The sequence below is a fragment of the Microcaecilia unicolor genome, chromosome 8 (assembly GCF_901765095.1).
Source record: "Microcaecilia unicolor chromosome 8, aMicUni1.1, whole genome shotgun sequence".
Taxonomy (NCBI): domain Eukaryota; kingdom Metazoa; phylum Chordata; class Amphibia; order Gymnophiona; family Siphonopidae; genus Microcaecilia; species Microcaecilia unicolor.
In genome coordinates, this window is record NC_044038.1 from 147,181,214 (window position 1) to 147,325,392 (window position 144,179).

Sequence of the window (144,179 nt, forward strand, 5' to 3'; positions counted from 1 at the left end):
AATAACTCAATACTGAAAAACTAAAGTTTCTAATAGTACCTAACCCTCACTGCCCTATAAATCTTAAAAATTTTACTTGCTATAATTTTGCTGAACAGTATAGTTATTTTCTTGACAAGTGTGTTAATCTTGTTTTGATATAAATGTACATGTATAAATAAATATTTAAAAAAATCTTAAAAATTTTTATATTAGAGAACATCACTTCTTTAATGTAAAATTTTTAAGATTTATAGGGTGGTGAGGGTTAGTTACTATTAGAAACTTTAGTTTTTCAGTATTGAGTTATTGTTATATGGGGAAAACACAAAGGCTCAGCAGTTGGTGGTGCAGCAACATAGAAGATAGTACTGCAGTATTCAGTCCCCTGAGGAAGTTTGGTGAAACAGGTCCCTGTTGGGACCACAATTTTACTACTGGAGACTGCCATTCAAAGCTAAGTTCAACTTTTTGATCCCCTTTTACATGGGGTTACTTTATTGTTACCATATTTTTTAGATGAAAAAATAATTCACTGGTATGGTTTTTTTTTTTTTGGGGGGGGGGGGGGTTCTGATCAATGATAGAAGCTGTGAACTGTGTTTTGGATGCCTTAATTTTGATGGACATCCATAAGGGTACCATAGTCATCTGAGGTCTTTTCCCCCACCATTTCCTTATGATGCTAGATCAATGAGTGCTTAGATGGTAATTACAGTAGTAGGGAAGTAATGCCAGAATTGGGTGGACTTCTACAGTCTGTGTCCCAAATATGACAAAATCATAGTGGAGTTCCTAATTTGTTCACCACCCAGGGAAGGTCACCACTGTGCCCCACCTGGCACATCACCCCCCCCCCCCCCCAAGGCATGCCTCCCCCCTGAAGTGCATCACCTGACCTTTCCTCCCAGCAAGGGGGTACGCGGAACAGATGCGCGGCTGTTGGCTCTTCTGATCCCCTGCCCCGGAACAGGATGTAACTGTAGAGGGGGTAGGGGACTGGCAGAGCCATCAGCCATATGCCTACTCCGTGCACCCCTGCCTGCACCCGGGGCACACCGCCCCCACTGCCCCACCCTTGGTACGCTACTTCAAAACAGAGCAGATTTTTATAATCAGTGTCCCAATTATGGATGGGCATGAGTGGACTTTGATGGCAACTCCAGCGATTGGGAAGTAGGTACCAGTGCCTGGCAGACTTCTACAGTCTGTGTCCTGAGGAGAGCAGGGACAGATCCAGAATAAGTGTGTGTGTTTTTGTGTCTCATTCACCTAAAGATTAATAGTGAGTAAAATATTAATTTGCAACATTGTTGGTTTGCTGGTTTATTCAAGTATTGACAATAAACGTGACTATCCAGAATTATAGAACCAGTCTTCCATGGTTGTGTGACTGTTGTGCCAGTATTTATTTATTTATTTGTTACATTTGTCTCCCACATTTTCCCACCTATTTGCAGGCTCAATGTGGCTTACATAGTACTGGAGATGCATTTGCAGACTCCGGTATAAACAAATACAAAGTAATGTTGAGATAAGATGAAGTTCATGTGGTACAGCCACATAAGGGAATCGTACAACGGAAGAGTTGTGTTATGTTCATTACATTTTTTGGTTTTGTTGTGTTGCAGAGATCAAGCATTTATGGTGGATTGTTAGGGTATGCTTTTTGAGCAGATAGGTTTTTAGTGTTCTCCGGAAGTGTAGGTGGTCGTACGTAGGTTTCAAGGCTTTTGGTAATGTGTTCCACAATTGTGTGCTTATATAGGAAAAACTGAATGCGTAAGTTGATTTGTATTTGAGTTTTTTACAGCTTGGGTAATGCAGGTTTAGGTACATTCGTGTTGATTCGGATGTGTTTCTAGTTGGTAGGTCGATCAGGTCTGTGATGTATCCCGGGGCTTCACCATAGATAATTTTGTGCACCAGTGTACAGATTTTGAAAGCAATGCGTTCTTTGATTGGGAACCAGTGTAGTTTTTCGCGGAGGGGTTTTGTGCTATTAAATTGGGTTTTTCCGAAGATAAGTCTGGCTGCCATGTTCTGAGCGGTCTGAAGTTTCTTTAAGGTTTGTTCTTGATGGAGTGTAACCTGCATGGAGTGGCAGTTGCAGCTTTGGCTGTCTTGTTAGGCAGACTACATAGATCACATGGGTCTTTATTTGCTATCATATACTATGTTACCACGTTACAGTGGCACTTATTTACGAAGCACATGGACGTCTCAAAAGGCCAAAATGGACATCCACATGCTTGAAACGTTCAAGTACTGATCTTGCAAAGGCAGAAAATGAGCGTCCACTGCAATGGAGTGTGTTCTGGGTGTGTTTTAGGCAGGATAAAGAGGGCCTGAATTCTGGACATCCAAGATCGATTATCTGAAAGAAAGATGTCCTTATTTAGAACTGTTTCAGTCACTTCCAGGGTACAAAAAGGTGTCCTGATTGGGCCGCTGTCTACTGGAGGGATTAAAGCATGACAACTCCTTAATTCCCCAGTGGTTGCTGTCTCCCTCTTGTTCCCCTAAAAGTGAAACTAAAAGGGGATACCAGGCTCTATGACAGCTTCAGGTATTATGGGCATGCTCAGTGGCGTTCCTAGCCTGGATGACACCTGGGGCGGATCGCCGATGCACCCCCCCCCCCCGGCGAAATGATACCTCCCCGGGTGCACGCCGCTGGGGGGGGTGCCGCGGCACGCACCTGTCGGCTCCGAGTTCGCTAACTTCGCTCGTTCGCTGCAGCTCCCTCTGCCCCGGAACAGGAAGTAACCTGTTCTGGGGCAGAGGGAGCTGCAGCGAACGAGCTAAGTTAGCGAACTCAGAGCCGACAGGCGCGCGCCGCGGCACCCCCCAGCGGCATACACCCGGGGCGGACCGCCCCCACCGCCCCCCCTTGGTACACCACTGGGCATGCTTAACAAACAGAAAGCAAGTCTCAGGAGTAGTCTTGTGGTTAGTATAGGAGACTATAGTCCAAGGGACATAGGTTTTTCAGCTCTTTTTTTTTTTTAATTATTATTATTTATTTGTAATTGTGAGCCCTCCAGAAACAGAAAAATATCTACTATACCTAATATATAAACCACCTGCAAGCCTAAAGGCTATAGAAGTGGTGCACATTTAGGTACAGTAGGTATGTTGCTGTTCCTGGAGGGCTCACAATTACAAAATGAAACTGCTCATGTGAGATTTGAACTTGATCCTCTTGGTTCACAGTCCAGTGCACTAATCACTCCCCTGCATGGATGTCTATGTGGCCATTTTCAAAGATGTCCTTATTCTTTGTCCCGCCTCCCCCGTTCACAATTTGGACATTCCAGTTTGTAAAATGGATGTTCATGTTGGATATTTCCAGCGTATGGATGCTCATCTAACATATTTTCAAACAGGAAGTATTAGCGTAGTTCATGTTCGAAGACACATGCGAGATAGACGTCACTACTCTTAGACATCCTTTCAAAAATGCCCCTCCACATGTCTTATCATTTTCTCCTATTTGAGATTCTGGAGTTTCAGGTTAAGTGGTTGTCAGCGGTTAGAATGGGGAAGAGGGGGAGTGGGGGCAGTAGGAAATATTTCTTTTAGTAATTCAAAATAAAAGGTTCACATTCATCCTGTTCTGTCAACTTACGATGGCCAAGGCTCAGCCTGATAAAAAATACTTATAGACTTTAACATCTGACAACATAATTAAGCCTTTCTGGATTACGACGGTGTGGCATTTTAAATAGTAATGCTGTAGCTCTCTTTAATTTGAAGGATGGTGACTGGAGAAAGTGGATGTATCAAAGGTACCTCACAGATAAGCTTCATCACAGTTAGACAAGGTGTATGTTATAGTCAAAGTTTTCCAAAGGTTTAAGAAGTCGGAAAGGACATGGAAGGCCGAGTTAACTGAAAGTACTGTAGCAGGGATTTAGCACAGTCATCTTGTACCAGGATATGCCACATGCATACATTTTTGATTAAGCAGGAAAAAAAAAAGTCTTGAAATGTCACATTATTTTAGGAAGAGCTGTTATTTTTGTTTTCTTCCAGGGATTAATATTTGAAGCAGTGGAACATCAGCGTCTGTCATTTCTTGTCTGAGCTTCTGTTTTGCATGGGATGATTTGGCAAGTTATCGTTATCCACTGTATAGCAGTAGAGCATTTTTAGTAGCTGTATCATTATAATAATAATGTAATAAAATTGCTTCATTGCCATCAGAATTGCAATTAGACTCTTGGGGGGGGGGGAGTGTATACTAGTAATGAAAGGACTGTACACACATGCTGGGAAAAGACTTTTGAGGTGTATGTAGTTTCTTAGCAACATACACCCCCTTGTGTTTAGTCTAATTGCTTAATTAGAATATGGACCTAGGATATCCTCTAATGTCTTTCCGTGCACTAATACGCTACAGTGCTTTCTTCAGCATGCATCATGCCCATTATTAACACTAGCCAAGATCATAGCATTAATAATGATGGATGACATCTTGAAGCTGCTGTACTAACTGAGACAATTTGGGCTGCAATGCACTATTGATTTTATCAGAACAGTCAACTGTACAAATTATGAGTGTTAATATTCTAATATTAGTCATCTCTTTTCCATACTCATACCTTCATAAGATACTCTTTTGTCCACGTGTTAGTCTAATTTCGTGTTGAAATTAGACTAACACATGTATACATTTGCTGTCACTGAGTATGACATGCATGCCATTGACCTACTCAGATGTACATAACTTCCCTCACTCAAATAACCATTATACCTACCATAAAAAAATTGACAATTACTACAATACAAATGTGGAACATATTGGCCACAGCTTTATTAAACTTCTTCATATAACAACTCAATATTTCAATAATCTTAACATCAATCCATCTTTATTTCCTCCCCCCAACCAGCAGAGCAGTCCTAACCCCCCCAACCCAATTTTTTAAGGCTAGTCAGTATCGACCTAGCCTTATCCCCACTTCTACAAAGTTCATAACTTCTAGATATTGAAAGCGAGACTTGTGGTGTCGCTAAGTCCCGCCTCAGCTCAAGGTGGTATGTGCCTAAACCTTTTCACCTGTCCAATCTTATATATCAATTCTTGTAACTCTCCCTTTCAGTACCCACCCTCCTCGCCCCATTTGATGCCTGGTGAACTGTTCACTACCCCTTCACTGTGACAACCAGAAATCCATACAATGTCTGAAACCTCCTGCTTCACCCATCCTGTGACTCCGCCATCCCCTCCCCAATCTGGGCGGGATGGGAGGGAAAATTTACTTTGTGCACCAATACTCCCGCACCCTTCCCCTCCTAATCCTCCCCCCTAACAACACTTGTGCCTACCAAAACTCTTTTCAATCCCTATTTATGACCCCACACACACACTCTCTCCCAGAGCCAATCCCTTCCTTCCTGCAACTTCCGCCAATTCCTCTCTGCCTACCAACAACCCTCTCCTCCAATCCCTTTCTGGATTAGGTTTTCTTATCGCCATGCATTCCTTTTTTATCCCTTACCCTTCTCCCATGCCACCCCCTTTTTACCATTAAATAACATTAACTGTGGCCGCTACTCAGCCAAGGTTACTGGCCCACTGCCCTAAGGCTAATGGGCAGTGGGCCAGTCCTTTTATTGCTCAATTAGGAACTAGAATATTGCCATCATTAGCAGGCAGAATCAGATTCTAGTGAACTTTTTGGATAGATAAATTCTGTGGAAACTTTCTATTGATTGGAGAAAGATGGGATTATTTCCAAAAAAAAATGTAAAGAAGCACACTAGGGATTATATTACATCACATTATTTAAATGCTGTTCTGCTTTTTGCTTATACATAAAATAACACATTTTAAGGTGTTTATTTTAGAAGTGCTATTCAAGTTTTATACATGCATAAACTGGCATTTAGGTGTTTGGCATATACATCGGAATCTCGATTTTTGAAAGCTGTGAACTATACATCTAAAAAAGAAGAACACATTCATGTGACAAGGAGAACATGGTCTGGGCATGTTTAGGCAGGACTGGTGCAGGCCTAAAAAGTGTTTATTCCTCATTTCAGAAGGGGAATGCATGTCTGTGTCCAAGAAGTATGATTTTGGGATTTATATCTGCTACCTGAAACCTGTTTCATTTCAGCAGTGCTTCATTGGAAGGATTAGGAGAAGTTGCCCCCTGGTTGAGCTCCCCCTGAAAGTGAAACTGGCAAGGAATACCAGGGTCTGTGACAGCTATGAGAAAAATAAACATTTGTTTCCAAAGGGCCTGACTCTACGGTTGGCACTCATCCCAGATTTTCAATGCTGGGCTGTTTGCGGTGACCGGCTTTGAATATCCAGTTTATGTTTAGCTGGTTTAAAATAACCAGCCGTCAAGATGCAGCACTGGCTGGTTAAGTTTAAACTGGCCAAAAATATACCTGCTATTTTGGCAGCCTAATTTGGTCACCAAACTTAGCCAGTGATGCACTGAATATTAGTGGATAGCCGGTTATATCGTGCAGTATAACTGGCTATCCACTAAGCGCTAACCAGCAATATTCAGCGGGAGATAACCAGCGATCTCCAGATAGCCAATTAAGGGCTTTTTTTACAAAGCCGCATTACCGATTCTTGTGCAGCAAATGAGAGGAAGCGCATAGGAATTGGATGGGCTTCCTCTCATTTGCCACACTGAGAATCTGTAGCGTGGCTTGGTAAAAGAAGCCCTAAGAGCCTTTTAACTGGCCAGGAGCTGTTCCTCCCCAGTGTAAGGAGGAGGTAAAAGGAAGGCAGAGAAGAGCTGATAGTGACAGTAAGCGAGGAAAGGAGAAAAACCCTCAGAGGGGAAAAGGGAGTAGGAGACTGATGAAAAGGGAAGAGAACTACAGAGCTCAGCAACACTTGCAAGGGAGGAGGGAACAAGAGAAACAGTACCACAACTCCCAGCAGGTAGTAGAGTCAGGGGGTGATTGGGAGATGGAGGATAATCAGGGGGAGGAGCAGCACCTGGGAGAGAGGGTGGGGGAAGACTCCATGGAGTGGGAGGAGATTGAACTAGGAGAGGAAAGCGAAAGGAAAGAGGTTGGTGAGGAGCAAATGGAGTTCTTTTGCTCAGGACAAAGGGAGGTGGAAAAGGAAGAGACTGCAGAGAGAGAGAGAGAAGCCGGAGATTTGGGGCTGCTAAGTGCAATGCCTAGATGCGGTCTGGCTTCATGGAACTGTGGGAATTAATTACCTGAAGGAGGTCAGTCTGAACATTTGTGGGAGGTTGTCAGAGTGTTGGTGTCTGGCAAATGAGGGTGGTGAAAATGCCTCCAACTCCTAGGCAGTAGAAGAAAAGAGAGGAGGAATAGACTGATCCACAGGTTTATCCCAAGTTGTTAGCGAGTTCTAAGACTGAACTGTTCTGAACTGTTGTTAATTGCTGTGTGTTGCAGAAGTGAAGCAAGGTGCACAGAGGCCAGCAGCTGTAGTATAGTGGACATACTGTTTTCCCGCTGGTACCGCTGTGGAATAAAGTAATCTGCAGAATAAATATAATACTGTGAATAATTACTTTTTGCAAGTGAGCAGAAGCAGTTCCTCTTAGGAGGTGGATTAGCCCCAATTGTGTGGGTGAAGACGGACAGCACGGAGAGGTGTTACGTCGAGACCAGACAGCACGGAGAGGTGTTGAGTGGACAGCGGACAGCACGGAGAGGTGTCGGATCGAGAGCAGACAGCATGGAGAGGTGCAGGCTGACATTTGGTGGCAGTGGTGGGATTCGACAGAACTACCTGGTTCTCCAAGAGAAGGAGACGCAAGGCGCAAAATCCTTGGCCATCCGGTGAGCATATAGCAGGGCCGGGAGGAGTTTTGCTTATGCATGTGTGGTGCTGCAGGGTGGCAGGCCTATAAAAGCAGCTGCACTTGGATGTTGTTTCTCTTTGGTTTGTCTAGGTGAGAAGAAGACTGGCCATCATGGATCCAAAGGAGATGTTTTCCTTCATGGCCCATCAATTCCAAAAACAACAGGAACTGGCACACAAGCTGATAGAGGACTCCTTGGCTGCCTCGAGGGCTCAGCAACAGCTGCTTCTGGAACTTTGTCAAGAGTTGTTGAAAGGAGGAGCACAGGTACAGGCTGGGCTGACAGTGCCAGAGGGAGCTGCAACTGGAGGAGGACCTTTGCCAGGAGGCCTGATGGGAATGAACTGGTTACCCTGGGGTAAGCTGTCTGATAAGGACGACATTGAGGATTACCTGGGGGCATTTGAACGGGTAGCGGTGGCTGCAGCCTGGCCAGGGGAGCAATGGACTATGAGGCTGGCTCCGGCATTGTCTGGGGAGGCCTTGGCGGCTTTTCGCAGTCTCCCTGCTGTAGAGATTGCGGATTATGCTAAACTGAAACGGGCTATTTTGGACAGGTATGGACTAAGTAAGCAGTCATACCGGCGAAGATTTAGAGAATGGAGGTGGGCAGAGGGGGAGACGCCCAGGGCTTTGGCCCAGAAATTAATGGATTTGGCCACCAAGTGGTTAGAACCAGAAAAAAGCTCAGTGACACAAGTAATGTTAGAGCTGGTGTTGGAGCAGTTTCTGGAGGCCTTACCGGAAGAATTAAAAAGGGATTTGATTAGGCGGGGATGTGGGTCCTTGGATGAAGCAGTTAAAAGTATGGAATGCTTTCTAGAGTCACAGCATGCGGGTGGGAGAGGGGTGCGGGCGGGGAAAGAAGGCTCTATAACAGGGTCTAGGCCTCTTCAGGCAAGGAGTGTACCGGCTAGTAAGGGAGAAAGGGGAGTGGAGGTCTCGGGGTATGCCGGGGATCGGATTTGCTATAGGGGTGGGCGTAAAGGACACTTAAGGAAAGATTGTAGGGCCAAAGAGGGCTTTACTTCTCACTCTTATAAGCAGGTTACACATCCCTTTTCTCAGGTCGTGGAGGTGAGGGGGTTGAAGGTGGAGGCCCTATTAGACTCGGGAGCTGATCAATCTATGCTTTCGAGGAGGTTATGGTCCCGTATAAGTAAGGGAAAGAACGAACAGGGAGGGTCTAGTCCTGGTGAGGTAGCTATTCAATGTATTCATGGAGCTAGTACAAGATACCCTTTACATTGGGTTACCATAAAAGGGCCTATGGGGGCACACCGGATATTAGTAGCGGTGCTTCCTCGGCTGCCTCAGGACCTGATACTGGGGAGGGACTGGGCTCCGTTTTCCCAATATGTGAAGGGGGGAAAGCCTTTGTAACTACCCGGGCTCAGAGTCAAGCTCAGCAGGAGGGTGGGGAGGTTCTCCCTTTGGATCAGGTTTTCCCCTTTCATCCGGAGATTTTAGGTACTCCGGGGAAAAATAGGAAAGGGAGCCAACAAAAAAAGGAGCTCAATGGAGAAGAAGGCAGGCTATGACAGAGGTCGAGGGGGAAGGAGATTTTCCAAGGGACCCGGGGGAGCTCTTAGAGCAGTTTCCATCTTTCCTGAGGGAGCAGGAGTCTGATGGTACCTTGCAATATGCCTGGAGTAGGGCCCAGGAAGGTGAGGGGGGCTCTTTCCCGCACTTTGTGGTGGAGAGGGGGCTGCTATTTAGAGTTAACTCGACAGCAGGGAAGGGGTGTCAGAAACAGTTGGTGATACCCAAGGGGTTTCGTAGCCTGATAATGAGATTAGCTCATGATCATCCTCTGGGGGGGCATAAGGCAACACAGGGTACTCTGGACCAGGTTTTAAGAAGGTTCTATTGGCCAGGGGTTTATAAGGAAGTGGAGGGGTATTGCAATTCCTGTGGACTCTGTCAGAAGGTAGCGGAGAGAGGGCTGGAGCGGGCGCCTTTATGTCCCTTGCCGTGCATTGGGGTCCCGTTAGGCCGGCTGGCTATGGATATTGTTGGAACGCTTCCCAAGTCCCGGAGGGGTTTTGTCTATATTTTGATGGTGTTAGATATGGCCACTCGTTTCCCGTGGGCTGTGCCCCTACGTACTGTATCAGCCAAGGCGATTGCGGCTGAGCTTATTCATATTTTTTGTACGGTGGGGTTTCCTCGAGAAGTGCTTACAGATAGAGGCACTAATTTTCTCTCTCATACATTGACTCAAGTATGGGAGGCTTTTGCCATTTCTCACATTCGTACTGCGGCTTACCATCCTCAGACCAATGGTCTGGTAGAGAGATTTAATAAGACTCTTAAGACTCTCTTGCGAAGGAGGTTGGGGGGCTGTATAGATGAGTGGGATCGCCTCCTGCCGTTTGTCTTATACACTTGTAGGGAGAGTGTTCAAGCTTCATTAGGAGTTTCTCCTTTTGAATTAATGTACGGGAGGGCTCCTCGGGGGATTTTGGATATTCTGAGAGAACAATGGGTGCCGCCGGATAAAGGAGACTGTACGGTGGTCTCTTATCTATTTGACCTGAAGGGTAGGTTGCGACGGTTGGGGGCTACGCTCAGGATAGATTGGGTAAGAGTCAAGAATACCAGAAATCATATTATGATCGGGGAGTGAAAGAGAGAGGGTTTGAAGGGGAGAAGGTCATAATAATGATAGCGGATGCCCCTCATAGATTTGAAAGAAGGTGGAGGGGACCGGTGGTGATTACTAGGAAATTGGGGCCAGTTACGTATGAGGTGATGAATGAGAGGGGGAGAAAGCAAACATATCACGTTAATGTGTTGAAGATGTGGGGAGGGACTAAGGAGTTGGAGGAGGAGGATCTGGGGCCTCAGATCTCGGACATTTTTAAGTCTCTGAAACCTCAGATTGCTGGAGAATTGAAGGAAGGTCAGCAGCAGGAACTTAGGGCACTCCTGGATGAATTCCAGGATGTCCTTACGCCCTGCCCGGGAGAGATGCATTTGATGGTGCATGAGATTGTTACAGAGCCCTGCCGGGTGGTTAGGCAGAGGCCCTATAGGCTGTCCCCGGTTAAACAACAAGAGGTGGTGAGACAGGTGAAGGAAATGTTGGAGTATGGCATAATTGAGGAGTCATGTAGCCCTTGGTCAAGTCTGGTGGTGCTGGTGCCGAAGAGGGATGATACCTGGCGGTTTTGCATTGACTTCCGCCAGGTTAATGCCCTGTCTTTTCCGGATGCCTATCCTATGCCGCGCATTGAGGAGTTGTTGGATAGGTTGGGTTCAGCACAGTACCTTTCTACGCTGGACTTGACCAAGGGATATTGGCAGATTCCGTTATCTGCGGAGGCTCGGCCCAAGACGGCATTTTCTACTCCCCTGGGGCTCTTTCAGTTTAAGAGGATGCCGTTTGGGTTGAATTCTGCAGCAGCATCCTGCCAGCGTTTGTTAGATAGGATTTTACGTCCTCATCAGAGTTATGCTGCAGCCTATTTAGATGATGTCATCATCCATAGTGAGGATTGGGCTACGCACATGAAGCAGGTCATAAAGGTGTTAGCGGCTTTTCGGGATGCGGGGCTCACACTTAATCCCCAGAAATGTCACTTCGCGCAGCATGCGGTAAAATATCTGGGTTATATGGTAGGAGGTGGACAGGTGAGACCCTTGCTGGATAAAATACAAAGCATTAGGGAATTTTCATATCCAGCTACTAAAAAAGGGCTTCGAAGTTTTCTTGGTCTAGTCAGGTATTACCGCAGGTTCATTCCTCATTTCGCCTCGCTAGCAGAGCCTTTAACTAACATGTTAAAAGGGAATCGGCCGAATCAGTTGAAATGGGGGGGAGGAGGAGGAGAGATCCTTTCAGTGTTTGCGTTTAGCGCTATGTGAGGAGCCGGTGTTGAAGGCGGTGGAATGGGAAAAACCTTTCATTCTGCAAACTGATGCCTCAGGGGTGGGGTTGGGGGCAGTGCTTTCTCAGATTCATGACGGGGAGGAGCATCCGGTGTTATATTTGAGCCGTAAACTCCTTCCTAATGAAAAAGGGTACGCCACAATTGAGAGGGAGTGTCTGGCCATTAAGTGGGCCACACAAATGTGCCAATACTACTTAGAGGGACGTCCCTTTAGGCTCATTACGGATCATGCCCCCCTGAAATGGTTAATGCAGATAAGAATGCTAATGCCAGACTTATGCGTTGGTACCTAGCCTTGCAACCCTTTCAGTTCCGGCTGGAGCATCGGGCGGGGAAGCTGTTGGGGAATGTAGATATTTTGTCCCGAATGGCCAGTCAGGAGGATGAAGGAGTCAAGCCCCGTGAGGGTAAAAGATTCTTAAGCGGGGGGGGGAGGGGGGGTATGTAAGGAGGAGGTAGAAGGAAGGCTGAGAAGAGCTGATAGTGACAGTAAGCGAGGAAAGGAGAAAAACCCTCAGAGGGGAAAAGGGAGTAGGAGACTGATGAAAAGGGAAGAGAACTACAGAGCTCAGCAACACTTGCAAGGGAGGAGGGAACAAGAGAAACAGTACCACAACTCCCAGCAGGTAGTAGAGTCAGGGGGTGATTGGGAGATGGAGGATAATCAGGGGGAGGAGCAGCACCTGGGAGAGAGGGTGGGGGAAGACTCCATGGAGTGGGAGGAGATTGAACTAGGAGAGGAAAGCGAAAGGATAGAGGTTGGTGAGGAGCAAATGGAGTTATTTTGCTCAGGACAAAGGGAGGTGGAAAAGGAAGAGACTGCAGAGAGAGAGAGAAGCCGGAGATTTGGGGCTGCTAAGTGCAATGCCTAGATGCGGTCTGGCTTCATGGAACTGTGGGAATTAATTACCTGAAGGAGGTCAGTCTGAACATTTGTGGGAGGTTGTCAGAGTGTTGGTGTCTGGCAAATGAGGGTGGTGAAAATGCCTCCAACTCCTAGGCAGTAGAAGAAAGGAGAGGAGGAATAGACTGATCTACAGGTTTATCCCAAGTTGTTAGCGAGTTCTAAGACTGAACTTTTCTGAACTGTTGTTGATTGCTGTGTGTTGGAGAAGTGAAGCAAGGTGCACAGAGGCCAGCAGCTGTAGTACAGTGGACATACTGTTTTCCCGCTGGTACCGCTGTGGAATAAAGTACTCTGCAGAATAAATATAATACTGTGAATAATTACTTTTTGCAAGTGAGCAGAAGCAGTTTCTCTTAGGAGGTGGATTAGCCCCAATTGTGTGGGTGAAGGCGGACAGCACGGAGAGGTGTTAAGTCGAGACCAGACAGCACGGAGAGGTGTTGAGTGGAGAGCGGACAGCACGGAGAGGTGTCAGATCGAGAGCAGACAGCACGGAGAGGTGCAGACTGACACCAGTTAAACGGTTTTAAATATCGGGTGGAAAATGGCTAACAGAAACATTTATGTTTCTATTTCATACCATAAACATGTACGTGCCCATTTTGACTCATTGATATTGTAGAAGTTTATGTTTCTAAAATGAATGTTCTTGCTATATATAAACAGTACACAAATATCCATTTCTGTATATATTTTAGAACACTCTTTATTCATTTCTGTTTTATACATCCTTTCAAAAATGTCGCTCTGTATGTATAAAGCTAGACAGAGAGCGTCCGTTATTCCAGTGGTGGACTGAGAATTGACTGGGTCCCTGGGCACTGACAGTGACATGGGCCCCCCGTCTGCTGCCCGACAATCCCCTACTGCCACGCTGCTGCCCCCCCTACTGCTGCAGCCGATGCCCCCGGTGCCCGGGTCCTAACTGAAGGGCTCTGGTGGTCTAGTGGTCTCTGCGGGGGGAGGGGGGAGCATGTTCTTTTCTGCCTCCTGTGCTGCTGCTGATGCTATTCCCCTGTCTGCCGGCGCCGCTGTGTTTTCAAAATGGCGACCGAGACTTCCTGCAGTAATCTTGCGGGTCTCGACAGTTTCGCAAGACTTGTGCATAGAATCTAGGCCGCCATTTTTTAAAAGTATGGTGGTGCCGGACAGTGGGAACAGCGGCAACACAATAGGCAGAAAACAACATATTTCCCCTCGCAGAGGCCACTTGATCAACAGTAGCGCACCTTTAAAGGTAGAACCGGAGAGGGCTGTATTGTTCGGCGGGCATCCGGGCAGAGCCTCTGGGACCCCTAGAACCTCTGGGCCCTCAGGCACTGCCCGGATGCCCGAATGGTCAGTCCGCCCCTGTGTTATTCAGTGCTATTTAACCAGCCAGGAATGCTAAAAATTAGCGCTCACTAACCATGTAGACGCCCACAGGAATATTCTGGGCATCTACACGGTTAACACGTGCTAATGCTTAGCACACACTAAAAACACTAGTGCACTTCTAGCACGGCTTAGTAAACAGGGCCCTTTGTGATTCTTTAACTGCCTGGCTATTAAGGAATAGTTTTACTGTTCTTGCTGAATCTTTGTTGGCATTCTTGGAGTTCTCTGATCATCACAAAAGTCACAAAGGGGTCCTTTTACCTAGGGTTACCATTCGTCCGGATTTCTCCGGACATGTCCTCTTTTTGAGGGCATGTCCGGGGCGTCCGGCGGATTTTGCCCGTGCACACGTTTGTCCGGATTTCTGGACAAACGTGGGCGCGGGTGCGGGCAGGCTCGTGCGTGCGGTGGGCGTGTGGGCGGGCGATCGGCGCCGTGGGTCTGGTCTCCCGTCCCCTCCCCTTCCTTACCATGTTCCCTGGTGGTCTAGTGACGTCTTCGGGGCAGGAAAAAGCCCCCTCTTTTCTGCCCGGAGCGCTGCCTCCCCTGTCTATCATCCTCGGTCTGGCTGGGGATTCAAAATGGCCACCGAGAGTTGAAGTCTCGCGAGGCCGCTTCAACTCTCGGTGGCCATTTTGAATCCCCAGCCAGACCGAGGAGGATGCAGCAGGCAAGAGCAGGCAGCGCTCCGGGCAGGAAAGAGGGGGCTCTTTCCTGCCCCAAAGAGAAGACGCTACTAGACCACCAGGGCTAGATAGTAAGTGTGGGGGGGGGGGGGTATGTGACGGGGGGGGAGGGGACTATGTGATGTGGGGGGACAGTGAATAGGGGCGGAATGAGGACTGAAGGGGACGTGGTGGGGGTGGGGCATGAGGCGTGGCGGGGGCAGGGTAGGGGGCGTGACATGTGTCCTCTTTTTCAGAGGACACAAAATGGTAACCCTACTTTTATCGAGCTGTAATAAGCACTAGCGCATATTTTTTTTTCTGAGGGGCTGTGTCTTGGGGCAGAAAGTGGGCGTACCTGCACTAAGCAGCGCAACTACATTACTGCGTGCTAACTTATTAGTGCAGGATTAGCACAAGAGCCCTTACTGCCTACAAAATAGGTGGTGATAAGGGCTCATGCATTAATTTTTGTTAATGACTGCGCACTAATGGCATCGTTAGCACATGGCAGAACAACCACCAAGGTGGAGAAATGAGATCCGCTACAGAAAGGACAACATAGAAGCAGAGAAGTAGCGTGATCAACAGGACTCTTCCAAAGAACCAGGGAGACGTAATGAAGAAGTGGGGTCTTTATTCAATACTTGCACCGTGTTTCGGCAAAGTGCCAGCGTCAGGAGTCTGTATGTTGTGTTGACTAGAGGGAAGACAGTGAAAATATGTAATTAAAAAATGAGCAGGATCGAGTCTTTAAAAAGACTAACGGTACCAGTAAACCATCGGCAACAAAGCAGAAACTCCGAGGGAATGAAGTAGTCCAAAGACACTGAGTGAAAATGCCAAAGCAGCAAATGAGCACATGGCCATTAAATTAGAAAATCAGCCATTTTCCAGCCATGGCAAACAGCGGTCTTCCCCCACTGTTTATTAATCCGCGATAGTGGGCTGTGTCGGCACTGCCGTGCGGCAGCCACTAATGTAGCTTAGTATACAGGTGGGTTAGTGTGCAACAAAGATCCACGTAAGTGTGGACTAAGGTCACCATTTCTCACAGCTTAGTAAAAGGACCCTGAATTGAAGGGAAATTATTATAAAATAAAAACTTCCTTGTCTGTATTTCTTTTAAATAACTGGTTTTAAAAATTCTGTTCTTAAATGAAAGCACTGCTGAATGACATAAAATATCTTTCTTTTCCTGTGTTAGCTACAACATCTCTTGGTCATATTAATCAGAGGAATATGGCATTGTTTTGATTGTTACCTCTTTATCAAAATGCATTTTTAGTTTTGCTACATTTATAGTGAAGACTCCTATCTGATATTCCCTTAAAAGACTGCAATATGGTTTAAGGAAAATAAAAACCATTGCAGTTTGCCTATTTGGTTTAAAAAAAATAATGCATTAATCATTTCCATTATAAGACAGGAAGCCCATAAAACATATTTATGCCATGCTAAAGGCATTGTGATCAACTGTAGACCTTTTTTTCACATTGTTTGTGAAAAGATATAGTCTTATTTATTTTAAGAGCCAGATTTAGATTCTGATCAATAGCAAAGCATAACTAAATTTATTTTTTGCGTGGTATTGAAAGAGCTTGTCTTCTGTCCAAGAATGTGATTGCCAGCAAATTAAGGGGCCCTTTTACTAACCCACGTTCAAAAGTGGCCAGCACTCTTTGCAGCGCATGGGTTTCTGCATGCTACAGCCACTTTGAGAGCGACAGTAAAATGACCGCATTTGTCTAATTTCTTGTAAAAGCCATGCAGTTATTTCCCAATTAGCATGTGGCCATTAATGCGGGAGCCCATACTGCCACCTATTTACTAGGTGGTAAGGGCTCTGGTGCGATTCCCGTGCTCATCCGGCAAAGTGTGGCAAAGTACCTGCTCCACCAATTAGCGCTAGGCATGCCAACTCTCTATTTATTTATTTGTTTATTTCATTTGTATCCCACATTTTCCCCACCTATTTGCAGGCTCAATGGGCTTACATGGTACCGCAATGGCGTTCGCCAGTTGCGGTATGAACAAATACAGGTGTTATTGTGGTAAAAGAAGGTTCGTGTTTGGTAGATATATTGGGGAAGTTAGGGAGGGTGGATGAGGGTTAAGGTATGTCCATTACAGTCTTTGGCTTTTGCAGTGTCGCAGGAACTTAGGTTTTTATGTTGGGTCGGTGGGGTATGCCTTTTTGAACAGGTTTGTTTTTAGTTCTTTCCAGAAACTTAGGTGGTTGTTCATTATTTTTATTATCTTTGGCAGAGCGTTCCATAGTTGTGCGCTTAAGTAAGAAAAGCTGGATGCATAAGTTGATTTGTATTTGAGTCATATTCATGCCTCCCTCACCAAAATATAAAAACTGTTTTTTAGTGTAGGATGCTTACTACAACTTAGCAAAAGGGCACTTAAGAAAAAGAAATAAAAACGTATATGTCATTGCAAGGAGCTCTGAAATTTCTCCCTCACCCCCCCCCCCCCACCCCCCCACACACACATTTGGTAAAATAAAGATTAAGAAGTCATCCTTACAACTTTGCTTGTTTAGTATTTTCTCTAAAAAGCTTTTTTATTTTTCTCCAGCAGTTTCTAGGGATGTGCTTGGAAAAAGGTTCACTTTTGATTCGCTTTTGTAATTTTGGCATATTTTTGAATAGTTTTTGGTGTTTTCTACAATTTTTCATGCATAAAAAAGATTTTGAAACATGGAAATTGACTGAGGTTAATTTTATAAAGGGAGGGGGTGACTTTTACCGCAGTTTAGATTACCATGTAAGTTGCTAACTTGCAGTAACACAGTAGCAGAATAACACATTTGATCAGTTTTGTATGTTATGTTATTCTGCTTTCCAGAAACATCAGACTGCTAGCATGCACCCTGATGCTCCCAGGAAGCATTTCTTAAAAGATGCCAATACTGTTAAATAGACATAAGGTGGGGGGGGGGGGGCATTCCCAGGTCCTCTTTCCCCTTCCTGTAGCATAGACTCTCCTGGATATACCCCCACCCTCCCCTGAAGACACATTACATTTCCTCTGTTCCAGTCCTGCCCCACCCACCATAGCTCACCTCAAACAATCTTTGGTGACCTTATATGGTAGAAAATTACTTTCCAAAATGCTAGAATTTAACCACTTGGCAAATGAACATTAATCCCAATCTACAGTGGTTACCTAATGATACTGTGTGACTCCATCAATTCAATTCAATTCTTTTTTTTTTTTTACTTAATTATTTGATTTTTTTTTTAATTTCTTTAAAGTTATTATTGTCTTTATGTCATTCAACAATGAATTTTTGTTTATGTTGTTAAGAGATTAGATTTGAAGGAGGGAAAATGCCTCTGTAAGTCAGCGGTCTGAAACGTTTTGTACTGACAGATTTGCCGAACAGCCACTCTTCATTGAAAAATACCCTCTGTTTTCTTGTATCTCTTTCTCTTCATATTTCTTTTTCTTTACATGTTTTTTAGCAGTGAGCATAACTGAGTATAGCTGAAACAATAAATTCTATGGGCTTCTAAATAAAGCATAAACAGTACACTTATTTCAGAATTTCTCAACAGTTTCAACCCAAGCGTAAGCAATCCACTTACCCTGAAATCTATGTCTCTCAACGGTTTCAACCAATGGGTCCCGTTTCACCCTTCAATTTAACTGGGCTTCATCAGGGAAATCTTTCTGTTGTTAATGCTCTCTTGTCACTCTCAGTCATCCACTTGTGTATTATCCAAGCTATAGTTCCAATGTTATCTATAAAACCAGAAATTCTGATCAATTCCACAACATGACACCAATTCAGTGTCGATGCTAATCTAATATTTTGCTGCAGACCTTAACCCATTAGATATGCTTACTTGTGTTATAGATTCTTCTTTCTCAATCAGCTGTCTCAACCAGCTAAAATGGTGCCCATCTTTTAAAGCAGATGCTCATTAATTCAGTGATGATATTTGTCCCTTTAAAATTTTAAGGAATGCTGCCCATTGAATCACTGTGTTTAAGCCTTTTGGCACACCACTGGTTCAATATACACTGAATTCACTGAAAATACACACATTAATGAAATGCACTATACACATCAAGTTTAAGTAAAAAAAAAAAAAAACAGGAGGAAAAAGCCTCAATGAGTCACACTCTCCTATATTTCGAGTGAGAAAAAACTGGCTACAATATTAGCACTTAGGTACTCAAACAATGGTTCTTAAAGTAAGTACTTTTAAAGAGGAAAAGGCCTTGAGAAACCCCGTGACTATTAAAAAGTCTATAAGGGGTTGGACTTCCTCATCATCGGCCAAAAACCTCTAAGTTTAGATTGGCTAAACAAAAACTCAACATTTAGCGCAGTGAATAGCCGGTCTCTGTGTCTATGCTCTTTCTGCGTTCCTCTGATGATTCACACCGTGATCAACGACGGCCCATGTTTCAAATCCACATATTCTGCTTCAGGATCACTGGATAAGTCTGAGAGAGAGCAAAATAAAAATAAGACCAAAAAAAACTAATCTTCTGGTCTTTTAAACAGCGTACTTACTCCCGCACGATCCTAACGGCGGTTATCACAGAGACAGCCCATAGAAAAAATGGTGCAGCTTTTAAGCCTCGCTGACGTCAGACGCCAAAATGAATGATTGGTTAGAAAATATGCCCCTCCATTGCTAGCAAGTTAGCAAGTCACTAAGTGTTGAGTTCTTGTTTAGCTAATCTAAACTTAGAGGTTTTGGCTGATGATGAGGAAGTCCAACCCCTTACAGACTTTTTAATAGTCACAGGGTTTCTTGAGGCCTTTTCCTGTTTTAAAGTACTTTACTTTAAGAACCATTGTTTGAGTACTTAAGTTATTTTTTGACATTTATTTGACTGATCCAGGTATCTCACCCCTACGTACAGTATTTAGTTTAATCCTACAATATTATCACTGACATGACAAACCGTCTGTATATTTTACTTTAATCATTGTTCTTGAAATTTGTCTCAATTTGAATTAACATTTAGCAAAACAGAGTACTTAACTTCTGTTGTGAATATAGCCACTCTTCAAGAAGCCACCACACTTGCCTGACGATGGCCAACATTTTGTCCACCTCCTTCTGGACTATGGACATCTTGGGCCCTAAATTTGGATGTCATCATTATATCTCAGCTGTGATCATCTGCAGCCCTTGCTGATCCAGGAAGTACCAGAACAGAACTGAGAGTGGAACCCATGTCCCTCTGCATAGCAGTGTGCACTGCTGTTACTGAATTACTGGGATCACCTATGGATTTTTTTTTTGTTTAGGAAATGCTCTATTTATTTCCAAAATTAAATCTGGCCCCAATATTCTTTGGGGGGTCCTTATACTAAGGTGCGCTGAAAAATGGTGCGTGTTTTGGGCATGCCCAGATCCATTTTTCAGCGCGTCTGTAAAAAAAGACCTTTTTAAAATTTCTGCCAAAAATGGACGTGCGGAAAAATAAAAATTATTTTCTGGCACACATAAAAAACTAAATTACCGCCTAGGCCACACATAAGATGCACATACTTGCCTACGTGGCTTAGTAAAAGGGCCCCTTGGTTTGATAGCAATATTTGTCCTGTAAGCTACTTAGGCAATTTTAGCTTGACTGTTTATACATTTCTGCAGAACATAAATAACACAGAGGAGGTAGAGAAAAGTCACTTTCACTTAAACATGTATTTTATTTGCAAACTTAACTGGCACTGTGCAAACAATTTAAACATTTGTTGTCATTTAAATTCAACACTTTTCTAGTCTAGGCGTAGTCTGTTTGTAAAGCCTGTGGCTAGAGAACTACTAATTGCTATCCTTTTGTAATTTGAAAGAAGACAAATGTCCTCTAATTTCTGTATGGATTGGTGCTAACTGCTGATAAAGATGTGTTCTACTATGAGGAAAATTCAGCTGTTTATAAAATGAGGTTAAATAAAGAGCTTATAATTCACATAACTTCCACATTTTATTTAACAATGAAGAAAAGATTTACTTCAGCTATGTTTAAGTAACTTGTAATGTTTTGAACTCGAATTAACAGTGGAGGCTATGGACTACTCCCTAGAATAATACACTACCGACCAGCTGATAAGGGTTCAAATCCTCCCACTAACCTTCATTGTGACCTTGTCTTAGTGACATTGCCTCTGAGATTGTAAACTCTGTGACACAAACATGTACCTACTGATAATGTATTTATTTTATTTTTGTTACATTTGTACCTTGTGCTTTCCCACTCATGGCAGGCTCAATGCGGCTTACATGGGGCAATGGAGGGTTAAGTGACTTGCCCAGAGTCACAAGGAGCTGCCTGTGCCTGAAGTGGGAATCAAACTCAGTTCCTCAGTTCCCCCGGACCAAAGTCCACCACCCTAACCACTACTGAAGTAACACACCTAAGGCTCAAACTGTTTCAACAACAAAACAAAAACAGCACCAGTTTAATACTAAACCAAGATATGGTTTCAGGAGGAAATCAATTCATCAGTCAACGTCATGCAATATACAATGTCAGAAAAAATTCACTGTGACCAGTGGCCCGATGATCCCGGGACCACAAAGCAAGGTTCCCCTGGCTCAAGACCCCCAACCCCTCCAAGATGCAAGGCCCCCAACCTAAGGTTATAGTCCGTACTCCCCCCATACCTTACATGGCTATACCCCTACAGGGGCTAACTTTGGAAACACTGGTGGTCTAGGGTGTCTTTGGGCAGGGGTGAGTCTCAGTTGCTCCTGCCCAGACCAGCACCTTCTATAAAATGGCACCCCTAGTGGTAATCTCGCATGACTACTCCTAGGGGTCATGTTTCCACCTCCAATACTTTTGTTTAAATGAGGATATTGTAATGAATAAAAAAAAATGCTTGAAACTTGATATCGTATTATATGTATATACTTTTCTACATAGTTGCCATTATTCGCCACACATTTCTGCCAAAAAATACTAGGACTAGGGGCCATGCGATGAAGCTATAAAGTAGTAAATTGAAAACAAATCTGAGAAAATTTTTCTTCACACAACGTGTAATTAAACTCTGGAATTTGTTTTGCCAGAGAATGTGGTAAAGGCGGTTAGCTTAGCAGAGTTTAAAAAAACATTTGGATGGCTTCCTAAAAGAAAAGTCCATAGACCATTATTGAATTGGACTTGGGGAAAATCCACTATTTCTGGGATAAGCAACATAAAATGTCTTGTACTTTTTTGAGAGCTTGCCAGGTATTTGTGACCTGGACTGGCCACTGTTGGAAACAGGATGCTGGGCTTGATGGACCTTTGGCCTGTCCCAGTATGGCAATACTTATGTACTTATATCTTGGCTCTTCAACCAGTTGCTCACTGTTTTTTCCACTCTTCATGAAAATGAAACCAATGCCTTCAAAAATATTCCTTCAATTCTGCAAAATTTAGAAATCACATGGCATTTAAATTTGCATACATTATCTCTGATCATCGGTGCGGTAAAGCCCCGCGCTGTTCCAGCGCTATTTTAGAGCGATGTTTGGAACAGCGCAGGGCTTTTGATCATCTGCCTGTAAGTCTGGACTGTGTGGTGGATGGGGTAAAACTGTGAGACCCATCTTCGCAACTGCCTTTGTGGTGTTTTGTGTTGTGAGGCCTAGCATTGTCATGATGCAACAAAATTTTCTCCTTGTGCTTCTGAACTCTTCTCAGGCCCTTTGAGTGATCCTCTGATTGTTGTTTATGAATTCATCAACCTTTCTTGGGTGAAACTCCTCTGTCACAGGTTGTCCACTTCATTTTTGATCACACAAATCAGTCCTTCCTGGTCCACATTTTTTGCCCAGTGATGCACAATACTCACATCAACACAGCTATCACCATGCAGGGGTGAATTTCAACTGGAAAGACTCCTTCAACAGTCAGACATTCTTTCACAGCATGTTGCTTAAATCACACTGCATGCTTCCATTTCACAAGCAACAACAAAACAGCATCTTTACATAGACACTTCTCACCAAATGAGGTGAAGAAAGAAATTTCAGTGAGCAAATGAACATGTATGGCACCTCAGTGCTGCCATTTGTTGAAGGATTATGGAGGTGGGGGCATTTCTTTTCATTAAATCCTCATATACATCTTTTAAATGCAACATATAGAATATGCAAATAGCAGCATTTATACATATAAATAACATGCAAATATAAATTTTCAAACATTGAGAACGACACCATGTGGAGATTTCAAGGGTGTGGCTTGGGTGGGCCTAAAATCTTCATGTATATTCCCTATCTAGAATAGAGAATACACACCTATGGGAAAATAAATTCCTCATAGACTTTTGCACCTGAATTAAAAGTGCAGGTGTAAAACAGCATTGATTTTCTTACCGCCCATTGATAGTCATGAAACCCTCCACCCCAGCCCCCCCCCCCAATCCATCCTCAGAAACATCTGCCAGGGTGTTTCCATGGTGGCTAGTTGTAGGGGATGAAGCAATCACAGGATGATCTTGCCCTCTGGGCACCAGGGTTCAAAATGGTATGGTTGAACCCTACCAATTTTCATTCTCTGAACCAAATAATGCCAGAGAAGGTAATTCCAGTGGCTCATTAGTAGCAGTGTATGCCACCATGCAGAGGGACCTGGGTTCCATTCTCTACTCTGTTCTGGTACTCAGTGTAGTTTTTCATGGAGAAGGTGGTGTCCACTGTTGATTAAATATCATTGGCTTCCAGAGAAATTATAAGGTTCAATTCAAGGTAATGTTCCTTACTTTCTCAGCCTAGTATTTAGGGACCTCACAATATCTTGCCTCCCTCACAATACCATATTGTCCACCCCAGTTACTTTGTTCATTGAATGATTTTAGGTTGGTATTTCCTAGCCCACTAGTTGCTCGGCATGAATCCATTCATTGTGCTATCTTTTTTGTTGCACCAGCATTTTAGAATTGTTTGCCTCTGGAAAGTTGGTTTTAATTATCATTAAAAACATGTAAAACCACTCTGAAAACACTTTTGTTTAAGAAGGCATTAAGGGGCCCTTTTACAAAGTGGCAGTAAGCCCAATGTGGGCTTACCGCTCTCTAAAAGTGAAGTACTGCTGGGCTACTGCAGCAGCTCGGCAGTAGTTCCCTCCCCCAGCACGTTCCATTTCAAGCATTCAAAAATATTTAAATTTTTGTAGTGCTGGTGTTACCCGGCGGTAATTGAGCAGTGCTGTGCGCTGCCTGGTTACTGCTGGGTTAGCGCAGGAGCACTTACCGCCACCTGAATGGGTGGCGGTAAGTGCTCCCCCCCCCTGAAATGGCCCCGCGGCAAGTGGTTCGCTTGCTGTATGGCCATTTCTTTAAGAAAAGGGAGACCTGCCTTTTTCCCACTGCGGTAAAAGGGGGCTTGGCGCCCGTCAAAAACACGTGCCGACACCAGCACAGACCCCTTTTTGCTGCAGCTTCGTAAAAGGACTCCCAAGTGAGTCTGCTGATTAGCACACTTGAAGCAAATCTATCTTTGGATAGTTTATTATATTGGATATATATATATATATATATATATATATATATATATATATATACACTATAATGTTGTCAGGTCTTTAATTGTTTAAATGGATTTTTTTAAACTTTATTTTGAATGTATGTTTTCTTCTTTCATTGACTTCTGTCCTATTTCTTCTTCTTTCTTTCTTGAGATTTATTAACCATCTTTATAAATTACGATTTGGCCTTCTTTTCTTTATTCATTTTAACCTGTACACCACCTTAGCCTGTTTGTCAGTAAAGGTGTTATAGCAAACAAAAATAAACCAGAATGCTCAGTTTCACTTAAAGGAACATGCAGAACGTCAGGACTCAAGACAGCAGCACAGATTAGCAATTGTGGCGCGCCGGAGACCAGCGCTGAAGAATGCTTCAGCTGGCGGGGGTTGTGGACCCCCGCCAGCAAAGGTATCTTGCAGCAGTGATGGCGGGGGGGGGGGGGAGGCAGAAGGGGAGGGGCAGCGGGGGAGGAGCCAGGCTAAAATGTGCCCCCACCCACCTTGGGCTCTGAACTCCCCCTCCCGCCGAGTTCTGGCTACGCCCCTGGAGTGAAGTCCACTGCATTGACCACTAAGCAGCCCTTCTATACTGCTAAGATGTCCAGGGCCGGTCTTAGCAAGTGCGGGGCCCTATGCAGACCAATTTGATGGGGCCCCACCCTAGCCCGCCCCTAGCTCCGCCCCCTCCCTAGCTCCAGGGCCGGCCACCCTTTCCTCCAAGCTCCCAGACCGCTCCCTCCGAGCTCCAAGGCCCCAAGCTCCAGGGCCTCCCTCCCTCCCAGCTCCAAGGCCCCCCTCCCTCCCTCCCAGTCATTTTTTAACATCCCCCTCCAAAATCTAGTACTAGGTATGCCGAGAATACAAAACACTCAGGACCTATAGAGCAATTCTACCATACCATAAGCAGTCATTTCTACTAAATCACACAAAGAAAAGGAAAACATCTTAAAACACTACAGTGAGCACTAGAGCATCAATTCACCTATTGTAAAATGAAACCAGACAGAATAGTACAGATCGTCGTCGATCCTGCACAGTCAATGCCAAGTGAAAGCCATGTCGAACAGATTTTAGTAGCAGGGCGGGCAGACGCGAGGCGCTGCCTGTCACTGTCTTCGGCGCTTTCAAATTGCGTTTTTAAAGGCAGGAGACAGGAGCAGTGACTCGGAGCACCCCCCCCCCACCCGCTGACATCGGGGGGGGGGGCGGACCGCCCCCACCACGCTGCCGTCGCGCATCGGATTCATTGGGAGGGAGGACGGAAGGACGGACTGGAGCTCGGGCAGGCGGGCGACCTGAGGCGCGCGGGGCCCCACCGAGCGCGGGGCCCTATGCGGCCGCCTCGGTCGCCTCACCTTAAGACCGGCCCTGGAGATGTCTATGGCCAGTTTACTGGGAACGCTGCCAAACAGATGTCCCTATGATTTGTTTTGCTGTATTTTTCTCTGGGACTTTTTTCAAAAATGGTACTGACAGATGGACATGTTGAGCATGAAAATATCTAGCTCAAAGCCATAATTGGACCAGAAACGTAGACATTTTTCTGGTTCAGTTATAGCTGTGAGCTATACATTTTTTTGAGACTTTCAGCAAAACATCTCAATTCTGACTTATATCGAAAATTCCCCTACTATGATCACCCTTGTCTTCACCATTAGCCCAGGTGTGAGAATGGGGGGCTAGGGAGGGAGGTTTCTAGCCTATCAGGAGGGGGATCAAGGCAGTGGTGTGCTGGTAAATTTTTAACAACAGGCTCTCTCCCCGGTCCACCTCTGCGCCCCCCCCCCAAAAAAAATTGCAGAGCTGGCTATAGCCGGGGGGGGGGGGGGGGGGGGGGAATGCATTACTCTCTCCAGGAAAGAAAAATTAAATGATCCCAGGTTCCAATCTAATTCATGTTTAATATGGGATAAAATGCCATAAATAAGTAAATAAATATAAACTTTTAATGTTGAGCACCTGATTTTCAAACTGAACATATTCCAAACATTATAATGAAAATAGAATGATTTTTTTTTTCTACCTTTGTTGTCTGGTGACTGTTTTTCTGATCATGCTGGCCCAGTATCCAATTCTGTTGCTATCTGTCCTCTTAACTCCGTTTCCAGGGCTTACTTTCCATTTATTTCTTTCTTCCTTTCTTCTTCATTTCTGGTCCTCAGCTTCTGCCTATTTTCTTCATCCATGTGCAGTTTTTCTCCTCTCTTCCTTTTCCCTCATCTCATCTCCTTCCTCACTCTTCTCTCCCCTCCATCCATGTCCAGCATTTCTTCTCTCTCCCCTCCTCTCCCCTGCCCTCCATCCACCCATGTCCAGTGACCCTCCTGTCCCCTGCCCTGCATGGACCTATACCCAGCGATCCTCCTGTCCCCTGCCCTGCATGCACCCATGTCCAGCAGTGACCCTTCTCTCCCCTGCCCTCCATCCACCCATGTCCAGTGACCCTCCTGTCCCCCGCCCTGCATGCACCCATGTCCAGCAGTGACCCTCCTCTCCCCTGCCCTCCATCCACCTATGTCCAGCAGTGACCCTCCTTTCCCCTGCCCTGCATCTATAGCAACCCTTCTCTCCCCTCCCCTCCATTCACAAATGCCCAGTGACTCCCTTCTCTCCCCTGCCACCCCCTCCCGAGTTCGGCGAATTCAACTCCTTCCCTCCTCCCTCCGGATCCGGTCCCTTACGTCAGCGACTTCACAAATTCTTCGGGGTCACTGCAAGCGCTGACTCTCCCCCGCTGGCGCTGCAGGTCTGCGATTCAAAATGGCCACGAGACTTACAAGGGTGGCCTCCAAGACTTCGGCAGAAGTCTCGCGAGGCCGCCTCTGGAAGTCTCGGTGGCCATTTTTAAAATGCGAACCTGCAGCGCCAGCGTGGGAGAGTCAGCGCTTGCAGCGACCCCGAGGAATTTGTGAAGTCGCTGACTTAAGGGGCCGGATTGGGAGGGAGGAAGAGAGCCGGCTCACGCAATTCAACAACCGGCTCGCAAGATCCGAGCAAAGTTAACAACCGGCTCTTGCGAGCCGGTGCGAGCCGGCTCCAGCACACCACTGGATCAAGGTGAAGGGAGGTAGTTTTTTTCCTTACCTGTTAGGAACAGCAATTTTACAAACTACAGCAAGTACAATTGGGAAGAGCAGGACATTCAGGGCTCCTTTTAGTAAGCGGCGGTAAGCCCAAGGCAGACTTACCACTCGCTATACAGGAAGTACCACCGGGCTACCACAGCAGCCTGATGGTACTTCCCAACCCTAGCACATCATCATTTCCAGCGCTATTTATTTTTGTAGCGCCAGAGTGTACCAAGCGGTAATCATCCAGTGCCGCGCGCTGCCCGGTTACCACTGAGTTAATGCGGGAGCCATTACCAAGGGCTCCCCCCCTGAAATGGCTGCATGATAAGTGCTTTACTTGCGGCGGTAAAAGGGGGCCTTGGCGTGCATGTAAAACATGCGCTGACGCCAGCGTCGGCCCCCTTTTGCCACAGCTTGGTAAAAGGGGCCCTCAGCTTTTAAAAATTGCTGCACCTATTGGATGTGCAGGCAAAATGTCCTCATATTTATAAACACTTTTTTAGGCAATTTCCAAAAGGTTCGACCCAGCCTTTTGTAAACTATCAGGGGACCTGACGTATGCAGACTTGGACATCTCAATTCCCATCTAAACATTCTGTAGTCATTATTCAAATATAGTTCAGTACTACTGTATAAAAAAATATGTGCTACAAAATCCATACCTGCTGAAAAGGGACCCCGTAATGTGTTATGTATCAGAATTGGTAGGCCAGGCACACAGCTTCTAAAAGTCTAAAATAGCTCAAAAATGAAGTGACAGGAATATGATTGTTCCATTCAATTATATATATAGTTCTACTTTTTTTTTTATTACCTAGTGGCTCTGACCTGTGAATGCAAGATATGTTTTTTTAATAATGATCTTCTACATTTAGAACGTCTGTAGTGTTATAATTGCATGTATGCACAGTAATTTGTGAAAGTTACCCAAGTGTGATGTTTTGCAGTACAGATTAAAAAAAAAAACATTTTCCAGTTTCTTTTCCTGTAGGTATACAGTGGTTCAGAATTCTCTGTTACAGATGGTTTAGACAGAGAGTATATGACAGTCTCTACTCATTGATATTCAAGATAAAGTAGTAACTCACCAGAAATTGTTCTGTCATCAATTGATCATTCGCTTATAGTATGCCACTAGGCACCCACTCTTTTTTTCTGCCTCTCATTTTCTTTTTGATTAATATATAAGAAGATTTAGTGGGAGGAGTTATCAAGTTGCATTAAGGCTTGAAGTCACACTATTTGCCCCTGGTGACTCCAAGAGTACTAACAAGGCTTGTCCTGCCCTATTGCAGCGCTATTTAAAGCACCATAGGTTACATAGTAATGAGATGCAAAATATGCAAATTAATGTAAAGCAGCTCATTACTATATAAATTCCATAAAGAAAATTGTGGTGAACAACATATGCCCACCACAAGTCTCATTATAGCTCTTATATGGAAAGATGACTCCTAGTTGTAGTACCATGAGACTACTACTACTACTACTACTATTTAACATTTCTAAAGCGCTACTAGGGTTACACAGTGCTGTACAGTTAACAAAGAAGGACAGTCCCTGCTCAAAGGAGCTTACAATCTAATGGACAACATGTGAAGTCAGCTTACAATCTAATGGACAGTATGTGCGGACAGACAAATTGGGGCAGTCTAGATTCCTGGGTAGAGTTGAAATGGTTAGGTGCCGAAGGTGACATTGAAGAGATGGGCTTTGAGCAAGGATTTGAAGATGGGCAGGGAGGGGGCTTGGCATATGGGCTGAGGAAGTTTATTCCAAGCATAGGGAGAGGGAAGGCAGAAAGGGTGGAGCCTGGAGTTGGCGATGGTGGAGAAGGGAACAGAGAGGAGGGATTTGTCCTGTGAGTGGAGGTTTCGGGTAGGAGTGTACAGGGAGATAAGGGTAGAGAGGTAGTGGGGGCAGCAGATTGAGTGCATTTGTAGGTTAGTAGGAGAAGCTTGAACTGTATGCGGTACCTGATTGGAAGCCAGTGAAGTGACTTGAGGAGAGGGGTGATATGAGTATATCGGTCTAGGCGGAAGATAAGATGCGCAGCAGAGTTCTGAACAGATTGAAGGGGGGATAGATGGCTAAGTGGGAGGCCAGTGAGGAGTAGGTTGCAGTAGTCAAGGCGAGAGGTAACGAGAGCGTGGACGAGAGTTCGGGTGGTGTGCTCAGAGAGGAAAGGGCGAATTTTGCTGATGTTATAGAGAAAGAAGTGACAGGTCTTGGCTATCTGCTGGATATGTGCAGAGAAGGAGAGGGAGGAGTCGAAGATGACTCTGAGGTTGCGGGCAGATGAGACTGGGAGGATGAGGGTGCCATTTACTGAGATTGAGAGCGGAGGGAGGGGAGAGGTGGGTTTGGGTGGAAAGACAATAAGCTCTGTCTTGGACATATTCAGTTTCAGGTGGCGGTTGGACATCCATGCAGCAATGTCGGATAAGCAGGCCGATACTTTGGCTTGGGTTTCCGCAGTGATGTCCGGTGTGGAGAGATAAAGCTGGGTGTCATCGGCGTAGAGATGATACTGGAAGCCATGGGATGAAATCAGCAAGCCCAGGGAAGAGGTATAGATCGAAAAGAGAAGGGGTCCAAGGACAGATCCCTGAGGAACTCCAACAGAGAGCGGGATGGGGGTGGAGGAAGATCTATGAGAGTGTACTCTGAAGGTACGGTGGGAGAGATAAGAGGAGAACCAGGAGAGGACAGAGCCCTGGAACCCAAATGAAGACAGTGTGGCAAGAAGTAAGTTATGATTGACAGTGTCAAAAGTGGCGGATAGGTCGAGGAGGATGAGGATGGAGTAGTGACCTTTGGATTTGGCAAGGAACAGGTCATTACAGACTTTAGTGAGTGCCGTTTCTGTCGAGTGTAGAGGGCGAAAACCAGATTGAAGCGGATCGAGGATGGCATGAGAGGAGAGAAAATCGAGGCAGCGGCTCTGAATGGCGCGTTCAAGTATGTTGGAGAGGAAGGGTAGGAGGGAGATGGGGCAATAGTTGGAGGGACAGGTAGGGTCAAGTGATGGTTTTTTGAGGAGTGGTGTGACTACAGCATGTTTGAAGGTGTCAGGGACGGTTGCAGTGGAGAGAGGTTGAGGATATGGCAGATGGAGGGGGTGACGGTAGGAGAGTTGGTGGGGATGGGGTCAGAGGAACAGGTGGTGCATTTCGAGGAGGAAAGAAGGCGGGCGGTTTCTTCTTCGGTGATATTAGGTAAAGAAGAGAAGGAGGCCTGGGTTGGTTGGTTGAGGGAGTGGGTTAGAGGAGGAGGTGGTTTGGTAGTAAATTCGAGGTTGATCTTCTGTACCTTATCGCGGAAGTAGTCAGCCAGTGATTGAGGAGAGAGCAGAGGGCACTTTGAGGAGGGAGTTAAGGGTGGCGAAGAGACAGTGAGGGTTGGAGTTGAGGGAATTAGTTAGTTGGGTGTAATAGTCCTGTTTGGCAAGGAATAGGGAGGACTGGAAGGAGGATTGCATGAATTTGTAATGAATGAAGTCTGAATGGGTGCGAGATTTCCTCCAGAGGCGTTCAGCAGATCGGGCGCAGAAGCGAAGGTATTGGATGCAGGGGCTTAGCAAGGGCTGGGGATTAGTTTGCCTTGTGGGACGGGAGATGGATGGTGCAAGGGTATCCAGAGCAGATGAGAGAGTGGCATTGTAAGCGGAGACAGCCTTATCGACAGACTCGGAGGACATGATGGAGGGGAGGAGATTAGAGATACTAGAGGATAAGGTGGGAGGGTTAACGGCCTGGAGATTCCTGAAAGTAGTGGTTAGTGTAGGGCGGGGCTGAGGTGGAGGGTGATGAAGTATGAAGGTGATCAGGTGATGAACTGAGAGAGGAAGATCTGAGGTGCAGAAATTGGAGGGTGAGCAGGTAGAGGAGAGGATGAGGTCAAGACAATGGCAACATATGCCCACCACAAGTCTCATTATAGCTCTTATATGGAAAGATGACTCCTAGTTGTAGTACCATGAGACTACTGCTAGGAGACACTGGCACCATTTTGGATCCCAGCAACAGTAAGGAAGGAGTGACTGGGGATTAGTCCTGCCTGACCCCTAGACAACCATGGGTACTTTAAGGTATGGGTAAGGCAGGGTCATGAGGGGTACAGGGGTCTTTCTGGACCTGGGGTGGTGCCTTTCAGGGTGGGGGGAACCTAGGTGGGGGAGACCCATATAGAGGACTAGTACTGTAGGTGCTGCCCTTTTAAGAGATGGCCTGGAAGCATCTTGTCACGGCTTGGTGGCTCAATGCTCCTGGGCCAATGGACTAACACTGCATATGAGGTGGCTTGCATGCAACATTAGTCATTACCATGGGAGTCAGAGATATACATCACACTTAATTCATGGAAGTAAACACTTATTTAGAATTTCTATGTAAGCCACTTTAAAGCTTAAAGTATTAAGCGATTATATCAAGTCAATAAATCAAATCAAGGAATTTGGAAGTTCCTTTCTTATTCCACTTTTAAAGTTGTATAACCCTTTAAACTAAGTGTTAAACAAGGAGGTTTAAAAAATACAAATAAAGGTAAAGGATAAAGGAATTCTTACTTGTTCTTGTGTGTAGACCTGCTTGGGGTCTTTGATCTTCAGTAAGTTTCCTTGATTTATTATTGTTAACATAGGCAGCCAGGCCTAATTTCTCCTCTTCTGCTATTTGTGGAATCTACAACAGTCCTTTTCCACCTAAGTTGTGAGGAAAATAAAGCATGTCAACATCACTGCTTGGGTGATGGCCATAATTTTTTACATCATTTGATCCAAAATTTTGAGCTCTGCTTTAGTCCAATTTACAATGTGCATTATAAAAATTTGTCTGGGATCACTGGAGAATTTAAACTTCACCAAGAAGCTTAGGAATTATTCAGGTACTGCTGCAAAATATCGATTGAACCCAGCAAACTATTTTTTGTAAGTCCACTGTTGTCAAATCCCAAAATGTCAATGTTTTGTGTGAATTTGTCCAACCTTGGTGTAATTCTGCCCAAGGTACAACCCAACATGGCTTTCTCCAGATTCTTATAGTAACCAGTTCTTTAGAGGATCAAAGACACTGTTAATAATTCAAAATTCTAACTCTTAGTCAAAGTACTTAAATTGTAACACATCCACTCAGTAGTATGATCAATTCTGGGAGGAAAAAGCTTCAGATCTCCTACCTGCACCCTGTGAATTTATTTAGAATGGTGGTAGGTTTTATTAGGGTATGTTAGTGTTACAGGCATAAAAAACGTCCACAGAATAAAAGATAATTAAAACTTCATATAGTGTTGATCCATATTGTAACCCATAAACAGTGACTTTATCTTTAAAAAACTGTGACTTAGATTTACAGATGCTTTTCAACTCTAAACTGTTGATACACTGACTTTGGGCAAAGTTTCACCATTCATCTGCTTCAAGGTGCAATAAATTATATCTACAAGCAAGTTAAGTTAGTTTTACACAAAACGTTTGTATTATTAAAATGATGTTTATACCGGGAGGTTTGTTATGCCGATGATGACGATGAACACTCCTAAACACTAACAGTTTTTCGATGGTATGGAGTCTGTTGAGGCTTTTTCCTCTCCCCAAACTTTTCTCTGTTTACTGAGTGATGCTGAATGTACTCACAAGAAAAGGGTTTATGTTTAATTATCTATATTAATTGTTTGAATTCCTAACATATCCCAATATTTGAGTATTTGGATATATAAATCTTAACCAGATTTGTATATGGTGTGACCTGGTTTGTCTTATTTTCAAATTCCTGCATAAATATATTAGCAATTTACCAGCACAGAATTTGAACACAGTTTTAAAAGGAACTACAAGCCCCCAAATTAAAACTAGCAGTATAGAGTAGAAAAAAGAGAGGACTTTGATGGATAAGCTTAATGTTAATGGCTGATTTTCTCTGCTCAACTTCTAACCCTCACTGATCCAAACCACATCCCTTTTTCAATAGGACAACTTTGGCTATTTTGCGAACATTAGATATTTGTGGATAAAAATATATACAATTTTAAACATGTAGGGGGTCAATATTCAGTGTGGTTTAAGCAGGCAAGAGAGGATCCTGAATGGGCTAGCTGACAATATTCAGTGATATTTTCAGTAACTGGGCAGTACTACTGAATATTGACTCTAATTGCTGTAGCAGTGCCCGGGTACTGCCAGTGTGATCCAGGAGTAGAGTTGGAGAGGAGCTGTCTCTTATGCAGGCATGTGCCATATTTAGTGCTGGTTGTTTCCACATAGCTAAACAGCCAGACAGGACCACATAAAAGACTGACCTATCATTGAGTGCTTAGCTATGCTGGTGCTGGCACTGAATATTAGTCAGCTCCTACATCCGGGTCGCTGGTCTGACCCTGCTATGATTCCCTCACCAATCTTACAACACCACTCAGTTCTGATCTTCCTGTCTGATCCCCATTTCAACACTGACTACTACCATTTGGATATTGTGTGTGTGGGAGTGGGGGGTGTAATTAATTATATACTTAGTTAAGTGGCAGCTGCATAATTTTTACACAGTTATCCAACTGCACAATTTCATGAAAACCTTTCTTTACATGTAAAGCAGGCTTTGCAACTAGAAATACTTTATAAAATTACCTCAGTAAGATGCAATGATTGCTGCTTCTGTCTGTAAATGATACTACTTAATGCTTTCAAGTGATGGATTTTAAAATCTGCAAGTATGTGGGGTATTTATTAGGAAGGAAGACATGCTCTATGCTCACCTTTTGGCAACTTGAAGTGGATTTTGAAAGACAGTGAGGAAAGCATAATTCTTCTCTAATTCTCTCCAATAAACTCCAGGTCAAAGCATGAAATTAACCAAGAGCTACTATGACTTGAAGCAGGTGTAAATACCAATGGGGAAACTTAGCAGGATACAGTGTATTGCCATTACTAAATATAGAATATGGAGTTTATGTTTATTGATAGGTTCTTGATATGTCACCTTTTTTGGTACAACCAAAATGGTTTACATATTATATATAGGTAATTTCTCTGTCCCTGGTGGGCTCAGAATCTAAGTTTGTACCTGGAAAATGGAGGGTTAAGTGACTTACCCAGGGTCACCTGTATATACTGAAGGACCACCCAAAGCATGCATATTCAAATTCTGCATTCCAATGGTATATATACACATATATAAAATTCCTGCTTTTCAGTGCATGCCCATTTCCATATGGAAATATGATTTTTACACAAGCAAATGACATGTAACTCTACTAAAATCACCTTTTAAATATTTTAGGCTTATCTGGAGGTGAGATACATTAGATACTAAGACTCATAGAAAGAGATATATATGACAGTAGATAAAACCATATTGCCTAAACAGTCTGCCCACATCAGCTATTACACTCTACAATTCCTTTCTTTCCTTCAGAGATCCCTTTTCTCATCCAATATTTTCTTGAGTTAACTATAGATACCTTCCTCATTTCTACCTCTTTCACTGAGAAGTTGTTTCCATCCTTACTGTACATAAATATTTCCTTAGATTATTCTGAGTCTACCATTTTCACCCTCATCCTATGGCCTCATTCCAAAGTTTCCTTTCAACTGAGACTTGCCACCTGTGCATTTATATCTTGGGAATATTAAAATATCTATATCACACCTTTCTTATCCTACCCTTCCATATGTTTAATCTCCGTCTTTCTCTATATGCTATGACAAAGGCCACTGACCATTTTAGTAGCTACTCTCTAGATTGAATCGAATCTCTACAAGAAGGCAGCATGGACAGGAGACGGTAGAGGTTGGCCAAAACGACAATCCATCACAGGAGATGTAGCTTTATCACACTTTATTCACAGTACCAGTAGAATAACACCGTCCATGTTTCGGTGGAACAACCCGTATGCCTCAGGTCACAAACTCTCTATAAACAATTGAGGTGTATAAAAACCTGGTACAAAAACTTCTAAAACACAGGAAAGCAAGTCAAACAGAGCAGCCTGAGAACATTCACTTCGTTGTTCAGAAAATTAGCGCGTGAGCCCTTACTGACACCTGTTTAGTAGGCAAAGAAGGCTAATCGGTTGGTATACAGTAATGTAGATGCACTAACCGATTTGCACTCGGCACACCTACTCTTTTCCCCCCAAACATGCCTTTGGCACTGAAAACTACAAACAGGCTTATTTTCAAAAGAGAAGGGTGCCCATCTTTCAACACAAATCGCAAGATGGGTGTCCTTCTCACAGGGTCGCACAAATCTGTATAATCGAAAGCCAATTTTGGGCATCCTCAACTGCTTTCCATCACGGGGACGACCAAAGTTCACGGGGGTGTGTCAGAGGCATAGCGAAGGCGGGACTGGGGCATGCCTAACACATGGGCGTCCTCGACCCATAATGGAAAAAGAAAGGCATCCCTGATGAACACTTGGACGACTTTACCTGGTCCTTTTTTTCTTACAACCAAGCCTCAAAAATGTGCCAGAACTGACCAGATGACCACCGGAGGGAATCGGGGATGACCTCCCCTAACTCCCCCAGTGGTCACTAACCCCCTCCCACCCTCAAAAACATTAAAAAAATATTTTTCCAGTCTCTATGTCAGCCTCAAATGTTGTACCCAGCTCCATCACAGCAGTATGCAGGTCCCTGGAGTAGTTTTAGTGGGTGCAGTGCACTTCAGGGAGGCGGACCCAGGCCCATCCCCCCCTACCTGTTACACTTGTGGTGGTAAATGTGAGCCCTCCAAAACCCACTGTACCCACATGTAGGCACCCCTTCACCCATAAGGGCTATGGTAGTGGTAGTGGGTAGTGGTTTTTTTTTTGGGGGGGGGGTTGGGGGGCTCTGCACATAAGGTAAGGGAGCTATGCACCTGGGAACAATTTCTGAAGTCCACTGCAATGCCCCCTAGGGTGCCCGGTTGGTGTCCTGGCATGTGAGGGGGACCAGTGCACTACGAATGTTGGCTCCTCCCATGACCAAAGGGCTTGGATATGGTCATTTCTTAGATGGGCGTCCTTGGTTTCCATTATCGGCGAAAATCAGGGACGACCATCTCTAAGGTCGACTATCTCTAAGGTCAACCTAAATTTTGTGATTTGGGCATCCTCGACCATATTATCGAAATGAAAGATGGGCGCCCATCTTGTTTTGATAATACAGGTTTCCCCGCCCCTTCGCCAGAACATCCTGCGAGGACGTCCTCAGGAAAACTTGGGCACCCCTTTCAATTATGCCCCCTCAAAGTATCCCATGAGTCTGAAGAGAGAGAAAATGGACAATAGCATAAGCGAATGTGCAGAGGAGAGGAAGGAGAAATCTTCAGAACCAGTAGTTTGAGGTAAAAGAAAGAGCTTATGCGTGGCTTGAAGGGAATATCCTAGTGGTTAGTGCAGCAGACTTTGATCCTGGGGAACTGGGTTTGATTCCCACTACAGCTCCTTGTGACTCTGGGCAAGTCACTTAACCCTTCATTGCCCCAGGTACAAATAAGTACCTGTGTATATACCATGTAAACCATTTTGAATGTAGTTGCAAAAACCACAGAAAGGCAGTATATCAAGTCCCATTTCCTTTCCTACCTGGAATGTCAGAAGAAAACATCACTGCCAAGCTACTGCTCCTCTTGGAGACCCTCATAACCAGGCAGCAGGGACTCAATTAAATAGTGTTCCTCCCCACTTTTTAGCCATATACTGTATCAGTGAGGAAGAGTAACTGAATCTTGGAGTTGAAAAGAAAATCATTGAGGAGAGTGCTCTTAATTCGGAGAGAACAACAGTTTAACAGAGCTGCAGCAAGAGAATGAGAAGAAAGAAATGAGAGAAGAAGAAAGTAGTCTTGATGTAGTTGAGAAAACATACCTGGAGCGAAAGCGGTGATGGTTGAGAGGTTGATATCCACAGAGCACTAGGATACTGAAAGCCTCCAGTAGATTATTGGCATGAGGGATGGTATCTAAATTGCAAAGAGCAGAATGGAGGGGGAAAATACAAATGTGACTAGGAGGCTGTAGAAGAGAGTCATCGTAGTGGAAAGCAGAGGGCCCCAGCAAGGACCCTCAAAATCTCAGAATTTGCCCCTCGGAATCTCACCCCAAAGAGCTTGCCCAAGTGAGTCTCTTCCAATGGAGTCGGTCCTGTGTAACAGCAATAAAATCATCCATGTAGAAATGTAAATTTGCCTATGTCAGGTCTTTCTTGGAAGAGTTTTTACAACTTTCTAGCCATTCTGCAGACATGGCCAAACCAGCAGAGGCATGATTTGAAAAAATTCTCAAATGATTTAATTGTACCAGTGATCAAATATCAAAAGACCGAGAACTGTGCACATGCAATTTATCTGGAATACTTCCAGCTTGTGCAAGTTCTCCACTATCAGCATCTATGTTTCTAATCAATAGATGTAAACACAAGCTGGGAGAAGAATACCCAAGTACCAACTGGTAGTAGTATTAAGAAATAGAATTTAAACCAGTGGTTCCCACAAATAAGAGAAGTAATTTACCATGCCATACTTTGTATTGTTTTTGAATATTTTTTACTGCTGTAATTGCCTATTGCTCATGTTTGATCTATTCTTACTCTACACCACCTTGAGTGAATTCCTTCAAAAAGGTGGTAAATAAATCCTAATAAATAAATAATGTGGAGAGAAGGACTGGCATGGCTGTCGCATTACAAGCTCTCATCTTGGTCATCAGTAACACTGAAAAAGGCACCATTTTAGACTAGTGAAGATGGCTTGGGCACTACCAATTCTGCTGAGTGCTACCACCACCACTCATAACTCAATCGAGTTTCAAATGTATTTATCCATGACCTACTATAAAGAGTATCTGTGCTAAATTGCAAATACCAAGCACCGGTTACATATACTGTAGGCATTGTAGATGCTACCTGAAGGCAGCAGATGGCCTAGATGATCTCTTGAAGTTCTTTTCAGTCCTGTTTTATTTTATGATGTTCATACATAGGGGTGTTCAAGATTGAAGTAAGTGCTACTGTGTAGCTACTACAAGTGAGGAAAAATCTAATTTTCAACAGCTGTGACAAACTTTTTCCTTCAATAACCATAGTAAACTGTACACTAGTTTGAATCAGTTAAAGTCAAAGCTGTCACTTTATACATGGAGATTTGAGTCAAGCTAATCTTAATCTTAGCCAGATGGGTTAAAATTGCATTTGTCATGGCTGATGGGCAACGGAGGTCTGAGTATAAATTCCTTTATAGAGTATAACTTCACTCATAAGGAATTTTGCAGAATTAGATGCACTAGCAATAAAACACTACATTGATTTTAACTCTATGGTACTACCTCTCCTTTAGTTAAGCACATCTTTATTTACTTGCTATAAACAAACTTTCACTATGAGAAGTCCATTGGTAAAAACAGCTAAATTATTTTTATAGGTCAGTAAACAATACCTTTATATCTGCTTCTAAACCTGACACTGAAAGCTAGGCAATAACTCAGTTTATGTCATCAATGCCCTGTGCAGTTGAAAGATGTTTGCAAACATTATAAATCAATTTTTTTGACATCTTGATAAGGTATGGAAAACCTTGATAGTCCCATGACTTTAAAGATATTTAATGATTTAAAAAAATATTTTAGAGGGAGCCTGGAGCTACACCAAGATGGCCACCTGAAGACAATCCTCCTGAGTTGACACATGACACTGGTAGCTTTACCTGGGAATATCTGCTATCTGTCCCAGTACTGTCTAAAATACTCTAAATTAAAGTTGACATGGTATTTCGGGAGGTAAGTGGTGGCAAATGCCAGAAAAAGCATCTCCTGACACCAGTCAAGATGGCAACGTCATGAGAACTGCAAGATGTTCTAAAGCAGATCCTGGCAGAATTTGGGCAAATTATGACCCTACTGAAAAATATTGCCTTAAATATCACAGAAATGAAAATTGAAGTTGCAAATATCATTGTGCAGATCTGATCATGAGATCCCAGTTACAGAGACTTTCAAGTGGAATGCCATTAAAGCAACCAAATGAAGAGTGATTATTGGCTATTCTGCAACTTTAAGGAAGTAGAAAAGAAAGATTTAGAAATGCTTGAAAAGAAAGTACAAGAACAAGAGGCCACATTAACCTGTTGGTGGGCTTCTGAGACTCTAAATTGCCTGCCATGGGCAGAATTCAATATTACCCTCAGCAAGCAAGCTAGGGTTAAATATTTATTCAACAGGCCACATGCTATTCATACAATAATAAGGCTGGTAGTGCAAATAAGGAGGAAGTTTGGAACTACAGTACATGCTGGTTAGTGAACTCTGAACTTTGTGGTAAGTAAATTAATGAAAACACTTCTAAAACAGAGGATAGGGAGGTTTCTGGAATCCAATGGATTGCAGGACCCAAGGCAGCATGCTTTTACTAGAGGTAGGCAGTGGAGTACCAAGAGCAGGACAGTGGGGGCAGTCAACCCCGGGTGAATGCTGCAAGGGAGTGCAGGGAGCAGGCTCACGGCTGTGGGCTCCACTAGTTCCCTGCCCCCTCTGATGTTACTTCTTGTTCTGGGGCAGAGAACCAGCAGAGTTGACAGCCACATGACTGCTCCCAGCTCCCTCAGGAGATAAGAGCAATGCGCCTGGGGAGGGTAGAGGTGATGTGCCAGGGGTGAGGAGATTCACCGGGGGGGGGGGGGGTGATGTACAGGGAGATGCACAGTGGTGATCCGTCCCGGGTGGTAGCTGACCTAGGAATGGCACTGGAGGTAGGTCTTGTCAGAGAAATCTAATTTCTTTGACTGGGTGACCAAAAGAGTTGGATCGAGGGAGAGCACTAGATGTAGTGTACTTTAGTAGACAAGGTAGAAGGAATCAACAATACAGTAAGCATTGCACATCAAAAGAAGCAGTTGATCTTAAGATGGGACAATGAAAGCAAACCTTATTAATGACCTGTCATGGACTGTGTTTTGGCATAATGCTTGTGTCAGGGGTCATCAAAACAACAGAAATCTGTATTGTATTGCTTCCTTAATTCACTCATTCCAGAATATTGATTTGAAATTTTGTTCCTTATCAATGGACTGATTCAATAACCAGCAAACCTCAAATATACCATGACCTCACAGAGTACCTATCCCATTAGGTGATATATATATTCTTCAGCAAGGCTTACACTGGATACATGGTATGTACACAGCTACAGACCGAACTGGTTAATTGTGGGTAAAAGCTCCATGGAACCACTTAAATAACAATATTTATTGAAAAGTATTTTTCAGCCAATTTAAACTAGACCATGTCCAACAGACACCAATGCAAAGCTGAGCTGCTGCAAGTTCTGCTCTTGTATAATCCCGGTTTCCAGATAGGGTGGCAACTAACTATTGTCCTTTTTAAAATAAATAAGTAAATAAAAGTGGATAAAGGTGAGCTGGTTGATGTAGTGTATCTAGATTTTCAGAAAGCTTTTGATAAAGTTCCTCATGAGAGATTCCTGAGAAAATTAAAGAGTCGTGGGATAGGAGGCAAGGTTCTGGTGTGGATTAGGAATTGGTTATTGGACATAAAACAGAGGGTAGGGTTAGAGTTAAATGGTCATTTCTCTCAATGGAGGAGGGTGAACAGTGGAGTGCCACTGGGACCGGTGTTATTTAACGTATTTATAAATGATATTGAAATTGGAACAATGAGTGAAGTGGTTAAATTTGCAGATGACACAAAACTATACAAGGTTGTTAAAACATGTGCGGACTGTGAAATATTGCAGGAAGTCCTTAGGAAATTGGAAGACTGGGCATCCAAATGGCAGACAAATGCAAGGTGATATACATTGGAAAGAATAATCCAAATCATAGTTACCTGATATAAGGGTCCCCCTTAGGGGTTAGCACTCAAGAAAAAGATCTAGGTATCGTTGTAAATAATACACTGAACTCTTCTGCTCAGTGTGCAGCAGCAGCAGCCATAAAAGCAAACAGGATGCTAGGAATTATTAGGAAAGGGATGGTGAATAAAACAGAAAATACTATAATGCCTTTGTATCACTCCATGGTGTGACTGTACCTTTAGTACTGCATTCAGTTCTGCTCACGGTATTTCAAAAAAGATATAACAGAATTAGAAAAGGTTCAAAGAAGAGCGACCAAAATGATAAAGGGGATGGAACTCCTCTCGTATGAGGGAAGACTAAAGAAGTTAGGGCTCTTCAGCTTGGAAAAGAGATGGATCAGGGGATCAATGAATATTTAAGCTCTGGAATTCTTTTCCAGAGGATGTAGTATCAGAAGTTAGCGTACCTGGGTTTAAAAAAGGTTTGGACAAATTCTTGGAGGAAAATTCCATAGTCTGCTATTGAGACAGACATGAGGAAGCAACTGCTTGCCCCAGGATTGGTAGCATGGAATGTTGCTGCTAACTGGGTTTCTGTCGGGTACTTGTGACCTAGCTTGGCCACTGTTTGGAAAACAAGATACTGTGCTAGATGGATCATTGGTCTGACCCAGTGTGGTTACTCTTATGTTCTTCTTATGTACATATAAAATTTCAGTAGACAGAACTCTGTCTATGTCAGAGACAACCAAACCAGCTCAGAAATCATGAAGGATATATCATGAAGGATAGATACTAGACCCTGTTGGGATCTTAGGTATAGTCAGAACCAGATTTAAGATTTCAGGACCAGAAGGTGAGAGCAAGGATCATCTCCTGAAGTTAGGACTATCAATGGGGCACCATGGAGATTGAGAAGCAGGGGATGAAGAGCTAAGTCATATTGCAAGGGTGGTGCATCTTTGAAGTGGAACCAGTTGATAACCTTAAAGTAAATGGCTACTTTTTGGCCTAGGTACTTGGTGCCTTCAGCTCATGGCTCCCTAGACAATTGCCAAAGTTGCCTAAGCCTAGTTTTCGGCCTGGGTGCAATATCAGTAAATAGACTGCACATCTAAATAATGATCCGAGAGAGAGCAGCAATGTTGTTTCAGAATAAATGTGGCTATTGGCTGTGCTGTGATTCATAGTATGGTTTAATTTACTCCAGTAACCAAATTAAACAAATACAAGGGATATAAATATCTGACTATACAGAAAGCCCTCAAGCTTCTGCTCCCTCGAAACCTTGCCAGTGCCAGCCCCTCCCCCCCCCTTGGAGGCTGGGCCAGGGGAATCTTGCCCCCTCCCATTCCCCCTCTCGGCGGCCCTGGTGAGACTGTCCACACTCATAGGACCTCCTGCTCCTACATAGTGCTCCTGTTACTAAGGAAATCCATGCAGAGGGTGGAACTGTGCAGGACCTTTGAGCACATTCAGAGTCACAGACCCCAAGCTGATGGTGCACTTAGGACATTTTCTATGTTTCTATTGTATTGTATTGTAACACTTATACCCCGCACTTTCCCACTTATTAGCAGGTTCAATGTGGCTTACAAATATAACAGGTTTGCAAGATAATGCAAAATGGATAAACAGCTGAATATAGTATATAAAGAGGTGGACAATAAAATGTGGATAAATGTAGGGTAAGGGAGGAAGGTGGTGGAGGTAGGGAGTGGGAACAGGTCTATGCCCAGGGCAAGTACTTCTTCGCCCCAGCATCACCCCTATCCTCACCCCCTTTATCACAGCTCTCTTCCTAAATATGTGGATGGCAGACAGTTGCAGCAAGATAATAGCCAATTAACCATTCTTTTTTTTTTTTTTTTTTTTAGTTTGTTTGAGTTTGAGAACATTGCAGAAAAGCAAGGCACATACAACCTGAATAAGTAATTCTTTCTCTTCCAAAACAATCTTTCATTCCTGTCTACTGGGTTATATATATAACAAGATATTCTCGGTCTACTACTGGAACAATTAAAGAACTCTTCTGTTAGATAAGTGTAAATACTGGCTGCCACAGGATATGTTTTCTCACATGTAGTTTATTTACATTTCCATATCTGGATAACTATATTTATTTAGCTTTTAATAGGCCAAGGCTATATTATCTCAATCAATCCTTCAGATATACTACTGCGTAGAAAACTAATGCAGCATGCTATGGTATCACCAGCAAACTGAGAACCAGGAAAGCCAGCTTCAAATCCTAATACTGCTCCTTGTGAGCTGGTGCACTAATATTAGTATTGTATTAAAGGGAATTTTATTGATAAGCGATCATAGATGTTAGCATCCACAATCCAGACCATTTCTACTGTATCCCCCTGATTCTATAAAAGTCACCAATGATTGTGCTCACAAATTTAGGCATGGCCATGATTTGTGCTTGCAATTTAATAGAATAATGAGCCAATGAGTGCCAATCATTGGCTTTTTAACAAGCAATCATTGGCACTAATTAGATTTAATTGGGATTTACACAATAAATGTAGGCATGGGATCTGCACCTAAAATTTACGTTTGACTTGAAAAAGGGGGCACAGAAATGGGAGGGTCATAAGTGGTCTGGGGTGGTTTGGGGGTGGTTTTGAGTTACATGGTAAATTATAGAATAACGGTGTTCTGCGTGTAAATTTAGGCATGGGAATTTGCACCATGCTTTCATTGGTGCAAATGGTGGCACCTAAATTTACGCTCAACCTCTCCACTTAAATGTTAATTCTAAAAGCCACACCCAACTTTAGACACAGCTTATAGAACACCACTTAAACATTTTTTTTCAACTCCAATTTTTTAGGCGCCATATATAGAACCTAGCCCTATTTGTAGTAGTATTTTCATAAAAACATGTGAAGATCCATTTTACATAGAATGTCGAGACTGAAATTCAGATGTCTAACAGGATTTTATAAAAGGTTCTGCCAAATTTGGATCCTTTTGTAAAATATCTATTAGGATGAACAGGGGGGCTGACTCAGGAATAATATCAGGAAGTACTTTTTCCACAAAGAGGGTGGTAAATAACTGGAATTCCCTCCTGTGGGAGATGGTGGAGATGAAAACAATAATGCAATTCAAAAATGTGTGAGATAAGCACAAAGGAATCCTTTATAGAAGGCATGGAACCAAACAAGCTTAGCGGTGATTAGATGGTAATACCAGTAATTGGGAAGCAAAACAAGTACTAGGCAGACTTCTACGGTCTGTACCCTGATCATGGCTGGACAGATTCAGCTTCAGTAGCTGAAGAAATAGGCTAATGCTGGGCAAACTTCTGCAGTCTATGGCCTGATCATGACTGTTCAGATTTCGATGGGCTGGATTGGGGCGTCGATGACTACTTCAGAAGTTGGAGAACAAAGCCAGTGCCAAGCAGACATCTACGGTCTGAAAATTGCAAGGACAAATCAAGATCAAGTATACATATGTAGTATGACATCATATCTTATGCTATGAGTTTATCTTGTTGGGCAGACTGGATGGAACTGTACAGGTCTTTATCTGCCATCATCTACTACGTTACTACATTGCATGTGTATTTGCCAGCATACACAGCAGGAGCAGCCATTTTATAAATAGACATATAGAAAAAATAAACAGTACATGCCTGGCAACTTCCATATTGAAGTGCTGTCACTTCCATTTCAAAGTGGTGATTTTGCATCTTCCGTGTGTTAGTGGCACCACTTCCATATGTAGTTGTCCAGTTTTACAAACTTAGACATGTAAGTGCAGCCAGTTAAGAAGTGAGACCAATTCTTTTTATTTCAGATCATATTTATTGAAGCTTTTTCAAAAACATACAGTATCACAATGGTACATAGGTACAAAACATAAGTAAGAATCAAAGCAAAAACAAAATCAACAACAGTGCCAACTACAATATCAACAAAGGAGGATATAGCCGCTAAAAAAGGAACTTGTGTCATCTAGTCAGATTCAGTTGAGCATGTTTTAGAAACATAGCAATACAATTTACTTTTTCAGCTAACTGGGCCTCATGTTTGTAACATACTGAGTTCCACCAAGAAGTAAAGGAGACCTTCTTATTGTCTTTCCATTTACTAGGCATCAAATGGCATAAAATGGCATCAAATAATTTACAGTGATCAGGAGGAACATGATCTCGACCAGCATAAATTAGAAAGATTACTCTTAATTCTAGTCTGCTTGACTGGGGTCCAAGTAACGTTATGCATAATAAAAAATAAAGATTATATCAGAGAAGCTGAAACTAATGACCTATTAGATGTGGTCTAAAAAGAAGAAGAGTGGTAAGATCATCAGACCATAAGCTTTGTAGAGTGGTGTTACAATCATCATAATAAGCAGCTATAAGCAAAGTATAATACCAAGAAGCTGAATTAGGCTGTAATAAAGCCTCAGTAAAAGCTTGGAGTAATTCCGGTGGAGCATTATCAAGTTTTGAAATACAAAATTCCAATGCTGATCTCATCTGTAGATATCTAAAAAACTGGGAATTAGGGAGGGAAAATTTGGATTTCAAACAGTTGAAATGTAGAGAAGGAATTTCCATCTAAAACATCAGAGATATGCAAGATGCCTAAAAGACACTAGTCTGACCAAAAAGCTGAGGATTGTTTTATAACAATGTTAGGATATCTCCATAAAGGGGCATGTATTGATTGTAATACAGGATGTGGTTGTATTTTGTCCAAACACCTAATAGTTAATGAAGTAGCATGCATAACATTATAGTCAGCAGAAGATGGAAAGCCAATGGAACCTACTCTAGATTTCAGGATGAGAGAGCAGTTGTTCCAACTGCAACTAGATAGGTGGAGGGGAATGAGTGCCTGTACTCATCCACCAGGCAGCAGCTCTAAGGAGGTAAGACTGATTATACAGCTGAAAATCAGGAAATAGAGCCCCCCTTCAAATGTATCTGCTTTAAGATTTTTAAGAGCAATACAGGGTGGTTTCCCCATTCCAAATAAATTTAGATAGAAAGTTGTCAATTTACATAAAGAAAGTCCTAGGAAACTGGACCAGTAACATGCTTAGTAAATATAAAACCAAGGGGGATAACATCATTTTTATAGACTCAAGTCTACCCTACTACTACTATTTAGCATTTCTATAGCGCTACGAGGTGTACGCAGCGCTGCACAAACATAGAAGAAAGACAGTCCCTGCTCAAAGAGCTTACAATCTAATAGACAAAAAATAAAGTAAGCAAATCAAATCAATTAATGTGAACAGGAATGTGTACAGGAAGGAGGAGAGGAGGGTAGGTGGAGGCGAGTGGTTACAAGTGGTTACGAGTCAAAAGCAATGTTAAAGAGGTGGGCTTTCAGTCTAGATTTAAAGGTGGCCAAGGATGGGGCAAGACGTAGGGGCTCAGGAAGTTTATTCCAGGCGTAGGGTGCAGCGAGACAGAAGGCGCGAAGTCTGGAGTTGGCAGTAGTGGAGAAGGGAACAGATAAGAAGGATTTATCCATGGAGCAGAGTGCACGGGAAGGGGTGTAGGGAAGGACGAGTGTGGAGAGATACTGGGGAGCAGCAGAGTGAGTACATTTATAGGTTAGTAGAAGAAGTTTGAACAGGATACGAAAACGGATAGGGAGCCAGTGAAGCAACTTGAGGAGAGGGGTAGTATGAGTAAAGCGACCCTGGCAGAAGACGAGACGGGCAGCAGAGTTTTGAACCAATTGGAGAGGGGAGAGGTGACTAAGTGGGAGGCCAGCAAGAAGCAGATTGCAGTAGTCTAAACGAGAGGTGACAAGGGTGTGGATGAGGGTTTTGGTAGAGTGCTCGGAAAGAAAGGGGCGGATTTTACGGATGTTGTAAAGAAAGCAACAGCAGGTCTTGGCGATCTGCTGGATATGATCAGAGAAGGAGAGAGAAGAGTTAAAGATGACCCCAAGGTTTTGAGCTGAGGAGACAGGGAGAATGAGAGAGCCATCAACAGAAATAGAAAACGGGGGAAGTGGGGAGGTGGGTTTGGGGGGGGAAAATGAGAAGCTCGGTTTTGGTCATGTTTAATTTCAGGTGGCGTTGAGACATCCAGACAGCAATGTCAGACAAGCACGCTGAAACTTTGGTTTGGATGCAAAGTGAGATATCAGGGGTAGAAAGGTAGATTTGGGAGTCATCAGCATAGAGATGGTAGGAAAAGCCATGGGATGAGATTAATGAACCAAGGGAAGAAGTGTAGATAGAAAAGAGGAAGGGACCAAGAACAGAACCCTGAGGTACACCGAAAGGCAGAGGGATAGAAGTAGAAGAGGATCCACCAGAGTGAACACTGAAGGTGCGGAGGGAGAGGTAGGAAGAGAACCAGGAAAGGACAGAGCCCTGGAATCCAAGTGAGGACAGGGTATCGAGGAGTATGCTGTGATTGACAGTGTCAAAAACAGAGGAAAGATCAAGAAGAATGAGGATGGAATATAGACCTCTGGATTTAGCCAGTAATAGGTCATTGGAGACTTTAGTAAGCGCAGTTTCGGTTGAGTGGAGAGGGCGAAAACCAGATTGTAGTGGGTCAAGAATAGCATGTGAGGACAGAAAATCAAGGCAGCGGCGGTGAACAGCACGCTCAAGTAATTTGGAGAGAAAGGAAAGGAGGGAGATGGGTCGTAATTAGAGGGACAAGTAGGGTTGAGTGAAGGCTTCTTAAGGAGAGGTGTGACCACAGCATGTTTAAAGGCAGCAGGGACAGTCGCAGTGGAAAGTGAGAGGTTGAGAATGTGATAGATAAAAGGAATAAGAGCTGGAGAGATGGCATTAAGAAGGTGGGTGGGAATGGGATCAGAGGAACAGGTGGTACATTTTCAGGAAGAAAGGAGAAGTGTAGTTTCCTCAATAGTAACTTCAGGAAAGGAGGAAAGGGAATGAGGGGAAGGAGAGAGAGGGGAACGGACTAGTGGAGGGAGAGGTGGGGAGGTAGAGAATGCAAGGTTTATCTTTTGAACCTTGTCGTGAAAGAATTCAGCAAGGGTCTGAGGAGATAATGAAGGGGGAGTTGGGGGAGGGGGCACCTTGAGGAGAGAGTTCAATGTGGTGAAGAGAAGTCGAGGGTTAGAGCCAAGAGAGTTGGTCAGTTGGATATAATAATCCTGTTTGGCGCGTAAAAGAGCAGATTGGAAGGAGGTCAGCATGAACTTAAAGTGTAAGAAATCAGCAAGGGCCCGAGATTTCCGCCAGAGGCATTCGGCGGAGCGGGTACAGGAATGTAGGTAGCGGATATTAGAAGTCAGCCAAGGCTAGGGTTTTGTACACCTTATAGGGCGGGTCATCAAAAGTGCAAGAGTGTCTAAGGCAGAGGATAGAGTATTATTGTAAGAAGAAACAGCCTCGTTGACAGACGTGGATGGTGCCACAGTAGAGAGGAGGTTTGAGACATGGGAGGATAGAGATGAAGGGTCAATATCGTGAAGATTCCTAGATAAATTAGATAAGATAGGACGGGACTGGGAGGGAGGAGATTTAAGTGTGAAAGTTATAAGATGGTGATCAGAGGCAAGGAAACTAGAGGGTGAACAGTTGGAGGAGAAGATGAGATCAAGACAGTGACCATTTTGATGAGTGGGGGAGGTGGAGCATAGTTGGAGATTAAAGGAGGATGTTAAAGCGAGTAACTTGGAAATATAAGAGTTGGAATGATCATTAGCAGGAATATTAAAGTCACCAAGGATGAGAGAGGGGGAGGAAGGATCATGGAAGAAGGCAAGACAGGCATCAAAGTCACTGAGAAAGGATGAAAGGGACTTATCAGGGGGATGATAAATGACTGCTATTCGAAGAGGCAGAGGAGAGAAAAGGCGGATAGAGTGGACTTCAAAGGAGGAAAAACAGTGAGATTGAGGTGGAAGAAGGGGTAGAAATCTGGAGGAGGGAGAGAGAAGTAGTCCAACACCGCTCCCGCGACCAGCAGGGCGAGGAGTATGTGAAAAAAGATAACCGCCTTGGCAGAGGGCTGTGACTGAAGCAGAGTCATCAGGGCAGAGCCAGGTTTCTGTTATGGCGAGCAGATGGAGGTGACGCGAGATAAAGAGGTCCTGGATATAGGGGAGTTTGTTACAGATAGAGCGGGCATTCCATAGGGCGCAAGAGAAGGGCAGAGAAGAGGAAGGGAGTAGAGAAATAGAGATGAGGTTAGAGATGAGGAAAGAAACTGTGGATTCCATTTTTGACATGTTGATTTCAAGAGACCAAGAATCCTATCCATATTAGTTTGCATAGTTTCTTGTAAAGTGGACTTGAAAGTAAGGCCTACATATTTTATACCCTGAGAACACCAACAAAGTAAGTCAGAAACATACTTTTCTGGAACACAATGAACATTTGAGGGGAAAATCTCTGTTTTAGTCCAGTTAACAGTATAGTCAGAAAGAACACCAAAAACGTTTGATGAGATGGAAAGTTGCTGGGACAGTAGTCTGGGGTGAGGATAAATTTAATAAAACATCATCAGCATAGGCCAGTGAGTCCCAAACTTGATCCTGGAGGCACCCCAGTCAGTCAGGATTTTGGGATATCCACAATAAATATTCATGAGAGAGATATTGCAGTGGAGGCAGTGCATGCAAATCTCTATCCTGAATATTCATTGTGGATATCCCAAAACCCTGACTGGCTGGGGTGCCTCCAGGACCAGGTTTGGGAAGCACTGGCATAGGCACTTAATTTTACTTGCATTTGGGCAATAGTACAACCATGAATATCTGAAGAAGACCATATGACAATTAGCAAAGGTTCAAGGGCAATAATGAAAAGCAGTGGGGAGAGAGAGGTCACCTTTGACCCTTGATTTTCCCTTTAATTATATGAGTGATCCTGTCTGGCGCTTCTCTTTGACAGCATTTTCTTATGAAGCCACAGTCATCTTGTTTCCTGATTCGTCAAGGGTAAGAATTGTCGATGTGGATATTTCCTCCTGAAGCAGTGGGAACTAGCAAAACAATGCACCCTTGCTGAGGAGCAGGATCGAGCAAGATGCATTGCCATTAACAACAATATTGTGATTTGGATATGGGACTAGTCCCGCTACGGTTGGACATTTCTTTAGACTGGCAGTGGAACATTTTTTCAGATCAGTAGCATTGGGCTTTAACCTTTAGATAAGTATCACTCATGTTTGTGATTTTTTTGAGTATGCTAGTGATTTTGATTGATAGTGTAGAGAACAACTTGTATTATATTTTTGGGGTACACTCACTGTGGACTTTTGTTCAGGATTTGTGGGGAATTTTTGGAATCTGTAATTTTTCTCCAAAGGTGGAGTATTATATACTGATTCTTTTTTTCCCTTTTATTTTTAGAAACCAATGATAGGACTGGGACTCCTTTATAAGTAGTGGAAGTAATGAAGAAGTACATGTAATATCCCTACCTGGAGCTTTTGAGGTTTCAATTATTTAATTATTGAATTTCCTGCTAGTCCTCAATGGTGTGTATCCTATAGTTAAACTTTTTTTAAGTATAAGGATAGTGATAAATATACGTGCCATTTGCCTCCATGGTACACCTTTAGCACCACTGAGTTAAAATCATAAAGCGCACCTGATGAGCAGCAAGGGTATCTCAAATTGGATGGAACAGTTTCCGCTTGTATGACAGTGCTACGGAAAACTCCTGGAACACATAGATTCAGTTTCCCTCATACATTATGGTATCTCTGTGCTGTTTGTAAATTTTTTTAAGTCTCTACCTTATGAATGTAGTTATGGAACTTTACGATTACAATCCGTGGGCGGATGTCTCCCAACATTTATTGCCAACCCTATGTGCTTGCTCCAATTGTGCAGGGCCCACATCCTTGTGCATAAGCAAGGATTTCTCCAACCAGTTTTCCATCTCAACAAGTAGATGATGGTCACGGATAGTTTCAGGGATTCAAATAAAAATTGTAAATTTCCTCTCCGAGACCTGTTTTGAAGAACTTGAGCTTTGCTTCTTGTGCATGCACTGTTTCCTGCAGTTGTTTCAGTGTTGTATCAGCGGCCTGGGCACCATTCTCTAGACCCGACATTCGGAACTCCACCTTGGTTGTCCGCTTGGTTGTTTCTGTCAAAAGGGTCTTGAGGTGTTTTATTTGTCCCGATAGAATTTCCAGCCTCAGGCCGAACACTTTCTCCACTGCACACTGCAGGTCTGTAAGTGCCATAAACCTCCGTGAACTGCGACACCCCTGCTACCACGGAAGCCATCATTTTATCCTCATCCAACTTGTTTTTGGTGTGGTCTGTCCGGGCAGGTTTAGCAGACATCGTGACCCCCGATCATTCCATAAACCTATCCATACACTGCCCCAGGCATACAAAAGCAATTGATGAAATTCACTGACCCGAATTTGTCAAGCTAAGGCTGTGGGCCTTGGAGAAAGTTAGACACATATCTTCCCTCACCACAGCACCATGTGATCCCCATTCCTTTTTCTTTATTCTTGTGTTTGAAATACTGTATTAAAATTATTTTAAGAAAATACTCTCATAGGACACAGAAATTCAAAAGCAATAAAGGATCTTCTGAACAAGGACTGATAAATGATTTATCAATATCCTCATGCACTATGTTAATTAAAAGAATATGTTTCATCAAACAAAAGCTGATGCATTATCTGGCCACTACTGTCACAGAATATGAGGCTGTAATGAGTTTTAAAACAAGAGAAATGAAATATAAAGCAAAATAAATGTTGAAGTGCAACATTTATTTTGCTTTATATTTCATGGGAAAAAAAATAACAGCCTCTAGAACTCTCATTCCATCTGTCTTAGCCTCCTGTATAAGGCCTTCATGGGAAAAGAGTGATCCCAGCTTCTCCTATCCTATTGGTGCAAATTTTTTCTTTTAATGATTAGTGCCAGTATGAGGTTGGTCAGCACCATTATTTAAGGTTGATAGGGCAGGAGTGACTGAGGATCACAGGGCACCCGGAAAATGGCTTGGGAGGATATTTTTTTTCATCATGGTATGGGACGAAGATGTGTTTTTTTGTTTTTTTAAATGAAAGGAAACAAAAACTAACAAAAATGCCCTTTATTTTTCAGTTTCAAAATGAAACAAAACAAAATAGGAAATGTGATTGAAAGTTCATATTTTATTTCAAATGAAAATACATGAACATTGGACTATATATGAATGAGCCCATTCTTAACATGGAACACAACCAGGAATGCATAAGATTAACACGGACTGAGAAGGTGACACTTTGCACAGAATATTTGTATGTTTAAAAAGTAAGGGGACTTTCAGTTGCAGTTGGTCCTATCCCTTCTTTTTGGGAGAAAATTAACTAGTTCAAAGTAATATTGCATTCAACATTGCACAATGGAGATGATGACTGTAGATACATTGATCAATATTATCCAGACACCAACATAACAACCTTACAGAGAAGAGAACTCTGTTCTAGAAATGAGGTTCATTTCTGTCACTGTATCACAACACTAGCATATTTGGAGACATTACCATGAGAAGAGGAAACTGGGGGAATAACCCTTCTGGTATCGACAAAGGATATTGAAAAAAATGACAGTAGATTATTTCTACTCAGAGAGCAAAATGTTATTTTTTTACCTTTGCAGATTGTCAGATCGAGAGGGGGCAAGCTGGGACATGTTAATCACTTTACTTAGCTTAAAATATTTATATCCCACACCATCCACACTTCTAGGCAGATAGATGACCAGAATTTGAATAACTTCTTTCCCTTATGCTATGCATTCCCTTCAGTTATCTCTGGTGTAGCAATAATATTACATTTTCTCTTATTCTCTCTTAAACTCTCCAATAAAAATTCTTTACTCTTTCTAATTTCTTCAAAGTGATAGCTCTGCTAACATTCTGAAAACTGATTTGTAACAGATAAGAATGTCTTCTGCTGCAAACCTTTGCAGATAACACCTTATGGTCTCGATAAGTAGAATCAATTTATAGGATAGGAATGAATCCTACCTCTTGAGATCTGGAATGAAGGTCACAAACCTAGAATGTTTTTAGGGTTTGTTTTGTGTGATTGGTAAATAGCGCTCCCTTCTTTGATTGGAGAGCATGCATACATTCAACCATGGGTCAAATGTATTAGCCCTTTCATCAAGTCACTTCACTGGCTCCCTATCCATTTCCGCATACAGTTCAAACTCCACTTATTGACTTATAAGTGCATTCACTCTGCAGCTCCTCAGTACCCATCCACTCTCATCTCTCCCTACACTCCTCTCCGGGAACTCCATTCACTGGGTAAATCTCTCTTATCTGCACCCTTCTCCTCCACCGCTAACTCCAGACTCCGTTCCTTTTATCTTGCTGCACCACATGCCTGAAATAAACTTCCTGAGCGGGTCCGTCAAGCTCCATCTCTGGCCATCTTCAAATCTAAGCTAAAAGCCCATCTTTTTGATGCTGCTTTTAACTCCTAACCAGTGGTGTGCTGGAACCGGCTCGCAAGAGCCAGTTGTTAAATTTTGTTCCAACTTGCAAGCCGGTTGTTAATAAGCGCGAGCCGGCTCTCCTCTCTCCCTCCTCCCTCCCTCCAGATCCGGTCCATCACAGACCTGACTCTGAGTCACCCTGCCTTGTCCATCAAATTCTTCGGAGCACGCTGCCGGCGCCGACCCTCCCCCGCTGCCGGTTCACTCTTTAAAAATGACCGCCGAGACTTCCAGAGGTGGCCTCGCGAGACTTCTGCAGAAGTCTTGGAGGCCGCCCTTGTAAGTTTTGGTGGCCATTTTGAAGTGCAATCCGGCAGATGGGGAGAGTCAACGCTGGCAGCGGGCAGGCAAGACTGCCTGCCCCGAAGAATTCGATGGACAAGGCAGGGTGACTCAGAGTCAGGTTGGTGAGGGACCGGATCTGGAGTGAGGGAGGGAGGAGAATTTGCTGAACAACTCGGGAGGGGGTGGCAGGGGAGAGAAGGGTCGCTGGGTATGGGTGCATGGAGGGCAGGGGATAGGAGGGTCGCTGAGTATGGATGCATGCAGGGCAGGGGAGAGGAAGGTTGCTGGACATGGGTGGATGGAGGGCAGGGGAGAGGAGGGTCGCTGGACATGGGTGGATGGAGGGCAAGGGAGAGGAGGGTCGCTGGACATGGGTGGATGGAGGGCAGGGGAGAGGAGGGTCGCTGGGTATGGGAGCATGGAGGGCAGGGGAGAGGAGGGTTGCTGGACATGGGTGGATGGAGGGCAGGGGAGAGGAGGGGAGAGAGAAGAAATGCTGGACATGGATGGAGGGGAGGGAAGAGTGAGGAAGGAGGTGAGATGAGGGAAAAGGAAGAGAGGAGAAAATCTGCACATGGATGAAGAAAATAGGCAGAAGCTGGATCCACTGGACAGTCAAGTCTACAGAGGACCAGAAATGAAGAAGAAAGGAAAGAAATAATTTTTTTTTTTTCTTACATTTGTACCCCGCGCTTTCCCACTCATAGCAGGTTCAATGCGGTTTACATATTAAATACAGGTACGTATTTGTACCTGGAGTAATGGAGGGTTAAGTGACTTGCCCAGAGTCACAAGGAAGCCCTGGAAAAGGAGTTAAGAGGACAGATAGCAGCAGAATCGGATACTGTGCCAGCATGATCAGAAAAATAGTCACCAGACAACAAAGGTAGAAAAAATTCATTTTATTTTCATTATAGTGTTTGGAATATGTTCACTTTGAGAATCAGGTGCTCAACATTAAAAGTTTATATTTATTTACTTATTTATGGCATTTTATCGCACATTAAACATGAATTAGATTGGAACCTGGGATCATTTAATTTTTTTTTCCTGGAGTAATGCATTGTCACCCCCCCAGGCTCTCTCTCCAGCTATAGCCAGCTCTGCAATTTGGGGGGGGGGGGGGGCGCAGAGGGGGACCGAGCAGAGAGCCTGTTGTTAAACATTACCAGCACACCACTGCTCCTAACCCTTACTCACTTGTTCAGTACCCTTATTTTATCATCCCCACCTCAGTAATTCCCTTATCTCTTATTTGTCGTGTTTGTCCTAATTAGATTGTAAGCTCTGTCGAGCTGGACTGTCTTTTCATGTTCAAGTATACAGCGCTGCATATGTCTAGTAGCGCTATAGAAATGATAAGTAGTAGTACTTAAGCCAAGAACACCATCTGAAAATTATGGATCATAGTTTTCTGCATTTTACTCTTGCCTACCACTTTGAATCTGCTTAAATTTTCCAACCTAGTATAACTCTATTGGTGCAGAGACTGAACTGTAAAGACTAAACAGAAAACATCTGTAGAACAGTCTGGTTTGGGGATTAAGTTAAACATTTCTACAGCTAGCCATCCATTTTGGGCTAGTCATCATGTACCACTTTGTGTTCTCTATTGGAGAACCTTCATTTGTGAAATTTAAGACACTTTAAAAAACATATTTTTTCTGGCTTGCCTTTGGTCATGATCCAGTCACGGCTCGGCAATGAGTTTGGTGTCCTGTGTGCACAGTCCCTGGCATCTGTCAGGTTCTCAGGTTCAGAGCCCGCGGGGCCGGGCTCTGGAGCAAACGTGAGCCCTTGGGCTGCTGCCGAGGAGCGATAGCAGCAGGCAAAACCCACCAACCAACACTGGGTAAGCACACCGGCAGGGACTGCAGGCACTGCCCAGCGAACCGGAACACATGGACTGGAATCCCCCGGACTGGAGGACACAGAACTGGAACACTGGACTGCAATCCCCCGGACTGGAGGACACAGGACTGAAACACACACTGGACCGGAACACACTGGACTAGAATCCCCCGGACTGGAGCACACCGGACTGGTCCACACAGCTTCACCTGCACTTAGCTACTAAGCCCCCCAGGAGTTGAGCTCCTGGGTTCGAGTAGCCGGCAGGACTTACTGGATACCGGATGACACAGGGACCAGGACTGGAAACAGAAGTGCTCCTAAACCTAAACTGATCTACGTTCTCCCAAGCCCTAAACCAGCAGGAGTGTTCCTAACAGTAAACTGACAAAAGGACTTCCTAAGCCCTATACTAAACAGGAGCTCCTAAGCCCTGCTCAAGAAAGGGACTTCCTAAGCCCTAAACTAACAGAGCAGGGAACTAAACACAAAGCTAACACAGGTGCTACTAAGCACCAAGCTACAAGCAGAGCTCTACACTAACAAGCTAAACACAAAACTAACAAGCTACCTAAGCACTGCTCTAGCAAGCTAGATACAACTAACAAGGTGCTTCCTAAGCACTACTCTGGCAAGCAACCAGAAGAGCTCCTAGCACTAAAAGGGAAGACAGGGGAGCCACAAGGAAAAAGCAGGGAAGCTAACACATAAGCCAAAAGTAATTCTAAATCACCAAACACCAACAGCAAAGACTGCAATGCTCCCAATAGCACAAACACCAGAAGTACTTCTAACAGAAAACTCTGCAGTGTTCCTAACAACACCAAACCCTGAAGTACTTCTATCAGCAACAGAGCTTCCAAAGCTCTACACACAGCAATGCTTCCAAAACCAAGAGGGAAAAGCAGGGGAACAAAAGGGAAAAGCAGGAAAGCTAAACACACAGTCACCAGTGCACACTGCACTAACACTAACCTGGCCCTTAGCAAAAGCAAGCAGGGAAACTAGACACAAAGTCAGAAGTGCACACTGCACCACCCTACCTAAAGCAAACACCACTGTTGCAAAGGCTCTGAAGGAAACAACACCACTTCCTTATCAAGGCTCTCCCTGATGATGTCACACTCCCTAGACCCAGGCAACAGCACACTGGCCCAGAGAGCACACTGAAACCCAGAGAGGCCCAACCCACACCAATGCAGCACCGTGAAACACTTGAAGTCAGTACACCCAAAGAGAGGTAGAGCAACTCAGGCAACACACACAGGTGTAGTATAGTGAAACAATTAGAGCCATGCTGCTGGAAGCTGCCAGCACAGAGAGACAGAGCCAGCTCAGACAGGACAGACAAAAGAAACAGGAGCCAGGTAAGAAGCTGACCCCCAGGAAAGAGGTAAGTTTGAGAGGGGTTCTGACCCCAATCATAACAGCATCTCAGTGATATTGTTTGGTATGAATGGCTTCTTGGTATGTGTGATCCTATTCTATTAAACTATGGCGTTCTTTTCTTTTATACTTTTTATGTTATTTTAGTATATGTAAACCACTGTGATCAACACTGTTGCATCAGCAGTATATCAAGTTTTAATTAACTATAAACCAACTGAAACCTGGTGTAAATCCTGGAGTGCTACTTGGGGGCATAGCCATGAAATTCTTCAATACTGCGTGTAATTCTTTGGAATGCTCCTGACCTCCCCATGCTCTTCCCCTAGCCACACTCCCTTCTGGGTTGCGCATAAGAGGATTTGGGTACAGATCTTTATAGAAACATGAGCAATCAGATCTACACACAAATCCAAATTAGAGCCAACCAATGTCCTTTATAGTGGAGGAGTGGCCTAATGGACTGGAAGAGTGGCTTAATGGTTAGAGCAGTGGGCTCTGATCTTGGCAACCTGGGTTCAATTCCCACTATAGCTCCTTGTGACCTTGGTCAAGTCACTTAACCCTCTATTGTCCCAGGTACAAAACCTTAGATTGTGAGCCCACAAAGAACAGAGAAAGTGCCTGTATATAATTTGTACAGTGCTGTGTAGGTCTAGTAGCACTATAGAAAATGAGTAGTAGTAATAATTGTTAACAGCCAATTATTGATAATTTATTTGTGCATGAATTTCAGGATTGTTTCCTGATTCATCAAGGGTAATACTGCACAAGATTGCCCATCAAAAGCCTCCAGAATGTTTGTGTAATCAAATGGTCTTATCTATTAAAAACATATCTATTCCCAAAAGAAGCAAATTGATCAACTATTCTACCTATAGAATTGACCTTTTTAGTTCCGGCATTCCCTAATCTGTTCATGGATCTGTTTTCCCCTTACTCTCTAGTGTAATATAATTTATGTAAAGCACACTGAACCCTGAAGAGGGGATTTTGGCAGTATATAACTGTTGATTTGATTTGATTTGACCTTGTGTCTTGTCTTTTGCAGTCATCACAATGTGTGTCTACAAGTACCAGGCTGCCCCAGGTTGGTGTCTATAATGAACAGGGCCTTTTCTTATGAAGAACCATCTGTCTGTAACCATCTTCTGTTGGATATATTGCTTTCTTTCTGCAAATTATGTAAAGCCTGGCTTTTTTAGAAAGCCTTTGGTTAATTATAGTGTACAAGATTTTATTCTGTGACGTTTTACATTTTGATTCCAATGTTATGTTATTATTTTAGCTATGTAGCCAAAATGAACAGTGGCATCAAAGTTATATGAATAAATAAAGTGACACTGTATCTAGGCATTACCCTACCCTACTGGAGGTCCAATCTGTTATAGTATCTACTAAAAGCATTAACTTATGCCAGAATATCAGGTCTTGAAAGAGTCAGGAAAATACAGCTTAGTGTTCATTTCCACATTGTATCAGGTTTATAATGCATATTTCTTCCATCACTACATATGATTATAATATAAAGCCTGTTACTGAATGATTACACCCTTAATTCTCAATAACTCAATTATAACCAGCACCATGATACAAAACATTAATCACTTTATAATAACCATAACACAGACTACCCAGGTTGAGGCTGTAATGTACATGGAAACATAATATGGAGTATGTCTCTCCCACCTCTTTTTAGTTATTTCTGTTGCAGCTTGTAGCATTAACAAGATTTTCTTTACTGACATATCAAGATATAAAAAGTAAGTAAATGTAAAGCTCCTGTTTTCTCACAACATTTCACCTTGATGAAGCAGATTCATGATCTAGCTTTAAGAACAAGGCTTTTGAAGATCGCATGTGGAAAAGAACTTTTCTTGATTTCGATGATGATACACACATCTAAGGTAACAGACCATTTGGATCATGATGGACAGCAATGACCTTTACATTTTATTCTTCACTTTCTCCAGCAATAGTCATCAGATTGTGACTGTCAGTAGAATAGGAACCGGCAGTGATGTGAAGACATGCACATCGGCTCCCTGCTTCGTGCATTCTTTCATGCAGGCTCAGGGCTGTGCTCATTATCTGCAGGATGAGGATGCACTCGCACCCTCTCCTTGCATTTAATTGATGATACTTTGGCCCCCGCTATACGTTAGTGAGTTACCCTCAATCATTTTAAAGGGAGTGGGAAATTAAATCCCTCCACTGCATCTAAAATCCAGGATTCATGTGCTTATTGGTAACATTGCTTTTGAAGGAAATGACAGTAGGAAGGAATTATCTTTTGCAAAAATATTTGAAACAAATAGCACACATTTTTGCTTCAGTTTAATAAGCAGCGCTAGCAGCTGTTCATGCGCCGTGAGCCGTATTGACACTAGTGCAAGGACAGCCGCTAGCATTACTTCGTAAACAGCCCCCAATTTGGTTTGCTTGCAGAAACACTCTCTCCATCAGGTATACTTTGCCCTTTCAGCATCTATTTTAGTTACAGATTGTCTTTCACCTTTTATTTTAGCAATTCTCTCCATACTATCCAAAAGTATGGCACTGTGGGGCCCGTTTACTAAGCTGTGTAAGCATCTCTGTGCACCCAACATGCACCAAAATGGAGTTATGGATCTTGTGGTAATTTCATTTTTGGCATGCATCCGCTACGGGTTTCCAAAATAAATTTTATTTTTGGACGTGCGTATTGGGCGCACGCCAAGTGGCATTTGATGCACGTAGATCATTACTGCCCAGTTACCGCATGACACTTTACTGTTAGGTCAATGGCTGGCGGTAAGGTCTCGGACCCAAAATGGACGTGCACCAATTTTCATCTTGCCGCACATTCATTTTCGGCAAAAATTTTAAAAAGGCATTTTTTGCAGGATCGCTGAAAAATGATTTTGTGCATGCCCCAAAACATGCGTCTACACTACCACAGGCTATTTTTTAGTGCACCTTAGTAAAAGGACCCCTGTATAGTTTTCCATGCTCTATAGTTTTGTCTACCACTTTTTAAAAATATATACATACATACAGTGGGGGAAATAAGTATTTGATCCCTTGCTGATTTTGTAAGTTTGCCCACTGACAAAGACATGAGCAGCCCATAATTGAAGGGTAGGTTATTGGTAACAGTGAGAGATAGCACATCACAAATTAAATCCGGAAAATCACATTGTGGAAAGTATATGAATTTATTTGCATTCTGCAGAGGGAAATAAGTATTTGATCCCCCACCAACCAGTAAGAGATCTGGCCCCTACAGACCAGGTAGATGCTCCAAATCAACTCGTTACCTGCATGACAGACAGCTGTCGGCAATGGTCACCTGTATGAAAGACACCTGTCCACAGACTCAGTGAATCAGTCAGACTCTAACCTCTACAAAATGGCCAAGATTAAGGAGCTGTCTAAGGATGTCAGGGACAAGATCATACACCTGCACAAGGCTGGAATGGGCTACAAAACCATCAGTAAGACGCTGGGCGAGAAGGAGACAACTGTTGGTGCCATAGTAATGTAACCCCTCCCCCACTCCTGGGTTCAAAAAGGATATCGCCTGAGCCGAGTGTTTCACCCAGCGCAGAAGAAGGGCACAAAAAAAACTTATAAATCACAATTGGTTAATAAAAATTTACTTTATTCTAATATGGATTTAAATGAACACAATATATTTCACACCCCTTAATAACCTTAACATTTCATTTCTTTATTTCCTATAGGTTTCTCTATTCTCTATAAAGCTCCACTTCCGTGTTACTTCCCATCAGATAAGTATCAGTTCAACTTCTTAATAAAAGTTAAATATGCATGCAAAATTATATTTTAATATGAGTCCCTTATATAGAGTTGATTCTTTGTTTCTTTTCTTCTTTTTCAGGTTCTGCGCCGGAGACTTCAAGGTAAGTACACTATTTTCCTTTATTCCAAAAAAGTTTCAAAAGGATACTTTGATACACATCTCCTCTGCTGATTTTGTATCTTCTTATTATTCCAATCGTTGGGTACCATGGACTGTAGAGTTGAACCCTGGCCAGGGTACAGGAATCAGGGACTGAAGACACCTACTACTCTAAGCTATAAAAAAATAATAACCCTAAAACCTAACTAATTCACACAATTTTCAGGTGCTTAATGCTCACACTTTCTATCTAGCTTCCCAAAAAGAACATATAATTAATAATCCCTATTCTATTTCCCTTCCCCAAAGTTTAATTAATTCAAAGAGTGTGCTAAATAATAATTTTTAAATAAGTACGGGCCAAATTCTCAATTTCAGAAATCCCCTTTCTCTTTAAAATCATTTAGGGTCTTTCAGGATAGCTTTTCACTTTTCAGCTCTTTTTACAACCATCCAGGTTTAAAAGTCTAAAGTGTTCCTCAGCTATCACTGGCAATACCTTTTTAACATAACACCCCTTGATAAGATATCAAGATTTATAAGATCCGTTTATTTCCAGTACTAGTGCACTGCCATTCATTCCTCTCTAAAGCCATTAAATACGCGGCAGGCTTTCAATTTACATTACCTACTGATCACCTTTCAAAACACACTCATCAGATCCCTTTTTAAGTACTTTTTTCTCTATTTTTACACAAAATTTCCCCTCAGCTGAGCACAGCTCTTAAACACAGCTCTGCCCTGCTCAGCACTTACCTCCCAACTGACAAACCGTCACACATAGAATCCTTACCCTAGCTCATGCTGCTAGCACGAGCTCTGCATTCCAACCTTCCCATCACATACACCAAACATTTCCAAATTAAAATGAACACATTTTAAACATATACAAACACCTAGCAATTTAAAACAATATAAATTTTGTACCTTTTTTCTTCCCTGAAGCCTGAAAATCACCCTTTTTCATTCGTGCACGAGCCCTCGCCGCTCCATTCACGCGACAACAGCTGGCTCGTGTCATCAGCTGTTGTTTCACTTCCCACGCGCTTCCCCAGCGCGTGCCGCACTCTCTCCATCGCAAACCGCCACATAAATAAACTAAAACGTTGGGAGAGTGCACCGGAGCACTCTCCTCCCCATCTCCAGTCCCATTCCCGGCTTTATTTATCTTCAGAACCGGCTCTCCCGCTAAATAGAGCCGGTTCCCCTTTAAAATTAATGATTTCCTGGGCCCTGCGTCAGCTGTGTACGTCTGACGTCATGACGCGACGTCAAATTCCGACGCAGGGCCAATCAGCGCTCATACTCTCCCCTCTTCGCCTTCGCTCCGCCCCGCTCCTGCTCCGCTGCAACTTGCAGCGTCTATGCCGGTCAGGCCACCGCTTCCTCGTGCCCCACCGCCCGAACTCCGCATATTTCCCAAAAAAACCCGGCGCTACAAGGAGCGCAACCAAAAACATCACCCGATGTCCCTGCTACCGCCTGATCCCGCCAGTGACGCCAGGCCACTGAACAAATTCTCTCCAGACGCCGACGCCGCTTCCAAAACCTCCGATCAGCTGAACAGCTGATCGCCGCTCTTTCCTTGCACTCCCTTCCCCCGTAACGGCCCCGATACCAGCGCACCCCAACAAAACACGTGGCTGCCGGATCTCCCTCCATAAGCAGCCCCAGGTACGTTTATTTTAACCCCTTATGGGTTACATTCGGCCTAGCCAAGTTAAAAAAAAAAATGTATGAAATAACATTTTTTTTTTTTTTTTTTAAATCATTCCATCCACTTCACACCCCCCCACACTTCAATATATTCAACAATTTTCCTTGTAAATCATTCTATTACATTACTTCCATTTCTGTACTACCATTATTTCATAATAAAATGTTCCCTTAGAAATACAGGAATTTTCCCTTTTGTTGCTCTCTCCGAAACTCGTACCTCAGGTTCATGCCCAACAACAACACTTTCCCTTTCTACATCTTGCTCATTTCTCTGAGGATTATCCCTCCTGGTAATAATGAGCCAGGATGTATTAGGTTCACTAGACACTTGTTCATTCTCTGGGAGCTTTTTAGATTCTCTTTCACTCATGATATTTTCCTCTATTGAATCTACGTCAGACATGTCCCAATTGATCTGCTTCAATTGGTTTCTATGCAATATTTTCTTTATACCCGTTTTGGTACAGATTTTATATACATTATTTCCAGACCCCAACCTTTCTAGCACTTGGTAGGGTTCTTCCTCCCATATATTCTGCAACTTATGCCGACCCCCAAAATTTTGTCTCCTTACTAGCACCCACACACCAGGCTCCAGAGTTGAACCACATGCAAGCCGATCATAAGCTCTTTTTGTCTTAAGCCCACTTTGATCTGAGCATCTTCTCGCTAACTCACGGGCCTCCTGTAAGGTCTCTTCATGTGTTCTCAACCACTCTTCAGTGGACAACTCCATCTTTTCCGCATCAAACATCCATTCCTTATATGGCATTAAGGTTTCTTGTCCCAGAAATAAATAGGCGGGAGTATACCCGGTGTTACCATGTATGGTGCTATTGTATATCTGGCAAACTTCTTGCAAATACTCAGACCACCTTCTTTTCTTCTCAACTTCCAAAGTTTTTAGTAAATGGTGTAAGGTCCGATTAAAACGCTCACATCTGCTATTGCCTTGGGGGTGATAAGGTGTTGTGTGAGATTTTTGTATTCCATATCTCTGGCAAAGTTCCTTAACAATTGCTGCTTCAAATGTTTTTCCTTGATCTGAATGAATTCTTTCAGGGCAACCATAGACCATGATCCATCTCTCTAAGAGTACTTTTACAGTAGTTTTTGCAGTCTGGTTTCGTGTTGCCACTGCAATAGTGAACCGGGTAAACATGTCCGTGATAATCAACACGTTTTCAAACCCTCTTGTATCTTTTTCTAAAACGGTGTAGTCCAACGCAACCACTTCCTGAGGTTTTGTAACTACAAATGGTTGCATAGGCGCTTTCTCTTTAGGCACCATTTCTCTTGCCCATCCACAATTCTTGCAACATTGTATCCAATCACTGACATCTTTGGTCAAATGTACCCAAAAATATTGCTTTCTTATTTGTTTACATGTGATCTCCGTTGCAAAATGCCCCCCCTTATTATGGTATCTCTCCAGAATCTTCTTTTTCTCAATATCTGGCATTACCATCTGTATAATCTCTTTCCCATCTCTATAATCTTCAATGACTCTACACAATATTCCATCTTTGAGCATCAGCCTCCTTCTGTGTTTCCATAGTTCTTTTGATTCTACGGACCACTCTTCATAATCATTAGGCCTTTCTTGTTTTATCTCCAGTGCTTCAATAACAGGCCTTAAACTTGGATCATGTCGCTGCAAATCAAACAATTCTTCTGCCACTACTGCCTCTTCACTACTTTTTGACGCACCAGCATTCTGGACACTTATGTGACCCCTTCGTTTATCTATTTTACTTTTCACGCAGGCAACAACCTCTGTGTTGGACAGGATAAAGAAATCTTTCTCTTCAGTTTCACTCCCAATTTCACTCTCTCCCTCTGGTAGTCTGGACAATGCGTCAGCTGCTCTATTAAACCTTCCCGCTTTATAGGCTACATCGAAGTTCAACTCAGCTAGCTGAGCTAACCACCGTTGTTCTGTCGCCGGAATGTTTGCGGTGTCTAAATATTTCAGTGGGTTATGATCTGTCCTCACAATGAATTTTCTGTATAACAAGTATTCACGAAACTTATCTGTGGCTGCCCACTTCAAAGCTAACAACTCCAGCTTAAAAGCACTGTAGTGGCTATCATTCCTTTCAGCTGATCTCAACCCTCGACTAGCATAGGCAATAATCTTTTCTTCGCCTTCCTGCATTTGGCTTAAAATAGCGCCTAAGCCCTTGTTACTGGCGTCGGTCGTCAAAATAAAAGGAAGCTCGAATCTAGGAAAGCTCAATATGGGTGCAGTCATTAACTTTGTCTTCAACGTCACAAATGCTACTTGACATTCATCAGACCAACTGAATGGAACTTCCTTTTTATTCTTCTTTTGTTTTCCCATTAGTCGATGTAAAGGTGCAGCAATTGCAGCGAAATTCGCAATAAACCTCCTGTAGAAGCTTGCAAAACCTACAAAACTCCGGACTTCTTTGGCATTTGTTGGAGTCTTCCAAACCCTCAGCGCTTCCGTCTTTTCAGGATCAGCTGATACACCTGCTGCAGACACAATATATCCTAAAAATCGAACCTTTGAACTTAGTAATCGGCACTTGGAGGGTTTTAGCTTTAATCCGCACTCTTGCAGCCGCTGGAACACCTGCCCCAATCTCTCCAGATGTTGGTCAAAGGATGCAGCATATATCAATATGTCATCTAAATATAACAACAAGATGTTGAAGACATATTCTCCCAGGACACACTCCATTAAACGTTGAAAACTCGCAGGGGCATTGCAGAGGCCAAAAGGCATGCGTGTCCATTCGAAGAGGCCGAAGGGTGTTGTTACTGCCGTCTTCTCCATGTCCTGAGTTGCCATTCCCAGTTGGAAATACCCTGCTGTCAAATCCAAAGAGGAAAACCACTCAGCACCACCTAAGGCGTCCAGAGACTCATCTATCCGTGGAAGCGGGTATGCATCCTTTATGGTGACAGAGTTTAGGCGGCGATAATCACAACAAAAACGCAGGGACCCATCTTTTTTTCTTAGAACTACCGCCGGTGAAGCCCACGGACTTTTACTCTTCCTCAATATCCCTTGATTAACCAGTTCGTATACATGTTTTTTAAATTCTTCAAAAATGTGAGGAGATACTCGCCGATAGGGTTGCTTTATTGGTAGGGCATGTCCTGTCTTGATCTCATGCGTGATTATGGTAGTATATCCGATATCTTGATCATCGCTGGAAAACACACCTTGATATTGTATCAGCAATTTTTTTAATTTTATGACCTGCTCTGCATTCAGCTTGCTCCAGTCAATTTTAATCTTAGCAAGTTTATCTGGCCATTCCGATTCTACAATTGATTTTTGTACATTGCAAATCTTTCTTACTTCACATCTTCGATCCTCTTTAACTTCCATCTGTAAATTCCAGGGTGTCAGCACAGGATCAGCCTTGTATACTTCAGCCACTCTTACTCTGGGTGATATTAATACTTCCGTGTCTCCAAAATTTAAGACCCTCACGGGAATATTTCCCTTTTCGGGTCTCACCAACGTATTTGCCACCATTATATTTCTTGGCAGATTCACTGTAGCTGTTGCAGTTACAAGCATTGTACACGCCGTCATACCTCTAACACTATGACATTTACCGCTCAAAATTTTCTCAGACAAGGGTGGTATGATATGTTTCTCATTGCCTATCATTTTGATGAACCCTAACCTTTTTGAAGGGTCATGTTCTTCAAACTTCCTTTTCTGCACAATATCATGCCAAATTCGGGTAACCCCAACATGTTTGGATTCTGGTGATAGTTGAGATAGATCCTTAAACAACCCTTCCAGGGACTGTAACACATTCATGCCTAATATGCCTGGGATGCAATTCTTCTCAGTTTTACCAGTATTTAAATTATCCCGCACAATAAAAATGCAACAAGATGGCACTTTTTGTCCCAGGCATTCCACAGTGGTCTCGATACATCCTAATACCGGCAAGTCTGTACCATTTGCTGCAGTTAACGTGATCCAACTTGCGTCTTGTAATTGATTTATACTATCACAATACTTATAAAAATGACTTGCCACGATGGTGGTGACATCTGATCCGGTGTCCACAATGCACTGCGTTTTAACTCCTCCAAAGGACACTGTTAATACCGGACTACTCCCGATTGCTCTGTCCTTAAAACTTTCCCGATTGGTGTCCAAATTCTCTTCCTGCACCCTCTGCACTCTTACTGTGGGTGTCTGTGTTTCCCCTTCATGTGCGGATTTCACTAGTGCTTTCCCTTTTCTTTCAAAATTAGCACCGGCACTTGTGGATGGCCGATTGTTCTCCTCTGAATTTCCAGCTTGTGACCCAGATGTCACCCTCCTCTCACTTTGGCAAAATCTGGCTATGTGTCCGGGTTCCTGACATCTGTAACAAACTAAAAGCCCTCGGTCATCCCGTAGAGGTGTTCTCCGATTAGTACCTCCATATGGTGTCGTCCTTTCTCTTCTTGTATCATTAGGACGACTTATGGTTTCTCTTCTCTGCCATTCTAATATTTCATCCTGCTTCCTCCCCATCTGCCCCAGCAGTTTTGAAATCTCAGATAGTGTGGTCACCAGCCCTTCCGTTTCTGTGGAGACGGGACGCTCTGAAACTTCGCTCTGTCCCCTTTGAAGAATCCTTACTCGAGAAACCCCTGGCTCAGGTATCCGCTCTTCCTCAGACCAACGGATGGCAGCTTGCATCAGATCTGTAAACCGTATTTCCGGATTGTCTTCCCACCTTCTGGTCATCTCTCTTCTCAGTGACACATCTTTAAGGCCTAACAGAAATTGCTCCTTCAGGACATTCTCTGGCTGACTCACTCGAGAACTATCCCGAGCTCTGATCATCTCTAGCTTCTCTTGAAGTTGGTATGCGAATGCCCGGATAGTTTCCCTATCACCTTGTCGCCTATCATAAAACTCCTTTACTCGTATACCCAGAGGGACTTTGTCTCCATATACTTGAGTAAGTAATTCATAGATGTCCTCAACTGTTGGTTCTCTTTCTCTGGCCATATACTTCACTGTGTCTTTAGCCTGACCCTTGATGTGATCTTTTAAAATCTCCAGTTGGTCCTCCGATGGCACTCTCAGGATCTTTAAGGCTGATTTGGCCGTCACAATCCATTCTTCTACCGGGATGTCACCTGCACGGGTGGGAAACCCGTAAAAATCTGGAATATTCTTCTCCTTTTGAAGTACCACTGTAGTGGTCTGCTGTTGGCTTGGTTCACCTCGTCCCCGTCCTTCCATTGAGTTCCTCAATTCGTCAATCTGACGCTGTAGTTCCTCCATGTTCTTCTCTGGAGCTGATATGTGGGCCCAATAAACAAACAAAATTTCCCTCCCCACACAACAGTTGCCCCAACCGTTCAAATTTTACTTTTCACCAGAGATGAACAATTGCCTTTACATGAATTGCTTAAAAACAGTAAATACCTTTTTACCATACATACACATATATTTCTGCCCCTCTGTTTCACTTTGTTGATAAAGTGAAGGCACTATCCTGTCCGTGACGCCATTTTTGTAACCCCTCCCCCACTCCTGGGTTCAAAAAGGATATCGCCTGAGCCGAGTGTTTCACCCAGCGCAGAAGAAGGGCACAAAAAAAACTTATAAATCACAATTGGTTAATAAAAATTTACTTTATTCTAATATGGATTTAAATGAACACAATATATTTCACACCCCTTAATAACCTTAACATTTCATTTCTTTATTTCCTATAGGTTTCTCTATTCTCTATAAAGCTCCACTTCCGTGTTACTTCCCATCAGATAAGTATCAGTTCAACTTCTTAATAAAAGTTAAATATGCATGCAAAATTATATTTTAATATGAGTCCCTTATATAGAGTTGATTCTTTGTTTCTTTTCTTCTTTTTCAGGTTCTGCGCCGGAGACTTCAAGGTAAGTACACTATTTTCCTTTATTCCAAAAAAGTTTCAAAAGGATACTTTGATACACATCTCCTCTGCTGATTTTGTATCTTCTTATTATTCCAATCGTTGGGTACCATGGACTGTAGAGTTGAACCCTGGCCAGGGTACAGGAATCAGGGACTGAAGACACCTACTACTCTAAGCTATAAAAAAACAATAACCCTAAAACCTAACTAATTCACACAATTTTCAGGTGCTTAATGCTCACACTTTCTATCTAGCTTCCCAAAAAGAACATATAATTAATAATCCCTATTCTATTTCCCTTCCCCAAAGTTTAATTAATTCAAAGAGTGTGCTAAATAATAATTTTTAAATAAGTACGGGCCAAATTCTCAATTTCAGAAATCCCCTTTCTCTTTAAAATCATTTAGGGTCTTTCAGGATAGCTTTTCACTTTTCAGCTCTTTTTACAACCATCCAGGTTTAAAAGTCTAAAGTGTTCCTCAGCTATCACTGGCAATACCTTTTTAACATAACACCCCTTGATAAGATATCAAGATTTATAAGATCCGTTTATTTCCAGTACTAGTGCACTGCCATTCATTCCTCTCTAAAGCCATTAAATACGCGGCAGGCTTTCAATTTACATTACCTACTGATCACCTTTCAAAACACACTCATCAGATCCCTTTTTAAGTACTTTTTTCTCTATTTTTACACAAAATTTCCCCTCAGCTGAGCACAGCTCTTAAACACAGCTCTGCCCTGCTCAGCACTTACCTCCCAACTGACAAACCGTCACACATAGAATCCTTACCCTAGCTCATGCTGCTAGCACGAGCTCTGCATTCCAACCTTCCCATCACATACACCAAACATTTCCAAATTAAAATGAACACATTTTAAACATATACAAACACCTAGCAATTTAAAACAATATAAATTTTGTACCTTTTTTCTTCCCTGAAGCCTGAAAATCACCCTTTTTCATTCGTGCACGAGCCCTCGCCGCTCCATTCACGCGACAACAGCTGGCTCGTGTCATCAGCTGTTGTTTCACTTCCCACGCGCTTCCCCAGCGCGTGCCGCACTCTCTCCATCGCAAACCGCCACATAAATAAACTAAAACGTTGGGAGAGTGCACCGGAGCACTCTCCTCCCCATCTCCAGTCCCATTCCCGGCTTTATTTATCTTCAGAACCGGCTCTCCCGCTAAATAGAGCCGGTTCCCCTTTAAAATTAATGATTTCCTGGGCCCTGCGTCAGCTGTGTACGTCTGACGTCATGACGCGACGTCAAATTCCGACGCAGGGCCAATCAGCGCTCATACTCTCCCCTCTTCGCCTTCGCTCCGCCCCGCTCCTGCTCCGCTGCAACTTGCAGCGTCTATGCCGGTCAGGCCACCGCTTCCTCGTGCCCCACCGCCCGAACTCCGCATATTTCCCCCCAAAAAAAAAAAAACCCGGCGCTACAAGGAGCGCAACCAAAAACATCACCCGATGTCCCTGCTACCGCCTGATCCCGCCAGTGACGCCAGGCCACTGAACAAATTCTCTCCAGACGCCGACGCCGCTTCCAAAACCTCCGATCAGCTGAACAGCTGATCGCCGCTCTTTCCTTGCACTCCCTTCCCCCGTAACGGCCCCGATACCAGCGCACCCCAACAAAACACGTGGCTGCCGGATCTCCCTCCATAAGCAGCCCCAGGTACGTTTATTTTAACCCCTTATGGGTTACAGTAAGAAAATGGAAGAAGTACAAAATGACTGTCAATCGACAAAGATCTGGGGCTCCACGCAAAATCTCACCTCGTGGGGTATCCTTGATCATGAGGAAGGTTAGAAATCAGCCTACAACTACAAGGGGGGAACTTGTCAATGATCTCAAGGCAGCTGGGACCACTGTCACCACGAAAACCATTGGTAACACATTACGACATAACGGATTGCAATCCTGCAGTGCCCGCAAGGTCCCCCTGCTCCGGAAGGCACATGTGACGGCCCATCTGAAGTTTGCCAGTGAACACCTGGATGATGCCGAGAGTGATTGGGAGAAGGTGCTGTGGTCAGATGAGACAAAAATTGAGCTCTTTGGCATGAACTCAACTCGCCGTGTTTGGAGGAAGAGAAATGCTGCCTATGACCCAAAGAACACCGTCCCCACTGTCAAGCATGGAGGTGGAAATGTTATGTTTTGGGGGTGTTTCTCTGCTAAGGGCACAGGACTACTTCACCGCATCAATGGGAGAATGGATGGGGCCATGTACAGTACAATTCTGAGTGACAACCTCCTTCCCTCCGCCAGGGCCTTAAAAATGGGTCGTGGCTGGGTCTTCCAGCACGACAATGACCCAAAACATACAGCCAAGGCAACAAAGGAGTGGCTCAGGAAGAAGCACATTAGGGTCATGGAGTGGCCTAGCCAGTCACCAGACCTTAATCCCATTGAAAACTTATGGAGGGAGCTGAAGCTGCGAGTTGCCAAGCGACAGCCCAGAACTCTTAATGATTTAGAGATGATCTGCAAAGAGGAGTGGACCAAAATTCCTCCTGACATGTGTGCAAACCTCATCATCAACTACAGAAGACGTCTGACCGCTGTGCTTGCCAACAAGGGTTTTGCCACCAAGTATTAGGTCTTGTTTGCCAGAGGGATTAAATACTTATTTCCCTCTGCAGAATGCAAATAAATTCATATACTTTCTACAATGTGATTTTCCGGATTTAATTTGTGATGTGCTATCTCTCACTGTTACCAATAACCTACCCTTCAATTATGGGCTGCTCATGTCTTTGTCAGTGGGCAAACTTACAAAATCAGCAAGGGATCAAATACTTATTTCCCCCACTGTATATGTCTTCTTTAAATACCCGGATGCAACACTTTTAAAGCGTTTACGTAATGATTCACATATATAGTTCTTTTGTCTTTATATATTCCCGCTGCACATGTTTTGATTTTGCTTCCTCACTTTTCATCTTGCTCACTACTATGTTAGATCTTCTTTTTCTGCGGGTTCCCTGGTTTCAGCGCCTCCTCTTCCATAGCATTATATTAAATTACAACATTGCCTGCTTTTCCTATTTCGCTGCATATCATTGGTTTCACTTTTATTTGCACTATTGTCTGTGTGGCCACTCTACTAAGAATGCTGGCCCCCTATACATCCCAATGTCTTGTTTTTGTGCATTTTTTCCCTTGGATGTTTTTCTTCTTTTCCAAAAATGGTGCAAAAAGGTAAATGCACTGAGCACAAAAACATCTAGTAAATAGCCATTTTTGAAACAAAAAGTTGGCCATTTTTCGGCTTTGAAAATAGTCATATTCACTACTGGATTTTTAGGCATTTTCCACAAACCATCCAAAATCAGATTTAGATGTCATATTGAAAATGCCCCTCCATATGTACTGTTATTTGAATATTTTTTTCTGTCAGTATATTCAGAATGATCTTGTTGTACACTACCTTGGGTGAATTTCTTCAAAAAGGCAGTAAATAAATGCTAATAAATAAATAAATACATTTTCATAGAACATGTACAGAATGTTTGTACGTTTGGGGAGCTTGCCAGGTGCCCTTGGCCTGGATTGGCCGCTGTCGTGGATAGGATGCTGGGCTCGATGGACTCTTATGTACTTATGTTAGAATTATTTATGATGATCATGATTGTTGAGTTTAATCAAAAAAGTCTTAGGGGAGGGCTGAAAACTTGGGGCATGAAAATAATTGTGGGGTGGGGGGATAGGTAAGGCTGAAGGTTAAATTTGGATGCCCACTATCCTTGTACCAGCTCTGTCAGCTGCCTATAAGGGCAATTCTATAAGTTGCACTTAAATTTACGCACACATATTTAGAGAATAGCAGCACTTATGTGCATGATTATAGTACCAATAATTGGCAGTTATGTGCACAAATGCTAGGTACTATTCATTTGTCCTTAAGTCCTGTGGTATGCAACTACAATAGAGGTATTAATGTAGTTGCACACCACAGATGTTAATGTAGGCATAATATGGCCATTCCATGGGCATTTTGCCTAGCAATGCATGCAAGCTATAGAATAATATGGGTTGTGTGCATGGCATGGCTCACATAGTCGTGCCTGTCAGGAAGAAAGGTGACAAATTTCATAGGTTGTACCTCTTTGAAATCCCTAGTGATGGAGCCTCTATGTCTGGCCTTGGTTGCTCTGAAGCCCTGCTCCCAGATGGAACAAAAGGTATGGTAATCAAGAGTAATTGAGAAACCAAAGGGCTATCAGGCCTCTGACCACCATTTGGTGCCATCCTCAGTGGTTCCTGAAGGGGAGGGGGGAGAGTTTATCAGAGGTCAGAAGCTGGTTTAATATTGTCAAGCTGGTTTATGTCCAGCAATAATTTTGACTTCCAGCAATCCTGACAGTACCCACTTATGCCTGCCATTGATTTGACATAAGTGGCTGCACTTCAATTTTGGTGCACCAATGCTGCCTTCTGCCTGTATTCTATAACTAGTTAGAGCATACCTAAGCACCATTATAGAATTGGCACTATGCACCACTTTTTGTGGCGCCTACGTTAATATTAACATTTTTCCTCCCCATTCATTCATTCTTCATCTTTCCCTCATCTCTTTCTTCACCCTTCCCTCCTTTCTACTCTCTCTTTCACACTACCTTTTCCCTCTTTCCTTTTCTTCACTTCTTCCTCCATGTCATCTCTTCTCCCCCTTCCTAACCCTCCTTTTTCTCTTGCCAGTTTCCATCATTCTTCTCTCCACCTTCTCATCTTCTTTTATGTTTCCTTTTCTATCTCTTTCCTTCCTCTCCTTACAACCTTCCTTTTTATCTTTCTCTTATCTCTCAACTTCCTCCTCCCTAGCATTCTCTTTCTCTCACCCTCCCCTTCCTCCAGGCACATTCTTTCTTATTGAGTTCTAATCTTTAATCTCCTCTATTTCCCCCGCACATACACTCTCTCTTCACTGCCAGGCACTGTGTGAAGTAACACAAAATCTTGCAAATGGACACTCATGATAGCATACCAGTACTAAGTACAAGAACCACCAAGCTTCCCATACTACACCAGTACCAAGTTCAAGAACTCATACTGTGCCAACTGGTTCCAGTTTTATCTTAAGTCCTTTAACAGGACCTCATTTCCATTTTCTATTTCTTCACTGCCCTTGTCTTCTTTCTTTCCTCTCTTATATTTATCCCTGACATCGATCTTTCTGTTTCATCTTTTTTTTTTCTTCATTTCTTCCACTATTTGATCTATTTATTGTTAGATCTCATTTCTTCTTTGCCTATCCTTAGGCTTCCCCTTTCTATCTTTTACCTATGCATCAGCTTTCTACTTCCTACACTTACCTCTCTAGTCCTTCCATTTCCACCTGTGTATCATTCCTTCCACCTCCAGGTCTCCCTGTTTTTCATTCACTTTTTAGTCCCTCATTTCCATCCTCTGTAATCCCCTCATTAGCTTCATCTCATCCCCTCACCAACTGGCATTCTCTGTCACTCATCCCTCTCCAGCCCCTTACTTATATTTAACTCCTTATCCAGATTCCCATTCCCCATTTGCTTCCCTATTTCCACTCTATCTCACCTCCTTCAAAGACCTATCTCTTTGTCTCTCATCTTTTTTCATAGCTCACTGATTCTTTCTCCTATTACCCCAGCATCCATTGCCCCATGCTTCTACACCATTGTTAGCATTCCCCTGCATCTTCACCCATATAGTTCTCCCCGTTCTCTGGCTTTCATCTACCTTCAGCTTGCATCCCTCTACCCCTCCATCTTCTCCTTCTCCATATAGTTTCTGGCCATATTTTACTTCTCAATCTCTCAGCATCTTCCCCTTTCTCTCAGTCTCAACCCTTGCCTCAGACCCAAGTGCTATCCTATCAGTTGCAGCATCAGATTCTTCTCCCAAAAACATCCCCATTCACTATACTCAATCAAAAGCACAAATTATACCAGAATCAGTCCTCTAGTCTCATCCCCAACATCTACTAATAAGCCTCCAGTTCCCTTCTTCCAGCTTCAGCATCAGATCCTTCTTTTAACTTGATATCCTTATCTCTCAGGCTACCATATACCAACATTATCCTCCTTGTCTCTGTCCCTCCTTTCCCCTGCAGACCAGCCTATCCCCCTGTCCTCTTCTTCCCCCTACCATGGTTCAACTTCTGTCCTTCTTTTCCCTACCCCCTATGGTTCAGCATTATCCCCCTCTCCTCTTCCTCCATGGTTCAGAAATCCCCCTCCCCCTTATCCAGTCCATGGTTGTCTCCCCTCTCTCTCCTCCCTCCCATTGTTTAGTATCTCACCCTCTCTCCCCTTCCTCCCTCTGCTCACAATCTAGTATCCCTCCTCTCTCCTCTTTCCTCCCTGTAGTCTAGTATTTCTCTTTCTCTACTCTTCCCTATTTTATTATCCAATATTGCCATCTCTCTCCCCTTCTCCCACCTTTGGTCCAGTATCTCCACTCTCTTCATTTCCTCGCCTATACTCCAGACATCAATTCCTATACCACACTTTTCTCAAATCTTAGTCTCTGTTGCAGCTCCTCCAATGCATATGCAACAGCAGTAGCAACAAAAAGACCACTTAAGGGGCCAAGGAGCCTCAATGTTAAGGTGCTTTGTAAGGCTCTGTCAGCATCCACCTCCACAGCAGTGGGAAGTATGTGTTACAGGGAGTGGGGCCAATACAGTTTTGCAGAGTACTTGAACATCAAACCTCTGTGGCCCTCTTACTAGTGCTTTTGTTGCTAATGCTGTCACAGTCACACTGGAAAATGCTGCAACAGGGACCGAGGTTTAAAGGGACCATGGAAGAGGGGAAATGTCTGGACCACATGGGCAGGAAAGAGACATTTGTTACCATCCTTATTCCTGCAGTGTTTAGAGGAACATTGCCCCCTCCATCCCCCCCAAGCTATGCCCATCATGGATGCCTTAAAAATTTTCATGCACACAAACCTATATATTAGTGTGTGTGAAATAGATTTGTGCTGGTTAGAAAGTTCTAATGCATGTAAAATTCACACATTGGAGACAAAAACACGTAATAACTTTTTAAGGTATATTAGAAGCAAGAAGCCAGTAACAGAATCAGTTGGACCACTAGATGACCAAGGGGTTAAGGGGGTACTCAGGGAAGACAAGGACATAGCGGAGAGACTACATGAATTCTTTGCTTTACTCTTCACCAAGGAAGATGTGGGGAAGATACCAGTGCCAGAAATGATATTCCAGAGGTGAGGCATCAGAGGAACTGAAACAAAGTTTTGTAAACCTGGAAGGTGTAATGGGGCAATTTGATGAATTAAAGAGTAGAAAATCCCCTAGACCAGATGGTATATATCACGTGGAGGGGCATAATTGAATGAAAACGTCTATCTCCATGGGCGTTTATCTCCGAGAACGGGTCCTCGAAGGGGCGGACTGAACCGTATTTTCGCAAAAAATAGACGTCCATGTTTTATTCAACAATTTGTGAGCTGGGCGTTTTTGTTTTTCAGTGATAATGGAAAATGAAAGCGCCCAGCTCAAAAACGAATAAATCCAAGGCATTTGTTCATGGGAGGGGCCAGGATTCGTAGTGCACTGGTCCCCCTCACATGCCAGGACACCAACCGGGCACCCTAGGGGCCACTTTTACAAAAACAAAAAAAAGGTAAAAGAGCTCCCAGGTGCATAGCACCCTTCCCTTGTGTGTTGAGCCCCCCAAATCCCCCTCAAAACCCACTGCCCACAAGTCTACACCATTACTATAGCCCTAAGGGGTGAAGGGGGGCACCTACATGTGGGTACAGTGGGTTTGGGGGGGTTGGACGACTAAGCATTAAGCAGCACAATTGTAACAGGTAGGGGGGGTGGGCCTGGGTCCACCTGCCTGAAGTCCACTGCACCCCCTAACAACTGCTCCAGGGACCTGCATACTGCTGCCAGGGAGGTGGGTATGACATTTGAGGGTGAAAATAAAAAGTTGTGAAACATCATGTTTTGTGGTGGGAGGGGGTTAGTGACCACTGGGGGAGTCAGGGGAGGTCATCCCTGATTCCCTCTGGTGGTCATCTGGTCATTTAGGGCACTTTTTGGGGGCCTTATTCGTGAAAAAACAGGGTCCAGGAAAAGTGCCCTAAATTCTAGCTACAAACGCATACTTTTTTTCCATTATCGACGAAAGGCACCCATCTCTCCTCGGCCGATAACCACGCCCCAGTTTCACCTTCGCCACGCCTCCGACACGCCCCCGTCAACTTTGTACGCTTCCGCGATGGAGTGCAGTTAAAAACTCCAAAATCGGCTTTCCATTATACCGATTTATTTGTTTTTGTGAGATAAACGTCTATCTCCCGATTTGGGTCGAAATCTAGGCGTTTTTCTCTTTCAATTATAAGGTGGAGAGTACTTTGAGAACTGAAAAATGATCTTAAAGAGCTATTGTTAGTAATTTATAATTTATCTTTAAAATTAAGTATTGTACCAGAGGATTTGAGGGTGGCCAATGTAATGCCAATTTTTAAAAAGGGTTCCAGAGGTGACCCTGGAAATTATGAGTAAGTCTGTAGTCAGTGCTGATCAAAATGGTAGCAACTATTATAAAGAACAAAATTGTTGAGCATCCACATAGGCATGGATTAATGAGACTTGCAAAGCCAACATGGATTTAGTAATGGGGAAATCTGTACATTTCTTTGAAGGGGTGAATTAACATATGGATAATGGAGAGCTGGATGATATTGTGTATCTGAATTTTCAAAAGGCATTTGACAAAGTACCTCATGAGCAACTTCTGAAGAAATTAGGAAGTCATTGAATAGGAGGCAGTGTCCTATTTTGGATTAAGAACTGGTTAAAAGATAGAAAACAAAAAGTAGGGTTAAGTGGTCAAAACTCTCAATGGAGAAGAGTAGATAGAGGGGCTCCCCAGGGGTCTGTGCTGGGACCAATGCTTTTTAACATTTTTACAAATGATCTAGAGATGGGAATAGTGAGGTAATTAAATTTGCTGATGACACAAAGTTATTCAAAGTTGTCAAATCAAAAAAAGATTGTGAAAAATTGCAAGAGGACCTTATAAGACTGGTAAACTGGGCCTTCAAATGGCAGCTGACATATGAGCAAGTGCAAAGTGATGCATGTAGGAAAGAAGAACCCAAACTATAGCTATATGATTCAAGGTTCCACATCAGGAGTCACTACCCAGGAAAAGGATCTAGATGTCTTGTTGATGACACATTGAAATCCTCTGCTCAATGCATAGCAGCAGCTAAGAAAGAAAATAGAATGTTAGGAATTATTAGGAAAGGAATGAAGAACAAAACTGACAATATTATAATGCTTTGTATTGCTCCATGGTGCAACTGTACCTCAAGTATTGTATGCATTTTTGGTCACCACATCTCAATAAAGATATAGCTGAATTAAAAAGGCACAGAGAAAGGTGATGAAAATGATAAAGAGGATGGGCTCGAAGAGATATGATAGAGGTCTATAGAATACTACGTGGAGTAGAATGAGTAGACATGAATTGCTTCCTTACTCCTTCTAAAAATACAAGGACTAAGGAGCATGCAATGAAATTGCTAAGTAATAAATTTAAAACAAATTGGAGAAAATATTTCTTAATGCAATGTGTAATTAGACTGGATTTCTTTGCAGAGAGCGTGGTAAAAGCAGTTAGCTTAGCAGGGTTTTAAAAGGTTTGGACCACTTCATAAGTCTAAAAGCCATTATTAAGATCGACTTGGGGAAAATCCATTGCTTATTTCTAGAATAGGCATCTTAAAATCTATTTTACTCTTTTGAGATCTTGCCAGGTACTTGGCCCTAGATTTGCCAGTGTTGGAAATAGGATACTGGGCTTGATGGACGTTCAGTCTGTTCCAGTTTGGCAATGATTATGTTCGTAAATCATGAAAACTGTAGAAAAATCTTGGAGATAGACTTCCTTAATCCTTTTTATTGTGTAGGCTCTCAAGTCAAAGAAAGGACCACCCTCAACTAATAGTTTAGATCTTAAACATAGGTCTAAATCAAGAAGAGACCAAAACGTCATCATAAATGAAGGTTTCTGCAAAATCATGTAACAAACTGCTTATTTTGCAAACCTCAGCTCATACCACTAACTTTTCCCTTGTCATAAGTGACAGAAGTCACTGTGTATAAACATTTTATATATGTGTACATTCTAGTTTTGCCAGATCAAAGGTTTAATGTGACCAAGAATCGTGAGAGTTTTCTTTTCACTTCACTGTATTTCCTCTAGCACTGACTTGCTGTGCTTGCATTTACTTTATCTGTTCCCTGCATTTAAAAGCTCATTTAGGTATAAAATTGCTTCACTTCTTTTACCAGGGCTGGGTCTTTTGCTTCTGCTTCTTTCCATCTTTATGGCAGCTTTTCCCCCCCAATTACTAGCACTCAAAGCAAAAGCTAGCCACCCTTCTGAGCAATATCATCTGCCTACTCAAACTGGCTGATCTTGGAATGTTCTACATTTAGTTCATTTTCTGACTCTGCTCTTTTCCACATAGCTTTGGTCACTGTGATGCTTCTAACACACACTCAGTTTCTCTCCTTAGCATTTTACCAGAGCCAGTTATATCCTGTTATTCCACAAAGAAAGATCTATGTTCTCATTTCTCGAGGATTCATTTGTCCAGTGCATCTTTGCAAAGCCTTTGTTTCTTCTTTTAATTTTTGCGTTTAATGCTTTTTATTCTCTTCATTTGTCTTGACAAGCCATCTCTTGTTGCTTCTCCTTCAGCATATTTTTTTGCTCCCATTGATTATCTCTTCTCATGTGAAAGGGCATTTATTACTGAGCCACTTTATTGGCATGAAATTATAAAACTTCTCATCTGGTATTAAAGCATTAATGTGAAGTATGCTCTGAGCTGGAGGTAAGTACTATTTTTGTTGAGTTAGTGGTAATATTTCTACTCTCTACCAGCCTTGAAATAATTTCTACAGAAATTGAGTTGGGTGAATGTGCGTGGCCATGTTTTACCTATTCACTTGATTTTTTAACTTTTTTTTTTCATTTTCTTCAGTTTATTTCAGTTTATCTTTTTTAAAATTTCACTTCATTTCAGGAGCAGCCTGCACTCTTTACACTAGTCTTGAAATAAAATAAAATTAACTTCATCTCTTTTTTTGGCCATTCCATTTTGAAATGAAACTAATCAAAGTATGGTTATTTTGTCGGTCTCTTCATTTTGTTTCAAAACAAATGCACATCCCTATGAGAAACAAGCTTCCCAGGGGCATATTAACGGGGTTTGAAAAATATGGTCTTGTCTAATCTACAAAAACAGCATAGAGAGCAATGCTGTTTAGTTCCATTCACTAACTTGTCTGTTTAAGACTTATTTAGAGATACCAAAGATTCTGCCATGATAGAGGGTAGAGACCTTTAGTGGTTCAATTAATTATTGTGCATCTGATCTTTTTATGCCACTCAGTCTTTCTAGACGTTGTCAGGACTCACCTTAATTATACCACTCTTGGTATAATTTTTGGATTGTTCAAGTGGAGCAACCTGGTCTGAGGTGAGGCAAACATTTAAACGCTATCTTGGGATTTAACTTTCACTTAACTGAACTGTAAATATCAAATCCGTTGAAAAACGTTCATCTGTTTATTTTCATTCTGAGTTGAAGCAGTAAAGAATTGTTCAAAGTTTTCTTGCTATGACTTATTGATTTATTTTTCAGAACTGGTTGCTCAGAGAACAGATTGGGATACCCTCCGGCCTACCAGAGACTTCTCCCACCCCAGCCTACGTCCTACACAAAGACTTTGCTTTGTAAGACCTTGCCACCAAGAGCTTAGTTGGGAGCCTGAACCAACATTCTACCAGGCCAGGATTACAATTAGTTTCAAACATGTTTATTAATAAAATGTTTAACACATGCAAATCAACTTTGCATGCATTACTTCTTAGGTTAATGAGCATTAAACTGATTTTCCTTGAACAAATTCTTTAAGGGATGTCAACAAAACAAATGTGCAGTAATGAATCTTCAGTGCAGAGCCACCAGCGCTAAACTGGGATTGATTTAGGAAATTTCTACTTTCTCCTCCTTCAGTTGCACCAATTGGCTGCATGGCCAGTGTCCGTCCTGTATACCAATATAAGCTTGTTTCATCCTGAAGGTGATCTCCACACATCCTAAGGGCATAGCTCTGAGGGACTGAGACACCAGCCTTAAACCGGAACTTGAATGAGGTAATTGTTAATTTTTCCCCAGTAAGTTGTGCCAGTTGAATCATTGCCCGGTGTCCAGTCTTTAAACAGAATAGCCCTTTTGTGAATGAATTGCAAAGGGTGGGGCCAAACCAGGACTTACCCAATGTGGGCCATCAATGCTAAAGTGATATGCCAAAAGATCGAGCCTCTTGTGTGTGTCTCAGGAGCCCTAAGGAATCCTATGGACTTTTTGTTTGATAAACCTTAATGGACCTTCATTCAGTGGAACTGGTACCACTGAGATTACGATGAGTAGGGTTAGGTATAATCCATGTTTTTCACCCAGAGATCAAAGTTTCCAGTGGCCAGGCTGAATCCTTGCTTTTCCATTCAAATTGTGCTTTAAAGCATAAGAACATAAGAACAGCTATACTGGGTCAGACCAATAGTCCATCTAGCCCAGTATCCTGTTTCCAACAGTAGCCTAGCCATGTCACAAGTACCTGGCAGGAATTCAATTATTAGCAACATTCCATGCTACCAATACTTTTCCTCCAAGAACTTATCCAAACCTTTTTTAAACCCAGATATGCTAACCGCTGTCACCACATCCTCTGGCAGCAAGATCCAGAGCTTAACTGTTCTTTGAGTGAAAAAATAATTCCTCCTATTTGTTTTAAAAGTATGTCCATGTAATTTCATTGAGTGTCCCTGGTCTTTGTTCTTTTTGAAAGTGTGAAAATCGATTCACTCCTACCCGTTCTACACCACTCAGGATTTTATAGACCTCAATCATATTTCCCCTCAGCTGTCTCTTTTCCAAGCTGAAGAACCCTAACCTCTTTAGCCTTTCTTCATAAGTGAGAAATATGGGAGGAGTTTCATCCCTTTTTTCATTTTGGTCACTCTTCTTTGAACTTTTTCTAATTTTGCTATATCTTTTTTGAGATACGGCAACCAGAATTGAACACAATACTCAAGGTCACACCAAGGAGCGATACAGAGGCATTATAATCAGTGTGTTTTTTTCTAGCAAAAAGGTGCCAATACTCAAATGCCAGGCCACCCTTCAGAGGTGGGGGTAATTACTGAGGAGCCCACCCCACAATAGCCAGGCCCCCTGCAACCAGTCACAGAATCTATGGCAAGGCAGAATTGGTGTGTAGAGTCTGAGCTCTTTCATTAAAACTTGGGGACCATGGGTCAATTTTAGCAGACAATGGAAAAGGTGCCGGTACTCAGTACCCCCAAATACACCCTCAAAAAAAGCCCTGATTATAATATTCTTGGTCTTATTTTGCATCCCTTTCCTAATAATTCCTAGCATCCTGTTTGCTTTGTTTCACCACACTGGGTAGAAGATGCCATCATATTTTCTACAATGACACCTAGATTGTTTTCTTGATTGCAAATTCCTAAGGTGAACCCTAGCATCAGGTAACTATGATTCGGATTATTGTTCCCAATGTGCATCACTTTGCATTTGTCCACATTAAATTTCATCTGCCATTTGGATGCCAAGTCTTCCAGTTTCCCAAGGTCTTCCTGCAATTTTCTCACAATCTGCATGTGTTTTAAGAACCTTGAATAGTTTTATGTCATCTGCTAATTTAATCACATCACTTGTCGTTCCAATTTCCAGATCATTTATCTTCGCCCATGCCTCTTTTCCCTTCTCCCAGCATATGCCAGCCTCCTTCCCCTCTCTCCAACATCAGCTCTCCCTCTCCTTCTCACTGCTTTTGCTGTCTGCCTCTTTCTTTTCTAGTATCTGTCTCCTGCTTCTTTTAGTCTTCTCCAGTGCCTACCTTTATCTTCTTCCCCTACATTCTATATTCCACCATTCTTCTTCCTCTATCATTCTATATTCCACCATTCTTTCTTTCCTTGGCATTATCTCTTGCATCCTCCAACAAATCTTTTCCTGCATTCTTTTCTCTGCTTCTTATAGCCTATTCCTAAGAACTGCTTCTTCCTCAACCCTGAGTCTCAATGATTTTGTCCACTGTCTTCCCCATCTACCTGTATTGATTTGTTTACCACCTTTCTTCCATGGGTCCTAACAACTGATACTTTCATGACCCTTGTACTTTGAGTTTTACTGCAGCTGACTCAAGCATTCATACCTGTTCTTGACTCCATGGGTTGACTTTGTTCCCTCTGCTACTATATCAACAGCTTAGTTTGCATACCTGGAGAGCTCCCCTGTAAGAGCTGATTAGGTGCTACTACAGCTTATTACCAGAATTGGCCAGTGTTGCCCCAGGACACAAATCATAGGTCTTGATGCAGATACCCAAAACTCCAGTCTACCTTTCACTTTCAAGACAGTACACTATCACTGATCTGCTACTGATTCTCTGTGCCACTTCTGTGAGCTTGTTAAAACTTGGTGGCTGATACTTCCAATAGACTGATCTAATGCATTATGATATCAACATATAGGAAGTACCACCCATGACTGTTTAACAAACCTCTGGTAGTGGCATAGAGCAGTGGCAGTGGTGAAACAAATTCCAGCAGCAACTCTTTTCCTCTATCTGGATGTACATTGCCTTAATGTTAATCTGTGCCTGCTCAAGAAATTCCATAGAGTCACTCAAATATGCAACTTAGAGTCAACCAGAAGCATAGCCAGGTTGTGATGTTGGGGAGAGCAAAGAACAGTCTGTGCAGGCACATATAAGTGCAACAGACCGATGGGACCACATAAAAAATAGGGTCCGGTGCCATTGGAAGTCCATTTGGGGAAGCAGTTGCTCCCCTGGTGATCCACTTAGCTATGCCACTGGAGTCAACTTGGGCAATGCCTGGGAATTCCTATAGAATATGGGAACATTGTTGCAGTCAATATGTTTTGGAGCAAATACATGTGGAGAGGCATAATCGAATGGGGTGCCCAAGTTTTCCTGAGGACGTCCTCACAGGACGTCCCAGCGAAGGGGCGGGGAAACCCGTATTATCGAAACAAGATGGGCGGCCATCTTTTGTTTCGATAATACGGTCAGGGACACCTAAATCTCAACATTTAGGTTGACCTTAGAGATGGTCGTCCCCAGTTTTCAGAGATAATGGTTGTCAGCGATAATCCAAGCCATTTGGTCATGGGAGGAGCCAGCATTCGTAGTGCACTGGTGCCCCTGACATACCAGGACACCAACTGGGCACCCTAGGGGGCACTGCAGTGGACTTCAGAAATTGTTCCCAGGTGCATAGCTCCCTTACCTTGGGTGCTGAGCCCCCTAACCCCCCAAACCCACTCCCCACAACTGTACAACACTACCATAGCCCTAAGGGGTGAAGGGGGGCAACTACATGTGGTTACAGTGGGTTTCTGGTGTAACAGGTAGGGGGGATGGGCCTGGGTCCACTTGCCTGAAGTGCACTGCAATACCCACTAAAACTGCTCCAGGGACCTGCATACTGCTTTCAGGGAGCTAGGTATGACATTTGAGGCTGGCAAAAAATATTTTTAATGGTTTTTTTGAGGGTGGGAGGGGGTTAGTGACCACTGGGGGGGGTAAGGGGAGGTCATCCCCAATTCCCTCCAGTGGTCATCTCGTCAGTTTGGGCACCTTTTTTAGGCTTGGTCGCAAGAAAAAATGAACCAAGTAAAGTCAGCCAAGTGCTCCTCAGGGACCCCCTTCTTTTTTCCATTATCAGTCGAGGACACCCATGTGTTAAGCATGCCCCAGTCCCGCCTTCGCTATGCTTCCAACACGACTCTGTGAATTTTGGTCATCCCCGCGATGGAAAGCAGTTGAGGATGCCCAAAATCGGCTTTCGATTATGCCAATTTGGGCGACCCTGGGAGAAGGGCGCCCATTTTGTGATTTGTGTTGAAAGATGGGCGTCCTCTTTCGAAAATAAGCCTGATAGCTAGACAGATGGACCTTGTGTTTATGTTTGACAATGATATTTATAGGCCTGGATATAGCACACCTAGCCTTTATGCCCTGTGTTAGACAGACGCTTTTCTGATTAAGTTTTATAAGTGGATAAATCTTATATAGTTCTCACTGAGAAAATTTCATTTACTGAAGATGGTTGATTCAGAGATCTTTTTACAGTCACTAATAGTGTAAGGCCAGGAGATGGGATAAGCAATAAAGACCTAGTTTATAGGTGGGAACTCAAACAGGGAAGAGTCACTAACCAACTTGATCTGGTAAGTTTCATAATCATTGGGTATAGCGTTCTGTTTGTTGACTGAGAGAGAAACTGATACATCAAATGCAAGAAAATGCAGGCTAAAGCACCACCAGTAGGCATTATCAGGGAGAAATATAGATATACATATTAGGGATATGCATTCATTTTGAAATAAATACAGTGAAATAGTATTGTTTCAAAATTATATGCCTGAAAAAAATTAGTTTTGTTTTATTCCATTGCAGAAATAGCACTGCTATTTGGGAATAGTGTCTGCTATTTTTGAAACAACAAGAACAAAACAAGTATAGGCCCTAAAACAAAATGACACAAACCACCAACGAAATGAAAGAAATGAGCAAACGGAAAAATGAGGCTGTACACATGCCTATAGATTTTCTGCTCTGCAGTATAACAGAGCTATAAATAAAGTTAAAAAAAAATTCTCAGCTAAAATCCTGGAGTCAAATAACTCTGTTAGAAAGTTATTTCAGCTCATTTCCAACTTGGTGAGTATTCCAATACATTATTTTCTGAATCAATCACCTACTATCATCTGTGAGAGGTTTTCAGTCCATTGTAAGGATTAAATTGCTTCCATAAAAGCTTTCTTGGATATGTTTACCTTCAAAATTAAGTTCACTTGTTACCAGGTTTATGGATGATTGATCTGTCCCTTTGTCATTCTTAGTGAAGGATAACCAGTCCATTTTAGTTTTGTCCCCCTGAACAGCACTTCTTGTTAATATGTTTTTCAACTTATTTTCAGCTTATTTCAGACATGAAGCCATATTGGTCTCCTGCCCCCCCCCCCCCCCCCCCCCCCATCTAGGGCCGTCCCAAGGTCTATGTGAGCCATGCAACAGAATAGGACACAGAGGAGCCATGGGATGCAAAAATCACTTCCCTTTGCCTCCCCTGTCATGGCCTTGGCACAGTGGGTGCAGTGGGGTGCATCACGCAGGGTGTGATTCCAGTTCGAGATTCTCTTTCCCCTGTCTTTCTAGAACAGGGGTTCTCAACCCAGCCCTCAGGACACACTTAGCCAAGCCGGTTTTCAGGATACCCACAATGGGTTTGCATACAATGGAGGTAGTGCATGTAAATTTGTCCCATGCATATTCATATATTCATTATGGATATCCTGAAAACCTTACTGGCTAGGGGTGTCTCAAGGACTGGGTTGAGATCCCCTGTTCTAGAATGATTAAGTCTATGAAATCAGGCCTGAGAGGCTGAATTAGAAATATTTTTAGCACTGAAGGACATTTGGCTGCTGGCTACCCTGGAAAAAGAATGGTTTGCCCCGTTTTGAAACAGTGAAGATTGGAAAAGGAAGATTTCAATAACTAACGCCCTGAGTCAAATGTTTCATACATAGCTGAAGTAATTGATAGGACTTTTACCCTACAGCTAACAAGTGATCTTGAGTTATTCTAACTGCTGGGCAGTCAGCAATCATGGCTTCATGCTGGGCATGGGAACAGTGGTACTTCCAGCCGTGAATGATTTGTTACACCGCAGAGATTCAGGCTCCAGGATTCTTCTTGTCACGCTCGACCTTTCTGCAGCTTTTGATGCTGTTGATTTTTAGATTCTTTTGGTAAGGCTGAATGAGCTGAGGGATAAGAGGAGCAATTCTGAGTTTCCTTTCAGTAAACGGTGCTCTGAGCTAGGTCTAAGATTTTACCCCCATAGGCAGGGTGGGAGAGTGAGGGCAAGGATCCTTAGAGCTTGGAGAGCTGAGGTGGGGAGGGGGCCTGAAGGGTGGAAAGCAGGAGTCGAGTTGATGGGACAGAGTGCCATAGTGGTGTCTCTGAAATGGCATTATTAGGCAGACCTAAAGTAAGTGGTAGAAGACTCCTTTTTGGGTGTGGAATTTGGAGTCTTCCAAAATTTGTTGCTCTAGCCGGTTGCCTGTCTTGCCTATTGCTAAATCCAGGACCACAAGTACTAGGAAACTGTTGCTTTGATTCTCAATGAGGGATTCTGGGATACCCCATGATGTTCTTTTGCTGCTTCCACTATTGCTTAATGTATATATCAGGCCCTGACTGTTAAATTAGAATTGTTGACTCCGTATTCATATGAGCTTACGAACCCATTGGAAGGGAACTGGATCACCATTTTTATTCACAACATTTTAGAATAATCAAGCCCTGGTTGATGCTGAACAGGTTAAGCTTAATCCCAGGCAAATAGAGACGTTATACATAGGAAAGAAACCATCAACAATGTTAGGTTCATAAATCACTCTGAATATAACATACTTGGGTCTCCTTTTACTAAGCTGTGCTAAGAAGTGGGCTTAGCACGCACTTTCATGGGATTTCCCCACACGATAAGACCATTTTAGCTCATCTGAGAAAAGGAGCATTTTTGTATTGCAGTTACTGCTTCCTGTTTAGGTGGCGTTAAGGGCTGCTGCATTATAGATGTGCTAATCAGTTAGTGTGGCTGTAATGTGTTTGTGGAAGCTGATTAGTGTATCCACACCCATTCCCGCCCCTGGCACCCCCCCCCCCCCCCCACACACACACACAAAAAATTAATAACACACACAGCTAGCATGCACAGATGGCAAAACTAACATGAAATACTTTAGCGTGTCCCACATTATGTTGTTTACATTGCGTTGAGCATGCAGTAGCGCCTAATACAGCTTAGTAAAAGTGCCCTTTAGAGACCTATTTTGCTGAAACTGTAACAGTGCCATTTTGCTGTGAGAAAATCGCTGCAGAATTCACTAAAAAGGAGTACCTGAGTGGAGTGGAGGATTGGCCTCATGGTTAGTGCAGCGTGGGGTGGACCTGAAGAACTGGGTTCAATTCCACCTGCTACCTCACAGTCAGCAGTGGATTGAAATTCTGGGGAACTGGGTTCAATTCCCTCTGCAGCTCTGTGTGACCCTGGACAAGTCACTTAGCCCTCCATTGCCTCAGGCACAATATAATACTAGCTTATGAGACCATTAGGGACAGTACCGGTACCTGAAAAAGAAAACTGCAAACCACCTAGGTCTAGGCAGTATATAAATACTGAAATAAATAGAAGGTTAGTGAATCCCACAATAATTGTTCTGGTGTCACTATGGCTGGAACATTCATTCATTCCAGGTCCTGACATAGTTCTATGGTATCACACCCTATCCTTGGGCCTCTATTTTTTAAGGGGGGGGGGGGCAAAAGAAAAGTCACCCCTGCCTGTGTCTAAATGTATGTGTGTTTCCCCTGAATTCTATAACAATGTGCGTAAATGTGACTGACACCCCTGACACACCCACACTCCTCCCATGGCTATGCCTCCTTTTCAGCTATGTGTGTTACACACACAGCTCTTTTTAAAAGAAGCACACATAAATTCCAAATATTGCCAATTAGTGATGATAATTGGTTATCGGCCAATTATCACTAATTGGCTTGTTGCCCAATTCAGTAGCATGCGTAAATTAGCTGCAAGCACAATTTAACTTGCACTATTCGCCATGCCTTTTATTGACTCCGTGGGGGGGGGGGGGGCAGAGGGGAGGTAACTGTATGCAGTTTTAAGCGGTAGAAAAGGACCATGGACTGCACACTGTACTTAATGCATGGTACTTACTGTATGCTAGGAACCAAACAGTAACTGGACACAAAAAGTCCCAAGAAAATAATAGCAACAAACCAAGAAGTGGGGTATGGAGGAAGGCTGCACAAACCACAGGATCAACAAATAAAATGCATCGCTGCAATGTATATGAAACAATGCACAAAAACATAAAACCAATGCTCGAGACGCGACATGGCACCATGTTTTGGCACAAATGAGCCTGCCTCAGGAGTCTGATGATATAGCATTAAAAATGAGATTGTGCAGCTGAATGGAAACGATGAAGCGGTCTATAAAAAGATTGTGCATACATGACTGATGTACTATAGATAACACATATAGCAATGCATGCCTAATACTCCGATAGAGTCAAAGTTCCTGATGAAGCGTGAGTGCTAAACTCTTCCTCATTACTCTATGCTAACACTTGTGCAGTTAGTGCAGGCCCACTTACACCCGGATTCTAAATACGGCGCTTTGAGTTGTGTGTGCAAATTTGCACTAATCAGCATGTCAGCATTGTCAACATGCTAACTGATGAACAAAGAAATGCCTACTCTCCCCCTCCCCCCCCCCCAGATATACCCCCTCTGGAAAAAAAAATATTTTTTTAAGCATATGGGGCCGTCTTCAAATCTAAGCTAAAAGCCCACCTTTTTTATGCTGCTTTTAACTCTAAATCCTTATTCACTTGTTCAGAACCCTTATTTTATCATCCTCACCTTAATATTCCCTTATCTCTTGTTTGTCCTGTTTGTCTGTCCTAATTAGATTGTAAGCTCTGTCGAGCAGGGACTGTCTCTTCATGTTCAAGTTTCAAGTGTACAGCGCTGCGTACGGCTAGTAGCACTATAGAAATGATAAGTAGTAGTAGTAGTAGAGATTCTATATATGGCTCTTAAAAAATTGGCGTGGAAATCAATGCAACTAAGCATATTCTATAAGTGGTGCCTAGATTTAGGCGCAGTATATAGAATACACTTAGTTGATATTTCAACGCCTAAAACTACACACCTCCATTTAGAGCAATGAAAAAGTGGCATAAATCCCGGTACATAGATTTAGGTGCTGTGGGTCATATTCTATAACTATGTGTGTAAATTTTGGAAAGCCACTACTACTACTACTACTATTTAGCATTTCTATAGCGCTACAAGGCGTACGCAGCGCTGCACAAACATAGAAGAAAGACAGTCCCTGCTCAAAGAGCTTACAATCTAATAGACAAAAAATAAATAAAGTAAGCAAATCAAATCAATTAATGTGAACGGGAAGGAAGAGAGGAGGGTAGGTGGAAGCGAGTGGTTACGAGTCAAAAGCAATGTTAAAGAGGTGGGCCCACAAAACACCCATTTCCCCACCCATAACCATGCCCCTTTTTGCCTGCTTGCTTTCAATGTTAGACGCACTGCATTACAGAATGCGCTGAGATGTGCATGTAAATACTAATTATTGCTAATTAGCGTTCATTATTGTTTGTTAAGAGATGTTATCAATGCTGATTAGCTTGTTAAGCCAATTATGTTACATGTGTTGTTATAGAATACTCTTGGATTTAGGCGTGGATCTCTAATCACGCTATATAGAATCCGGGGGATGGTGTGCGCAGAGTGCAACATTACTGCAGGACACCTTAGCATGTCCCGCATTAAGCCCTTTCAATCCGTGGTAAACGTGCATTAGCACTTACTGCAGCTTAGTAAGAGGACCACTTAACCAGCTACCTGTTAGCTGGTTCTGGAAACCTAGGGAACTGGGTTCAATTCCTGTTATGACTGGAGAAATGTGAGCCCTTGTGCCCCGACTGAGCACGGCTAGGATGGAGTGACACCGCTCTCGGTCAGGCAGCCAGACAAACCCTAGCTTCACCTGGGGAGCGACCACCGTTCCCTGGGAGTTGAGCCCCCAGGTTCGGGCAGCCACCAGGACTTCTGGAACAGGCGGGGTTGCACGACCACTGACCAGACAGGCAGGCAAACAGACACAGTCCAAAAGCCAGGTAAATCCGTAGGGCAAAGAGTAGTCAAAAACAGTCCAAGGTCAAGGCAGGCAGCAAAACAAGCCAGGTCTGGAACACTGGAACTGAAACCAAGGAGCACCGGCATGGACCTCAAACATAATTGAGACCAAAGCAACAAAGGACTGAAGGCAGGGCCTTAAGTAGTGGAGGAATTAGACTCAAGCATATGCAGCTGATTCAAGATGGCTGCTCCCATCAGCAGAGGTGCCTACGTCCAAATATGGGCTTCCTTCCTGACCTCGTTACTCTAAGATGGCTGCCCCCTCCTGAGCTAGCCAAGATGGCTGCTGTCCTTGATCCAACCAAGATGACGGCTGCCAGAAACAGGAAACAGAAACAGACCCATCCTGGAGAAACCACATCCAAAATAGCCGGCTATCTCAGCTGGACCGCACCTCGCCAGCAAATCGGCCACGCAGGCCTGGAACCAGGTGAGGAACGTAACAATTCCCACTGCAGATTTTTGTGACTCTGAGCAAGTCATTTGATCCTCCATTGTCCCAAGTTAATCAAAACTGCAGCATTAACAATTCAATAAATGGACTATTTGTGTAACTTTTGAAATTGGTGGTTTGTGGTTAAGAAGTGTGAAATCCAGGGTGGGGGTAGGACTGGTGGTCAGGGCTGTATATCTTGTTCTTCTTCTTTGGTACAATGAGATAACAGATCAGAACGTATCTCTCCTTATTTGAAAAGCTTAAAATGGATGCTGGTGCAATGGAGGATACTGTACAAGTTGTTGCTTATTGTTCATCAGGCTATTTATCACAACTCAACATTATTTGAAAACTGCATTGCAGTGGTATACGCCATCTCGATCATTGCGGTCAGAAGATCAGCAGATGCTGGTGGTTCCTTCCTTACAACACATACGTTTGGAGCTCACAAGGATGAGAACTTTTTCCATCCGTGGACCAATTGACTGAAACAATCTGCCACTGCGACATAAGTGTGAAACCAGTGGATCAGCATTTCAGAAACAGCTCCGAGACTTTTTTTGTTGTTTTTTAAGGCTTTTTATTGTTCTAATTGATTGATTGATGTACCTGTAATAGGTCTGACTTTCCCTTGTGTATTTTGTTTGTTGTTTATTTTATGGATGTTTTTATTGTAATCCACAATGGATAAGGGTGAAGTAGAAGAAATAATAAATCTAATCTAATTTCCTTGTGACATGAAGAAACAAAGGTGTTATGGCTATCAGCACTGATCCTTTTTCAAGCTGAATTTGTGTTTGTCTCATGGCCACAGAAGTAAGAGAGGAACAGGTTTTAGTCAACAAAATGATATTGATGATTTTTGCATTAAAACATCTAATGCAGCATTCTGATAAGATGTGCAAGCTGGAAGGCTGACCAGTGTGGAGAGACTGCTGTATTTCATCATTCCTGAAGATTTTATTGGTGCATGATTAAAATGACAATCTGACAATTTTTTTTGTTTACCACCCCAGCCCTGGAAGAGATTAGCATGATCTGCATTGGCACTGGGAAACCCAAGGAGGTTATTGTCACAGGAGGCAGCTTAGTGAGATGGGGTGAAGTTGTTGTTAACTACTCAACCATCCTCCTGGGAAGGTAGTGGAGAAGTGAAGGTGATAAGTCACAAAAACAGGATTGCTCCCTTGATAACTGGCATGACTCCAGCCTCTGCTCTCTGTTCCGCCTCTGCTTGCATCTGCTCATTCTCCTGTGGATTCATTATGTGCTTGACCAATGCTAGAGTAAATACATAGTATGGCAGTACATAAGGTATAACAAAGATCTTTTCTTATTGCTGACATTTATTCTGAGTACTCAGGACAACTCTTATTCCACTGAGTCCAGACCTTCAGTATGTCACCCCTTAACATTAATGGGCTCTCAAGAGTTAGTCAGAATGAAAGACATTTTTTAAAAGCCAAAATGAAAGGGCTGGAGGAGGAATGACAGTTTCCAGCAACATTGAAACCAGAATTGCAACTAGCAGGAAATGGGATTTGCATCCACATATCCAGACACAATAAAGCCAATGGATTCTGATAGTGCAAGAACAGGTGTATGACTTGTCTGTATATAAGGAGCCCACTGCTAGAATTGCAAGGGCATGCCAAAAGATTAAGCATTATTGATGGTGCTATATGGCAGCAGACTGCAAAATATTTAACTTATTACCAGAAAACCTTTTGATTTAATTAAGGAAAATGCAAAACTTCAATTTCACAGCTTGTCATATCTTCGTGTAAGATGATAAGAAGAAACAAAGAGCACAAATCAGTGTGTGAAAGAGTAGGTGTGTACCACCCACCCCTCAAATCTTCTGTCAAAGCACATTATATAGACACAACCTACGGAAGCTCAGCAGTATAATGCCAGATCCGGGTCCATCCCAGTAGTTCTCTGATAGTGCTGTGCACTGCCTGATGAAGGGTCTAGTATTGATGCCCAGGCCATGTCTACTACTTCCTGGGTCACTCATTGTAATGACAACACATAGGGGTCCTTTTACTAAGGTACGCCAAAAAATGGCCTGCGTTGGTGTAGGCGCGTGTATTGGACGCGAGCAGGTCCATTTTTCAGCGCGCCTGCAAAAAAAGGCCTTTTTGGCCAAAAATAGACGTGTGGCAAAATAAAAATTGGCGCGCATCGATTTTGGGCCTGAGGCTCTACCACCACCCATTGACTTAGCGGTAAGGTCTCACGCACTAACCGGGCAGTAATCATCAGTCATACACTGCCGATTACCACCCAGTTAGCGCCATGCGGTAGAAAAAAATATATTTTCTGACGCGCATATTGGACGCGCGTAAAAAATGGAATTAACACCCAAGGCATGCGGTAGCCGGACAGTAGTTCCAAATTGATGCACATGAGGCACCTATGTGCCTTAGTAAAAGGGCCCCATAGTAGCTGGATTGGGTACCAAAAGTTCCAGAGTTCCAGAAGATTCCCTAGTACATGGATCTTGGCTGAGGACTGTCTCAGCAATAATGTATGAACTATACACATGACTACTTGAGTGGAAAGCATAGACGCCCGGTATTAGAGGCTTGGGGGGGGGCTTAGCCTCCCCAGCCAGAAGTGCAGCAAGGACGGGGCGGTGGGCGGACCGTGCGATCTTTACCCCCCCCCCCCCCCCCCCCCCCCCCCGTCTAGTGCGGTATCGCGTCTTCCCCTCCGTTCCTGTCCTGTCACGTCGTCTTTCAATTTCGAGGCTTCCTTCCGGTAGCAGCAGCAGCATCAGCTATGATGTAAGCGCTGCTTTCAGCCTGCCCCGGAAGCCTTCTCTGGACAGCGTTCCTCCTACGTGGGAAGCTGTACAGAGAGTGCTTCCGGGGCAGGCTGAAAGCAGCGCTTACATCATTGCTGATGCTGCTACTGCTACTGGAAGGAAGCCTTGAAGTTGAAAGATGACGTGACAGGAGCGGAGGGGGAGAGTGATACCGCACTAGTCCGGAGGGGGGGGGGGGGGGCAAACGTGCCAGACAGCCAGCTGCCAGACCAAAGGGAAAGGGGGGTGGAGAGAGGAGGATGTGAGATGCCACATCTAAAGGGAAGAGGGAGGAAGGAAAGCAATGGCAGGGTATGGGATTGGGAAAAAGGGGGGGGGTGGATAAAGGAGTGAGAGTGATGGAAGCAAGAAGGGGAGGCAAGAGAAAGGTGGGATGCATGAGGGAGAGAAGAGATGCATGAGGACGCTGGAGGAGAGAGAGAGAGAGAAAGTGGGAAAGTGCAGGGGAGAGTCAGGGACATGCAAAAGAGCAGGGGAGAGCCAGAGAGAGATGGAGAGTGAAAGAGGGGACATGGAAGAGAGCAGGGTAGAGCCAGAGAGAGAGAGATAGGGAGAGAAAGAGGGGACATGAAAGAGAGCAGGGGGGAGCAGAGAGAGATGGGGAGAGAAAGAGGGGACATGGAAGAGAGCAGGGGAGAGCCAGAGAGAGATGGGGAGAGAAGAGGGGACATGAAAGAGAGCAGGGGAGAGCCAGAGAGAGATGGTGAGAGAAAAAGGGGACATGGAAGAGAGCAGGGGAAAGCCAGGGACATGGAAAAGAGAGGGAAGAGCCAGAGAGAGATGGGGAGAGAAAGAGGGGCCATGGAAAAGAGCAGGGGAGAGCCAGAGAGAAGATGCTGGATGGAAGAGGGGTACAGAGAGAGAGAGATTAGTGGAAAGATAGGGAGAGAAAGAGGGGACATGGGCAGGAGAGGGAGAGAGAGAGGGAGGGAGAAACTGGGGGAGACCCTAGCTGTCAGACGGAGAAATGCTGAATGAAAGGAGGGAGAAAGAGGGAAGACACTGGACGTAAGGGTAGGGAGTGAAAGAGGAAAGACACTGGAAGGATGGGGATAGAGCGGACATGCTGAATGGAAAAGGGTAGAGAGAGAGAACTGTTTAGAAGGATGGAGAGAGAAAGAGGGATGACACTGGATGGAAAGGTAGAAGAGAAAGAGGGAAGGTGCTGGACATGGATGGATGGAGGGGAGGGAAGAGAGGAGAAATCTGGACATGGATGGAGTGGAGGGCAGGGAAGACAGGAGAAATGTTGGATAAGGATGGAGGGAAGGAAAGACAAAGGAAGGAGATGCACACGGATGGAGTGGAAGGGAGAGAGGAGAAATACTAGACATGGATGGAGCGGAGGGAAGACAGAGGAAGTACATGCACATGGATGGAGGGGAGGAGAGAAATGCTGGATATGGATGGAGGAGAAATGGCTGAATTTAAGGGCTGGATTTGAACACTTTGAGGGCAGATGCTGAAACTGGAGAAAGGATAGGGACAGGGCTACAGATGGTAGACAGGACGCATAAGGCCACAGGAGGATGGTGGACATGTTGAGAGAAAAAATATCAAATGGAAAGAAGACACTGGGACCAAAGCGAATAGAAAAACTAAATGATCAGACAACAAAGGTAGAAAAAAGTATTCTATTCAGAATTTATTAACTGGAATATGTGCATCTGTGATATTTTGCATGTTAGTTTCAATTTTTCTAGTATTGCTGCATGCTGAGTCTGACTTCTTGAGGTAACTTTCCAGTTTTGCCTTCATATCTGTTGTGTCGTGTGTTTTTCATGTGTAATCAAGGTGCAGTATTCTACTAGTGTGTAGTATTTACAGCCCTTTTTGGGGTTTTTTTTTTTTTTGTTTCACTAGGTTGTGTACTGGTGTTTTAGAGCCCGGTGTAATTACAGTGCTGCCTTTACACGCATAAGGTTGTAGCTCGTCCTGTCCTTGGAATTAGTGCTGTTATGGTTTGCTAAGGTTATGAGTGTGTTTTTGCACAAGTTTGTGTATAGTATTTTGCAGTGGAGAGATTGTGTATTGGCCTTACTGAGGTGGCACCAAAACATCGGAAAGGGTTTTAAAGCCTAAATCATGACACACTACCTCTTGAAGGATCTACATATAGTCGTTAATAAAAGGAGCTCATTGTGAACACTATCCACCCTAAAAGGGTGTTTTGTGGCTCTACATGAGAATTGTGATATTATGATCCCTTGTTTCATATTGTTGACAGTCTGCATTTTTCATATGGGTGGTATATTGGTGTATTAGGGTCTGCCTAGTGTTATGGTACAGTAAGGTTCTGAGTGTGTTTTTGCACAAATTTGTGCATAGTGTTTTTCAGTTGAGCGATTGTGGTTAGTATATGCTTTGAGCAACCACTTTATTCTTTGACATATGATACATATCTAATATCTAAATTTAATAAAAGGTATTAATTGTGACTATTTTATTTTTACTTATTTTTTTTCTGTGTTAATTGTGGCTATAAGCTCCGCTCCTGGCTCCCCCTAACCCCGCCTCCTTTAGCCTCCCCAAACAGTTGGGCCACCGACCGCCTATGGTGAAAAGGTAACAAAAGTGGGGTCAGAAATAACAGAGATAAAGGCTATAAGAGTTTGGAGGGGCAACTTTCATTTTTGAAAGTTTTGTTTACTACAGGGTCAGTACAATGAGGCTCTGAAATCTTTTTCACATCTTTAATATTCTTCATGTTCTACAGCCTAAAAACTGCAGGTACCCAAAATGGAGTATGTGATTTCTGGGGTTAGTTTCTATTTTTATTGATAAAAGTTTGTCATTTTTAAAAAACATAATTAATCCATACCTGAGGCTGAAACTTTGCAAAATTATGCAGTTGATATCCCTCTATCTTGTGGTATAAAAAAAAACACTCCGCTTCTGGTACCTTTTTTGCTCAGCAGGTCACAATAGTTACACCTGCTCCTGATCAGGTACAAATGCACATAGGTTCATTTTTACCTGCATTTTTTCCAGGATTTGTGCTAGTATTTTACAAAGATATGCAGATGCATGCATATCCTTTATAAAGCAGGTTCAAAATAAGCATCCACCCCTTCCTATCTAGACAACCTGTTGTTAAATTGCCCTCTAACTGGGCTGAGTTGGGAAAGGGATAAAAATAGGGAAAGAATTCAAAGTTTTATAGCACTGATAAAGCTTGAATCTAGCACCATGAACAGTGCTGTTGCTAAAACTGAATAGGCCAGTGTTGGCGAACCTTTCAGAGACCGAGTGCCCAAACAGCAACCCAAAATCTAATTATTTATCGCAAAGTGCCAACAGAGCAATTTAACCTGAATAACAGGTGCCGGTACTCATTATGTGTGGGGTCACCACATATGACTCCATCCTTATGATAGCCACACCCACATTAGCCGCACCCCTTACACCAGCCATGGCGCATATGACAGCAGATGTAAATTCTCAAATTGGACATATTCCAAACACTAAAATGAAATAAAATTATTTTTTTCTACCTTTGTTGTCTGGTGACTTTCTTTTTCTGATCATGTTGGCCCCAGTCTCTCTATCTGTTCTCTTAACTCCATTTCCAGGGCTTATTTTCCATTTATTTCTTTACTTTCCTCCTTTCTTCTTCATTTCTTGTCCTCCATCCATAAGTAAAAGCTGGGTCCAGCAACCCTCGTCTCCCCCCTGCCCTCACCTCCGGCCATCCATGCCCAGCGATTGTCCTCTCTCCCCTGCCCCCCTTCAGCCACCCATACCCAGCGATTGTCCTCTCTCCCCAGCCCCCCCTCCAGCCACCCATACCCTGCGATTGTCCTCTCTCCCCCCCCTCCCTCCAGCCACCCATGTTATTCAGTGGATTCTTCGGGGCAGGCAGGGAAGATCCCCAATCTTTCCTGCCCGCTGTCGGCGCTGACTCTCCTGCGGCGCTACTGCATCGCTCTTCAAAATGGCCGCCGAGACTTCAACAGAAGTCTCGGCGGCCATTTTTAAAGAGCGTTTCGGCAGCGGGGGAGGGTCAGCGCCGGCAGCGGGCAGGCAAAACTGGGGATATTTTCTGCCTGCCCCGAAGAATCCACTAGACAGCCGAACGGTAAAAAATGTGCCGGTATGCAGTTCATAGCGACTATGGCTGAGGCGACGGTGCGCGTGCCAACAGAGAGGGCTCTGCGTGCCCTCTCTGGCATGCGTGCCATAGGTTTGCCATCACTGGAATAGGCCATGGGTGGAAAAATTAAGATGGGTTCCCTATAACACCATCTTTCCCAAAGTAGTGTGTGTTGGGGAGAGGAGGAGGAACTCCTTCAGAGATCTAATGCTAGTTAAAAAAAAAAAAAAAAAATTAAACCTGCAAAAAGAAAACATATTCCATACCCATATAGAAAACCTGTCATGGTAATAGATATATTATTATTATTATTATTATTATTATTATTATTATTATTATTATTATTATTAATTAAATTTATAGCCCGTGCTTTCCTGTGCTCAAGATGGGTTATAAATTTACATCCACAATATTTAAAACAATACAAAAACATAAAATGATATACATTTCAGATTAATGCAACAGGGTAAACCAACAACACATCTCAGTTAGTAGTTAGAATCAGTTCTCACCAGCATTGCAAAAAACAACCGCATCAGCATTCTTATCCACAAATTATTCGTCAATGTTATTATAATAATCCAGCTAGAACAGGTAAGTTTTTAATTGCTTTCTAAATTCCAGAAACTGCAATGCAAGATATCAGAGATGCACATTTCCAAAAGGTCTCATATTAATGAAGTCAGGAGAAAAATATACTTTTTTCTACCTTTGTTATCTGAGCATTACTTTAGTCTCAGTGTCTCTCTTCTGTGTTTCTCTGTGTTTATTTTCCTTAACTCTCATCCCAGGGTCTCCTGGAAAAAGAGAAGCTATGGGGCTCATTTTCAAAAGAGAAAAACGTCCAAAAAGTGTCAAAAGCACCATTTGAATGTTTTTCTTCTCTAAATGTCCAAATCAGTATTTTTGAAACCTAGTTTGCAGATGTTTATCTATACAAATCCACTAATAGCAAGTAAAGTTCTCCGTTAAATATCTTACTTTAAATGAGGAAAATACTTCAGATACTCGGTTCTAGCAGATATAACAACCGCTTAAACCAGGTTGCTCAGCATTTGAAATATTTCTTTTCTGTAAGTAAAACCTGCTGGCGAGTATCCTCATGAGTCAAAAAACCTCAAAAGTTACTTAATATTATGCCTTTATTTTTCTTGGCAAGTTATTAGTTAGATAAGTGTGTACTTAGCTGCTGTTTAGCTGTGTTGTCAATGGGTACATTTATCCATGCAATTTGTCTCTATTATCACAAAACGTCCACAGTCCAACTTAGATGCACTATTGAAAATGCCCCTCTATCCTGCTTATTTTCGAAAGAGAAGGCCGGCCATCTTCCGACACAAATCGGGAGATGGTCAGCCATCTCTCAAGTCTGGCAAAATTGGCATAATCGAAAGCCGATTTTGGCCAGCCTCAACTGCAGTCCTTCGCGGAGCCGACCAAACTTCAAGGGGGCGTGTCGGAGGTGTACCGAAGGTGGGATGGGGGTGTTGTTAACACATGGCTGCCCTCAGCCGATAATGGAAAAAAGGAGGGCGGCCCTGATGAGCATTTGGCCAACTTTACTTGGTCCATTTATTTTCAGGACCAAGCTTCAAAAAAGTATACAAACTGACCAGTTGACCACCAGAGAGAATTGGGGATGACCTCCCCTTACTCCCCCAATGGTCACCAAGCCCCTCCCACCCTAAAAAAAAATTAAAAACATTTTTCCCAGCCTCTATGCCAGCCTCAAATGTCATACCCAGCTCCATCACAGAACTATGCAGGTCCCTGGAGCAGTTTTAATGGGTGCAGTGCACTTCAGCCAGGCGGACCCAGGTCCACCCCCCCCCCCCACCTGTTACACTTGTGGTGCTAAGTGTTGAGCCCTCCAAACCCCCCAAAACCCACTGTACCCACATGTAGGTGCCCCCCTTCACCCCTAAGGGCTATGGTAGTGGTGTACAGTTGTGGGGAGTGGGTTTCGGGGGGATTTGGGGGGCTCAGCACCCAAGATAAGGGAGGTATGCACCTGGAAGCAATTTTTGAAGTCCACTGCAGTGCCCCCCTAGGGTGCCCGGTTGGTGTCCTGGCATGTCAGGGGGACCAGTGCACTGCAAATGCTGGCCCCTTCCACGACCAAATGCCTTGGATTTGGCCGGGTTTGAGATGGCCGGCCTCGGTTTCCATTATTGGCGAAAACCAAGGCCGGCTACCTCAAACCCAGCCATCTCTGACATTTAGCTGGCCCGAACCGTATTATGGAAATGAAAGATGGCCGGCCATCTTTTTTGATAATACGGTTCGGGACCGCTGTTTGCGGCACCAGCCATATAGATGGCCGGCGCCGTTTGATTATGCCCCTCCACGTGCCTCATGCTTCTGGAGAGTATTATATCAAATCTATGATGGCAGTGCCCCTTCATAGTCTCTCACTACATCAGGCCTGCCTCAACACCTTTCCCATTAGCTATTGGGAAGGGTCTTTCACATGGAAATCACATACTGGCTTTACATAGCGTCTGAGGCAGAATAAATTATGCCACAGTGATATCAGAAATATACAAAGCTTGAGAAATCAGAAGTCAAACAGTGATTCTTTTACCATGGTATGAAGACTGGTGCATTAAACACACGTCTTGCTCACTGCCATCACATGGAACTGTAGATAGTAGGAATCACACCAGCTGCTGTCAGGGAAAGTGCTATTTCCTGATATACCAGGCAAAGCAAAATCTGTCATCCATCATGACTCAGGAGCACTGACATGTAAATGGTTATTGAAGGCAGCCATTCTTCCATCACTTCAAGATATGAAAAAAGACAGTCAAGGGAGTGGAATGGACCTCCACTTGGAGGTTACTCACTAGTGACTGTGACACGCTTAGGAAGAAAGAAGGTAGGTTTCTGTTTTATTAAACCCTGCCACTTCTGTCTCCAGGGATGCGCAAAATCAATAGCAGCCACTTGACATGAAAACCAGCAGATAGAAGCAGTGAATGTGAAAAACTGAGAAACGGGGAGTGTGTCAGACTCTGTACAGGACCATCTGTCTTTTTTTCCTCAGAAACAAAGTTCAACCTCATTAAAAGGCTGTGAGCTAAATACAAAAATTATAGAAGTTGAGTTCATATCTTTGTACTATGACTTCAGTTGGTATGCAGCTTGAGTGTAGGAGGGTAGGAGTTAACATTTTAATGAAGAGAGAAAAGATTTGTTCTAAACTAAAGAAAATGAGTCATAAAAGCTGCACCAGTGGAAAAGGAAAATAGAAAATCCACTTAACAGCTATTGAAAAATAGTCTTTGCCTCTTTTACAGCATATTTTATGAAACAAAAAAAAAGATAAAAGAAAAAAAAAAGGAGAGCTCAATATTCAGCAGGACTTATTTGGTAGGAGTGACTTCTACATGGATAAGTCCAATTGCTGGATTATACCTGGATTTTCCCAGAGACAAGAAGGTGGTAAAACTAGAGGGCATAGATTGAAGTTGAAAGGGGGCCAACTCAGGACTAATGTCAGGAAGATTTTTTTCACTGAGAGGGTGGTAGATACCTGGAATGCCCTCCTACGGGAAGTGGTAGAGATGAAAACAGTAACACAATTTAAAAATGCATGGGACAAACATGAAAGAATCCTGTTTAGAAGGATAGGATCCAAAGAAGCTTAGGGGAGATTAGGTAGGAAAGACGGTGCCGGGCAGACTTCTACGGTCTATGCCCTAAAAAAGGCAAGGATATATCAAGATGAGATATACACATTTCAGCTTGTTTAAATCTCGACCACATTACCTTATGACACATGTGACTACTATCAATACTGTTTTGCTTCCTATATCCACTTGTTAACTCTTGTTCACGTTATTCTTTATATAACAACAACAACAACAACAACAACTCTGTAAGCCACATTGAGTCTGTAAAGAGGTGGAAAATGTGAGATACAAATGCAATAACTAAATAAATAAATATGATATACATATCACTTTATACCATATGTCATGAGTTTATCTTGTTGGGCAGAATGGATGGAGGGTACAGGTCTTTATCAGCCGCCATCTACTTGGTCAGATTGCCTTGGTGGTCCAGGAGTGGAGTCTGGTCAGAACTGTGATTTACCTGTCTAGCTGCAGTTTTCACTCTGCTAAATGGGTAATCATCCAGATAAAGTTAGGACAGGAAAAAGGCTGTTCTAATTGTACCTGGGTAGTTATCCAGGTACAGGTCTGAATGTCATTGGTCCCCAAATAAGCGCTGAAGGCTGCATTATGCTCAGACATTTATCACTAATATCCAGTTACAGCCCAGTGCTGAATATTCATGTTTTAAAATCCCATTGCAGCCTGTGTTTTAAAAACACTCTGGCTGTCGTACACTGAGTATCGACCCAGAAGTATTTGTTTTTGCTTTTTCCTTCTGGAACTCTAGTATCACAGGAAAGATGTAGTGGTTGACAGGTGAACAAAACATAAACACAAACACCATGGTAGGTGCTGGTGGAGAAACAGGATTAGCAGAGTTCTCCAGGCCCCTACAGCTGAAGAATAGAAGATGCTGGTAGAGAGACCAGCTTAGCTAGCAGCAGTTGAAGTGTTTGTATGAGAAGATCAAGTATCAAGGTTGGCTAGGCTCCTCAGATAGCATCAGTTAAAAAAGAAAAAATTATTCAGAAAAAAAACAAGATAGCACCCATTCTATGACACAGCTTACCTCAGCAGTAACCTAGGTTTCTGTGATTTGTTTTCTGTCTTTCTTCATTTATGGTTAACTTGCCAAAACCATCAATTGGAGATTCTATCCAATGAAGAAAACTTGACTTTGCCCAAAAAATGTTGGCAGTTTCAACATTCCTTGCTAGCTCTATGGTGCAGATATTGAAGGGAGGGGAGATGGTGCAATAGCTACCTCAGCAGCTGCAGGACCTAAAAGTATTACTGGATATGCCCTGTATTTGAATAGGGAGACATTGGAGAGCTCTCACTTGGAAAAAAAATTGGCAAGACTCTTTGGGCTCCATAGCTTCCCCCACCAGTAAAGACAATCTGTGCTAAGGAATTTGAGAGAGGAGAAAGATTATTTTCCCTTGAATTTTCAATGAGTGAGCCCCACTTACTCCTGCCCATATTGGTGCTATTATTAAAATGGCTGCTGCAACATCTAGGAGTGGGGTTCACTTCTGTCACTATTGCTCTACTGGACTACCAACAACTAAGGTAGGCTGGAGGGGGAGCTTTCTAACTAGAGGGAGGAGGGAGGGTCCCTGATTGTGTTCAGAAGGTGGTTGTCAGGATGGCTGCATGTCAGGATTGATGAAACCATTTTCTGACTTCTGAGAACTCCCCCCTCCCTCAGGAATCACTAAGGATGGCAAATGGACCAAATGGTGCTCAGCTGCTTGCTAGCCCTGTGTTTCTTAATTACTCCTGATTAACATACCTTTTGTCCTATCTGGGAGCAGGGCTTGAGAACAACCAAAGCCAGACAGATAGGCTCCAGAACTAGGGACTTCAAAGAGGAAATTCTGTGAAAATGGTCACCTTCCTTGCCTTAAGAAGGTACACTGGAGTTTATAAAGGAAAGAGCTGAAATCAAAGGCTGGGAAGAAAATAAGTTATTTGATCTCTTTCTGTTCCTGAGGTATAAAGCAGAAGCACATGGCTCTGCTCAGCTTCTTTTTCTCTCTTTACTCTCTCAGAGCACATGGCTCTGCTTTCTTAGGCTTCTCTTTCTTTCTTTCGCTGCTCCCCCCTTCTTCTCTAGCTCTACCCCAAAGTGCCTCTCTTCCTCTGAACACCACTATCCTTTCTTTCTCTCATTGATTCCCATCTAAACACACACACACACAGATACAGCATTGTACTATTTCCCTGTACTAAGTGCTGTGAGCCTATATATATATATGCAAATACAATATACTTTCTATATATATCCAAACCTGTGTGGATTGTGTATTCTTTGGGAACCCACTGCCTTTGTGAACTGGACCCGAGTGCCTCTACGAACCCATTGCCTCTGTGAACTGGACCCGGGACCATCCATAGACAACGATTGCTGAAAGTGGGGAGTCCAAAATTGTGTTGGGTGTCCCGGGAAGGAGTCAGTGATTGTGTAGGAAGGGGGGAAAGATAAGCAAACTCTACTTATGCAAGTGCTGGCCAACATTCAGCCAGGACCCACATAAGTGTTTCATGTGGGTCCTGGCTGAATATCAGTTGAGACCTGCATCAGAGTTGGCAGCAAATCAGATTCCGATATTCAATGCCAGTGCCGGGTCATAGCTTAGCTTTGAATATTGGAGTCTAACTCTGCCAGCAATGGTTAGTGTTAAAAAAACAGCTTACTGCCACCGGCTGAATATTAACCAGTAAATAAATGAATAGTCCCATTTCTCCAGGTGCCTGGGTGGAAGGTTGATGTGGCATTGAAAAGCCACGTGTTTCTCTCTGGTCTGTGTTCATGATAGATAGATAGATAGATAGATAGATAGATAGATAGATAGATAGATAGATAGATAGATAGATAGATAGATAGATAGATAGATAGATAGATGGTGAGATACATAATGCTATAATCATTGTATGTCGAGCATAATCTTACCTGTTTCCTCAGGCTTTGGTTTCCTGACTACGCACACCATGGATGGTATCCTTGTCTACATTATGTACACCATCTGCTCCATAGGAGTGAGGTTGGCAATGTCAGCCACCTGGGGATCATCTCCTGTCTTACCCTCTACATATTGATGGAGTTGCCTCCACTTTCTCTTGCAACATTCAACATCTCTACTGTTGCAAAAGACTGCAGTGAGCTTGTTGCATATGGCCACCTACTCCCTTTGCTTTGTGTATGTGCCTATGCAGTGCCCTTAGGGGCAGAGGAATTGCCTTGGTGAGAGACCACCTTTTTTACCAGGAGTTCCACTTCTGCTGCAGTAATGTTGCCCTTCCTGCACAGAGTGTCCTGTTGGACAACCATATCAACATTGGTATGTGGAGGTTTGAAAATGGCAACATGGACATCTATATAGTGAATTTGGGACATTCCAAGTGTGGGAGAGAGGGGTGCTGGTGCTGGACCAATGGGAGGGAGGGGGCTGGAGCTGGACCCACAAGAGAGAGGAGGGCTGTAGCTGAAGTCAACAGAGGTGGTGGATCCATGGGGGGGGGGGGGCTCATGCTGAGGGAGCTGAAGGAAAGGGACAGTGGTGCTGGAGTCCCATGTGGGAAGACTGGAGCCAAAGAGAAGGGAGAATCTGCTGGATTCCCATGGGGGGTTGGAGTCAGTGAAAGTAGAGAGGTGCTGGTGTTCCATGGGGGGGGGGGGGGGTGAAATCAGGGAAGGGAGAGAGGTGCTGGAGTCCCATGGAAGGGGCTAGAGTCAGATAGAGATGCTGGAGTTCAATGGGAGGTTGCTAAAGGCAAGGAAAGGAGAGAGACACTGGTGTGGGGGAGGAAGAGAAGGGAAGAAGCTGGACACAGGGAGGTTTACAGAAATATAGGGGAGATGGGCATGGAGGGGAGCATAGGGTCAGGGACCTTAAGGTGAGATACTGCATGAGGATGGTATTTGGACACAGAGGGGCAATGCAGGCATAGAAGAGAGTAAATGGACACTGGAAGGTGCTATACATGGGGGAGAATAGAAACACAAAAGGGAGATACTGGACTTGGGTGTCATAGGAACACAGAGGAGTGATGTTGGACAGAGGGGTCGAGGATAGAGACATACAGTGGTGATGATGAATGTGGGGAGATAGACACAGAGAGATGCTGGATGGGGAAATATAGGGGACACAGGGAAGGGAGATGCTGAACACGGGGAAAGATAGTGTAACCCTATGGGTTAAATGTTAAAAGATTACCTGGCTCCTTCTAGATCTGGTGTGGAGATAGTGAGCAGTGCAGTGAAACTGAGTGGTCTGTGTGCATGCGCTGAGTGTTCCGCATGCTGATGGAACTCTCAGGAGAGTGACAAACAGCTCAGGCTGGCAGTTGGGAGAGAGCTCTATTGGTGAGAACATGTTACTAGGGAAAGACTGGAAGAAAGTTGATGCTGGAGATCATCACCTGAAAGAAAAGGCGCCCACCGTTCAAGAGAGCCAGAGAGAGAAAACAAAGAGAACAGCTAAGTGACTGAAACTATTTTAAAAAAAAGTGCACAAAAGAGAAAATAGTAAAGGAAACTTGAACAATAAGTGAGAGATAACTAAGGAAAAAAAGAGTAGAGTTACATGTTGAGATCCTTGAGGGTCTATGGAAATCTGAAAGACAGGAGAAAAGAAATGTTAAAGAATCTAGTGTTTTGTAAAATTGAATGTGCTTACATGATTTGTGTAACTAATATTTCTACTTATCTGAAAATGCTCCCAATGTTTAAACCTGTAATTGAAATACATATGTTGAATGTGCAAGTTGGTAAAATTTAATTAACATTTAAATATAATACTAATAAAAAAAAATATTTTCTTTTTATTGTTAAACTCCCTGGTTGGTGTTGAATCATTTTGGGGAAACACTGTGACATATTTGGTACCATCTTTTAATACCTTGTCTGCTACCAGGGGGTTTACAATAGGTACACAGGGACAGAAGATGGATGGTGAGCATGGAGAAAGAAGAAATGTCAAATGGGCAGGAGACCCTGGCAAGTGAGTTAAGAGAAGACAGAGAGAAACAGAAACCAGAGCCTGAGACCAACATGATTTGAAAAATAAAATGACCAGACAACAAAAGGTAGAAAAAATAAAGATTTGCTATTTTGTGATTAGAATATGTGTATCCTGCCAGAGCCGGTGTTAGACATGGCTGGGGCTCAGGGCCCACTACCAGGTAATGCCTTCTTCAGCTTCCATCAGGCTTAGGGCTGTCTCTGGCCAGGGGGCAGTTGTCCTAGTTGCACTCCACTAGCACCATCCCTGGTATGTGTGATCTTTATATTTTGCACGGTATAGGAGGAAATGCATATCTTTCTATTTCTTTTGTGTGGCTTCTTGTGGTTTGGGGTTAATATGTTTCTCATTTTTGGTCAGCTAATATGTATTTGGCATTTGTGTTCTGTGTGTATGTGACTGAGTTATTCTGTTAGCATGAATTTTCTATGTAGCATTCTGTAGTAATTTGGCTTGTTTGGTTTTCCTGATAGTGGAGGGGATATTTGTTGATCCCTGTTCTGTATTGTTTGTGATTTGTAAAATGACAGTTGTACAGAATATTGCATCTTTTTAAACTTTAATGAAATTATTTAAATATAAAATTATAACTGTTTAAGGCTTGTGCGGATGAGATCAGACAGAGCTCGCAGAGACGGGGATGGGGACAGAGCTCGCAGGGATGGGGACAAACTTTGTTCCCAGGTAATTCTCTAGTGCTTGCACATGGCTGATGCTAGGCTCATAGCAGAACTGCATGACAATTACTACTACTACTACTACTATTTAGCATTTCTATAGCGCTACAAGGCGTACGCAGCACTGCACAAACATTACCTTTCAAGTGTCCCCTTGATAACCCTCCAGACCCTCATGGTCACATTGTGGGGTGGCAACCTGTGGTGCCTTTTAAAAAGCTGCCTCCTACGTTGGAGGAACAGCAGGGCAGGCAGGTAGCTCTCCTCATTGGAGAAGTTAGGCTCCCTTCTCTCTGACATGCATTCTTTGTAGTGGATGCTTTTCCACGTGCACCGGAAAAGGACGTTTTGCACATGGAAATAAGCGCCCCACCCGTCACAGCCCACATCATCCATCTGGTGTATGTCTATTTCAGCATTTAGTTGTTATTACTAGGTTATTTTAGATTTTGTTTTTTGCACTAAAATTAAAATATTTTTGTATTTCCCTACTGACCTTTCACCACAGATTTTTCTCTCATCATGTTATGAGAGTTTTTCTCTGTGGTTTGTTTGGTTGGTGGTGGGGCCAATGATGATAGCCATTACAAGGGGTGTCCTATCGTAAATTGGTACCCTTGGTTTATGAGGCCAGTTATTAAAAATTGTTAAATAATTTTTGGTGCTGAGCAAAATATTTCTAACAAATTGAGCAAATATTATATGTTGAGTTTGTATTTTACAACAGTGAAATTACTATTTTGAGAACGACCCTGTTAGTCTATAGTGTGTCCAGATTTTGGACCTTTTTTTGCCAATTTTGGAACACATGAAAATGTTCTTTGGTCTCAATCCATTATCAGGTGATTTTATTTTTTTTGGGGGGGGTTGCATTGGACTTTTTTTTTTTTTTACTTAGATGCCCTTTATAAAATGCTCTAAGTGTGTTAAAGGTTGCCTTTACTGGGCTCCAAGAGACTAATACGAACTGCTTTATAAAACAAGTAAAAAGACTCATTTTGGTAAAATTAGATGCCAGGCATTGAAAATTGACCTACTAGTGAACTGGTCCCTTAGTATATGCAGACCTAGTTTCTCTCTCTGCCCAGATCTTATTGAAACCAGATTGGCCATTTTTTTTTAAATTAGAAATTCAAGGACAGACATAAGTCTCCTGTTACATTTTATTAGCATTCACAAACATTTGGACATTTCTGTCTTGGCGCTTCAGGGCCGGATCAAACTTCTTGCTCCAGGTAAATCGAAAGTGTATAGCATGGATTAAAGATTGCAGGAGACAACTACCTATAACAATGAAATGGATTGAAACAAATCTAAGAAACAACTAACATACTACCATTTTCATTTCACTTATTGATTAAAGTGCAATCGTATCCAGTCCTAATTATGGTTGTACATGAGAAAAATATCTGTATTTCTATTCATTTTACATGTTGCTGCCCTATGCAAAACAGAAATGAAATAGAAATGCATTGTTCTTTTTCCTGTCATTTCCAATTTGAAACAACATGAAGAAAAGCAAATGTTGGTGTTTCCATGTTGTTTAAAATTACTGCACATCTCTAGTTCTAATATGTATTTATTATATTCATTACCAGTCTGGAAAGCAGAGTAGAGAATGAGGTAATCAGTTTTGCAGATGACACAACGGAGATCTCTTTAGAAGGCTTCCACAAAATTTCACACGTAAAAAGCAAGTTAAATATGCAGATGGTTCCAGGTGTCTAAGTAGCAATTTTAAAACAGGAGGGGTGTGCAGGCCAAAGTTTTTCATTTTCTAAGTCTCCTGTGTTGTTCAGGGAGCTTCAGAATTTGATGAAATTTTAGAAAGAAATCAAAATTCTGTTATTTATTGAGGCCTATAATGGAGTTTAATCTGCCTAAGGTGCCCTGTTTACAAACCTGCTTATTTTCGAAGGAAAAGGGCGGCCATCTTCCGACACAAATCGGGAGATGGCCGGCCTTCTTCTAAGGCCGGCCAAATCGGTATAATCGAAAGCCGATTTTGGCCGGCTTCAACTGCTTTCCGTCGCAGGGCCGGCCAAAGTTCAAGGGGGCATTTCGGCAGTGTACCGAAAGCGGGACCGGGGCGTGGTTAAGAGATGATCGGCCTCGGCCAATAATGGAAAAAAGAAGGCCGGCTCTGATGAGCATTTGGCCGACTTTACTTTGTCCTTTTTTGTTCACGACCAAGCCTTCAAAAGGTGCCCAAACTGACCAGATGACCACTGGAGGGAATCAGGGATCACCTCCCCTTACTTACCCAGTGGTCACCAACCCCCCCCCCCACCCCAAAAAAAGAAATTAAAAACATTTTTTTGCCAGCGTCTATGCCAGCTTCAAATATCATACCCAGCTCCATCACAGAACTATGCAGGTCCCTGGAGCAGTTTTTAGTGGGTACTGCAGTGCACTTTAGGCAGGCAGACCCAAGCCCATCCCCCCCTACCTGTTACGCTTGTGGTGGTAAATGGGAGCCCTCTAAAACTCACCACAAACCCACTGTACCCACATCTAGGTGCCCCCCATTACCCTTTAAAGGCTATGGTAGTGATGTACAGTTGTGGGTAGTGGGTTTTTGGGGGCTCAGCACACAAGGTAAGGGAACTATGCACCCTGGAATCAATTTGTGAAGTCCACTGCAGTGTTCCCTAGGGTGCCCGGTTGGTGTCCTGGCATTTGAGGGGGGCCAGTGCACTACAAATGCTGGCTCCTCCCACGACCAAATGGCTTGGATTTGGTCGGGTTTGAGATGGCCGCCATTAGTTTCCATTATCGGCGAAAACCAATGGCGGCCATCTCTAACGCCAGCGATCTCTAAGGGCGGCCCAAATGTTGAGATTTGACCGGCCCTCGTCCGTATTATCGAAACGAAAGATGGCCGGCCATCTTGTTTTGATAATACAGTCGGGTACGCCGCTTTACGGGGTCGTCATTAGAGATGGCCGCCCTTATAGATGGGCACCCCCGTTCGATTATGCCCCTCAAAGGTGCTAGCATTTTTAGCTTGCACTAAAAATCAGCACATACTAACCATGTAGATGCCCATAATATTCCTATGGGTGTCTACATGGTTAGCACACGCTAAAAACGCTAGCGCGCCTTTGTAAACAGGGCCCAAATGTTGTAATATGTGTGAGTTTTATTATTTATTTATTTGTTGCATTTGTATCCCACATTTCCCACAAATTTGCAGGCTCAATGTGGCTTACATTATGCCGTGATGGCGATCACCATTTCCGGATAGAGAGTTACAGGTAGTATTACATTAAAAAAGAAGAATAGAGCAATAAAATACAAAGAGGTATTGCATTGACATTACTCAATGAGTTACAGTGGCGTAGCTAGGGTAGTTGACACCCGGGGCCGGTCATTTTTTAACCCCCCCCCCCCCCCCCCCCCCCCCCCCAAATCCAGTACTAGGCATACCGAGAATACAAAACACTCAGGACCTATAGAGCAATTCTACCATACCATAAGCAGTAATTTGTACGAGTCACACAAGGAAAAGGAAAGCATCTTAAACACTACAGTGAGCACTAGAACATCAATTCACCTATTGTAAAACGAAAACAGACAGATTAGTACAGATCGTCGATCCTGCACAGTCAATGCCAACCGAAAGCCATGTCTTTTTCACAAACACAGATACACCCTAATCCACAATAGAATAAGTAATCATAAACTTTCTATTTAGACAAAAATTAAACTGAACCCCCAATGCCAGATTCTGCATACAATGCAACACCACAGAAACAGAAAATGTCCCCTAGTACTGTGCTTACAAATTAACAAATAGAAATAAAACAAATACAGAAAATAAAATAATACCATTTTATTGGACTAATACATTTAGCTTCCAGAGGCCAAAATCTCCTTCCTCAGGTCAATACAGTATAGTGCTGTTACAGTATCCTATCCTGACCTGAGGAAGGGAGGTTTGTTCTCTGAAAGTTAAGTCAAAATGTATTAAAATTAGTCCAATAAAAAGATTACCTTATTTACATGTTCTATTTATAAACATTTATTAACACAGCTACAATACTATATCCTAAAGCAAAAAAATAAAAATATATATTTTATTTACAGTTTTTGTCTCTGGTTTCTGCTTTCCTCATCTTCTTTTCACTGTCTTCCTTCCATCCAGCATGTGTCTTTGCTCTCTCTCTGCCATCCAGAGTCTGCCCTCTCTAATGTCCCTTCCATCCACTGTCTGCCCTCTCTCTCTGCCCCTTCCATCCACCATCTGCCCTCTCTCTTCCTTCCATCCACATCTGCCCTCTATTTCTGTCCCTTCCATCCACCATCTGCCCCAGTCTGCCATCTCTCTCTCCCCTTTCCGTCCACATCTGCCCTCTCTCTCTCTCTCGTCCATCCACATCTGCCCTCTATCTCTGCCCCTTCCATCCACCATTGCCCCAGTCTGCCCTCTTTCTCTCTCCCCCTTCCACCCACCATCTGCCCTTTCTCTCTGCCCCTTCAATCCGTCTGCCCTCCCTCTCCCATCCATCCAAGGTCTGCCCTCCCTCACACTCCCCCCCTTCCATCCAGGGTCTGTCCCCTCTCTCTCTCTGCCCCCTCTTTTCAGCCCCCAGTTCCAGTACTAGCCCCCTTATCCCAACTACCCTCCTTTCCAGCCCCCTTCGTCCACCACATGCCTTGCATCCCCCCTTTTCAGCCCCAGACCCATTCTCCCACCTGCCCCAGGCATGGACCCATTTTCCCTCCTGCCCCCTTGTCAGACCCCAGTTCCAGCTTCAGACCTCTTCTCCCCTCCCCAATCCCCTTCTCCCCTCTGAGCACCCCTCTGAGCTCCCCCACCCTCCCCAATCCCCTTCTCCCCTCTCCAATCCCCTTCTCCCCTCCCCAATCCCCTTCTCCCCTCTCTGAGCACCCCTCTGAGCTCCCCCACCCCTCCCCAATCCCCTTCTCCCCTCTGAGCACCCCTCTGAGCTCCCCCACCACTCCCCAATCCCCTTCTCCCCTCTGAGCCCCCCCCCCGACGAGAGCCGACAGAGCCCTCTTCTCCTGCCACCACCCTGCCTTTTTTTTAAAATCCATGCAGCGACGCAGGCAGCGCCTTGCGTCTGCCCTGCGTGTGCTGTCAAAGGGAAAATCGCCTCGCTAGCTTCGAGCCTTCCCTCGCTGTGTCCCGCTCTCGAGGAAATAGGAAGTTATCTCAGAAGAGGGTGGGACACAGCGAGGGAAGGCCCGACCCCAGCGAGGCAGTTTTCCCTTTCACAGCACACGCAGGGCAGACGCGAGGCGCTGCCTGAGTCGCTGCATGGATTTTTTAAAAAAAGGCAGGGTGGAGGCAGAAGACGAGAGCTGTCGGCTCTCGACGGAGCACCCCTCACCCGCTGGCACCCAGGGCGGACCGCCCTCACCGCCCCGCCCCCACCGCCCCGCCCCCACCGCCCCGCCCTTGCTACGCCACTGATGAGTTATAAAATAAATTAAATAATCAGATATAGAGAGTTCATTTCCGGCATGAGCAATACAGTTCGTATTATTGTGTATGTGGTTATATATTCTGCCTAGAACTTTTTGGCGATAGTGCAGAATACATTTTTTAACAAATAAATAAATAAATGCTTTTGTTTCAGGGTGCAGTCATCAATAGTGTGCACTATTCCACAATATTACACCCTAATGCTCAAATAACATATACTGTTTTTAAAGAGTACATATATTCAGGTACATATATTCAAGTACAAAATAAGTACCTGAATATATGTAAACCGCTTTGAATGTAGTTGCAAAAACCTCAGAAAGGCGGTTTATCAAGTCCCATTTCCCTTTCCCTTTATTGTTCAGTAGCACCTTAGTATTACAGAACAGGGTGCAGTATTTGAGCAATTACGTGCACTATTGTATAATAGGGCTGCATTGCAATTAAAATGTTTAATCATGAATAATCACAACATTAAAGTCATTTTATTTATTTATTTCCCACTGCAGCTCCTTGTGACTCTGGGCAAGTCACTTAGGGCCCTGTTTACTAAGGCACATTATAAGTGCATTAGCATCTTTTAATGCATGTTAATCATGTACACGCATTAACTGTGTATGCGCCTATAATACCCTATAGGCACCTACACGGTTAGCACCTGCGCTAATTGTAGGCATGTTAAAAATGTTAATGCGCCTTAGTAAACAGGGTCCTAAAACCTCAAATGCCAGGTACTATCTCAACTTTGATACTCGCTCTTTTCTGTTGTGATTTTAATTACTTGTTTTAAAATCGTGAACCACTCTCTTTTCTTTTTGAGGAAGTGCAATATATCAAGGTAATAAACCATTAACCATGTAATATGTAAATCATTTTCATTGTAACCACAGAAACGATGTATATCAAATCCCATTCCCCTTCCCTTTCCTATAGGACTGATAATGTCCCTCCCTCCCACTCCCAGATCCAAATCTCTCCCTTTCCCAGTTGTCCATCCTGCTTCTTCTGATATAACTTCCTGTTTCTGCATGGGCGGGATGGGTCAGAGGAAAAGCTTTAGACTAGGCTACAGTCAATGAATGTACAATGCAGCCGCTGCCGAGGACCAACAGATGACCATCTTTAAGGTAGACTGGTGCGGAGGGGGGGAGTGATGTTGAATCACGGGTGGGAGGAAAAATGCTGGTTCACACTGAAGACAGGAATTGGGAGTGGAAGAGAGCAGAGGAGATGTTTGGTAAAGACAGAAGACGTTGCAATGTTGTTAGAGTTACAGCAATTAACCTGCAGCCCTATTACATAATAACGTGCACTATCCAGCTTATAATCGAAAGTAATCGCCGGCTAATTCCTGACACAAATCGGGATATGGCCGGCGATTTCGCAAAAGCGGTGAAAATCGGCGAAAAGCGTATAATCGAAAGCTACATTTGTGATAGCTTCGCCGCTTTCACTTCGCCTCGCTGGCGAAAGTTCAAAGGGGCGTGTTGGCGGCAAAGCGAAGGCGGGACATGGGCAGGCTTGGGCGTGGCTACCAGATGGCATATTCTTGATAAAGCAGTAAAAATAAATAGGTTAAAAATGACATGAAACAACATGGGAAAAGTCATTGACATCTACCATGTCACTTCAGATGAATGCCTAAAAATCAAGGTCTAAAAAGTATGCACATTTTTCCTAGTTTGCATGCGAAATACCAGCTTACTGCATAAAATCTAGACATTGGCATTCACACCTGCTCAAAGCACATGCAAAGGTGAACTAACTACTCATCTGGATCTGAGCTATAGAGACGAAGTGGGCAACCACAGTCCTCAAGGGCCACAACCCAGTCAGCTTATCAAGATTTTCACAATGAATATGCATGAGATCCATTTGCAAACAATGGGAGCAGTGCATGCAAATCAATCTCATGTATATTCATTGTAGAAATCCTGAAAACTCGACAGGCTTGTGACCTTGAGCACCGTGGTTACCAACTCCTGCTATAGAGGATTGATTGAGGGGTAATAGCAGGACCGCTAAGAGACTGGGTCAGGCCTGGGGCAAGGCCACCCCCGGGGCCCCAAAGCTGCCCCCCCCCCCAGGCTGCCGCACCTCAGTCCCCAGTCTCCACCTGCCCACCCCCGGCCCTGTCGACAGCCCCCCTCTGTCCAACACTGGGCCGGGCCCCCTGCATTCAAATCACAGCACCTCACCTCTGTGTGAAAGCACAGCAGCAGCAGATCGCCTCCTTTCAGGCCTTCCCTCCCTGTGTCCCGGCCGGTGTTAACTGTCCACCGGGGACTGTGGCACTGGGCCCCCTGTCCCTCCTCTCGGCAACCCTGGCTAATAGTGCTTACTTCTCTGGCATTAAAAAATCACCTTAAAACTGTAAAATTGACCACCCCCCCCCCCCCCCCCCCGTTTACTAATCCATGCTAGAGGCTGCTAGTGCGCTAATGCTGACACAGCCCATCACTTTGAATGGGTTGTGTTGGAATTACCGCACCGGCAGCCACTAGCATGGCTTTGTAAACGGGGGGGGGGGGGGGGGGGGGGGGTTTTGTCTTCTTCCCGTGAATGTCCAGTTTTATTAAATGCTAGATTTACTCATGCATGTGGAGGCACTTACATACCCCCGGATTCTATAAAGGTCACTCAAATTTGGGTGCAATCCTGAGTTGTGTGTGCAACAAAATTAGTGAATGATTCACTAACTGCTAACAATCAATTACTGGCATTAATTGGCAGTAATTTGGAGTTGTGCCAGCAACTGCCTAAATTCTCTTTCGTGCAACCAAAAAGGGGGCTCAACCATGGGAAGGGCATAGGATGGTCAGGGGCATTCCCAAATGTTATGCGCAGCATGAGAGATTTGGGAGGATGCATGCCCAACTTCTGTGCCAGGATTTACACCTGGTTTGAGGAGGTATAAGTCCTGCCACCTAATTTTATGGCCCTTCTACCGAACTGCATAGACACCTAGGTACGCCCAACGTGCACCAATTCAGAACTACTGCCTGGCTACCACGTGGCCCGGACAGTAATTTCAATTTTTATGCACGCCCACTCTGCGAGCCAAAATTTTTCCGGCATGCGGTGCTAACTGGGTAGTAATCAACATTATTAAGTGTGCCGACAATTACCGCCCAGTTAATGGATGAGACCTTACCGCTAAGTGATTAGGTGGTGGTAAGGTCTCAGGTCCAAAATGGAGGCGCGCCAATTTTCATTTTGCCTCGTCCATTTTTGGCCAAAAAAAGGCCTTTTTTGCAGGTGCATTGAAAAATGGACCTGCGCATGCCCAATACATGTGTCTAAACCAGCGCAGGCCACTTTTCAGTTCACCTTAGTAAGAGGACCCCTTTTTCGTTTATCATTTTACTATACCGTAGCTTATTGTGAAGCAAATCAGAACGGTTTACAAAGTATAATATACAATAAAAACAGGGTGTTAAGATCCCTTCAGGATTACGGGTGAGTTACGCTCCATTTATCTAGCTAAATGGAAATTTACCCATTCAAGGACCTTCTATTGGTTGGCCCCTACATGTGGAGTATCTTGTGAAAGGAAATATGAGAGGAAGCTAGTTTTAAAAAGTATTATTGAAAACTTATTCCTTTATAAAGCTTTTGATCTTGATCTGGATGTCAATGTTGGGATACATTAGTGAATCTGCATGACACAATTTTATTGATGATTAGGAGTGATTGTTTCTTGTATGCATATTCTCAGCTTTTTTAAAATTATTTTGCAGTTCCTTTTTTGTTTTATATGTTGTTACTGTAAACCGTTGTGTGATGTACAAGTTAAGTGGTATATCAAGATTTAATAAAACATAAACATTGAATTCATTCTAGGACAAGGGAATATTCCATAAAACTAACTGCAGGTTGGATTAAAAAAATTTAAGAACAGATATTTCATTCAATGAACACAAAATATGTGGCATTCATTGCTAGAAGATAGTCAAGTCCAGTTGTATAGCTGGGTTTAAAAAAAGTTTGGATAGGTTTCTGGAGGCATCAACCAGGTATACTGTGAGAACAAAACCTCTTATTGCTAAGATAAGTGGTTCCCAAATCTGGTCCTGGAGGCACCCCAGCCAGTCAGGTTTTCAGGATATCCACATTGAATATTCATGAGAGAGATTTGCATGCACTGCCTCCACTGCAAGCAAATCTCTCTCATGAATATTGATTGTAGATATCCTCAGTGGCGTAGGAAGGGGGGCGGGGGGGGGGGGGCGGTCCGCCCCAGGTGCATGCCGCTGGGGGGTGTCGGCTCCACGCTGGTGCACTGCCCTCTCTGCCCCGGAACAGGTTACTTCCTGTTCTGGGACAGAGAGAGCAGTGAACCAGCGCGGAGCCGACACACCCCAGCAACGTGCAGTTGGGGCAGATCGGCCCTCCCGCCCGTCCCTCGCCGCAGGTATGCGCTCCGGGGGGGGGGGGGGTGCGCCGTGCTGCACCCGGGGGGGGGGGTGCGCAGCGGCAACCCGCCCCGAGTGTCAGCTTCCCTCGCTACGGCTCTGAATATCCTGAAAACCTGACTGGCTGGGGTGCCTTCAGGACCAGGTTTGGGAACAACTGGCTAAGAGTGAATGATGAGAAATAGATCTCCCTGGTAGGTTCTGTTGGGTACTTTTTCTGAGCAAAATTGGACTGGCCATTGTGTAAGTAAACTCCGGAATTCATTGCCAGAGATTTTGTTAAAAAGCAGTTATCTTAGCAGGGTTAAAAAAAGACTTGGCCAAGTTCCTAAAAGAAAAGTCCATAAGCCATTATTAAGATGGACTTGAAAAAATCAACTGCTTACTTCTGGGATAAGCAGTATGAAATCTGTTTTACTCTTTTGGGATCTTTTCAGGTATTTGTGACCTGGATTGGCCACTGTTGGAAACAGAATATTAGACTTGATGGACTGTTAGTCAGTCCCAGTATGGCAATACTTATATTCTTATGTTCTTAACTCCATACTCTCTTTAGACCATTGGTGTAACTCATTATGGCCTTCTTATTTCTGGTGAAAACTGGTTTGAGTGGACCCTAGAATCTGCTTACTTCTTTTTTTTTTTAATTTTTTTATTTATGATTTTACTAATTTATATCATATCATTATAAATGTAGAAGATATTAGGAATATACAATTAAAGAATTATTATCTCACAAAAAAAATTAAACATATTCTTTTAACATTGACCACTATTATTGGGACAAGATACTAGGAAAATAAATTACAAAAGAAAGATAATTATTATTCAGTAAGATTCGGAAAGGGAAAACACATATACCCACTAGCTGATGTACCAGCATAATATTCTGTGGGAGGCTTCGGGTGGAAATACCACTCTTACCCTCTTTAGAAATTACATATTTTTGCATTTTCTTCGGGTCAAGAAATATGTGACAGTTTACTTCATCAAAAGACACAAAACATCTGCAAGGATATTTTAACACATATGTTCCACCTAGGGCGAGTATTCTTGGTTTTAACACAATAAATTCTCGCCTTTTTTTTTGTGTTTCTTTATCTAGATCAGGAAATATTTGAATCTTGGCTCCAAAGAATTGTGCATTCATATGTCTAAAATATAAACGAAAGATATTATTTCTGTCTGGCTCAAGTGCAAATGTCACTAGGAGGGTTGTATGTTGGGTTATCACCTCTAATGAACTTTCCAAGAACTCAGTAAGATTAAGTCCAGGTTGAGGGTCCAAGGGCTGATTTCTAATTCTAGTTATATACTGAGCTCTAAGAATGGGTGGAAAACCCTCCAACGGAACTCCTAAGATTTCTCCAAAATATTTTTTAACATTTTAATTGCAGGAATCGAAGGTGATTTTGGGAAATTAAGAAATCTTAAATTATTCCTCCTCCCTTGGTTATCAAGTTATTCCAGCTTCCTCGCCAGAATATCCCTGTCTTTAATCATTGTTCCTGTTAAGTTCTATAGTTCTTTAATCTCTCCTCCTAATAATTCAGTTTTTCCTTCATTTTCTTGTACTCTCCCAGACAAAGAATCTTGACCTTGTTTTAGACCTATAACTTCTTCTTTAATTGAATTTCTTACCTGGATAAGGGTAGTATTCATTCCTTGAATAGCGTCCCACAGTGTCTCCAACATTATTACAGCAGGTTTCAATTGGCCTCCAGTCCCTTTGGAAGCAGCCTCCAGATCAGGGAGAAGTACAGAGCTATCAACCCTTGTATTTCTAGATATTAACATCTCCGGGGTCGAGGTAATGGCAGGGCCTCCTCCAGCTACTTGGGCAAACAGCTCTTCGGTCGGTAGCTCTAGCTGTACCTCCGCCGGTAACAAGTTGCTTCTGGGTCGTGGGGGTGCTGTATTTTGAGGCGGGCTTAATGAAGCCACCTCAAGGCTGCGATCCATCTGACCTGCATCGGATCCCATCAACGCAGGCGTCTGTCTTTTCAGTGCTTGAACGCCGAACCTTTCCAGCGTCTGTTGCCGAGGAGCTGGGCTTCCAGGATCAGAGGAGGGTTGCACCCTGGTTTTCCCCTTCCTCTTTCCCATGGAACCTCCAGGGAAATAGCTGGGTAAATGTCTCCTGTCGTCCCCCTTCTCCCCCACTGCTAACTCCTGGCTCCGTTCCTTCTATCTCGCTGCTCCCTATGCCTGGAATAGACTCCCTGAGCCAGTACGTCAGGCTCAGTCTCTGGCTGTCTTCAAGTCTAGGCTTAAAGCCCACCTCTTTGCTACTGCTTTTGACTCCTAACCACGACTCTCTTACTCAACACCCTCACTTATCACCCCTACCACTACAATTTCCCCACCTCTAGCTCTGTTCGTCTGTCCAATTTAGATTGTAAGCTCTGATGAGCAGGGACTGTCTTTTCATGTTAATTTGTACTGCGCTGCGTAAGTCTAGTAGCGCTATAGAAATGTTTAATAGTAGTAGTAGTAGTAGCTTCTTCAGGTACATCTGATGAGGGTCGGGAGCTCAGGTTCACATGACCTTTCCAGGCGCCATCTTGTCCCTATCTTCTGCTTACTTCTTATGGGTATTTTTCATCATGAATAGTCGGTCAAGTCCCTACCCTTCAGATTGCTTTAATTTTCCCTCCACATTTGTCTAACAGCTATAGCCTATGTTGTCATTTATTCTTTGGTGAAGTTTGAAATTAGGAGCTCAAGAAACGAGCCATTATAAGGAAACCAACTCCAGATGAATTTTTGCTCACAGTCTGTTTTGTGACTAATGGGAGAGACAGAATAAATTTCCTCCAAGCTGCATTTCCCTGCTGCATTTCCTTTTTCCTTTGCTGCTTAGTGCTGATCTGCTGGCTTCTGAAGGACAGTGAACTTAGCAGGATACATCTGCTATGTGTAAAGGGCTTATACAGCAACAGAGTTTTTCTTTTCATGAAATATGATGAATGTGGTCTCAACAATTACTCTGACAGGGGAAATCTGAGCATGTATGATGCAAAGTACAGTATATATGTATACCTTCAGTTTGGGCAAAATACATGGCAAGTTGGGTTGGTTATTTTAATGTATGTCATCCTGCCTCAACATTTTTTGATCTGTTTCTATTGCAAGAGTAATACCACATGATAATGGTGTTAGTAAAACAGAAGGTGATAGATTTTTCCAGAGGCCTGCCCAGGAGAGGGGTTGGCAGAGAAGTTGCAGAGAAAAGATGTTCTTTATGTTTGGATTGGAGTGAGGTGCATGAGGTCTTTGGTTGCCTGTACTCCCACCAGGACCATTGGGAGTATTGGGGGATCCTGGAGTGAAAGAAATAAGTGCAGACTGAGTAAAGGAGTAGTTGTTGCCCCAATAAGTAGCAAATGAGAAGGAGACAGAGTTTCAGGTGGATGAGGGAAATCTAGCCTGGAAGCAGAACCCAGAGCAGGGGAAGCCTGTTCAAGGCTGGAGTGCAGTCCTGTGAGGTACATCGTTGAAAGGACAACCTAAAGGGTCTATGCCTGGAGGAGTTGGATTGGTATCAGGAGTAACAGAAGCAGCCTTGGGTTTATTGCTGGCACAACAGGATGAATAAAGGACAGGAGCCTGTGTAAATATGTACAGCATTGACTTAATCAAAGAGTGAAGGAAAGTGGCTGAGATTATCGTGGATGGTCTTGGATGTATAATGTACATATAGAGTTCTGAAGAGTTTAACTGCTATTTGCTGAAGTTCTAGTAAAGTTATTTTGCATTGAATAAAAACTCCTGGAGTGCAGAGTGATTTTTCTGGCATGAGAGCGAAAATGCCTGCTCCTAGACTGAGAAAGGTATCACCCTTAAGTGCCTTGTAAGCTCCCAAAGCCCCAGATCTCTATTCTGGACCACTGACCCACTCCCAAGCTTGACTGCAGGTGAACTGGAACTGTGAGTGTGGTGTGTATGGTCCCCTGACATACCTGGTAGTGATTGAGCTTGAGGCTTGGGTTAGACCTGAGTTAGCAGGGCCATGAGGCCTGGGTTACACAAACAGGTGCCCAATGTGGGGCATTTGGGAGCAAAGGGAGAGAAACGTTGTTTGAGGATTACAAAGTTGAATGGCATTGGGCGTAAAGTAGAAATATTAGCATTGGGAGTAAAGTACAAATATACAGACATTCAAATATTTGAAAGGTATTAATCCGTCACCAAACCTTTTCTGGAGACAAGAAAGTGGTAGAACTAGAGGATATGAATTGAGGTTGAAGGGGGGCAGACTCAGGAGTAATGTCAGGAAGTATTTTCTCAAGGAGAGGGTGGTGGATACATGGAATTCCCTCCCACAGGAGTTGGTGCGAAAAATTAACGCACGCTAATGCTAGAGACACCCATAGGAATATAAGGGTGTCTCTAGCATTACTGCGTGCTAAAAATGCTAGCACACTTACAGCACGACTTAGTAAACAGGGCCATAAGGTTGTTGGGGCAACCTGTTGCAGCACAATTGGTTTGAATAGTCTTGATTGAGGGCTATTTCAGTAACTCCCTGGCATAACAACAGATTTTCAGAAAGCTACACTTGCCAGCAGTGTGGGTCTGTGCATGCCAGTCTGTGCTCTTCAGAACATTTATCTGTATGTCTGTGTATGTCTTTGTATACAGTTTCAAATGAGGTGAGTGCAGAAGCACATTCCAGTCCCCAACAAGAAAATTTCGTTTAAATAGCATAATAGCTATCTGTAAAATGAAAAGCATTGAAATGAGATTAGAGTAAAATGACTATTTTCCTCTTTTCCATCTTTCTGACAATCACATCTACCTTCTTCAGTGAAAACTCAGTGGCGCTTCTGTGTGACAGTAGCCTGCTTTCTTTTGTTTCTATGGGGTTACGGAGTGCCCCTCCCATACCCCTCCGCCTCTTTTGTTTTATACGCATGAATGCTTAGTCTATTCTCCATTTGAAACTGGCAGAAAACTGTGGATAATTATTAGGTTTTTGTCACATCCCATCAAGCTGGCAATGAAGACTATCTGCCACTAAACCTTTGGATTGCAATAATGTGAAAACACTGTGTGTTGCTACTGCTCTTTGTTTTAATGAGCTATTACTGTCACCCAAAAGAAAGGATCACAAATGTAAGGCTGTTCCTTATTATATTTCAGTGTGGTCCTAGGGTAAAGCAGCCTTTCCAGGGATTCTCATAATAAGCAAACTCAAGGCAGGGGTTTTCTTTGTATCCATTCCACTACTCCTCAAAATGTTTGACTGCAATGTATTAAAATTCCTGTGATGAAATCCATGTCGATGGCCATTCTAGTCTACTGTTAAAACACAGATGCCGAAGTGGAGAACTTGGTTTGATTCTCCTATCTATTGCTCACTGTATGACCATGAGCAAGTCATGAAAACTTGCTTTGCTCAAACTGAAGAGCCTTATATACTAAGCAGTGGTAAAGTAGCATATTATTGTGCTGTTTTTAATATGTGGATATGAAGCACGGAATTCACTCACTTATAGTACATTCTCTAATCCTGCATTAAAACTTTTGTGTGCTGCTGCAACCAGGAATATCACACAACTTTTGCTGAATAAATGCAAAGATTATTAGGCCTGACTTGAGGCCCACTATGGCAACAAAATTTGATCCCCTGTCAAAATATCCCACCTCAAGCCCTCAACCGCTTGATCCATTTTTAAAATAAACCCACAATCCCCATGACTACCACTAGAGGGCTGATTCAGCCATTTTGAATCAGGGAGCTTCTGGGGCAGGAGTGCTCAGGGGTTGATTCTGTCCTCCTATCACCCACCAAGGAGACTGCTAGTAGGTATCAGGGGATTTTATTGGAGTCATTGAATCCAGGTATTAAAGAGTGTTAATTTTTAACAGAGAATTGAGTTTGAGGGGTCTGTGAGAGATAATAATGATAGGAGATCAGGGGTGGAGAGATTGGGGGAACTTTGAAAAGGAATTGAGGATATTGGGGAAGGGATATTTTTAAGTTGCTTCCAGGGAGGAAGATAACACAGCCTCTTAATGTATTGTTATCTTCCCATGAATAAAGTAACTTGCAAGGTTTAATGCAAGTTCTGTTTTTCATCTTGCATAATAATAAGTTGCTTTGCATCTCATTATTACTTTACTATACTGAGTTCTACATCTATGCTGATGATGTGCCACTACTCATACCCATTGAACCTGACTTACCTACAGCCTTGAATAAACTGATTCCAGAAGAATTTGGAGAGTCATGGGACAGGAGGTAGTGTCCTATTGTGGATTATAATCTGGTTAAAGGATACAAAACAGAGTGTAGGGCTAAATGGTCAGTATTCTCAATGGGAAAGGGTAGATAGCTGGGTTCCCCAGGGGTCTGTGCTGGGACCGCTGCTTTTTAACATATTCATAAATGATCTAGAGATGGGAGTAACTAGTGAGGTAATTAAATTTGCTGACAACACTAAGTTATTCAAAGTTGTTAAATCGCGAGAGGATTGTGAAAAATTACAAGAGGACCTTACGAGACTGGGAGACTGGGTGTCTAAATGGCAGATAATGTTTAATGTGAGCAAGTGCAAAGTGATGCATGTGGGAAAGAGGAACCCGAACTATAGCTACATAATACAAGGTTCCACGTTAGGAGTCACCGACCAAGAAAGGGATCTCGGCGTCGTTGCTGATGATATGTTAAAACCCTCTGCTCAGTGTGTGGCGGCCGCTAAGAAAGCAAATAAAATGGAAAACAAAAGTGAGGATGTTATATTGCCTTTGTATTGGTCCATGGTACGACCGCACTCGAATACTGCATTCAATTCTGGTTGCCGCATCTCAAAAAGGATATAGAGGGGCATAATCGAAAGGGATGCCCAAGTTTTGCTGAGGACATCCTCGCAAAACATCCCAGTGGAGGGGCGGGGAAACCCGTATTATCGAAACAAGATGGACGTCCATCTTTCGTTTCGATAATACAGTCGGGGACGCCCAAATCCTGAAATTTAGGTCGTCCTTAGAGATGGTCGTCCCTAGACTTGGTCATTTCTGATTTTCGCCGATAATGGAAACCAAGGACGCCCATCTCAGAAACGACCAAATGCAAGCCCTTTGATCGTGGGAGGAGCCAGAATTCGTAGTGCAATGGTCCCCTTGACATGCCAGGACACCAACCGGGCACCCTACGGGGCACTGCAGTGGACTTCAGAAATTGCAGGTACATAGCTCCCTTACCCCCAACCCCCCCCCAACCCCACTACCCACAACTGTACACCACTACCATAGCCCTTATGGGTGAAGGGGGGCACCTACATGTGGATACAGTAGGTTTTGGAGGGCTCACATTTACCACCACAAGTGTAACAGGTAGGGGGGAGGATGGGTCTGGGTCCGCCTGCCTGAAGTGCACTGCACCCACTAAAACTGCTCCAGGGACCTGCATACTGCTGTCATGGACCTGAGTATGATATTTGAGGCTGGCATAGAGACTGGCAAAACATATTTTTAAAGATTTTTTTTTGAGGGTGAGCGGGGGTTAGTGACCACTGGGGGAGTAAGGGGAGGTCATCCCCGATTCTCTCCGGTGATCATCTGGTCAGTATGGGCACCTTTTTTGTGCCTTGGTCGTAAAAAAAACCAGGACCAGGTAAAGTCGTTCAAGTGCTCATCAGGGACGCCCTTTTTTTTCCATTATGGGTCGAGGACGTCTATGTGTTAGGCACGCCAAAGTCCCACCTTCGCTAAATCTCCGACATACCCCCGTGAACTTTGGCTGTCCCCGCGACAGAAAGCAGTTGGGAATGCCCAAAAACGGCTTTCGGTTATACCGATTTGGGCGACCCTGTGAGGACGCCCATCTTCCGATTTGTATCGAAAGATGGGCGTCCTTCTCTTTCAAAAATGAGCCTGATAGTGGAATTAGAAAAGGTACAGAGAAGGGAGTTGAAAATGATAAAGGGGATGGGATGACTTCCCTATGAAGAAAGGCTGAAGCGTCTAGGGCTCTTCAGCTTGGAGAAAAGACGGCTGAGGGGAGATATGATAGAGGTCTATAAAATAATGAGTGGAGTTGAATGGGTAGACATGAATCGTTTGTTTACTTTTCCAAAAATACTAGGACTAGGGGGCATGCGATGAAGCTACAAAGTAGTAAATTTAATACAAATTGGAGAAACATTTTCTTCACTCAACATGTAATTAAACTCTGGAATCCGTTGCCAGAGAACGTGGTAAAGGTGGTTAGCTTAGCAGGGTTCAAAAAATGTCTGGCCTGCTTCTTAAAGGAAAAGTCCATAGACCATTATTAAATTGACTTGGGGAAAATCCACTGCTTATTTCTGGGATAAGCATCATAAAATGTATTGAACTTTTTTGGGATCTTGACAGGTATTAGTGACCTGTATTGGCCACTGTTGGAAACAGGATGCTGGACTTGATGGACCTTTGGTGTTTCCCAATGTGGCAATACTTATATACTTATGTACTTAATTCAAGAATGAGCTAAACACAACAAACTTTGCCTGAACCCAAGTAAAACCAAGCTTCTCTGGGTCCCTAACACAAGTGGATACATACCTGACGTCAAAATCCCTTTTGGGAAGTATGAACTATCCCTCAAATCACAAGTCAAGAACTTTGGAATACAGTTAGATTCAACACTTACTCTGATTCCCCAAATCCAAGCAACCTTCAAGAGCTGTTTCTACTATTTGCAACAGCTACGCTGCCTCTCTCCTTACATCGAGAAGGTAAATCATATCGCAGTTGTACATGCCATGATAACATCAAGACAGGATTACTGTGTGAATAATGAATTAGATGAGTAATATCTGGGGATAATCAGGTTAATACCATGTTTTCTTTTTTTCTGTTTACTGTTTAATTGATCTCCTTGTCTTATCTCACTCTCCCTATTTTTGTTCAATTTGTGGTCTAAGAAAGAGAAAAATTGTATATAATCCATATATCTAGTTGGGATTGTTTTCTTCTTATCTTGTATTAATGTGCAGTCATCTCTGTATTACTGTTTGCAAGTGACCCTTATAAAATGAAAAATTATAAATAAATGATTTTAAAAAAAGACAGGATTACTGTAATGCTCTATACAATGGTCTGACTACAAAGGGCCTGCACCAGCTCCAGTTGATTCAGAATGCAGCAGCAAGAAGGTTGCAAGCAACATGACCACATCACATCATTTTTGCAAAAACTTCATTGGCTACCAGTACAATACAGGGCTAAATTTAAAACTCTACGTCTGATCTTCAAGGTCCTCAAAGGAAATGGCCCTGAGTACCTGAAGAATAGGATGATTATCTACACACAGCCAAGGACACTAAGATCCTCTCAAGGACTATCACTAACCACACCCTCTTCAAAAGACATTACACAATGTGATACCCGCAAGCGAGCCTTCTCCGGAGTAGCCCCCACACTCTGGAATGCACTGCCTGAAAGGCTCTGCTTAACACAAGACTATCTCTACTTCAGGAAGCTGGTGAAAGTTTGACTCTTCAACCAGGCCTTTAATGGAAGAAGTAACTAACTTGTTAGTCTCACTCGCACACACAAAGAGTGGCTCGGGCTGAACCTACTGCAGTAGGACATGTTTATCCACTCCTACCCTAGCTGAGATAACATTTAACCATCTTTCTAACCTCATGTGCACCTTTCTTTAAATCAGACACCTTACTTTCTAACTCTTCTTACTCTCTTACCTATCTATATGTTACATCTTTGCTTTACCCATCACTATCAATTAAAATGTTCTATTACATATTGTGTTGACATTGTAATTAGTATACTATCAGGCTTATTTTCGAAAGAGAAGGGCACCCATCTTTCGACACAAATCGGGAGATGGGCATCCTTCTCGCAGGGTCGCCCAAATCGGCATAATCAAAAGCCGATTTTGGGCATCCCCAACTGCTTCCCGTCGTGGGGACGACCAAAGTTCCCGGGGGCTTGTCGAAGGCGTAGCAAAGGTGGTAGTGGGGCGTGCCTAACAGATGGGCATCCTCGAGCAATAATGGAAAAAAGAAGGGCTTCCCTGATGAGCACTTGGTCGACTTTACTTGGTCCATTTTTTCTTCGACCAAGCCTCAAAAAGGTGCCCAAACTGACCAGCTGTCCACTGGAGGGAATCAGGGATGACCTCCCCTGACTTTCCCAGTGGTGATTAACCCCTCCCACCCTGAAAAAAACAATTTTAAAAACCTTTTTTGCCATCCTCAATTATCATACTCAGGCCCATCGCAGCAGTATGCAGGTCCCTGGGAGGGAGGTGTGTGTGTGTCAGTGGAGGCATAGCAAAGGCATGGACGTCCTTCTTTCAAACATTTTGGATGTCCTGAACTGCCCCCCCCCCCCCCACAGGGACGGCCAAATTTTAAGGGAGTGGAGTAGAGGAGTGGCCTAGTGGTTAGAGCACTGGTCTTGCAATCCAGAGGTGACCAGTTCAAATCCCACTGCTGCTACTTGTGATCCAAAATCCAAATAAATAAATAAAGGGGGTACCAGAGGCATAGCAAAGGCATGGAAGTCCTTCTCACAGAAACATCCACATTTTGGACCCTGACGAGCACATGGACGTTTTCACCTGGACTTGTGTTTTTTTAAGGTTGTGGACGGCAATTTATTTAAGGTTGTAGACAGCTATTATACACACAGCTTGTCTGCGTGGGTATGAAGCCATCTTTGGCATGTGCAGAGGAGCCACGCATAACTTTTGGCTGCTCTGCACTGGCTTCCCTTCCTTAGGAAGGAAATCATGTGCAAATGAGCTAACAGCGAGCAGCTCATTTGCATGAGATTTCCTTCATGCATGCCCGTTCCTTTCCGAATCGCTAAGGGATCGGTAAGGGAAGGGCTTTTTCCGTTCAGTTAGTGCATCAGTTAGTCCACTGCAGTGCCCCCTGGGGTGCCCGGTTGGTGTCCTGGCATGTCAGGGGGACCAGTGCACTACGAATGCTGGCTCCTCCCATGACCAAATGAGTTGGATTGGTCATTTTTGAGATGGGCATCCTCGGTTTCCATTACCGCCGAAAACCGGGGACGACCATCTGTAAAGTCGACCATCTCAACATTTATGTCGACCATCTCTAAGGTCAACCTAAATGTTGAGATTTGGGCGTCCCCGACCGTATTATAGAAACGAAAGATGGCCGCCCATCTTGTTTCGATAATACGGGTTTCCCCACCCCTTCGCGGGGATGTCCTGCGAGGATGCCCCATTCGATTATGTCCCTCCACGCCATACTTTGTATTGTTATTTGAATATTTGTACTGCTGTAATTGCCTATTGCTCATGTCTGATCTATTCTTACTGTACACTGCCTTGAGTGAATTCCTTCAAATAGGCGGTAAATAAATCCTAATAAATAAATAAGCACGCATTGCAGTAAAAGGTCTGGTGCTATGCTATACTATTGGTAAATAGCATCTTAGTGCCAATTAATGCCCATGAATTGGTAAATAACATGTGTTATTTGCCATAACACAGCTTCATAGAGGGGGAAAGAACTATTAGTGTCTGATTTTGATGTCAGTTGGTAATACAGTGGTTTTTATTTGTGTGGATTTTATAAGTATGATGTGTTTGTTTTGTGTTACAGTTATGAAATATTTGTGTTTTTCTGTTACCTGCTCAGAATGATAGATGTAGCGAGCTATAAATTTTTAATATAAATAAATAAGTAGAATTATAAATAGGGCCCTGAAATGTTAAGCTATTTAGGATAAGGAGTTCTAAGGTTACATGTTATCATATACTAATCACACTGTAAATAATAGTTCTGAAATTCATAAATGTTTGTTTACTATATTTTCTTTGGTATGATAGACCAAATATCACGATTCAAGGGAAGTGAACCCATGGGCCATAGTGAGGTTGACTCTGTGCTGCTGACACAGATGTTGACAAAGTCCAGAGCCCAGCAGCAACTCCAAGCTGGGGGTGATGAAGGCCGGGGCTGAACGCAGATAGATAAGGACTGGAACAGACCCAAAGTCTAGGCAGACAGCAGGTGAGGTCAGGAACAGGCCAGAGATCTAGGCAGGCAGTGGTCAGACAAGGTCAGAACAGACCAGAGGTCAAGGCAGACAGCGAGCAGGCAAAGTCAGGAACAAGGCAGAGGTCTAGGCAGGCAATGAACAGGGAAGGTCAGGAAAAAGCAGAGGACTAGGCAGGCAGCGAACAAGCAAGGTCAGGAACAAGCAGGACAGGACCAAACAGGCAGGAATGCAACAACAAGGCAGGGCAGGAATGCTGGAAAAAGGCAACACACACACTGAGGTCTGCAGGACATCAGGAAGCCTGTTGCCGAGGCACTGGTGGAGAGCCAGGAACTTCATTATATACCTAGGCAAGATGGGATGTCATCAGTCAGCGCCCTCTTGCAGGGCTATAAAAAGAATTGCAGAGTTCCAGTTAGAAGAACAGATTCTTCAGGCACAGAATGCTGCTGGAGACCATGTCAAGCTGCACTGTGCTTCTCCTGGAAGTTACATATACAACTCCTCAGTACTGGTTGTGATGTTGGTTCAGAATGAACAGGAAGGAAGAACAGTTTTGGATTTTTTATTTTGGATTTTTTAGCAACGATCAATGTTTTGTTTTGTTTTGTTTCTCTTGAAAAAAAATTCATCCTACAATCCTTAATTATCAAAAGGCATAAAATAATAAATTGTGATGATGATAACTCCATTGTCACAGAATAGCAAAAAAAAAAAAAAAAAAAACCCACAGATCTTGGAGCCTACAGTAGGCTTGTAAGACAGGTAAAATATTCTTTATAATCTCTGTATGGCAGAGCAGGAATAACTCATTAATCTCTGTACACTTATCTTGTCACCTTAGGAAACTTCTTGTCAACCTCAGGAAACCTGCTAGATTAAAGAGATATCTCCTTTCATTCTCATCTATCTTTCTATTCTTGCAAATACTAAAATAGAACTGTATATCCAACAGGAGGGAGAAGGAAGGAAGCTCCTTACATGAGGGTACATTAACTATGATTTTCTTTTCCACCAGGTGGTTCACTACAGCATAAGAACATAAGATTAGCCATACTGGCTCAGACCAATGGTCCATCTAGCCCAGTATCCTGTTTTCCAAACAGTGGCCAAACCACGTCACAAGTACCTGGCAGAAACCCAGTTAGCAGCAACATTCCATGCTACCAGTCCTGGGGCAAGCAGTTGCTTCCCCATGTCTGTCTCAATAGCAGACTATGGACTTTTCCTCCAGAAATTTGTCCAAACCTTTTTTAAACCCAGATACACTAACTGCTGTAACTACATCCTCTAGCAAAGAGATCCATAGCTTAACTATTCGTTGAGTGAAAAAGTATTTCCTCCTGCTTGTTTTAAAAGTATTTCCGTGTAACATCCTTGAGTGCCCCCTAGTTTTTGTTCTTTTGGAATGAGTGAAAAATCAATTTACTTCTATTCATTCTACACCATTCAGGATTTTGTACACCTCAATCATATCTCCCATAATCTGTCTCTTTTCCAAGTTGAAGAGCCCTAACCTCATAAGAGAGGCGTTCCATCCCCTTTATCATTTTGGTTGCTCTTCTTTGAACCTTTTCTAATTCCGATATATCTTTTTTGTGACCAGAAGTGAACGCAATATTCAAGGTGAAATCACACCATGGAGCGATACAAAGGCATTGTAGTATTTTTGGTCTTATTTACCATTCCTTTCCTAGTAATTTCTAGCATCCTGTTTGCTTTTTTGGCTGCCGCCACACACCGAGCAAAAGATTTCAGCATATTATAAATCTTTTTCTTGGGTGCTGATCCCCAAGGTAGACCCTAGCAGCAGGTAACTTTCAGTACCCTTCTCCACCACCACCAACTCTAGGCTCCGCCCTTTCTGCCTCACCTCACCCCATGCTTGGAACAAACTCCCTGAGCCCATACGCCAGGCCCCCTCCCTACCCATCTTCAAATCATTGCTCAAAGCCCACCTCTTCAATGTCGCTTTCGGCACCTAATCACAACACCTCTACTCAGGAAATCTAGACTACCCAAACTTGACATTTTGTCCTTTAGATTGTAAGCTCTTCTGAGCAGGCACCGTCCTTAGTTATTAATTTGTACAGCGCTGCGTAACCCTAGTAGCGCTCTAGAAATGTTAAGTAATAGTAGTAGTAGTAGTAGTAGTAGTAGTAGTAACTATGATTCAGATTATTCTTTCCAATGTGCATCACTTTGCATTAATCCACATTAAATTTCTTCTGCCATTTGGATGCCCAGTCTTCCAATTTCCTAAGGTCTTCCTGCAATTTTTCGCAGTCCATATGTGTTTTAACAACCTTGAATAGTTTTGTGTCATCTCCACATTTAATCACCTCACTCGTTGTTCCAATTTTCATATAATTTATAAATATGTTAAATAACACCAGTCCCAGAACTAATCCCTGTGGCATTCCACTATTCACCCTTTTCCATTGAGAGAAATGACCATTTAAACTTATCCTCTTTCTGTCCAATAGCCAGTTCCTAATCCACATCAAAACATTGCCTCCTATCCCTTGACTCTTTAACTTTCTCAGGAGTCTATCATGAGGAAGTTTGTCAAAAGCTTTCTGAAAATCTAGATACACTACATCAACTGGCTCACCTTTAACCACATGTTTATTCATGCCTTCAAAGAAATGAAGCAAGTTAGTGAGGCAAGACTTCCCATGGCTGAACCCATGTTGACTCTGTCCCATTAAACCATGCTTATTTATATGTTCTGTAATTTTATTATTTATAATAGTTTCCACTATTTTACCCAGTACTGATGTCAGGTTCACTGGTCTGTAATTTCCCGGATCCCCCCTGGAACCCTTTGTAAAATTGGCGTTACATTGGCCACCCTCCAATCTTCAGGTACTATGAATGATTTTAATGACAGGTCACATATTACTAACAGCAGATCAGCAATTTCATGCTTTAGTTCTTTGAGTTCCCTTGGATGTATGTTGTTTTGGCTCAGTACATCATCCAAGTTCACCAAGATTTATTTCAGTTCCTCTGCATCATCACCCTTGAAAACCATTTCTGGTACAGGTAGATCTCTTACATCTTCTGTAAAGACTGAAGCACAGAATTCATTCAGTTTCTCCACTATGGCCTTGTTCTCCCTGAGTGCCCCTTTTGCTCCTTTATCCGGCACCATATAAGCCACATTGAGCCTGCAAATAGGTGGGAAAAATTGGGGTACAAATGTAACAAACTCTGCAACACTTCACTACCAAAGATCGTATTGGACATTATCAAACCCTCCTTACCTTTAACCCCCACATGCCTGAATCTTATCTTCCCTATTCCACCATAACATCTTTTATACTTGTCCCCTACCGGACTTGGCGATTGCCTTTATGGTACTATGGGAAAATGTGGAATACAAATGTAACAAATAAATAAATAAATAAATAAATAATCTAACAGTCCCACGGATTCCCCCTTAGGCTTTCTGCTTCTGATATACCTGAAAGAGTTGTTACTGTAAGTTTTTACCTCTGCGGCAAGTTTCTCTTCATATTCTCTTTTAGCCTTCTTTATCAGTGCTTTGCATCTGACTTGCCAGTGCTTTTGTTGCTTCTTACTTTCTTCATTCGGGTCCTTTATAGGACATTCTTTTGGCTGTAAAAGCCTCTTTCACTTCACCTTTTGACCATGCTGTCGTTTTCTCTTCTTTCCACCTTTCTAAATACGTGGAATGCGTAGGAGCCAACTTTTCAAAATGATTGGGGGTGCTGAATGAACGCAACCAAATATTCTCTTTCTCCCTCCACTTGCCACCACCAAAAATAGTCTTAGACTACATTCACCTTTTGTTTTTTTTGTTTTTTTATATATTTTATTGCAACATTCAGATAAAACAATTAACAACGGAGCAATACCAAATTGAAAATGAATGGTGTGCAAAATTAGTGTACTGTCTAAGTAGTTGCATGGTACAAGTGTAAAAACTTGTACCACAGCATTTCTTATCATCAGCTGTGGCAGACAGTGAGACTGCCAGCTGTGATGATAGGTCCTAAGTTCAAAACAGGTTATTTCCCTCATATTGACTAACCATAGCTGCAGATAAGTACATAAGTACATAAGTAATGCCACACTGGGAAAAGACCAATGGTCCATCGAGCCCAGCATCCTGTCCACGACAGCGGCCAACCCAGGCCAAGGGCACCTGGCAAGCTTCCCAAAATAGTGGTGGTGGTGAATCTTCTGCCACCCAATAGGACAGAATCAATTTCTTGATGAATAAAAGAGCATTATTAAGGAAGTGGCACAGCGAGGCCAAGAGGCCCTGCTCCACCAAGTGTTCCCTGAATGCAGTGAGCAGTAGAACATCAAACATCTATTGTAAAACTAAACCAGCCAGAATAGTACAGATCGCTGATCCTGCATAGTCAATGCCAACAGAAAACCATGTCGTTTTCACAGACACAGATACACCCTAATCCACTATAGAATAAGTAACCACAAACTGGTTTTAATCATTGTGAACACTGAGACCTGCTAGTGAGCATTAGCAGTATAGCAAATTTTAAATAAAATATAAACTAACAATAGAAATATTTAGACAAAATTAAACTGAACCCCCAAGAAGCCAGACTCTGCATACAATGCAACACCACAGAAACAGAAAATGTCCCCTCGTACTGTGCAAAATATAAAGACAGCAGATGTAAATTTGAAAAAACTAACAAGTACCAATCACCACTTTACAAATTAACAAATAGAAATAAAACAAATATAGAAAATAAAATAATACCATTTTATTGGGCTAATACATTTAGCTTTCAGAGGCCAAAACCTCCTTCCTCGGGTCAATACAGTATACTGCTATTATTACAGTATCCTATCCTGACCTGAGGAAGGGGTTTTGGTCTCTGAACATTAGTCAAAATGTGTTAAAATTAGTCCAATAAAAATTTACCTTATTTCCATTTTCTGTTTATAAACATGTATTAACACAGCTACAATAGTACTTTAACCTAAAGCAGAAAAATAAAAAATATTTTATCTACCTTTGCTGTCACTTGTTTCTGCTTTCCTCATCTTCTATTCACGCTCTCCCTTCTATCCACCATCTGCCCCTTCCATCCAGTGTCTGCCTTCTCTCTCTCCCTGCCCCTGCAATCCAGTGTCTGCCCTCTCTCTTTCTGCCCCCTCCATCCAGCGTCTGCACCTCTTTCCCTTCCATCCAGTGTCTGCCCCTTCCAACCACTATCTGCTGCCTATTTCCCTTCCATCCAGTGTCTGCTCTCTCTGTCTCTGCCCATTCCATCCACCGTATGCCCCTGTCTGTCCTCTCTCTCCCCCTTCCAACCATTGTATGCCCTCTCATGCTTTCATCCTGGATCTGCCCTCTTTGTCTCTGCCCTTCCATCCTCTGCCATTTCTCTCCCTTCCATCCAGGGTCTGCCCTTTCTCTCTCTGCCCCAATCCATCCACTATCTGCCCTTTCTCTCTCTGATCCATCCATGGTCTGCCATCCCGCCCTCTCCCATCCATTCAGGATCTGTCCTCTCTCTGTCTCTGCCCCTTCCATCCACCATCTTCCCTTCCTCTCCCTTCCATCCAGGATGTGCCCTTTCTATCTCTGCCCCTTCCATCTACGATGTGCCCTTTCTCTCCCATCCAGGATATGTCCTCCCTCTCCCCCCCCCCCTCTCTCTCTCTCCCCCTTCCATTCATCGACTATCTCTCCTTTCTCTCCCTTCCATCCAGGGTCTTCCCTCTCTACCTCTCTTTCTTTCTGCTCCTGGGCCCCCTTCCATCCACCATCTGCCCTCCCTCTCTCTGCCCTGTCTTCAATCCACTGTCTGCCCTCTCTATCCTTTCCAGATCCATTCGCCCCCCCCCCCCCCCAAATGCTATTGTTTCTCCTCCTCCCGCTTCAAAATATCAAAAGAAAAAATAATAACCAAATCGCGGGGCCTTACCTACTCGTGGCTGCCGACTCTGCTCCAGAACTGGAAGTGATATCAAAGGGGCGGGATCGGCAGCCACGGGTAGCTTAGAGACCGTGCAATCTTCCAGCGTTTGCTTACCGCTACCGCTGTCCGCTGCTAGTCTGCTGGATGAGAAGCAGTAGCGGTGGTGGTGACAACTTGACTGGGCTGGAGGCTGCTGGAGGAAGGCGCGGGACCGTCCGGCCAGAGAAGCAATAGCGGCTCCGGAAGCTCCTCTGCCTCTGACTGTTGCAGGCAGCATGATCATCATCCCGCCTATGCAGGACAGGAAACTGTCTGTAACAGAGCGAGCCAGTCAGAGGGAAAGCTTCCAACCATCGAAGAAGGCAATGTGCTGTGCTTACTGGCTGCTGCACTGACACGTCACGGAGAGTCACTGATGGCATCGGCGGTCCCGGTCCGGAACATGATTGAAAGAGCGGAGGTAGGAGCGGATGGACGTCGGACAGCACAGCGACAGTCAGACAGCGGTGCAGGGCAGGGAGTCGGGAGTCTCGACTCAGGACGGTGCAGGGAGCAGGACTGGGAGGGACTTTATGCCCATGTGCCACTGCCAAATTAATGGGGGTGCTTGAGCACCCACAGCACCCACAGAGTTGGCGCCTATGGTGGAATGTATCTGTTCTGGGCTTTGAAGATGGTATTTTTGAACAATGTCCATGCCTGATTTAGTGTCCTAACCTTTTTAGCTTCTTTTTAACCATTTTTCTCATTTTATTATAGTTGCCTTTTCGAAAATTAAATTCAGGTACAGTAAATTTCCTTTGTGGCTTCATTCCAGATAGTAGTTCAAACTTGATCATATTATGATCACTGTTTCCCAGGGGACCCAACACCATCAATCTATATAAATGAGCTTGGACCAACTCACCTGCAAATGGGCAGTAGAGCCCGAATGTTGAGAGAGCAAAAGTCCAAGCCACACCTCCACCAGCTCCAGAACCAGAAAGGAGGAGGAGTCAGAGGCGGGGTGAGGGGCGGAGAGTACAGAAAACAGCCCGAACGTAATGCAAACATTCTGTCTCTCACACACATGGAACTTGGAAAGGGAGGGAGGGTGGAGGGAAGGACGGGGCGTGAAAATCGGAGGGGGAAGGAGGGAGGAGGGCAGGAGGGGGCGTAGAAATCAGAGGGGGAGGGAGGAACGATTGAAGGAGGGGGCGTGGGACTCAGCTGTCATGAACAACGGCGTCGCAGTTAAAAGGGAGGCTCTAGGGAGGAAGGGAGGCCAGTAGCAGGAGCACTTGAACTCAACCAATAGGGAGGAACTCTGGCAGAAACATCAGATACAGCACTCGAAGCTGCCCCTGCATTGAAGCCACCCGCAGCACCCGTTGCATAAAGCCAGGAAGAATCAGAGGAAGAAAATGGCGCTGCCTCCACAAATTTTGGACGTTTCTGCAATGGGCAGTTAAGGACGTCCAAAAGTGGATGTTTCTATGAGAAATACATCTTTCTCATAGAAACATCCAATTTTGGACCTTAACTGCCCATTGCAGAAGTGTCCAAAATTTGGGCGTCCTCTACTGCCCCGTCACAGAAACGTCCAAATTTTGGATGTCCTGAACTGCATTTGCATGCTGGCAGGCCCCCATTCCCCCCAACGATGCAAACCACCCCCCCAGCGACAGGGGACTGGAGGTCCTGCAGACCTCCGGTCCCCCCGATGATCCCATCCTACTACTACTACTACTACTACTACTACTACTACTACTACTACTACTATTTAGCATTTCTATACCGCTATAAGGCGTATGCAGCGCTGCACAAACATAGAAGAAAGACAGTCCCTGCTCAAAGAGCTTACAATCTAATAGATCAGGATCAGGGAGGGCTGGAGATCCGGTGGGTCTCCAGCCCCCCAACCCCCCAACCCCCCAGTAAATGGTCCCTGGTGGTCCAGTGGGCACCGACCAAGCCCCCCCCCCTACAGTGACAGGGGGGCTGGAGGTCCGCTGGACTGCCGGTCCACCCTCCACAACCCAACCCCCAGCATTGGCAAGGGTCCCTGTGTGATGGTGTCACTCCATCCGCCACCTGCCCCCCTACCTTGGTTGGAGGAGAGACACAGCCTGCCTCCTTCCTCTTCCTTCACCGCCGCAAATGGTAGCGCCCAGCCCAGCCCTGCCCAGTGCATCCTGGGATGCGCTGGGTGGGACTACACACCATATAAGGGAGAAACTCCCTTATATGGTGTGTGGCCCCGCCCAGTGCATCCCAGGATGCACTGGGCAGGGCTGAGCGCCACCATTTGCGGCGTCGAAGGAAGAGGAGGGAGGCAGGCTGCATCCCTCCTCCAACCAAGGTAGGGGGGGCAGGCAGGCGGGCAGCAGTTGGAATGACACCATCACACAGGGACCCTTGCCAATGCTGGGGGGTGGGTTGGAGATGGGGGACCGGCGGTCCAACGGACCTCCAGCCCCCCTGTCGCTGGGGGGGGGGGCTTGATCGGTGCCCACTGGACCACCAGGGACAATTTGCTGGGGGGTTGGAGGGGCTGGAGACCCACGGGATCTCCAGCCCCCGTTGCTTGGGGCAGGGGTAATCAGGGCCTGGTGGTCCCATGGACCTTCAGCCCCTGTGTTTGACAGATAGAGCACAACTTTAAAAGGGCCCCTCTTGGGTTTTTTTTTTGTGCCAGCTGTAGGCTGCAGTGCTGTGAGGACACACACTCACACATATACACACTCTTACTCTCTCTCTCTCTCTCTCTCTCTCTCTCTCTCTCTCTGAACTCTCTCTCACACTGTCGACACACATATTTCATTACATTTTTCACAACAAATATGTCGCGCGTTTTAACGGGCTTTACGGCTTGTTACTTCTCATATTATGCCCTGCACGCCACCCAGGACTAGATCTAAAATGGCTCCCCTTCTTGTCGGTTCCTGGACCAGTTGCTCATCTATTATATCTAGAAATGTATCTCCCTGTCGCTCCCTGATGTAACATTTATCCAGTCAATATTGGGGTAATTGAAATCTTGGAGTATGCAGTCAAGTGAAGCTGAAAGATGGTTTGTTTCCCCTGAAGACACCCATTGGGAGAAACAGGGTACTCCTGTTGGGATTTTGTTTATACAGACCAGTGACCATTAGATGAGTATCATTATCTTCTGCTATTTTGAAAGTTTGAAGACTGCTGTTGATTTTTATTCACTAGATGTTATTTTGATACACCTTATTTGTGCAGAAGCTTGATGAACATTAGCCCAGCGTGGTTTTCGATTGCCCATTTGATGACTTGTGGAGTTCTTTCTGACCTATGTTTATCTGAAAGTCTACCTTTGAAATAGCAACATGCTGGTATGGTATGGCTCCTTGTGACTGAGGTCTTTTTTCTCCACGATTTTTTGTGATGTGAGTGGGCATTCCAGTAACACATTGAAAAAGAGTGGAGATTTTTGTGGAATTTTGGTTTTCTACATTCTTCCCTAGTGTATTATTTTCTTGGTAATTGAAATCACCTATTATTATACTGTTGCCCAGTTTGCCAGCTTTCCTAATTTCTGTAATCATTTCTTCATATTTTTGTTCATTCTGTCCCAGTCAGGTTTTCAGGATATCCACAAGGAATATAACATGAGATAAATTTGTATGCACTACTTTCATTTTATGCAGCTCTATCTCATGCATATTCTGCATATTCATTGTGGATATCCTGAAACTCTGACTGCCTAGGTGTTTCCTGAGGACTGGATTGAGAATCATTGCTCTAATATTATTGCCTACCCTCCTACCCCTCCAAATAATGGCCATTAAACAGGCAGGAGAGAACATAGATTTCTCACACCCTGCTACCGAGGATTGTCAAAATGGCACTGGCTAATCTCTTGCACCCATAAGAATGGACAGGGGCTGCTTTAATGTTGCATCAGTCTACTACTTATCATTTCTACAGCATTCGTAGTGATATACAGAGCCATACAAATATGCATGTATTTCTGCCTGAGACTGAAACAAATGAATTCAGGACTGGGGACTTCGGCATCACTAATTTTGCATATGTTTTGTGTGAATCAATTTGGGGGGTAGAGTTGAGGACATCAATGGAGTGACTATGAAAGAGCCATCCTCATATAAAATTAATGTCTTTCTTTTTTTTTTTTTCAAAACATAATGAGGATTTTATCTTAGGTAGATATTCAGCAAAACTGAATACAGTATCTGCCAAAAATAATTTGGCTGAGTCAAGTTCTTAATACATAGAAGATCTCTCAACTTTAGACTAAGCTTATTTCTGCCAGCCTGACTGATAATAATTATGCAAAGTATTTTTGTTTAGGATTTCAAGAGAATTCAATCTGTTCTATGACAGACTCATATTTGCACATGCATACACCTCCCAAGCAGCAAATTGTCTTTAGAATATAATTGTTACTTTGCCATTTAGATAACATTTCCCTTCCTATCTATGAAATGCCTTATCTTTCTTTTTTAGATGAATATTTTGTTTTGTTTTTGAGAATCTTTCAGAATTTTTTTTTAATATTTTAGATATTTCAAAAACTTAGTTTACAAATTAGACATTTCTGGCTGAACTAATTTTCTTGTTCAAGGTCACTTAACAACATGGAACTATTTAAAACCTGAGTGCCAAACTTGACTTTAACCATTCTGAGCACATGGGTTAATGGTGCAATGATAAAGCTCAGCTATCTTTAGAACTAAGACTCTGGAACATGGAGATGGCCTCACTGAGCTCATGACAGATGGTCAAAGGTTTGGGGGACTAACAGCACAGTGCACTTTTGAAAGGGTCGGGCTCTTTATTCTACTAGCACATCCTAATAACACAATGAATGAGCACTATAGATATGGCAGAGGTGTTGCATAGGATCAGCACTAGATGCTCTTAAGTGTTACTGCTGAGACATGCAAAAGGCATAGTAAAGTAGTCTATGACATTGGGAAAATAAACAATGGCTTCCTAAAATGCATAAAAGCACGATATCTCAAACAATATAATCTGAAATCAGACCAATTACTTTAAGTGTACTGAAAGAGATGCTTGTACACGGTAGGAATTAAAGAGCTGATGGGATAAAACAAGGACAGTAATCTCAACATACTGCAAATGATGTGTACTGACAAGACATGAAAAGATTGTTAAGGGTCACGTGTGTGTGTGTAGAATGATACTCTATAGACTAGATTCTATACCTGACACAGTGTAAATGCCAGCACCTAAGTTAGGTGCCAATGGGTTCTATTCTGTTACCATGCATGTATATTCTGGTAACACACCCAACCATGCCCCCTTAAATGGATGCACTATAAGATTATTATACACATCATTATAGAATATGATGCTCAAGTAAATCCCAATTAAGGCCAATTAACGCCAATAATTAGTTGTTAGCGGCCAATTATTGACCCTGATTGGCTCATTAATTAGTTAATTTAAACATGTGAATTGTCAATGCACGCTGATTTAGCTGCCATATATAGAATCCAGGAGTATATGTATATTCTTTGTTCCTGCAAGAAGTGCCTTCAGCAATCTATTGACTATTTCCTCTCGGTTTCCACTGTAGCAGTAAGTTTGACCTACCCTTTTTCACTGTCTGGACTAGTGTTGCAATTTCTAATCGACCTCCCCTACTATAGTAGCACAGTTTTGTTCATCTAAGAATGAATTTGCTCTTACATAGCTGAGTTTTTTTCCATGATTGACTATAATCAAATCAAAATGCTAATGAAACATTTAGCAGCATTACAAAAGATGACAAATAAAAAGACATATGTTTTAATATTCAAAGCTGTTAAGCTTTATAAATCATATATTGTATTTTTTTAAATTCCTTGAAAATATCTAATTATTAGGAAAAAAAAGAAATTATTAGTGATAGACCATTTTGCTTTCGTAGGGGCCCTTTTACTAAAAGTTAGTGCATGCTAAATGCTATGAAACCCAATTAGTGCATGCTAAAGCTTTAGTAAAAGAGTCTCATATTGTTACTTTTTTTTTGTTACATTTGTACCCCGCGCTTTCCCACTCATGGCAGGCTCAATGCGGCTTACATATTGTATACAGGTACTTATTTGTACCTGGGGTAACAGAGGGTTAAGTGACTTGCCCAGAGTCACAAGGAGCTTGTGTTCAAGGTTTTGATTAATGTTATCTCACCAGTTATTTCTGCTAGTTTGCGTATTCATCAGTCTTCCTCAAACATTGCACTCTTTTTAACAGCTCATTTATTGGCTGTTCCTTCTTGAATAATTAGATTGGAAGAATATCGTTCAACGTTTTTCTATGTGTCAGGACCAAAATTGTGGAATGAATTGCACTCCGATTCATGCAATCAAATCAATGCACATTTTTAAGATGTTGAAAAGAACTTTATTTCATTGAGCATTTGGATGTGATTTTGTTAATGAGTGGTGATTTGTTTTCAGAGTTTTATTCAATAAGTTCTGTTTTATATTTTATTTTATTGTAGAGAATAGTATGATGTTTATGTTGTATTCATTTTTAATTATGTATATCTATTATGTAATCTGCTCTGAATTTCTGAGATGGGTGGAATACAATAAACAATTACCTCTGGATTCTATATAGCATGACCTAAGTTGCGCATGTAAATCCGGTCATATTCTGGATTTGCACATGCAACTTAATTAGTTAACAAGCTAATCAGTGCTGATAATTGCCACTTGACAATCAACTATTGAAACTAATTGGCCTTAATTAGAATTTACACAGCTGTCTAAGCACATTCTATAATGTGTTGCGCATAAATTGTATGTTGCATAGTTGAAAAGGGGGTGTGGTCATATGCGTGGAATGGGCTGGTCAGGGGCATTTCTAAAATCTATGCATGTAGTTACTGAATACATCTGGTCCATGTATGATTTGGGCATCGGCATTTACATCAAGTTTTACTTGGCATAACTGCCTGTGACTAAATTTAGTCTCGCGGATGGGCACTCAGCAGAATTAGAGCAAGGAGGAGCTGCATGCATGATAGGGTATTGGAGAGATAGTTATGAGGATGGCTGAGGGAATTTGGTGGGCTGAGAGGGGGGAAGAGATAGGCAGGTTACATTGTGGGAGTGGTGTTGAGAGCTAAGAAATATTTCCCCTTCCACCCACCCCATGGCAGTGTTAGCTTGTTGGAGAGGAGAGACAGGGGAACTTTCTCTCTTCCTCTCCTCCTCCTTGGGTTGGGGTGTTTGTTTTATGGGTGGGTAGGTGGGAGATGGTTTGGGGGGTTGATTATGGGTGGTACAGGGGTCGCAGCTGCAGGGGTAGATGAACAGTTGACTAGGAAACCAAAAAGGAACTTGGACGGAATAAAAGGGGGAATGAAATGAAAATGAGATTTGGGCTTTGTGAAGGTGAAAAGCTTGGGTATGATACCGCCTTGAGCCAAAGCGAGGACTTGGCGTCACCGCAAGTCTTGCTTTAAGTATTTGTGCTGGGGAAATGATATTATTGGGGTGTGTGGCTAGGTCAATACCAGCTAGCCTTAAGAAAGTGGGATGAGGGTTGGTTTTAGGCTGCTCTGGCAGGGATTTTGGTTAGAATGATGTTTTAGTACTGTGCAAATTACAGCTAGGGCCAATTTCTGCCATGTATTTGCTCAGTGTAATTTGCAAGTTTGATAAGAGTGACATGGATGCTGTGCGAGTGCTAAGGTTAGTATAATTATTATTATTGAGTCAAACCAAACTAAATGCAGACATAGCCCTCCTTCTGGATTAAGGAAGGGTTAATTTGACCCAGTAGGAATAAACTCCTTCAGGCTTTGATCTGCCCTTGAAAAAAATCCAGTCTGACTTGTTTTTGAAATTTACAAGGTATTGTTTTCTGAAACTTCTGGGAAGAGCAACACTAGTATTGTGCAGGTTTTGCCACTAGTCAAGTGTTGCAAAACTGCATTTTCACTCAACTCGGATTCTATGCATGAGACTAACTTAGCTTTAACTCAGATTCTACAATGAATTTCAAGGTGCATCCCAGTGAATTCACCCATAGTAGTTAAAATGGTCATTGCCAAATAGTCCAGTGATGCTAACCACTGTTAAGTACTATGTTAAAAAAAAAGCTAAATGAAACATTGCAAAACCACCATTAACTGTTCCAAATTAGAGTTGAGTATGGTACCATGGTTCTAAGATCATAAAGGGTTTCTCCAGGTTAGAGTGAATGGGGACAGCATGACAAAAAACACTGATGCTTCTTGTGCTTATCTCATGCTTTCACTGAGGGCTGATTTGTCCTTTGTCATCCTGTTCATGATATGATTCTTCCCTGTGTCACTTCCAGTGCTGGATTTTGTTTATAGCTCCCTATTGCTTCCCAGTTTCTAAATTCTACAAATTGTCATGAGAAGCAGTCGAATGGACCGTTGTATAACGTACAAGAGTGATATGGAAGTACTGCAGAAACCAAAGAAAAGAAAAAAAAAAGGATGCAGTGTGATGAAATGCACTCAGGTGAGGAGAGAAACAGCAGCTGTACCATATAGATATTGGCCAGGCTTCATCTTGTTCCCATTGTATCTGAGCAAAGATGATGATGACAGGAACTATGATTTATTATGGTGCTTTAAGTTGATCACCATTTACTTCATTGCGAGGTACAACACTAAGTTAACCCCCCTCCACCCCTGTACTCCCTCCCATCACATTAGCCCCTGGGACAAAATTAAGAAAAGAAATAAAATAAATGAACCATGTCTGTAGAAATAGAGAGAAATTATCTAACTTAAGTGATGGACACTTAGCACCAGTAGCTGGATTTTGATTAAGTGCTTCCAAGTGTTTTCTTTGCTGCTAAATGTATCCCGACTGTATTTTCACTTTGTATTACGTAAAGAAAATGGCTAAAATGTCAGCCATTGACAGGGAGTTTCAGTTGTGTATAGTTGGTGCTAACAAAATCTATATGACACAGGAAGGAGACTGTGGTCAAATAAGAAACTAGGGATGATATAGAAGAAAAATAATTATGAATGGATAAAAAGGAAAAAAGAATGGAACAGAGGTAAAGGTAGAGAAGAAAGGAGAAAATACAATGTAGACAAGAGAAAGTAGAAATTGAGCAGAAGTTACATGACAGTAGAAATGAGAGACAAAGGTAATAGAGAGAAGAAAGGAAAGGGAACAGTAGCAGAGAGAAGGAGGAAAAGAGAAGGGAGAGAAGAAAGGAGGTGAGATAAATATAGAGAAAGGAAAAGGAAAATATGGTGGGAAAGGGAAAGAAGAAGAGAGCAAAAGGTGCATGAGAGAAGAAAGGAGAGGAAAAGGTAGCAGAGA